This window comes from Plecotus auritus (genome assembly GCF_963455305.1).
Source record: "Plecotus auritus genome assembly, chromosome: 1".
NCBI lineage: Eukaryota > Metazoa > Chordata > Mammalia > Chiroptera > Vespertilionidae > Plecotus > Plecotus auritus.
The window spans coordinates 187,752,408-187,896,586 of record NC_137770.1 but is presented as its reverse complement, the minus strand read 5'-3'; the positions used below and the strand labels follow the sequence as shown (position 1 = coordinate 187,896,586).

The following is a 144,179-nucleotide window of genomic DNA, read 5'->3' as shown; positions in this document are numbered from 1 at the left end:
CACAACCTTAGCCTATTGGGATGATGCTCTAACCAACTGAGCTACCTGATCAGGGCTAGAAGTCATTTTTTTTTTTTTCCAGTGGAATGATTGTTTAAATCAGAAGTGGGGAACCTTTTTTCTGCCAAGCGCCATTTGGATATTTATAACATCACTAGAGGCCCGGTGCATGGATTCGTGCACCAGTGGGGTCCCTCACCCTGGCCTGCGAGGATCGGGCCAAAACCAGCAGTCCAACACCTCCTTCCAATTCTGCCTGCTGCTCCTGCTCATCCCGGCCATGCTACACCTACTGAGGGCTCATGCCCAGTCAGTCCTGATTGGTAGAGGCTCCAGCCACTGCAGCGGCGCTCGCCAGCCATGAGCCCTGCATCTGGCACCTGTCTGTCAGCTGAGCGGTGCTCCTACTGTGGGAGCACCCTAACCACCAGGCAGCAGCTCCTGCATTGAGCGTCTGCCCCCAGGTGGTCAGTGCGTGTCATAGCGACCAGTCAGCAAGTCATTCTGTTGTTTGGTCGTTCATTCGCTTAGGCTTTTATATATATAGATTCTCAGGCCATACAAATTTATCAGTTTAAAAATTAGCATGGTATATTTGATCAACTCACCCCTAATGCCTTGACAGGGCCAGACTAAATGAATTCATGGGCCTTATGTGGCCCAAGGGCCGGACATTCCCCACCCCTGGTTTAAATAAAGGCTAGTAAGGTTCTTGAGCTCTAATGCCTGTTTATAATTTTATGTCATACCTAATAATAGACAAACATATAAATTGACTGTACCTCCGATACGCCCACAGCCAATCAGAGTGAGTATGCAAATTAATCCAACAAAGATGGCGATTAATTTGCATACCTAGGTACCCAGCAGCCTGGGTCCCGGGAACTTTCTCGGCACCCAGGTCACTCCGAGATAGGCCCCATGTGGGTCCTGAGCAACCTGGGAAGGGCCTGAGCCAGGGGGCTTCTGGACAGGGGTGGAGCCAGCGATAGGAGAGAGCTGGGGAGCCCCTGCCCAGGCTCCAAGACTCGGCCAGAGGCTTTGTTCTTGGGCAGGGGTGGAGCCAGCGATTGGAGGGAGCTGGGGTCTCCTACCCAGGTCCTGAGGCTTTAGGCCTTGGCAGGGGTGAAGCCGGCGATGGGAGGCAATCGGCAATCAGTGTGAACTACAGAGGAAACACCTTTTCTGACCGCTCATTGGCTAAGCTCACTGTATGCCACTGGTAATATTCTTAGTAACTTGGGTATAAGAATCCAAAGAGGTGATCTAGGGTTTTTCCACCTCACTCCTGGAGAAAAAAACGAAGGTCTGCTGCTCGAGGGCTAAGAAATGTCATATCCTGCCCTAGCTGGTTTGGCTCCGTGGATAATGCCTCGGCCTGCTGACTGCAGGGTCCGGGTTCAATTCTGATCAAGGGCATGTACCTAGGTTGCAGGCTCCTCCCTGGCTGGGGCCCAGGTCAGGGCTCATGCAGGAGGCAACCAATCAAAGTGTTCCTCTCACTTTGATGTTTCTCTCTGTCTTTCCCTTTCTCTTCCACATTCTCTAAAAATCAATGGAAACATATCCTCAGGTGAGGAAAAAAAAAAAAAAAAGAAATGTCATATCCTAGGAAAGACACATCTTGAAAATGCCTAAAGAAAGTTGTCATTTTTTCATGGTGAAGGGACTGGAGTCCATGTTGATGAAAACACCTTGGTGGCTGTGGTGACTGGCAGTGGCTGCAGCAGCGGGGTGATGGGGCTGGTGCCTTCCCCTGATCAGCCCGGTCGCCTCCCACAAAGGGAGGCCGGACTGCGGCTTAGGCCCATTCCTCACGGGGAGCGGGCCTAAGCCGTCAGTAGAACATCCCCTGAGGGCTCCCAGTATGTGAAAGGGGCAGGCTGGGCTGAGGGACCACCCCCCCTCCCAGTGCACGAATTTCATGCACCGGGCCCCTAGTATTTTATAAAGTAGGTAGAAGTTTATACAACTCTCTTTCCCAGTGTCACAGGTTGACATATCAAAACAAAAATGATCAAGAGTTTGAGTGGCAACAGAAAGAGTAAATGCTGTACTTTTCAAAGTATAATCCCTTATTCACCTGTGCAAACCAATACAGTTTCAATATCTATTAAAAATGAGTGTTCTGGACAGGTATAACTCATGAACACCAAAATCAAAGTAAGAGCTGAGAACAGTAACAGCACAATAAGAATATCTCTTCAGCTTGGCTGATGTGGCTCAGTTGTTGAGCATCGACCTATGAACCAGGAGGTCATGGTTTGATTCCCAGTGCCCTGGTTGTGGGCTCAATGCCCAGTATGGGGTAGCCAATCAATGATTCTCTCTCACCATGGATGTTTCTATCTCTCACTCCCTCTCCCTTCCTCTCTGAAATTAATAAAAATATTTCTTCTTCTTCTTTTTTTTAAGGAATATCTCTTCAGTGCCATCCTTACTTTATTTTTCTCTTTTGGCTACCCTAGCATAAGAAGGGTACTCAAAAACATTGCCTTTCTAACACCAGCTGAGCTGTAGTTAAATTCTTCCATAAAGAGATCACATAGTAGGAAGAGCATGGAAGTTTCCAATGAGACTCACAATGCTGTCACCATCTCCAGCTCTGAACGTCAGAGCAAGTCTTCCCGTTTTTACCCATTTGTCTCTTGAGAAGTTTTGTTGCTTTCAAACCTTAAGCAAACCTGAAACACTCTGAGGAGTTCATAGGATATTCAGAATTACAACCTAAGTTTTCTACCATCTGGTTTAAGTGGCAGTTTCATAAGCAATAGATTAATGGAATCATTTGAATTTGCTGGCCAGTTTCACTAATTGTAAAGAGATGTAACTGGAGAGGATTTATAAGAACTTTAATATCATAACTTGTGGCCCATTGTTTGGATTTTTTTCACCTTGAATTCTGAAGCTGCTTATAGAGCTTAACTTTGCCCTTTGGGGCTTCAAAACTGCCTGCAGCTTGAGTAGTCCTCCTCCCTGCCACTGCACCCCCCCCCCCCCCCCGTGCTGATTGTACTACTTGATAAATTGTACTTCTTGCATTGTTTTTTAACAATACTCCCTGCACTATAATTGTGTGATCAAAGACAGACATTTTGTTCTACAGGCAGAGGCTGACACTAGGAATTGATGAATGCTTTATCATATATAACCCATTGTTCTCATCTCACAACTTCATTTGCTTACCACTGGGTCAGCCAACCCTTGAAAGTCCAGTTACCCCCACCAATCAGAAATGAATGATGTAAGTTTATGATTATGTTTATCCTAGCAACCTGTCTCTTATTATCATCTCCTTGCTACATTTGCCTTAATAAACCCTGCTCTCCTGGCCACATGGCACAGTGGTTGAGCATTGACCTATGAACCAGGAGGTCACGGTTCAATTCCCAGTCAGGGCACATGCCCAGGTTGCGGACTCAATCCCTGGTGTGGGTTGTGCAGGAGGCAGTTGGTCAATGATTCTCTCTCATCATTGATGTTTCTATCTCTCTCTCCCTCTCCCTTCCTCTCTGAAATTGATAAAAATATATTTTAAAAAATAAATAAACCCTGCTCTATCCCTTTCATTTGGAACATGTTTTCAGTTCATAAAGAGGGTTTTGTCCCTGATTTACAAATCATATATGAATATATCTCCCTTTTAATTTCCTTTGGAGTTTTTGTTAACACTGGTATAAATTTCTAGAAGGGATGCTGCCCAATTCATGAATGACAATAAAAATGTATATATATTGATTTCAGAGAGGAAGGGAGAGGAAAAGGGAGATAGAAATATCAATGATGAGAGAAAATCATCAATCAACTGCCTCCTACATGCCCCACACAGGGGACCAAGCCCGCAACCCAGGCATGTGCCCTGACCAGGAATCAAACACTGACCTCCTAGTCCATAGGTCGACACTCAACCACTGAGCCACATGGCAGGCCAAACACTTTCTTTAAATGTGTGTAAAGAGTGATGAGAGGGCGACTCTCTTTGTGGAGCATGCCCATGCTTCCCCCACCCCTTCCCCCAGGTGTGTTTTCCTTGCCTCTCTTTCTCCTAAGCTCCAAGCGCCCTTCTTTTGCCTCAGTGACTTCTTTCCTGAGTCCACACCCAGATTTTTCCACTTTTCTACCTCTGTGACTTTCTAAATAAACTTTCTCTTATAGTTTGGGGAAGAAAAAGGTGATGGAAGGCCAGGAGGTTCACCAGGATGGTAGCTGTGTTGGTAGGGTTCTGGGTTTTCTTTCTTTGGGGTCTTTATCCCACTGAGAATATACACAAACCTTTGAGGGTGAGGTGGGGACCCTGATGATCTCCTGCAGTGTCTTGGGGAAGATGAGCTATTGCAACTACTCAGGTTAGCTTGGCACACATTCCTATGGATTTAAATCTTGAATTAGTCTTAAATCCGAATTCTGTCTTTTCCAAGGAATCCTCTCATCTCAATTTCATACTTTAGACTTTAGAGCAGGGGTGGGCAAACTTTTTGACTCGAGGGCCACAATGGGTTCTTAAACTGGACTGGAGGCCGGAACAAAAGCATGGATGGAGTGTTAGTGTGAACTAATATAAATTCAAAGTAAAGGAGCGGAGGGGAGAGCAAGAGAACCCTCCGCTCTTTCGGCTCCGCAGGCCAGATAGAACAGCCAAACGGGCCAGATCCGGCCCATGGGCCGTAGTTTGCCCACGGCTGCTTTAGAGTCTAATATCACCAGTAAATGTCTGCATAACATTTTACTGTTTACATGAGCAAATTGGTGCTCTAGTCTAATGATCTTTTTGTGAGGATGGTTAGTATCAATTAATTCCTCAGAGCATAACAAAGCCTCTTGGATGCATTGCAAACAGAGTTTCAATATATCTTGACAATGAAATATCTTAATTAAATTACCAGCAAATTTTATAGAAATCTGGTTTATGGTTTTACATGAAGCCAGAGCAACAAATGTTCTAAAGCATTTGTTGTAGAACAACAAATGTAGCCTGCTGGACAAATCTGGCTCACACTCCTGTCTTGTATATCTATTAATCCTTTTTACATTTATCAAGCATGGTGGGGGGTTTGTTTTGTTTTTTTAAAGGCAGACTGCAAAGTATTATTGAGTCCCATCACAGAATTTTATTGACCACTGGTCTATAGGAACAAAGCATTTCCCTCTGTCCTGCCCGCACCCACCAAAAAAAAAAAATGTAAAAAAAAAAAAAAATTACACAAAGCCAATGGAGAAGTGAAAGGCTGACCTTTCCAACAAAAGGAAGAAGGTCCTCCTTGATTTTAGCAACTCTAAGTCCAAATCTGCATAACAGAAGATTCAAAATATTTTGGTAATAATTCAAAATAAAAAAAACTTTAGGATCACACCAAGGCATGTAGCAGAAGTTGAAAAAATATACTTGGACAGCTATTCTTCTTGAAATTAGTTGAAAATGAACAATTCAATATAAACAACCATCCCATCTAATAAAAGAGTAATATGCAAATTGACCATCATTCCAACATAAGATAGCTACCCCCATGTGGTCAACGATGGCTGCCCCCGTGTGGACACAAGATGGCCAGCAGGGGAGGGCAGTTGGGAGGGATCAGGCCAGCAGGGGAGGGCAGTTGTGAGCATTCAGGCCAGCAGAGGAGGGCAGTTGGGAGGGACCAGGCCTGCAGGGGAGGGCAGTTAGGCATCAATCAGGCTGGCAGGGGAGTGGTTAGGGGGTGATCAGGCTGGCAGGCAGAAGTGGTTAGGGGGTGATCAGGCTGGCAGGCAGAAGTGGTTAGGGGCAATCAGGAAGGCAGGCAGGTGAGCAGTTGGCAGCCAGCAGTCCTGGATTGTGAGAGGGATGTCCAACTGCCCGTTTAGGCCCGATCCTACTGGCAGTTTTATTGATCCCAGTAGGATTGGGCCTAAACGGGCAGTTGGACATCCCTCGAGGGGTCCCAGATTGGAGAGGGTGCAGGCTGGGCTGAGGGACACACACCCCCGTGCACGAATTTCGCGCACTGGGCCTCTAGTGTAATCATAAAATCTTAAAGCTAAAAGAAATCCTTTTTTTACAGATGAAAGATAAAATTCAGAGAATGAAAGGATGTATGAAAACAAAACATAAAATGCAAATTAAGCCCTAGCTGGTTTGGCTCAGTGGACAGAGTGTCAGCCTGTAGACTAAAGGGTCCTGGGTGCGATTCTGGTCAAGGGCACATGCTGGGATTGCAGGCTTGATCCCCAGTAGGGGGCATGCAGGAGGCAACCAATCAATGATTCTCTCTTATCATTGACGTTTCCATCTCTCTCACCCTCTCCCTTCCTCTCTGAAACCAATAAAAATCTTTTTAAATGCAAATTAAATATTAATTACTTAATCTCTATAATTTCTGAGGTAGGTAAAGCAATATTACCAGCATGATCATATAATTTATCACACCAGGACACTAAAAATAAATTAGGGGCATATAAAATTCTACAACTTTTGAAAATATGTATTGATTACATATTCACTTTATTGTATTGGTGGGCCTATAAAATAGCTTTACTTGAAGCCTATTTCAAAAATAACTTTCTGAATGCAGTGCATGAAACCTGTTTGGATTATTTGTCTATGTGCACATAAGAAATAGGTTGCAATGTGAATATGATATTTGTTACCATGGATACCAAACATTTTAATACTACAATGACTTGGAAGAGCTCTCAAGCCAATGACCTTCTATAATCCCACTGCTGCATCGAAAATAAAAGTTCTTTTGACACAATACAGAAAGAGTTATTATAAAACAACTAGGGCCCAGTGCACGAAATTCATGCATGGGGGTGGGGGGTGTCTCTCATTCCAGCCTGCACCCTCTCCAATCTGGGACCCCTACTGCCGGTTTACAGGGATCGGGCCTAAACCGGCTGTTGGACATCCCTCTCGCAATCTGAGACTGCCGGCTCCTAACCGCTCACCTGCCTGCCTGCCTGATTGCCCCTAGTCACTCTGCCTGCTGGCCTGCTCACCCCCAACTGCCCCCCCCACCAGCCTTATCACCCCCAACTGCCCCCCCATGCCAGTGTGCTCGCCCCCAACTGCCCTCCCTGCCGGCCTGCTCGCCCCCAACTGCCCTCCCTACTGGCCTGCTTGCCCCCACCTGCCCTCCCCACTAGCCTGCTTGCCTCCAACTGCCCCCCTGCTGGCCTGCTCACCCCAAACTTCCCCCCTGCTGTCCTGATCACCCCCAACTAACCCCCACTGATGGCCTGCTCGCCCCCAACTGCTGCCCCATCCTGGCCTGATCACCCACAACTGCCCTCCCCTCTTGGCCTCTAACCGCCTCTACCTTGGCCCCACCACCATGGTTTTGTCCAGAAGGATGTCATGAAGGCCTCCTGGAAGGTCTCCCAGTCTAATTAGCATATTAGCCTTTTATTAATATAGATAGAGGCCTGGTGCATGGGTGTGGGCCGGCTGGTTTGCCCTGAAGGGTGTCCCGGATCAGGGTGGGGGTTCCCTTGGGGCATGGGGCAGCCTAGGCAAGGGGCCTGTGGTGGTTTTCAGGCCAGCCACATCCCCATGGGGTGAGGGTCCTAGCTGGGGGGGGGGGGGTTGGCCAGCCTGGGTTAGGGGCTGAGGGCTGTTTTCAAGCTGGCCACACCCCCCAGTGGGGACTCTTACTCCATGGGGGCGTGGCCAGCCTGGGTAAGGGGCTGAGGGCCATTTTCAGGCTGGCCATGCCCCCCAGTGACCCAGACCCCCAGCCCCTCCTTGAGCGGAGGCCAGGGTGGGCAGGAAGCTTGGTTTCCTCCATCGCCAGGGGTAACCCAAGCCTCCTGCTTGCTCCAGCTCCATGGCCGCTGCCATCTTTATTGGGTTAATTTGCATACTCACACCTGATTGGCTGGTGGGCATAGCAGAGGGACGGTCAATTTGCATGTTTCTCTTTTATTAGTGTAGATAGGTGGTTCTGTCACAAAGGAATGCAAAATAAAACAAAAAGTACAGACATTCTATGAAGTTAATGCCTCAGGTAGGACCCATAGCCCAAGACACTGATTCTCACCGACTTCAGGGACAGCCATAAAGTTATCACATGTTACCAACTTGTCACCAAGTGGCTGGCTGGGCTCCTGAAGAATAGGGCCAAATAGAGAGCTCAGCACCAGCTCCTGCTGCTGACAGCTCAGACAGTGCCTGCCAGTGACCAGCAGCGGTGAGAGCCCATGTGTTGGATGATGAATACCCTCTATGAGAGGATATATTTAAATTCCTATTAATTTAAAAAGTAGGTACTATTAATATTGTTGGCTACTTTGTTTCTTAAGTATATTTTGTGTATGAAGTATAGATACCTATTGCTCTCTCTATAGATGATATGTATAATATATTTCTCCTGTGTGAGGAACAGTACATACAAAAACCTGTGTGTAACCCTGGCTGGCGTAGCTCAGTGGTTGAGTGCTGACCTCTGAACCAGGAGGTCACGGTTCAATTCTCACTCAGAGCACAGGCCCTGGTTTGATCCCCAGTAGGGGGCATGCAGCAGGCAGCCAATCAATGATTCTCTCTCTCATCACTGATGTCTCTGTTTCTCTCTTTCCCTCTCCCTTGCTCTCTGAAATCAACAAACAAACAAAAATAAAATATCAAAAAACCTGTGGGTAAGCCTGGATTGTGTAAAAAGAAAGAACTGTACCAAGAACAGAAAAAAACTGATTAACCCTGATGGTTATATAATAATCAGGTAAAGAGAGAGTGTGATAATATGTTACAACATAATGCATTAATCAGATGTCATTTAAAAAAGAAGAAAAATGTTCCTTAAAGTTCAAATATGAAAATACAATGCTATGTTCCCAGGCAAATATTGCAACAACATGGCAGGGCTCCTGAAATCAATAAAAATACACTAAAAAAAAAAAAAATAACCCAGAGAGAAGTGGGAAAGTAGTGACTGGGACAGGGGCACGAACGAGGCTTCCGGATGCCGGAATGTCTACTCCTTGACCTGGATTGGTGGTTGCATGGCATGTTCCTTTTATGATTTCACTAAACTGTACTTTCCCCTATATTACCCTTCAATAAAAAAGAAGTTAAAGAACCCTTCCCTATTATTGGTAGAAGTTAGCATGAAGAGAGGATGTGTAAATAAGTGAGATGTATGTGAGGGAAGACGAAGGCCTGCATAGGGCCAGTTATAACAGTTATTATATCATAAGTCTAAAATATTCAGGATCTTAGAAGTTACCAACTACTGGTATGGACAGTTCTTTTTTTTTTTTTTTAAATATATTTTATTGATATTTCACAGAGAGGAAGGGAGAGGGATAGAGAGCTAGAAACATCGATGAGAGAGAAACATCGATCAGCTGCCTCCTGCACACCTCCCACTGGGGATGTGCCCGCAACCAAGGTACATGCCCTTGACCGGAATCGAACCCGGGACCTTTCAGTCCGCAGGCCGACGCTCTATCCACTGAGCCAAACCGGTTTCGGCATGGACAGTTCTTTATGGAGGTTCCCTGGAGATACTGACATGTCAGGGCTCACAGGGCCCAGACACCTTTGTTTGAGCAAAGTTCCCGGGTGATCTCACACGTGTAAGCACTGAACTGCCCCAGGAAGGCTCAGTCACTGGGGCCTGGCTCTCTGCACCTACAGCCTAAGGCCCAGCCATAATCCCTCAGATAATCTAATTCCACCTCAGAGAAACCTCAGTAAGTTCTACTAACCTTTCAAGGTTTATCAAAGCTTTTTCTTTATAATGGCTTTTTTATCCTATAAATAACACTGTTTTTTTTCAACATAGTTTAGATTCCATACTTCCACTACAGCATCAACACATTTGTTATTTCTTATTTGTTGAATAATGGCAGATCATAGACTCGTATTTTATTGAAGTTGGAGGGCAATCGGCACACCTCTTCAGTTTAAAGATGAGGAAACTGCTAACAGATATTAGTGACTTGTCACGAGTCTCTACAGTTCAATTATTTTAGGTCAATTCATTAAACCAGATTTCTCCCATGTGGTTACTGTCTCACCAGATGAACTAATAAACAATATATAATATCACTAGTTTATGACTTGGGTTCTTTCATAATTCAGTTTATTATGATTTCTATGAAGGTTTTTATTGAAAAAAATTCTGGCTGAACAATAATATGATGGCAAATGAAAAGAAGACAACAAAATACGCCATTGAATACTTAAGTCAAGAGGATCCCTTTTTATTTTTATTTTTTATTGATTGATTTGAGAAAGCATCAGTTTGTTGTTCCACATATTTATGCATGCATTGATTGCTTCTTGTATGTGCCCTGACCTTAGACTGAACCCACAGCCTTGGTATATCGGACCACATTCTAAACAACCGAGATACCCAGCCAGCGCTAGGGTGCTCCCTTAGTAATATGTAGATAAATCATGTAAATTAAAGAGGAATTTAAGTATATTTTTTAAGAAAGAGCAATTTTAGGTAGGCAATTGTAAGGAAGATAACGATCATGCATGCCAAGACTACGTGATTCTTCCACAGGCCCCAAGGTGAGAAATCGATGCCCTGGTTTACCAAGAATTCTTCTCCAGTACATCTGAAATTCAACAGAAAACAATATGACTGCATTCTTAGCTTCTGTCCAATTTTACTCAATATATTTGCTGTTCCTTAAAGAAGCCTATAGATTACCAAGTCTGAAATAACTATCCCTTCCTATATAACAGGTTACAGTCAATGAGTACTTACAACTCTGCTAGCTACCATGGTAAGCAACCTGCATATAACAGTTTGGTTAACCCCAAAAACAACTCAATGGGGTGGATATTATACACGTTTAAAAGATGAAGAGACTAAGGTTTAAGGAACTTGGCCAAGTCCACAGGCTCACACTTTGAACCAAGTTGCTATCCTCTCCAGATTCATTTGGCTCCCCATCTATGAAGCTGCTCTCTTCAAAGGCAGAAATGTTTAAGTAAATTTTCACTTGCTCCTGAAAGGGAAATCCTCCGCTTTAACAGATGACACATGGGCTCTTACAAACACGATCAAGGCTCTTTACAGAACTCATTACCCACAAATCAGCCACACAAAGGAACGCAGACTAAGAATCCCAAAACTAGGAAGAGAGGTGGGGAAGGGCTTCCTGACAATCGCACTCCATCGGCTCTGGGACAGAGACCGGGAAGAGCCTGGCAGACGCTCAGCTACAGGACATCACTGCAGGCCCAGTTATCAGGTGAGGCCTCAGTGGAAGCTGGAGTAGAGCAGGAGGGAGGAGCCCTGCCAAGGGTGAGATCAGCACCTGGTACTAAAAATAACTGGCACAGCCACCATTCTTGTCTGGCACCATTGCTGTGTGACTCCTGGAATTGAGCAGCTCTGAAATATGTCACACCCAGATCGAAAGGGGGTGGGCAGGATAAAGAAACTTTCTGTTCCTCCCTACAGGCTTCCTGGCAATAGAGTTAACCCTTGACTCCCATGCGCAGTCAAATATCTACACATAACCTTTGACTCCCCCCACATTTAACTACCAATAGCCTACTGTTGACCAGAGAAAGCCTTACTGATGACATAACAGCCGATTAACACATGTTTTGTATGCTATATGTATTGGATACTATATTCTTACAATACCATAAGCTAGAGAAAAGAAAATGTTAATAAGAAGGTAGTAAGAAAAAATATATTCACAGTATTTATTTAAAAATAAAGTCCCGCTCTAAGTGGACCCACAGAGTTCTAACCTGTGTTATTCAAGAGCCAACTGTTCAAAATAGCAATTTGTGCTGTTATTCAGAATTATTTCTGATCTACTTGAATGATAAAATTTAGAATACCAGTATCCTCTTTTTCTCCCATTAATGTATTGAAATCAAACCCTTAGCAACAATCGAAGAGGAAAGCATCACTTTCAAAAACATCATCTAATTTCATTAAAATCTGTATTTCTGTTTTATTGACATTATCCAAAAGAATGGGATTTTCTTGTCAGCTTAATGAAAGATGTACAGTCCTTCCATCAGCAGTATGCCAAGTCAGACTGGGTTTAAGATGTCTCCTAAATGCAGGAGGAAAAGACAAGTTCCAGGAGCGTGGCAGGAAAATGTCCACTCCTTTTCCAGTTCTGCTGCCCTTTCAACTCTTACTCCTAGCCCTGGGTTGGGCTCACAGGAAGCCTTAACGTTATGGACCCATATAGCTTACATAACCCAGACAGTGCCGACCCTATAAAGCCTTGCTAAAATATCAACACAGCTCATTCCAAAAGCAAATGTTCTGAAAATCAAATCTCACACCCACAAGCAAAACAGCAACAGGATCTTTTAAAAGACCCATAAGAAACCTTTCTCCAACTTAAACACAATTTTGACCATAGTCGATACTAGGAGCCGTACCATACTTCCTTATGCATGAGTGGACAACAACTCACTTTACAGCTAAGAAAACTTAGTCCCAGAGAAGGCAGTGTCCCTGAAAGGACTCATACAAGCTCAGCCCAGTGGCCTTTCTCCATCACACCACACAGCAACCGAACGCATCACTTACATTGCAAAGTTACAGGTATTGTTTGATGTTACATTGAGTCCTGGGCAGAAGGTTAGTCCCAAAAATTCATTATGCTGCAAAGCCTATAACACAAGAGGGAGTGGGCAAGGTAAATAGTTTTAATTTCAAAGTTTCCAAAGAATTATCACAAGATCATCCTCCTAGTTTAATACATACTGTTATTTCTGAAAACAAATCAAGCCTCTCATTCACAGTCTTTGTCACACCAGAGCAACTAAAATGATTGCTCCTGGTATTCAGGAGGAATGGAGTGGGATTTTGGCTTCTAATAAAGAAAAGAAAGTATTCTGCCAGAGACGTCTGGCTATATTAGTGCATAGCACCTTCCTCCTTTTCCCCGCAATGTTGTAAGCCCATAAACACTGTAACAAAAATGATGCCTTGAGCCCTGACTGGTTTGGCTCAGTGGATAGGGCATCGGCCTGCGGACTGAAGGATCCCAGGTTCGATTCTGGTCAAGGGCATGTACCTTGGTTGTGGGCACATCCCCAGTAGGAGGTGTGCAGGAGGCAGCTGATCGATGTTTCTAACTTCCTATCCCTCTCCCTTCCTCTCTGTAAAAAAATCAATAAAAAATATATTTTAAAAAAGGATGCCTTAATACTCAACGACTATTGTTAATTTATGGTAACATATTTTATATGGTTCTTGGGGTTTTGTTAAATCAAAATCAGGTATAATTCTTGGTAATAATAAATTCAATTATATTAAGATACAGACAGTTTTCTTTAGAGTTAATTGGGTTTTAAAGCCGATAGTGGCTGTGAATATTATGTGGTTTGGGGTTTTTTTCTACTTTCCCTCATAATATGAAACATGTATCCTAGACGCCCATCCTCTCATGTATTTCCTCATTGAACTGAAAACCAACAACATTCTTTACATCATTTAGTCAGTCTTCCTGCTTCACTGTGAGTTAGAGCCCACCCCGCCCCCTCCCTCACACAGCAGGGCGACTGAGGAGAGCCAGGTGATCATCAAGGCGGCCCAAGACTTAGGAAAGGCTCCATCACTGCTCCTAAAAGAAAACTCCTGGGAGACCTCCACAGCTCATGTCTCGAGACATGAGATGGTCAGGCTTCATTCTGCTTGTCCCCAGCTTGGGAACAATAGACTAGTCACAGGGACAGAAGAGAACTTACCGCATAGCCATACCGAGGAATGCTCAAGTACTGAAGCCATGAGAGCCAGGGCACAATGGTCCTGAGGTTGACCAGCAGCCCGGAAAACATCTACAAGAGAAAATCCCAGCAACCAGAACTGGTGGAGTGGTTTCCTGATTGTAAAGCTCACCGCTTTAACCCCCTGCAGCCCTGGAGACATTTCTGCTAAGGACAACGCTTTCTTGATATTTCTTCCACTACTCTAAAGACTTACCATGTCCTTCTTGTATGTGTATTCCTCTCTTAGCTGAGGCTGTTTGTGGTTGTGAAGGAATGACAACGTATCTATGTTTCATTGAACTGGAAGATCCTTAATTGTCGAGGCTTTTACTCTCTCTGTAACAGCACACCACGGAAGGCCCACGGTCCTGACTGTTGTAATGATGCAACCACATGTTCCCACCAATGGACACACCAGAACGGATCCTGAGCACCTGGTGGGCCTCTAGACTTCCTTAACACAGTAAGCTCTCTGATTCCCAGGGTTTGCATTCTATCTCCAAGTGACTTTAGGAATAATTTGGGGTTTAGAATGGGTGTTTAAAATAACCCAAAGCCTAGGACTAGTACTGGGTAATGTGAAGTGCGGCATAAAACAGAATCAATACCTTCACTTCAAGCTACCAAAACGCGGTATCGCCACGGAGACCCCAGAAAGGACTGCTCCAGCAAGAGATGGCTACATAAGAAGAGGTTCATGCAAAACTTCTAACTGGCACTTCCCATGGTGGGGTGGGCATAACAAGGACATTGGTGTTGTTGGAAATACATATTCTTCAACTTGATCCAACAAGGTGCTTAATATATACCATTTCTCAGTAAAATACAGTTTTATAAGTGGCTTTAAAATTCTATATATAAACCATTAAGTACTAATAAACCATAGTATCTAATACCTAAAACAAAACATTTTTATATATTGAAAGATATTTTATTTATTGGATGACATTGTAGAAAATTGACCCAAGGTTTATCACTTTCTCAATAATGTTTAGATCGGTAGTTTTCAATGGCAAGAATGTGCTGTTTATAAACTTTTAAAGACATCTACTCCTACTCTAGCAGAAAAGACATGTAGTAAGTAAATAGGCTAAGCATTCCTGTTTACTTCTTATGTTATGGGTAAATGTGCTAACTGGTTCCCTTTACCTGTTCATTCATCTATGTGCATGCAAAATTAAGGGGCATATAAGATTAGGATTAAGTAACCATTTTAAAAAGGTAATCAGAAATATATTGATACAAACGAATGTCAGGAACCCAGAAAGGCAGGAATGTAGTAGGACTGTGTGGACTTTGGAATATTTCACTTTTTTTTTCAAATTCAGAAAATTGTATTTTTGTTAAGACAGGCTTACTCGGGATATTTTGCTATTTTTAAAATGTTCCTTTTCAAAATATAGAAGAAATCAAGATAGACCATCCATGCCACACACTATTCTATTTCTCATGGAGCTTAGCTTCTCCCTCGGAAAGTATTTGATCCAAACAAACCCTCTCAGCTGCTGGGGAAATAAGCCAGCAGTTCTCTAACACCAGCGCAGAAGTCAGGCAATGAACCTGCCATTTCTATGAGGGAATCTTCCAATCAAAATTTTTCTGTTTTGAAGTTCCCAGTCATTAAGGTTTCACTATATGTCACCAAGAAGCATTTCTTTAAAAATCTCATTTGTATCAACATGCTAACTAAAGTTATAATAATTATATTAGAACAGTAGCACACAAAAAAAGATTGTGGAAAAGCTGGTACATTCTCTAATATGTTATATTTTAATATATGGCTTCCTTAAAGCTAAAAGGCCCATTGACAAAATCCCCAAAACAAGTTTTCTAAGACAGGTAAATTTGCAGAAGAAATGGGTGTGAGGGGGAAATAATTGCTTCTCAGAGAAGCACAGTTCCTACTCACCATCATAAACACAAAGGAGATGGTCATGAGAAGGGTTGCTATGGATACCACACTCTGACCTGCTGCTATGGCCAGTGCCATAGAACTGGCCGCATAAGCCACCATCATAAGGGAAAACATCATGATGAAGAAGGCCTCCACCTTCGGTTTCAATCCTTAGGAAGGAAAGAGGGGGTTAATCCAACCGCCTAGGTCCCTGTGTGTTTGGGATTGTTTATTGTGTAAATATTTAGAGAAACGAATATCAGATTTAAAAAAATTCATCCTCTATCGAACCACCGTGTCATCAATTTCATTGCCCCCCTCAAATACAACTGTATAAAAATATCATAGAGTTTTCTTTTTAATACTACTGCAAAAGCACATTTTCATGTAACTCCTATTCTCGCTGTTATGCAATTATTACCAATTTCTGGGTGCCTGAGGTGGAGGGCTGGAGGCTACACACCTGGTCAGAATCCTACTGCCTTCTCCTAAGAAGGAAACTTGTCAGGAGCACATGCTTTCCCCCAGACATCACCACATTCCTCACCGTTTGCTGTAACAGTGACAGTGAAGAAACTGGGAGATCAGGACCCCATGACCTCCCAGTAGTGTCACTCTCTGAGGGAGTGCTGCCAGAACCCAGGTCTCGGAGACAAATACCACAGCGCTTGGGATTGAGGATGGGGTTAAATGAAGTTTCACAAAACTACTGCATAAGCTATAATGGGGCACTATTACGGGTCATACACTCTGAAGGTATTGGAGCAGCCATAAGAACACAAGTCAGGAGCTGAGGATCCAGGCTCTGTGCCTAACTGTTTAAGACACACCCCTATTTGTAAAATGAAAGTTAAACTCTTTCAGTGGATCTTTTCCTACAGTGTTTTGTAAAAAATATATACATTTTTGCTGTGTGTATGTGTATACAGTGAAATATATGGAAAATCCAAACACAATGCACAAATGAATCTGTCTACATCAGGATTTCAACTGGGAGTTCAATCACTCGATATGACGTGTGCTGACTATCAGGGGGCAGCCAGAAGGCCCTGATCAACCCTGATAGCCAGCCAGACCTAGGAACCCTACCTGTGCATGAATTTCGTGCACCGGGCCTCTAGTGTGTGTGTGTGTGTGTGTGTGTGTGTGTGTGTGTGTGTGTGTGTGTGTATATATGTCCCAACTCCAGCTCCTCCAGCATAGTCTCAAATATTTTATGAATTCTTTCCATGTCTGTATATGATACATACCATCACTGAGTAAAATACAGTTTTATAAATAGGTGTACAAGTTAATTTAGGAAAAGTCTTGAGATAAATATCCTCAGAGAAAAGTTACTTCAGAGGGTACAAAATAGATAGATGCTTCCTTATATCATGGCATGGTTTATAGTTTTGGGGAACAAAAACATGCTTGCAAAAAAAAATTAACTTCCTCTCATATCCAAGACTATAGACTCATATTTTCTGTCTTATTGCTTACCTAACAAGAAGTATATTGTACAAGTAAATATGATACTTGGTATCATCCTCATCGGCAGTAAATCAGATAGGAGTTTCCCAAAGAAATAAGATGACACTCTGTAGTAGCCACTGATATATTCATGTCTAAAAACAAAAATGCACACCATGCATCCCACTTTAGTTTAAGAAGGCACAGGCTGGATGACGAAACCATTTGCTGTCCTGATTTCTGCTGCCAGCAGGGGTCTAACAACTACAGCTTCTCACACCCTACTGGTTAACACACCACCTTCACCCAGTCAGCATCAGGTATCATCTCAGGGGCACACCTCCCCTGAGACATGGCTTCTAAGAGCTCTGTGCAAGGACCCCTCTTCAATTTACAGTTCACCCCACTACTTTCCCTCTACCAAGCCTCTCAAACTTTTCCTGTGAAGGTCCTCGTGACTTCTTATTTGCTAAAACAGAAGATATTTTTCAGCCTCTATCTCTTGCATTCTCTGTACCGTTTGCCTTTGCAGCCATACCCTAATCTTTAAACTCCCTTTTCCCTTGGTCTCATGATTTCCCTCCCAGCCCCAGCTGCTTTTTCTCAATGAACACTGGTAATCCCCAGGGACCAATCCGTGCCAACTTCTGGACGTGACCAGTTTGACCACCAGCCCTGACACTGGACAGCGCCCACCCCGGAACAGACACTCACATGAAGAGCTTCTTCTCCACCACGAAGAGCTCCACGGCTGATATGCTGCTGAAACACTGGTTGGTGGTCAGGAAGAAGAGCACCCCAGCTCTGCGGCGAGAGAAGGGGAAGGAGCACTGTGTCCATGGATCATTCCTACGCGTCCTTGGATCATTCCTACCTGCTTAACTGCTGCCTCACGTGATAAATGTTAGACAACCGTTCAAGTTAAAACAGTGAGGGAGGGGAAGAGTGAGTCCCCTCAGGTCTCTCCCATCCCAGTGTCTCCACAGTGGTGCCCCCGGGACCACATAGAGCACAGTTTGAAATGCACAGTCCTGGGTTGGCATGGATTGAATTGTGCCCTCTCTGTGTTGAACCCTACCCCTCAATGTGATATTTAGAGGTGGCATATTTGGAAGGTAAGTTTAGATGAGGTCATGAGGGTATGTCCCTCATGACAACATTAGTGCCCTTAGAAAAAAGGGAGATTTTTAGAGCTCTCTCTGTGCCATGCAAGGACGCAGCAGGAAGGCAAGCCAGAAGAGTGTCTTCATCAGAACCCACACATGCTGGCATCCTACTCTCCAGAATTGTAAGAAATACATTTCTGTTGTTTCATCCATCCCGTCTGTGGTTCTTTGTTATGGCAGCCAAGGTGATGATGACCTAGGTCATAAAAATGCTACCACCACTCATTTTAACTAACAAAAACACAAGTATGAACAGAGAAATAGCCAAATAAAGAAAGCCTATAAAGGTTAAAACCTCCATTAGGTTGTCAAAGTTGAGTAAAGAAGAAACTAAGAACGAGGAGTCAAAATGAAAGAGTGGAGGGAAACCTCTAGCAATACCTCATTATACACCACACAATCATCAGGAAAATTTTCATATTAGCTTGGATAACCCACTGTCAACATGGTTTGCAATGTGCTCCAAATGAAAGCAAATCATGCCTCTAAAGAAAAAATTAATTTGTACATGTATGAAAAAGAAGACTATCAATGCTTCTCTCTCAGTAAAATAATTAAAGTTCAAAAAGGAAAGTATTCATTTCATCTGCACTCTGATAGAACTATAAATTTTATGAAAACATGCCAGCATCTCCAAAACAGTGTTGCACTTCCTAGCACAACCAAATAATTTAATTAACATTGAGAATGTGAATGGATACTAAAAGAGATGAAGTGCTGCATTATTTAAATGACACAAAATTAAGAGGGCATTTTAAAAAAATGTAAACCCAAGTGTGCAACCCTAAACACAAAGAGTCCATAGACAAAGGAATTGTTTCTTTTTTAAAGGAATTTTTTTAACACCAATAAGAATAAGAATCCTATATAATAAAAGCATAATATGCAAATCAACCGATCAGTGGAATGACCAGTCACTATGATGGGCACTGACCACCAGGGGGCAGACGCTCAATGCAGGAGCTGCGCCCAGACCACAGGCCCCAGGCCAGCCAAGGTGGGTGCCAGTGGGGGCCGCCCATTCACTCTGCCGGTCACCCCACAGATCGGCCCTGATCCCTGGCCAGGCCTAGGGACCCTACCCTGCATGAATTTCATGCACCGGGCCTCTAGTAACAATAATAATAAACAACATAGGCAACAGGCTGTATTAAAAGTAAATGTTTAAAAAAAGAAAAGTTTTTAAAGAAAAAAGAAAGTAAATATTGATAAGAAATGAAAATAGCCAGTACACAAGCAGATATGCAACTTTCTAGACACAAAAAGGCCGAATATCAAAGTATTAGCTAACTTCAGAAACATAGGACATGGCAACATTTAGCTCAATTTGTTATCTTACATCTAACAGAACAGTAATGTTCATAAGGAATTGAAACTTGTAGATACTGAAATTCCTTTTAAATTATAAGGATTTATTTTATAACTAGAGGCCCAGTGCATGAAATTCATGCACGGGGGGGATGTGTCTCTCAGCCCAGCCTACACTCTCTCCAATCTGGGACCCCGAGAGGGATGTCTGACTGCCCGTTTAGGCCCGATCCTACCAGGCCAATCCAGGACTGATGGCTCCCAACTGCTTGCCTGCCTCCCTTCCTGATTGCCTCTAACCGCTTCTGCCTGCCAGCCTATCACCCCCTAACCACTCCCCTGCCAACCTGATTGATGCTTGGCTTCCTCCATTGCCAGGGAAACCCAAGCCTCTCTCCTGCTCTCTGTGGCTGCAGCCATCTTGGTTGGGTTTATTTGCATATTCACTCCTGATTGGCTTGTGGGTGTGACTTGTGGGTGTAGCAGAGTGGTGGTTAATTTGCATATTACTCTTTTAATAGATAGGATACTACCTGGTAAATACTTCTTGTTAAAGAATTTAATGTATTCTAATTCTTTACAAGCTAGTACTCCATGTTACAGTTAAAAAAAAAAAAAAAGCTCTCTATACCGAACAAATAAAAAAAACAAAACACAGAAAGGTAATTAACTCACAGGCAACAAAAGAAAAAAAAAAATAGATAAACTGGACTATGTGTATCAAAGAACACTTTTAATAGAGTGAAAAGATAACCCTCAGAATGACAAAAAATATCTGCAAATTTGTATCTGGTAAGGGTTAATATCCAGAATATATGAAGAAGTCTTACTGCCCTAGCCAGTTTGGCTTAATGGATAGAGCGTTGACCTGTCAACTGAAGGGTTCTGGGTTTGATTTCGGTCAAGGGCACGTGCCTGGTTTTTGGGCTTGATCCCCAAGAGGGGGCATGTAGGAGGCAGCCAATCAACAATTCTCTCTCATCATTGATGTTTCTATCTCTCTCTCCCTGTCCCTTCCTCTCTGAAATCAATAAAAATACTTAAAAAAGAAAGAACTCTTACAGCTCAACAATTTAAAAATGAAATTTAAAAAATTGGCAAAGAACTTGAGTAGATATTTCTCCAAAGAAAACATACAAAAGGCCAATAACTACATGAACAGATGCTCAGCATCATTAATCACTAGGGAAATACAAATCAAAACCACAAAGAGATACCTATTCACACCAATTAGGGTGGCTATTATAAAGAAAAACAGTAAGTGCTGCCCATGTTGGGGAGAAACTGCACAGCATTGTGCGGTGCTGGGAGAAATGCAAAATGGTGCAGCTGCTGTAAGAAAACAGGATGGAAGTTTCTCAAAAAAATATTAATAGAATTACCAAATGATCCAGTAACTCCATTTCTGAGTTTATATCCAAAAGAACTTAAAGTGAGACTCAAACACATTTATGTGTACACCCATGTGCATAGCAGCATTACTCATAAGAGCCAAAACATGGAAGCAACCCAAGTGTCCATGAACAAATAAATGGGTAAACAAAATGTGGGGCTTCCATTCAACGGAATATTATTCAGCCTTTAAAAGGAAGAAATGCTACAATATGGATAGCCTTGAAGATATTACGCTCAGGCAAATAAGCCAGTCACGAAGGACAAATACTGTATGATACACTTATATGAGGTACCTACAATAGTCAAATTCAGAGGCAGAAAGTATAATGGTGGTTTCCAGGGGCTGGGAAAAAGGGCGATTATGGAGTTATTGTTCTATGAGTAGAGATTCAGTTTGGAAATATGAAAAATGTTCTGGAGTTTATGTTGGTGGTGACTGCACAACAATGTGATTGTAATTAATGCCACTGAACTGCAAAGCTAAAACTGAATAGGAGGGTAAATTTTATGTTCTATAATTTTTACAGTATATATCTTACCTAATAATAGACAAACATGTAAATTGACAGTACCTCTGCTATGCCCACAGCCAATCAGGAATGAGTATGCAAATTAACCTGACAAAGATTGCAGGTTAATTTGCATATGCAGGCATGGAGCAGCCAGGAGGAGCGGGACGCCTGCTATGAGGGGGAAGGGGGACAGCAGAGGGAACTACAGGAGTGGTGCTCTGGCTGGGAGTGAGGACTTGCAGGCTCCCAGGCGGCTGGGCCAGGAGTGAAGCCAGGGGAAGGAAGGCCTATTCTTGCACGAATATTGTGCAACAGGCCTCTAGTGTGTGTGTGTGTGTGTGTGTGTGTGTGTGTGTGTGTCTATATATATATATATGAAAATTAATTCTTCCATCCTGCCTGCACTTCACTGACTTATCCTACTCCTCATTTTGTCCTGTACTTGTCTGAAATTCAAATTTTTAATAAATTTTCATAATCTTGAATAAAGTAACAGTGCTTTCTCAAAGTCAAGATCCAAAATTACTTACCTGTTCTGGATTCCAGCAGGGTTATGTTTTAGATCATAGAAAATGGCACCTATAACCAGTCCCAGGAAGATTGTTACAATTATCTTTTCAAAAAGAAAAAAGAGTTTCAATTAAAAGTAAAAACTTAGTATACTGTTTATTATTATAATATATAGGATGTCCCCAAAAATGTATATATACACTCTGAATAATTATAAAGGCAATGTTTATTAAAACACATTTCAATTTCAAAATTGAGCTGCCAGCTGTTAAAGTGTGTATATATTTCTTTGGGATAGCTGGTATCCTATCTAATAAAGAAGGAATATGCAAATTGACCATCACGCCATAACAAGATGGCTGTGCCCACAGCAGAGCCAGGGATCCCATAACACAAGATGGCTGCGCCCACAGCAGAGGCCAAGTTCTCTTATCAAGCCTTAACAAGCAATCAGCAGGGACCTGAGGCTGTGTGGCGCTGGGCCCGGGGCAGGGGATCTGAGGCTGCGCCCCCTGCCTGGTGGGGCTTGACAGAGGACCTCAGGCCACTCCCCCTGTCCCAGCGGGGCTTGACAGGGGTGGGGCCAGCCGGGTCTGGATCTAGCCCAATGGGGGTGGGGCCGGCCAGGTCTGGGTCTCGTGTGATTTCGAGGCACACGTGGGTGGGCAGGGACTTGACTCTGGTTCCCGTGATGCACCCCAGACTCTGACAGGAGGAAGATTTTCATATACATTTTACTAATTTTGTTTCATCTCTGACACTTTTATTATAAAGGGCAAATAGCAATATTGAAACATTTCCTCTAATTAATTCCCTTTTAATGTGCATGAATTTTGTGCACCACGTCACTAGTATGGCTATAATCAAATCTCTCCATTTAAGTACTCTCTCTATTTAAGTATTCAAAAACATCATTTAAGTGGTTTGCCCAAAGTCCTTGGGAAAATATAAAACAGTGTATGCTATTAGACTGCCTTCTAAATTAAAATTGAAAATAATATATCTGTTGTTGGGGAGACTGAAGGAGAAGGAAGGAGACTACTGGAGAAGCTGGATTCCTCTGGGGGTCCCAGGCACTGCCAGTTCGGGGGCCAGTTCAGGCTGCTGGGCCTGGGAATGCCACAAAGACCAGAGAACAGTGCAAGCATCTAGCAAATCGTTGGGGGAGGGAAAGAAAATTCAAGTGGCTCAGAGTTCTGGCCTGAACATTTAACCTTTGTGCTAATGAACATGCATTGTTTTAAGAGGTTTAAGTGAAAACAGAATATTAAAATTTTAATGTTACTCTTAACATTAAAAACAAATTTTAAAGCACACATAAAATTTATAACACTGGAATTTTACATGATAAGGAAATAGGGGGGACCTCACTTTGTTTTTAAGAATACTAAAATGTCTCTTAAAGCCACATCTATATGTGAAGGGTTAAGGATTGTATTATGATATAATTTATTTAAGGTTTAAAAAATTCTACTTATTGTACTTTTAAATTGTATTAAATATAAAAGTGTAAGAAATGCTAATAGAAGAAAAATAAAATATCCCCATGTACCTTGGAACCTTCAAAGTTAAAAAAAAATCTCAGTCTGACAACCTTGCAATGGTTTCAGGCTTGAAGTAACTTGTCAAGCACACTCTAGACATGGAACAAACCAACTTGGAGAACAGGACCAGGATCTGTGAGGGCTTGTTTGTGAAGATCACAGTCTGGAAAGAATATGATTTGAGATGGCCTTTTAAAATTCCATTGTTGCCCAGCTGGTATGGCTCAGTGGTTGAGGGTTAACCTATGAACTAGGAGGTCATGGCTCCATTCCCAGTCAGGGCACATGCCCAGGTTATGGGCTCGATCCTTGGTAGGATGTGTGTGCAGAAGGCAGGCAATCAATGATTCTCTATCATCATTGATATTTCTACCTCCCTCTCCTTCTCCCCTCCTCTCTGAAATCAATAAAAACATGTAAAAATTCTATTGTTAATAGGCAATAAGAAATTTGCCAAAAAAAATATATTACCCTGACATATTTTAATTACCCTCAGAAAACCCTCTACTTCCTATCAACAGATCAACCTCCCAAATGAATGATGACAACTCTATCAACATATATGCATGAGCATGTACACAAGTCTATAGTTCCACACAGTACAACTTTAAGAATACTCTGACTTTTCAACTGGACACTCCACATGGTTTGTTCCTTTTACATTCAAACTTGGTATGTTATACTAACAGATTATCAGTATTTTCATTAGGATGTTTTCTAAAGACTTAAAAGTTCTAAAAGTATTTTCAAAGTCAGCTTTCAAACATGTTGACAAAATGATTAATCCTGTAATGTTGTTATGTTTTTACAAGGTGCATCTATGTTAGTCTTTCTTGTATTAAAAAAAAACAAAAACAGACAAACACTGTACAACAGAGTAGACAAAGAGACTCTGTCCGTGTATTTGTGTATCTGGCCTCTGGTCTGAACAGAAAAGAAAGCAAAGAATTCCCTAAATATGTGATTGTAGCTTTGTTCAAATGTTACCATTTCTCAAGGTGAGTTCTGAGGGATGTTTATGGCCATTACTACAAAAATGGATGCATATTCAAATGTTTAATATGCTAACAGAAACAACAGATCTCCAAGGGATATGATAATGTTTTCCAAATTGATTTGTTCGGGAAACCCGTAGCACTTTCAGTGAACATGAAATCTTATACAGATAATCTATTCCATCCAAGACCTTCCAAATACAGCCTCTGGATAATGCATTATCAGAGGCAAAGTCTGAGTCATGTAAGTGACTAGTTCAAAAAAAATCTCAGTCCGACAACCTTGCAATGGTATCAGGCTTGAAGTAACTTGTCAAGCAAACCTAAGTACAGCTCTAAGACTACAGATACAAGATTTATCAGCAGGAAGCCATAAAACATTGTTAGAGCTACACATTCAAACATTTAGAGAAGCAAATGACATACAGGCAAGTTTAAAAACCCAAAACCATTGGTCAGAAAGCGATGGCCCACAGGCCAAACAGGGCCTTCACCTATGTCTTCAGTCCATGAGATAACAATGATTTTTACCTTTTACTTTTAATGGGGGGGGGGGGGAGGGGGAGGGAGAAATTTGTGATACTCAAATACTAATAGATTATTTGAAATTTATATGAAATTCTTATTTCAGTGTCCATGAATAGTTTAATTGGAGCACAGCCATGCTCATTTTCTTTTAAACTTTAAGTCAAATAGGTTGTTAAGTCAAATAGGATTTCAGAGAAAGGGAGGGAGAGGAATAGAGGGATAGAAACATCAATGATGAGAATAATTGATTGGCTGCCTTCTGCACATCCCACACTGGGGAACAAACCCAAAACCCAGACATGTACACTGACCAGGAATCAAACTGTGACTCCTAATTCATGGGTCGATGCTTAACCATTGAGCCACACCAGCCAGGCCATGCTCATATTTTTATGTATGATTATGGCTGCTTCCTCCCTAAAATGGTAGTTGACTGCATGACTCAAAGACCACATGGCCTGCAAAGCCTAAAATATTCACTATCTGGTCCTTATAAAAAAGGTTTGCCTACTCCTGCCCTAAGCTAATATTCCAGTATTCATAAATCTGAACAAGAACTGTACCTTCACCCCAGTCAGATGCTCAGAGATGCAAGGTTCTATGCTTATTCTATGAGATAGCCAGGGCTGTGAACATTGTTAGAATTTCTTTTGTGGAACTGAGTTCACTGAGGAGGCAAATAGGATGAGCATGTGACCTGGAGGTACTAGGCCTGGGGTTTGCAGCCGAAGGGAGCCTAGCACCAGAAGATGTGGAATCGTGGTGTAGTAGAAATAGCTCCACACTCCAATCACGCCCTGCCCAGAGCTACCATATACTGGTACTAGAGGCCCAGTGCACGAAATTTGTGCCCGGAGGGGGGGGTCCCCTCAGCCCAGCCTGCACCCTCTTCAATCCGGGACATCCCTCTCACAATCCAGGACCGCTGACTCCTAACTGCTCACCTGCTTGCCTGCCTGATTGCCCCTAACTTCCCCCCCGCCACCCCCGCTACCGCCAGCCTGATCACCCCTAACCACCTCGGCCTGACAGCCTGATCACCCCTCACTGGCCCCCTCTGCTGGCCTGGTCACCCCCAACTTCCCCCCCCTGCTGGCCTAGTCGCCCCCCTGTTGGCCTGGTTGCACCCAACTATTCCCCCCGCCCTTGCTGGCCTGGTTGCCCCATGCAGTCTGCTTGTTCAGTCATTTGGTCGTCCCTCACTAACCCCCCTGCTGGCCTGGTCACCCCACATAGCCTGCTATTCAGTCGTTTGGTTGTCCCTCACTAACCCCCCTGCCTGCCGGCCTGGTCACCCCCATGCAGCCTGCTGTTTGGTCATCCGTTCAGTTGTTTCAGTCATGACGGCCCCTGGCTTTTTATATATTAGGATACTAGTATGACTTGAACAAGACACCTAAAAACCATTTTTAGAGGCAAGAAAAATTGAAATTACTTTCCAAGTTAAAAAAAAAAAAGGTGATTTATAAATCACAGTTAAGAGTGAACTCCAGGCTCCTGGCACCATCAGGAAGCGTCCACCAGAGGTCACGCCCTGCCCCCAGCCCTGAGGGCACCACAAGCAGTAACTGCCTTTGAAATAGGTATGGAGTGAAGGCCAGCCGCATGTTCGGTGCCACTGGTCTGGCCGCAACCTGGGCCACCTGGGCCTACCTTCCTCCCCGCAGCCGCTGCCCACCCAGAGGCCACGCAGGCCGGCGGGGAAGGCTGCCTGGAAGTGCAGCATTGGAGACTCCGCCCCTGCAGAGCAGGCTGAGCAGCAGGCCTGGGTGGGCAAGCAGGGGCTTTGCCATGAACCCCTGGGGCCTGTTCTAGGACTCCAACCCCAGAAAGTTCCTTGTCTACGCCTGCTACTGCTCCTCCGCCTGGAGGGTCTCATCCAGTGGAGCTACTAGGCTGTCCTCGACCTTCTATGGCTATGGAACCTCCCTGTCATCGCAGGCGCCTTCGTGGGTGCAGGAAAGCGTTAGGGCCCAAAGCCATGCTGATCGCAGTGGGCATCCACCTGCTGCTGCTCATGTTTGATGTCCTGGTCTTCATGTTCTGGCGGCGGGTCTTCATGCCACTCTTCTTCCTCTCCCCCGGGCCCTGGCTACCAGCACATGGGGCTTTCCATAGATAGGCCGCTGGAGCTGGAGATCCTGTGCTCCACCAACACCCTGCAGTTCATCGCTCCCCACCCTAAGGCTGGACAATGGCTGGCAGTGTTCATGCCCCTCTGGGTCCTCACATGGTTCCTCTGCCTGGTCGTCCTCTATTACATTGTCTGGTCCCTCCTGTTCCTTCAGTCCCTGGATGTGGTTGTCCTAAAGCAAAAAACCACCTGACCATGGCTATCTGGTGGATCACCATTGTGGTTCCCCTGCTCACTTTTGAGGTTCTGCTGGTTGGTAGTTGTGATGGCCACAATACATTCTCTTATATTGCCATATCCATCCCCTTTGGCTTTCTTTAATAGCTTTCATGGCACTTCATTTAGGCAAAAGGGGGTAACCATTAGTGATTTGGTGTTCACAGAGATTTGCCAGTTTCTGCTTGAAATTTTCCCGTTTTTAAGAGAATATGATCTACATCGTGAAGATAGTGAAGATGCTGAAGAAATATCACTTCCAGATGCTCCTAAAATTGCTCCAATGTTTGGGAAGAAGGCCAGGGTAGTTATAACTCAAAGTCCTAGAAAATATGTTCCCCCACCTCCCAAGTTAAATATTGATATGCCAGAGTAGACTCATCTTTGGGAGTGTCCATACGTAAAAGTCATACAGACACGCCCAAAATCCACCTTACTTTTGCCTCTTTTTCATTCATCCCAATCCTAGAACTGAAAACAAGCTCCAAACACGGTTATCTCATGCCTTGGAGATTGATGCCTCTCAGTGATTCATCAGTATGTGCCATAGATTAGGGGGTTATTTAAATATATGGCAATGTGTCGTGTATGACATGTGAGAAGACTTGCTTTCCAGATTGGTGCTTAGGGAGCTAGCTGGGAGGGGTAAGCTAAATTGTTTTAGTAGGTCCTCAAATGGAATAATTATACCGCCAGGGTTGTTGTTTTTTGTTTGTTTGTTTGTTTTTAAGTGGTACTATACCTATCAAAAGTATTGTTACAAAAAATCCTATATAATAAAAGCATAGTATGCAAATTGTCCCCTAGACCGGAGTTTTTCTGGGAGTTCAACCAGGGGGCAGGCCGGTGGGGGGGTGGGAGGGAGGGAGGGCCCGGCACTGGCAGGTGGCCTCTAGTCTTTTATATACTGCTAGCCTAAAATTGTATTTCAGATTGTGCCTGTTGTGACATATTGAAAGTAAATGTAAAGAATTCTCTCTCCCATTACTTTTTTATAAACCTCATAGTTGTTTAAAAAAAAAAAAAGAACTTCATTACACCAGTCTTATTTCCCTTTTTGATAAAGAATTTTCTCTACAAAGATGACCTCTTATAGCCTGTCTCACTCAATAAAAATTCTGAATTAGGTAGTCCAAAAAAAAGCACTTAAAAAATTTCCCTGTATGTAAAAACTTCATTGTGTTTTATTTGTTCTATTGACTATTTCTATATCCCAAATAGAGAGGGGATAAATAAATAGAAGGATGAGTAGAAAATAAGCATAATCCTAAAAAAGACTGTATCAGAACCTAATGTCCCACATGAGTATTTCACAGCATAATTAGAATATCTGTGAGGTTACCTGAGCTATGGAGGCCTGGGGATTACCCAGTAAGTTTTTGAAGGAACGCTTGGAAACCCATTTGACTTGATGACAGAAGGAGGTGGCATAGGTGATCTTTGTGAAGGCTGTGCTCTTCTTCTTCTGTTTCTGACCCCCTGAGAGTTGATCTAACACAACTTTCGTTTCTCTGAAGAAGGCGGAGTTGACATAAAACTCAGCTAGTTTTTCTATGAGTGGCTTATCTCTCTTGGAAGGCTCTTCAGTCTCTTGGGCTTTGGAATAAAAATGGACAGAGGGAAACATTAACAAAATAACTGAGTTAGCCCATTTTTATGGAACCCCTTTCTTAGATTCTTCCCTAACACCTTAATTCTAAAGCTTTAGCATGAAAATGATTAGACCTGCCATTGCTTTACACATTAGAAAAATAAGTTAATGGCCTGACTACTTCCATATACTTATGGATAGAGCAAACCCACGGACCTTGCCTTAACTATAATATTTGTACCCTGATTCTTTTAAAATAAACTTACCATAGGATTCCAGCCGGGTTGCTCAGCTGGTCGGAGCATCACCCCATGCACCAAAAAGGTCAGGGCACATACCTAGGTTTCGGGTTTGATCCCTAGTGGGAGGCAAGAGATCGATGTTTCTCCCTCTCTCTCTCTCTCTCTCTCTCTCTCCTTTCCTCTCTCTGTGAAAATCAATAAACATATCCTCAGGTGAAAATCTAAAAATAAAATAAACATACCATAGGAACTTGTAATTTTTTAAATTTTTAATTAATTTATTTGTTTTTATTATTTTTTAATCCTCATGTACAACAAAATCTGTGCTGACTGGTACTACAGACTGGATGTTTATTTCCCACAAAAAATTCTTATGCGGAAATCCATTCCCAATGGATGATATTTGAAGGGGGGGGAGCCTTTGAGGAGTGATTAGGTCATGAGGGTAGAGCCCTTGTGAATGAGGTTAGTACCTTTATAAAAGGCCCCAAGAGCTCCCTCCCCACTTCCACCATGTGAGGGGGCAACAAGAAGATGATGGCCCACCAGGAAGTGGGGCCTCAACAGATACAACTGGTATTAGAGGGCAGTATTAGTTACATAAATTCACAAAGCTACATTTTAATGAGCTACCAGGGTGCTGAACTTCAGGCAATTCAATTAGGTAATAATCTGTAACTCTAGACAGATGCACATACCTTCATCATCTTCAACCACTCTGTTTAATACCACAGCAGTGGAGTCTCCATTAATGACATCCAGGAAGAAGTCAGCAGGATTATTATAGGACTCACACTGGTAACCTGCAGAAGAAGGGAACCCAGGTATGTAAGCATGATGGTCTTAGGAAACAAAGACTCACTTTCAGGGGGTGAGAAAGATGAGGCGGGAGAGACAGAATATAATGTCTTCTCCCTCTCTTCTTTCTCTCTTCCGCCCTTGCTAATTTACTCTTTCTTTTTACATATTCAATTATACAATATGTCAAAAATTCTGTCTCCTGACAAAAATCATACTCCAAACCAACCTTGAAGAACTCTCAGAAAGCCTTACATAATTCATGAGATCTGACACAGCTATCAATATGCTCTGGTGCTTATCAGTACATATTCAAAAAAATAAATATCATTCCAAGAAAAATAAAAGTTGAAAAGGAAAAAAAGTTATAGGTAGGACTAATGCTCCTCAAAGCAAGGTAACGAGCAAAGTCAGGCCAAGATTCTGTTCTCTGGGTTCACCTAGGGATTGCCAAAATGCCAGTACCCACTTTAGCAATGGTTGCTTCTCCACCTACTAAATTCAGGTCCAAATTATCATCTCTTATGCTGCTATAATTCCAGCATAGAGAACAAACCACTCTCAAGAGGATGTGAGCAGCATGGCACACCTGAATGCTTTACCTTCACTTCTTTACCTGATCATCTGAACTCAACTTGGCTTGTAGTCCTCTCTTAGATTCATCTGCCCTACACTCCCCCGATCCAGGTATGTTAAATGATAGAGATTAAACAAAAAATAAAATTTCAAAGATAGCTATAAAATATTTAAAACTATATTTGGGGTCAAGGAGCATCATCTATAATAATAAAAGCATAATATGCTAATTAGACCAGACATCCTTCCAGACAACTTTCTGGATGAAGCCAGGGCTGAAAGGAAAGCCCAGGTCCCAGGTGCCTGCCGGGTCCTGGGTACCAGAAGGAAGCCAATGCCGGCAGCTGGGGGAAGGAAGGCCTATTCTTGCACAAATTTCATGCATCGGGCCTCTAGGCTATAATACTATCCAAGTATCTCTAAAATGAAGCAGATGCATGAGTCATAAAAACTTACACATTTTCATCTGAAATAGAACCAGGCAGCCCAGAACTGTCAGAAATGCTGGCCCATTGAAGTCAGACTCAGGAGTAGCCATTCCATTAACTGGCAAGTCACTCATATCAACTCAAGGACTAAATCTTGAATCTAAGGTTACTAGAAAATTAAGCAGCATCTCCATGAACCCTCATCAACATCCCAACCAAGGGAGAAAATTGATACAGTTTGATCTGTTATATGATCAAGAAGACAAATTATTTCGGGGAAAGGAAAGTATTAGGCCTTTCAAAAAATGTTCAATTAGACTAATAACTGATTACGAGATCAATATATTTCTTGAACTGTTAGGAAAAGGGCACTAGAAGTTGGAAGCAGAACAGTATAGGCCCAGAATAAATAGTCCTACACATACACAGGGTATGCATGCCACTCAACCAGGTCAAGAAAGCAACCTAAATAGCAAGCCAGGGATGCAAAATGAAGACAAATTCTAGCACCAAACTGACCAAAGATGGTCTGGAATGGTGGAACCCATGTTATCTCTACTCAAAGATCAAGCAGCACTCCGACCACCTCTTCCGCTGTCTTTCAGGATTCTATTAATGAAGGATCTCACTGCATGAAAAGGTGACCATACCAGCTGATGCAAAGTATCCCAAGGCCTCCTGAGCAGGCCCATGGAACATCAGTTTTCCTGAGGCCAATAAGGTGAGGCTATCAAACAACTTGAAGATGGAATAACGAGGCTGATGAATGGAGAAGATGATGGTTCGTTCCTGTTTAGACATCCTAAGGTAAAAGTGAGAAAATAATGAGTCATTCAACATCTGAATCTCGGAGGGAAGGCAGGGGAGGGTGAGTGGGTGGGAGGTAATCAACCGAGGACCTTGTATGCATATACGTTTGGCCCATGGACACAGACAATGGGGCGGTGAGGGCCTGGGGCAGTGGTGGGGGAAGGACTGGGGGGGAGGGGGTCAATGTGGGAAAAGGGGGACATATATAATACTTTCAACAATAAAGAATTATTTTAAAAAAACTAAACAACATCTGAATCTTGTACTTCTTAGCCAAAAAACAAAACAACAACAAAAAAAACTTTATTCCTGCCTTTAGCTCATTTGTTCCTGGTTCAACTTAATTTTTTCTTACTAACTTTTCATCCCATCTTATCTCTCAGAGACTAAGGGGACCTAGGTTCAATGCTCTTATGAAAGACTAAGGTTTTTAAAATTGTGTCCCATGAACAATACACAATGAATTCCAAGATTAATTAAAAATGCAGATTCCTGGACAGTCTTTCTAGACCTATTGGTTCTACAGTATCCATATTATAAAAGGCACCAACTGCCTGGCTGTTGTAGCTCAGTGGTTGATCGTTGACCCATGAACCAGGAGGTCATAGTTTGATTCCCCATCAGGGCACATGCCCAGGTTGTGGGCTTGATACCTAGTAGGGGGCATGCAGAAGGCAGCAGACCCATGATTCTCTCTCATTATTGATGTTTCTATCTCTCCCTTTTCCTTCCTCTCTGAAATCAATAAACATACATTTTTTTAAAAAAAATTTAAAGGCACCCAGGTAACTTGTAAGTACACTCAACTTTGAAAACTTATTATGGACTAAATATTAAAATAATGGTTGTAGTCCCATTCTCACTGACCACTGTAGTCTTCAAGTTTTTAGGAATTGGTGTTCATTTTTCTCTCCCAATAATACCATTAACATTACGGCATACTTACTATATCTTTGTTAAATATAAATACTTGTATCTGAATTTTCACAATATTTATACAAGGCAGTCATAAGGCAGTATTGATAGCACCAACAGTATTGTTACATTCATTTTACAGATAAGGTATAGCAGGGGTGGGCAAACTTTTTGACTCGAGGGCCACAATGGGTTCTTAAACTGGACTGGAGGGCCGGAACAAAAGTATGAATGGAGTGTATGTGTGAACTAATATAAATTCAAAGTAAAGGAGTGGAGGGGAGAGCAAGAGAACCCTCCGCTCTTTCGGCTCCGTGGGCCGGATAGAACAGCCGAACGGGCCGGATCCGGCCCGCGGGCCATAGTTTGCCCACGGCTGGTCTAGAGGGTTAAGCAACTGGCCCCAGGTGTCACAGTTGGTAAGAGGCATGGCTAGGGTTTGTTGGCCATTGCTAAACTACCTTTACACAGGATTTACTAGAAACAAAGGCTAAAATCACTGTTCTAAAACTGTTATTAGTAAATATATTTTATGAGAAGAATCACTTCAACTGAAGCACTTTATAAGCACCTACTCCATGCTAGCAGTGTTGTGCAAGTTCTGCCTCAATAGGACCAGGCCAGTAAATCGATCATTTGACTACAATGCGGAATAGAAGTAGCTGAGGATCCCTTGTAAGCAAAATGGGAGGCTATAACCCAGCCTGAAGATGATATAAGATAGTGTCAAGGGGGCCAACAGGAATAAGCCATGAAGAGAGAAAGTATAGTCAAGGTGAAGGAACATGGAGAACAAAGTGTGTGATGAAATGTCTATTTGGGAACTTGCAAGTAGTTCAGTGTCATTGCAGAGTTGAGTCGAGGGGCGAAGAGAAGAGAAGCTAACAAAAAGAGACCGCATCAAAAAATAAGCTCGTGATGAATCCCTTTACTCAGAAGCTGGAACTTCAACCAGCAGGCAATAAGGAGCCAGTAAAGGACCGGGAGCTCCTCTAAGTGTGGTCTGAGCACCAATGGCATAGGGATCAGTGCCTCCCATTAGAAATGGAGACTCTTGGGCTCCACCCCAGAACTGCAGAAGAAGAACATGCATTTTAACAAGACCGCAGGTGATCAGTGTGCACAGTGGAGCTTGAAAACGTTTGGGTTAGAGCTCCAGCATGGGGAACGATGCTTGTGTGCTCACTAGTCCAAAACATAGTGAAAATATTTACAGTATTATCAATTCTTCATTCCTCTAATGAACACTGTTAACATAGTTACAAATGATAAAAATACCATAGATTTATTCTCTAACTAAACTTGAACCCCAGGTCCATTACTTGGCATCTTTACTTATATGTGCAATTGATATCTCACACTTAAGATGTCTAAAATCTCAGACATCTTCCCATCTTCATGTTTCTTCTCATGCTGGAATAGAGCCTTGATTACATGGGCATCAGAGGAAGCAAAGTAATAATAGGGAGGGAATGCCAACAGGTGTGGCTCAGCGGTTGAGCACTGACCCAGGAACCAAGAGGTTGCTGGTTCAGTTCCAGGTCAAGGCATATGCCTGGGTTCTAGGCTCGATCCCCAGTAGCAGGGAGCGTGCAGGAGGCAGCCACTTGATGATGTTCCTCTCTCATCGATGTTTCTATCTCTCTATCCCTCTCTCTTTACCTCTCTCTTCAAAACATTTTTTAATGGGCCTGGGAGAGGGGAGGTTTTGAGGGATGGTGGGCACAGTGCACTGTGTCCTGAAGTGTTTATTATTTTTCATTTCAAAGAATTCACTGGTATGGAACAGGTAACGTGACATAAGGGAGTGTATGGCATATTCAGACTTGGTGCCTATGTCAGAACACAGCGATGGGTCATCACCACTGCTCATGACAGCGGGTGTGCGGGCACGTGTGTGAAGTGATGCTGTGCTGGCATGTGATCTTTGAACCTTTACCAAATCAGTTTGTTTTCTTTTTTTTTAAATACATCTTTATTGTTCAGATTATTACAGTTGTCCCTCTTTTTTCCCCCCACAACTCCCCTCCATCCAATTCCCACCCAACCCCATGACCTTACCTCCTCCCACTGTCCTCATCCATAGGTGTAAGATTTTTGTCCAATCTCTTCCCACACCCCCCACACCGCCTTCCCCCTGAGAATTGTTAGTCCACTTCCTTTCTATGCCCCTGTTCTATTATATTCACCAGCTTATTCTGTTCATCATATTTTTTATTCACTTGAATTTTAGATTCACTTGTTGATAGATATGTATTTGTTGTCACTTTGTTGTTCATAATTTTTATCTTTACCTTTTTCTTCTTCCTCTTCTTAAAGCAGTGGTTCTCAACCTTTCTAATGCCACGACCCTTTAATACAGTTCCTCATGTTGTGGTGACCCCCAACCTTAAAATTATTTTCGTTGCTATTTCATAACTGTAATTTTGCTACTGTTATGAATCATAATGTAAATATCTGTGTTTTCCGATGGTCTTAGGCTCTACTGCAGCGGTTGAACCGCTGCTGTAGAGCCTAAGACCATCGGAAAACACAGATATTTACATTATGATTCATTAACAGTAGCAAAATTACAGTTATGAAATAACTGAGAGAGCCTAAGACCATCAGAAAACACAGATATTTACATTATGATTCATTAACAGTAGCAAAATTACAGTTATGAAGTAGCAATGAAAATAATTTTAAGGTTGGGGGTCACCACAACATGAGGAACTGTATTAAAGGGTCGTGGCATTAGAAAAGTTGAGAACCACTGTCTTAAAGAATACACTTCAGCGTTTCATATAATACTGGTTTGGTGGTGATGAACTCTTTTAACTTTTTCTTATCTGTGAAGCTCTTTATCTGACCTTCAATTCTAAATGATAGCTTTGCTGGGTAGAGTAATCTTGGTTGTAAGTTCTTGCTATTCATCACTTTGAATATTTCTTGCCACTCTCTTCTGGCCTGCATAGTTTCTGTTGAGAAATCAGCTGACAATCGTATGGGTACTCCCTTGTAGGTAACTAACTGTTTTCCTCTTGCTACTTTTAAGATTCTCTCTTTGTCTTTTGCCCTTGCCCTTGGCATTTTAATTATGATGTGTCTTGGTGTGGTCCTCTTTGGATTCCTTTTGTTTAGGGTTCTCTGCGCTTCCTGGACTTGTAAATCTATTTCACCAGGTAACAGAAGTTTTCTGTCATTATTTCCTTAAATAGGTTTTCAATATCTTGCTCTCTCTCTTCTTCTGGCACCCCCATAATTCAGATGCTGGTATGCTTGAAGTTGTCCCAGAGGCTCCTTACACTATCTTCATACTTTTGGATTCTTTTTTCTTTTTTCTTTTCCGGTTGGGTATTTTTTGCTTCTCCGTATTTCAAATCTTTGACCTGATTCTTGGGATCCTCTAGTCTCCTGTTGGATCTCTGTATATTATTCTTTATTTCATTCAGTGTATGCTTAATTTCTAGTTGGTCCTTTTTCATATCCTTGAGGGTCTCACTAAATTTATGGGAAGTTTCTAGAAGATTCCTGAGTAACCTTATAACCATAGTTTTGAACTCTATATCCAGTAGTTTGCTTTCTTCCATTTCTTTCATTTGTGACATGTTTCTTTGTCTCCGCATTTTGGCTTCTTCCCTGTGTTGACAGAGTGGCCTTGTGTGCTAGGTGTCCTATAGGGCCCAGTGGCTCAGCCTCCCCAATTACCTGAGGTGGACACTCTTGGTGCACCCCTTTGTGGGCTGTGTGCACAGTCTTGTTGTAGTTAAGCCTTTATTGCTATTGGTATCACTGGGAGGACTTGACCTCCAGGCCAATTGGCTGTGAGGACCAGCTGTGTCTACGATGGGAGAGCTGCTGTTCAGGGGACACCTTTATGGGGCAGGACTTGCTTCAGTGGGGCTTTGGTGCTCACTGAGTCTGCCCCCTGAGTGTGTCTCTTATAGATGTGAAGAGTTGTAATCTGATATGGTCTCACACTGACCACTGGGTACACTGGCTCCTGGATCTCCAAGGAGGTGCAAAATCAGCCACTGCCTGAGGCCACCTAGCAGGAGCTACAGAGAGATCTGCAGATTCCTCCTCTTTGTTTGGGGTTTGGAGGTGCCCAGATGAGGCCCAGCTGTGAAGCAATGCAGGCTGCTGCTGCAGGGCCTCAGGCCTTCTTTTGGAAGCTTTGGAGCTCTCTGACCCAGGTTTTAGGTTGCAAAAGGACAGGCCATTCATATACAAAAGCTGCTGCGCACAGCTTGGGTGGGGTTGTAAATTGGGTTGGGTGGGGTCTCAGGGAATCACCAGGGTAGAACAAAAAACAATGGCTGCCAGTCATTCCTGCCCCAGAAAGGTCCCCGGGTCTCTGTGTCCTGCGGCCCCATGCAGGAACAATGATCACTGCGAGCACCTCTGAGAGAAAGCTGCCCTCGTGTCCCAGCCCGATGCCAGACAGTCCAGTTTCTCCCCGTAGTCTCACCCGGAACTGGAGTTCAGGGCAATTGGGAGCTTGTATCTCCCTCCTGAATGAAAAAAACAACAGCGCACCCAGTTGCCAGCCCGTTTCGTGTGCGCCTCCGCACCTCCGCACTTCGGCACCTCCGCACCTCCTACCAGCCTCAATGTGCGTTTTTTTTCTTTCCTTCTAGTTGTAGAACTTCCTGTCAACCAGCTTTCCCGTGGTTCTGGATGATATTTGTTTTGTCTTTTAGTTGGAGTTTTGATGTGGTTGTGAGAGGCAGCAAGTACAGGTGTTTACCTATGCCGCCATCTTGGTTGTTCCAAATCAGTTTGTTTTCATTAGATTTGTCACACAGTTGTAATCTGAACGTAAATAATTACTTTATAAAACTTTAAGGACAGTTTCATGTTTCAGAGTTCTGAACTACAGCATAAATAAGACTGCTTTGCAACAAGTTTCTTTTTCCTTTCATGCAATTTTTCTATACATCTTGTGGAGGGTAAATGTCACCATTCCCATTGCTGAACCAAAGGTTATTATTTTTACAGGGAAAATTCCTTATTATTTACATGTGGGTGTGAAAAGGAGGTGACTTCTAAAACAGCCACCGTTGCGTTTTAAAAGCTGACATTCTAAAAGCCTGTGTGGAAACCTGCCCAGCTGGCTGCAAACAGGCAGTGGGTATGAGGAAACAAAGTGCTGGGAAATGGGAGACGTCTCTTCCTTCTTGTGAATTGAAATATGAAACCATGGTGTCTGTACGACTGCTGATGCAATTGTTTTTGTAAATCTTTTTTTTAAATATATATATTTTTATTGATTTCAGAGAGGAAGGGAGAGGAAGAGAGAGATGGAAACATCAAAGATGACAGAGAATCATTGATCGGCTGCCTGCTGTATGCCCCCTACTGGAGATGGAGCCTGTAACCTGGGCATGTGCCCTTGACTGGAATCGAACCTGGGACCCTTTAGTCCACAGGCAGATGCTCTATCCACTGAGCAAAACCAGCTAAGGCTGTTTTTGTAAATCTTGTTGTGGCATATACAGTATTGTCATAGGTCTAAAGAGAAACACAGGGTTCCCTAATGTCATTGCTCTGAAAATGTCGACACTGTATATATGAATATTGTTTGTTTTTTTGTTTTGGGGTTTGTTTTTTCAGATTGAAAAATTAAAATAAATATTACTGTATTAAAAAATGAAAAATAAAATAAAACTCTAAAGCTTTCCGTGTCCTATAATGACAGTAAAAGCCAGAGTTCTTATATTTTTAATTTGCCACCCACTCCATTCCATCTCATGTCCTTATTCTAACTTTTAGGGAATGAATTATATCTCCTCCAAATTCATATGTTGAATTTGTAAGCTCCAGTACCTCAGAATGTGACTGTATTTGCAGATAGAATCTTTTGTTGTTCTTGTTAATCCCCACAGAGGAAATTCTTCCATTGATTTTTGGAGAGAGTGGTAGGAAGGGTGAGAAACACAGAGAGAGAAACATCAATGTGAGAGACATTGATTGGTTGCTTCCCACACGAGCCTGAGACCAAGGTATGTGTCCCTGACCAGAATCAAACCAGGACCCTTCAGTCTGCAGGCCAGCTCTCTATCCACTGGGCCAAATGGCTAGGGCTGTAGATAGAATCTTTAAAGAGGTAACATAGACTAAAGAAGATCATATGGGTGAACCTTAATTGATAAATACTAGTGTTCTTACAAGAAGAGGAGATGAGACACACCAAAGGAATATGAAGTGAAGACACAGTGAGAACACAGCTACCTACAAGCCGAGGAGAGAGGCCTCAGAAGAAATAATCCTCACAACACCTTGATCTTGGACTTCTGGCCTCCAAAACTGTGAAAAAACTAATTTCTAATGCTTAACCCATTCAGTCTGTGGTACTATTTTATGGCAGCCTGAGCAAACTACTCACTAACCAACCGCCCACTCCACTTTAGGTCACTGGGTTCCATTCCCTCTGGCCTCTTGAGTTCCAAACCCATTAGGCAGGCTTGCCTCAGGGCCACTGGCTGTTCCCTCCAACGAGAACTCCCTTCCTCAGGTATCCAGATCTTGCTCACAGCTCACCTGGCACATCCTGAGGTCTTCCCTGACCATCCTGCTATGTAATATGGCACCTCCCACCACCACCACATCAGCCTTCCCTATATTCTTACCCTGCTTCATTTTTCTTGAAACGCTTATATTTGCTAATTGACTGTTCCCCTCCAACAAAGAAGGGAGAAATGTTTGTGTGTTGTGCTCATTGCTGAATCCCCTGCACCAAGATTAACACCTGGTACATAGTAGGTCACCAGATGTTGGATGAATGTAAGAACAATGTTCCCATAGCGCTTACCTCTTCAGGAGCAAAAGGACAGCTTTTGCTGTGCTTGAGTCTAGGCCAGTTGTGGGCTCATCCAGGAACAAGATGGATGGATTGGTAATAAGCTCCATTCCAATACTAGTCCTTTTTCTTTCTCCTCCAGACACACCACAAATAAACTGAGTTCCAACCTAACACGCAAATGTTATCATTAACAAAAACAACCACAGGCACTATCGTTAGTTGAGCTTCCTACATGTGCCAACCCTATAAGAGGTACTTTGTCTCGTGTCCTCATTTATTCTGAACTGCAAGTGAGTATCTGAGAGAAGAGAACTGTTTCTTTTTAATTAAACAAGTAAACTGAGGCTCAGGTCAGAGCTGGTATGTGGCTATGCCAGACATGAAATCCACGCTTTCAACAGTTCTATATGTTCCTTTTCAAGTCAAATATTTAGTTTTAAGATCAAAAGTTAAAGACGTGGCCCTGACATAGTGAAATCACAATCCAAAAAGGAAGATAAAAATAGGAGAGGAACAGGTGAAAGCATCTATAATTTATTAGTCTTCTTATGCCCCTTTCTTTCTCCCCCACCGAAAAAGTCCTCAAGTGGACTCAAAAACTAGGCCTTGGCAGCTAAGAAAGCTCACTTTCTACCATCCACATTAGCACTTATAAAATCACCATGAGACCTCCCAAATTGACCCTGTCTATACCCTAACACACCACATAATTCCTGACATCCTTTTAGGCAAATTCAGAAGGCAGAGTATTCTACAGGTGACTGGCTTAGTCTTTTCAACCAGTCAGTGTCACTGGGTGTGGTGGGGGAGCAGAAAGGTTTTGGGGGAGGCAGGAGGTAGGAAACAATTCTTATAGTAAGAGTCTCCAAAGATATCATAATCACATGCTACTCATGCCCTTGATTAGATCCTATAGTAACTGAGCTATAAAAGACATTTTGGAAACAATTGAAAAGCTGTGAATATATATAGACTCTATACAGCTAATATTAAAATATTATTAATGTTGTTAGTTGGTAATAACATTGTAGTAATGTAGACAAATTCCTTTTTTTAAAATAAATGTTTTAGAGGTGAAAATGACATTTATAACTTTCTTTAAAATACTTTAGAAAGAAAAACCTGAAGCTATTATTATTGAATAGCATGTTAACTAGAAAATCTAGGTGAATGTTACCAGTAATCATACCACTGTATTAATTATGCTACAATCATGTTATTACTATAGGAATCAGGCCATTCTCTCTACATTTCTCTTACGTTTAAAATTTTATAACAGGTATAACATTTTTAATGTATTGTTTCAGTCAATTACATAAACATGTTCTGGGAAGTCAACAACTGCCTTCAGCTTATTTTCCCTAGAAATCCATGCAAGGAACTCAGGTGATGATCACTGGAGCTAAAGGCAGGAAAGCACCTTAGTGGAGAGAATCACATGAAGAGCCCCAACAAAGGGAGCCAAATCACTCGTAAAATGAAAATAAGTGGTACATGGGAGCAGCTCAGACTTATTCTTCCAAAATACACTTGACACAGAAGACTGAAAGCATCAGATGAAGCAGCAGCCAGCAGAATACCCCATCTTCATGACCTCTAAGTAAGGGATAGTGCAGAGGGACGGAACTAGAGCCATAACAACTGAAAAGCTAATCTCCACCCAAAGCTTTGAGGTCTTTCAGCAAATCTTCCAGGTCTGCTCATCAACTGTAAATCATTCCCCCACTTATCTCATTTCTCCTTCCTGATCCTGCACAGCCCACACCGGGAGCTACTTGTGTCTCTCTTGCCCACAGCCGTTACCTATAAAACCCAAGGGAGCCCAGCACATGAGAGTGTGTAAGAAACCCCGGCAGAAGGGAGGGACGGGGAAGAGAGGGGGGAGGGATGGGAGATAACGTGTCCTACGAAAGGCTTTAGGAAAACAAGTTGGCTGCTACACAAATTAGACATAAATACTAATTTGACTGAAAATAATTTTGGAGGCCCAATTATAGCAAAGTGAAACATATATGTCATTTATGAATTCCGAAAAAATAGTTATGAATTCCAGAAATATAGCTGGGATTGTAGTCATTTATGAATTTTTAGTCATTTATGAATTCCAGAAACATAGCTCCAAAGCAACCAACAGAGTCCCTAGAGGAAGGATAGCTAAAAAAGGAAAGAGAAAACAAAAAAAGAAAAGTTAGCAAAGAGATACTGAATGAGACAGGACTTACACAGTTAGTGTGGGGGAGGAGCAAGCACTGTCATCACAGGGAAGGGACATGTAGTCTTTGCAAGAACACTTTTACATACCAGCCCACACGGCTATACTTCACCTCCAGGATTCAATCATTATTTAATTTTTTTCCTGGTTAAGTTTCACCTTCATATTATGTAACTACTCATTTTTATCATTGTTTTAGAAAGCAGCCACTTTGACCAAACACATTATAGGAAACTTCTGGGTAAGGGTCCTATTTGCTGGCAGTGATCCCATCGGTTGTTTCCACATTACCTTGGAATCTGCCACTTTAGCCAGACCTAACTCTTGAATGACCATGTTTATCCGTTCATTCTTTTCATGATTCTTCATAGTTGATGGAAGGCGAAGAGCTGCTGAGAACTGTAAATTTTCTCTCACTGTCAGAGTTCCCATCACAACATCATCCTGAAGGCAAAATGGCATTTTAACAAGACAAATCAGGTCTTTTCTAGTAAATTCAGTCTTCAGTATATACAACTTAATCCACAAAAATAACATAACCAAGGGAAAGTTCTAGCTAGTGATGAGCTTTAATTACACAAATTATACCAATAACTCCATATTAGGACAGCTGCAAACCCTGATGGAAGAATTCTCATTCCTCTCTGAACACCCGAAGTGAACACAGGTAATTATTATTACTACTAGCAGACATTTCCAGACTGCTTTATACAAGACTTTGACAAAACATCTTTCTAAGCTAGGACAGGGAGAGAGGGGAAGGTAGGGAAAAAAGTAAAACAGTAGCATCTTTTGGGAATATAACTAGAACTGTTATCGTTTTGTTAGCAGGGTCATATTCTAGATTCTCCCTGCCTTTTCATTTAACATTACTGTGCATCTTAAGGGAGATTATGAAAAGCTGGTATAAGGAAAGTTGGATTTATGCCCAAGTTATGTGATCAATGGGCAGCACACTGCACTATCAGCCAAAGAACTTGCCCACATAAAACCAGAGATATCTAAAATGCAAATCAACGTATACTTACTTGTACCACATAACCTGAGATACATTTGAAATTGGCAGGTCGAGGTGCTCCATTTATCAAAACATCTCCAGATAATCCCTGTGGGTCTTTCCTTGCAGCTAAGATATCTAACAAACTATAAAAGGACATATATGGTATGTTTTTTCTCCAACTCAAGTTATATCTCTCAGCTACTCTGAATTCAAATTCTGTTCAAATTAAAAAATTAACTCATCAAGAAAATCTATGGTTCAACTATAATTACATATGTATTTTTTAAATTCTCAACTTCCTTCTTTTACTCTATGCTACAATAAGGTCTAAAAATGTGAAAACAAAGCACTGTTGGCTGATCCAGCACAGACCTCCCCAACAGCCCTCCAAGCTGCCTGACCTTTGGGTCCCAACACAGACAATGTGCTCCTTTCGCCAAGACTCACTCCACTTATGATTTTGCTCCACCTCCCCACTTTCAATTTCATCTCCTTCCTTTTCCTCCCATTAGCTCACATCATACCTGACACCTGTATGCCAATCACCTCTCAGTCCCTCTCAGTAAAGCTGACCTAATAAGACACAGCTAGAAAAACTGCATGTGAGCCACAGTGCCTAGAGTCTAGACTAGACATGCAGCAAATATTCAACTAATACCTGCCCTCGTAAAAGTGATCTTTAAAAGCACATTAAAGCTGCAAAGGGAGAGCTTCCTGGTACTCTGTTATACTCACGAAGATTTGCCTCCACCCGTGGGTCCCAGAATGGCGTTGAGGCCAGGTCTCATGATCCCACTGCAAATGCAGAAACAGACTGAGTTACTGGTTCACTTTAAAACTAGTTCTACTGCCCTGGCAGGTTTTGCTCAGTGGATAGAGCATCGGCCCGTGGACTGAAGGGTCCTGGGTTCGATTCTGATCAAGGGCACTTATCTTGGTTGCAGGCTCGATCCCTGGCCCTGTTTGGGGCACGTGCGGGAAGCAATCAATTGATGTGTCTCTCTCACATTGATGTTTCTCCCTCTCTGTCTCTCCCACTCTCTCTAAAAGTCAATGGGAAAATATCCTCAGGTGAGGATTTAAAAAAATATATTTCTACTAATTTAGGGTCTGAATTTAATACACTCAATGAACATTGATGAAATTAGAAAATAAGCACAAAACAACCTTTTTATTTGGGGGGGGGGAGGAAATGTCAAATAGAAGTCTAGTATACAAAGGATGCCATCCCTAGTTAGCACCTAAAGGGAAAATGGCTCAGGTCCCTCTAAATTCACTTCAGTTATTCTCTAAACCACTTACATTTTTTGGGAAGGGACACACAAACTGTCAAGGTTTCTTGAATTAAAAGATTCTGGTAAAACATCTGTTAACATTTACTTCTCTTAACACAATGTTAAGTGCATCACAGGTCTTGAGTAGTGTGTAGTGTCTCAGGGTAATTATTTCAAGTCACCTCATTTGCTACCTAGTCAAGTTCTACATAATTAAGTAGTCCATGACTTTCTACAATCACCAGTATTAGTGCTTTCGCTACTCAAACCTAATCAGGCGAAAAAACAACATATCTGAAGTTGAAATTTAATGGCTAGAAAAAAGCACCTCAGATGTTGAAAAGAAAACCTCACCAGTTCCTAATGCTAACAAAATTCTTAATCCAATTGTTAAAGTAAAACATGTCCTCCAATTACATACTTTTCTTTCTTGTAAAGTTTTAAACAAACAACCTGGAAAATTACCAGTTTAGAAATGGGAGACTCCACTTTTTATTGGGGATGACCTTTAAGGGTATACACAGGTGGTACAGATACCGCATGTTCCAAACTAATTACATAGATGTTTGTGGGTAGAGAATATTCAGATAGAAAGCATGAAGGTAGAAAAAAAAATTAAGGCAGTTGACGGTGTTGAGATTCGAGAATTCAAATATGGAATTTGAATTTAACCCAGTAGAATGGGAAGGAGAACGCACTGGAGTACGGAGAAGGAAGGGTAGGTCCACCATAGTTACACAGGCATGATGAAATGGAGGTCCGAGGAAGGCCTTTCCAAACCCTGGTGACCAACCCCAATCTCTGCAGAATTCATAGGTAAATCAGAATTTACTCCCCAGCCCGGCCGGTGTGGCTCAGCAGTCGTGCATCAACCCAGGAATCAAGAGCTCACCAGTTCAATTCCCGGTCAGGACACATGCCCAGGCTGTGAGCTCAATTCCCATAGGGGTGTGTGCAGGAGGCAGCTGATCAAAGATGTTCCTCTTTCATCAATGTTTCTATCTCTCTATCCTTCCCCCTTCCTCTCAAATGAATTAAAAAAAAAAATTTACTCCCCAGAGAATCCAGTATCTATTCCAGTGGAAGGTGCAAAGCGGAAGGCTATTTCATGCCCAGACAGTGACTTTCACGGGGCAAATACTATGACATACAGCTGTCGTGGCTCCAGTCCAGGAGGACCTCAGCACTGCCTGCCTATTGTGCGGGAACTGTCATGAGTGTAAAATGCCTGGTGGGTTCTAGAGTGAAATTTACCTCCTACTTTGCTCATTAACTGAGGTGCCTCTCACTCAAACATTGGACAAATGCAATGAGTTAGGTAAAGCAGACACAAGCTCTAAGACAGAAAAATATCTTATTCTTTTCGTGGCCTTTCTCCTCTGATGTAATAAGACATGCTAATGGTTGGGTGAACTTTCAAGATGCATTTATCTGTAGCTCTTCATGTACCTTCTGCATTGATAGCTACCTAAACTGTTTCTAAAGTGACCAGAGATAAACTTGTTACTAAGATTTCATTGCCAGAAAACCTTTCCAGGTTTTAAAAATATCTACTCAAATAAAGACCAAGCAATCCTAAATGATTAACTCAAAAGACAATGTGAGCATTCTAAGACAAAGAATTTTGCAGAACCCTGAGTTGGGCTTCCTTTGCCACTAAACCCTAGCATCATAGAAAACAATAATGGGCAATCCTAACTGCAAGACTCCCAGTTTGGAGCAGTGGCTAATTCTCCCTCCATTCACTCAACACAGTTATTCAGTGTCTATGTATATACAAGACACTCTTCTAGGACATGGGTCAGAGCTCAGAATAAAAGTTGTAGCCCTCGTGGATTCTACATTCTAATCCAGAGATCAGCAAACTACAGGTGTTCATGTCTTCTATTTTCAAAAACAATGTGTTCTTGGAACAGAGCCACACTCACCCATTTATGTCTATGGCTGCTTTCCTGCTACAGTGACAGATGTGTGGCCCATCACAACGAAAATATTCACTATCAGGCCCTTCACAGAAAAAGTTTTCTGACTTCAGTTCTAGTCCATAATCTACAATTCCCTTGTTGCCCCACCCCACCTTCCCACAAAACCCATTCCCCACCCTTCTTTATTGATTTATATGCCTGAAAGTCTCCCTCACTATAGTGTAAAACCTTGCCAACAAGAACTGTGCCATCTTGCCCTGGCTGGTTTGGCTCAGTGGATAGAGCGTTGGCCTGCAAACTGAAAGGTCCCAGGTTTGATTCTAGTCAAGGGCACATGCCCGGATTGCAGGCTCGATCCCCAGTGGCGGCGGGGGGGGGGGGGGGGGGGGGGGCGCGCATGCAGAAGGCAGCCTATCAATGATTCTCTGTCATCATTGATGTTTCTATCTCTCTCTCCCTTCTTTTTGAAGAGAGAGAGAAGGAAGGGAGGGAGTCAGGGAGGGAAGGAAGAACTGTTCCATCTTCTTTAACCACCACCCCATAGCATGAAGGTCTACTCATTGTAGATCACTGAGTACTGAATAAATGAAATAAAACCTAGCTACAGGATTTCTATCACATCTATTACATTTCAGTGCAGCAGTCGCCAACCTTTTGGACCTCACAGACCACCAGTGGTCCGCGGACGACCGGTTGGTGACCGCTGTTTTAGTGAATAACGATAAATCCTTTGGTCTCACTTTATGAATAATAAGTCAATGCCATTCCCACTGCTTGGAGCACCATCCTTCCCTACCCTGCCACACACACACACACACACACACACACACACACACACACACACTTCAATTTCTCTCTCCCATGCCCCTGGCCCTCCAATTGAGGGTAGTGGCTTCCATGTCTTCTAACACACGTATCACAGTAGAACACAGTGAAGTTCTCTAGTTGTCTGAATCCCCATTAGACTAGAAGGTTGCTGAGAACAGAGGACATGCCTCTGTCACTAGGATATTGCATAATGTCAGGCTCCTAATAGACACTGAAAACTAGTTGAATAAAAGAGTCTCTACGTTTTTATAAATGATAATTACCTATGGGAAAACCAATTGTTTTCAACAAAAACAAATATCAAGAAATACAAGGCCCTGGTCGGGTAGCTCAATTGGTTAGCGAGAGCATCAACCCAATACACCAAGGTCGTGGATTCAACTTAGTTATATTTCCTACTTACTACAATATAGCATGTTCAAATAATGTATCAGTCATTTCTATTAAACTTTACCTCCCTTCTTTGTCTGAAGGTGCTGGAAGTGCTGGGTGGAGGAGCAGCAATGGCCAGCACCCAAGATCACAGGCTGCAAAGGGAGATAGGAGGAAGAGAGGAGACAGCTAGAGAGTGGGGAGATTGCTTATATGAAGAAATAAGAGCCTGCTGGTGTGGCTCAGGGATTGTCAACCTATGAACCAGGAGGTCATAGTTCAATTCCTGGTCAGGGCACTTGCCTGAGGTTGTGGGCTCAATTCCGAGTAGGGGGCATCTAGAAGGCAGCTGATTGATGATACTCTTTCATCATTGATATTTCTATCTCTCTCTCCCTCTCCCTTCCTCTCTGAAATCAATAAAAATTTTTTTTAAAAGAGAGAAATAAGAAAACTGAGCAAATCAGTAAGGATATTAGAAAAATGAGAGTCAGGTTTTTACTTTTTGAGAAGATGTTTTACAAACATGGAAATGTGGAAATAACCCTGGAGTAATACATAAGAATTGGAAGTCATGGGCTTTGATCTATATAACCAGACAGATATAAGAAGGTTTAGATGTTTTTATAAATGTTTATGTACATATATTCCCTAGTTCTGTCCACCAATATGTCCCAGAAGCTATGCCATCCCAATATCAATGAATATTCCAAACACCTAGATCTCAATAAGTTAGTAAATGCAAAACTCCACAAAAAGGAACATCAGCTCATACTAGGTCTGAGGCAGGGCAAGTAGTGAGTATGGAACTTCTGCTGTGCCAACAAAATATTCAAAAAGAAAAGGAAAAAAAGAGAGACAGAGATAATGAGTTTTTTAAAAAACACACAAAACAGACCTACTTTGACCAAATCAGGAACAATACGAGTATCAAAATAAATAATGATGATAATGCATTAGTATTGAATGCTACTGGATAAAATGTGAATCCATGACTCTATACTAATATACATAAATGAATAAAGAGATGATGAATGACGTTTTTTTCTTTTTAGTAGAATGCAAACTAATCCATATGAAAGAGATGGATGAAAAGAGAAAATCACTCTTTGGTGACTATCATAGTGATAATTACTGCTGATTCAGGCAAGAGACATAAATGGGGGCTTAAGCCGGTGAAATAAAATTTTGGAATAATGTCAAGGTAACTCCCCTAATAATATTAATTACGTGGGGGAGAACAGTGACATTGTGATGAAGGCTGGCAGATACCAACATGACCAGGTGATCAAGATGAGAGAGAAAAATACATGCTCATCAGCTTTTTTGGAATATAATTACCACTTTGAATGGCAGTGGTGCTACCACACACAAGTCAAACTCTGGTGACTTATGAGACATACTGGGGGGAACACTTAGCAACAGATATACATGTCTAATCACTATGCTGTACACTTAAAGCTAATATAATAGCGTTTGTCAACTGTAATTAATAAATTTTAAAAGTTATGAAAAAAATTGACACCGTTTTATGAACCCAGGAATGCAAGTAAAGAACTCATCTGTTGCTGGACTGCAAACCCTGAACCATAAAAAAACACTCTGAAGCCTTGAGCAGATGACACTTTTAGTGCACTGAGTTACTAATCTACTAAAGCATAAGCAAGATAAATGTCCACTCATCCGGTATGCATTTTAAATCCATTCAACCTATGCCTATTACAAATTATTTGTTACCTTCCACTTAGTACAAAATCTGAAGTGACCAACATTTTCTTGATAGATATGTTTCACAAAAACCTTTTCAGCTTTAAAAAAGGTCAGTCACTTCTATCTAGGCATGTAGCAAAAGATAAGACTTTGTGACTACCTACCTCTCCTTATTTTCCTGGTCAGGGTTTTTAACCAATACAACAAAGCAACAAGGAAGTAGGCATGACAGTATGTGCTGCTGCATGAAGAAAGTTCTATCAATTCCACACAGCCCCTACCTCACCACCACCCAACCAATCCCAGGTCCCTGTTCTTTCTTCCCCACCCACATGCAAACTTTTCTCCCCTTCTTGTCATTTCCTAGCCTCCTGGGAGCAGCTGGCTGCTTCTAACAGAAAAGACCACAATCCCATAGAACGCATCAGGAAAACATGAGGATCATGTGATCTATACAGGTTGGAGGCCATACCTGGCCAAAGGGCTCTTGTAACCACTCTTCCGGTCTCAGAGAGCTAGAAAAAGTGCTTGTTTTCCAGGAATAATTATTTCCCCTATCAAACAAACACACTAACTGAACAAAACATGGTATCCAAGAAACCTAGATGCACTCCCCACTCCACAGAGAGGAAGAATCAGGCTCAATTCTCTAGAAATCAGAAAAACACGAACAATCCTCATGGCTGTCACCTGTGAAAGCATAGAGACATGTGGTCCCAAGTAGGTTCTTTTCTTCTTTCCCTCCTCACTCTCCTGCCCACACTACCACCACATGATAAATTCATTAATGGAAGAAGAGAATGAAAATCATAGTTTTGTATTGATTTGGACCCTAAATTCTATTATGTTGGACCTCCACTGCATAACTTAAGCTAAGCTTTCACAGTATATTGTCTTTTCAACCTTCTGACTCTTGCTTCTAGAACATAAAGGACATAAAGGGCATAAGTACCTAAAGTGTCTGGCTCAAAGTACAGTAACAGGTCTTTTATTTCATGAATGAGTATATTAAAGCTCAATATTATAATACTACTAGAGGCCCGGTGCACGAAATTCGTGCAGGGGGGGGGTGTCCCTCAGCCCAGCCTGCACCTTCTCCAATCTGGGACCCCTTGAGGGATGTCCGACTGCCCACAGGGATCGGGCCTAAACCGGCAGTCAGATATCCCCTTCACAATCTGGGACTGCTGGCTCCCAACTGCTCACCTGCCTGCCTGCCTGATTGCCCCTAACCACGTCTACCTGCCAGCCTGATCACCCCCTAACCACTCCCCTGTCAGCCTGATCGACGCCTAACTGCTCCCCTGTTGGTCCGATCGCCCCCAACTGCCCTCCCCTGCCAGCCAGGTCGCCCACAACTGCCCTCCCCTTCTGGCCTGATCACCCACAACTGCCCTCCCCTGCCAGCCATCTTGTGGCTGTGGGCGCCACCATCTTTGAGGGCATGGCAGTCAATTAGCATATTCCCTCCTTATTGGCTGTGGGCGCCACCATCTTTGCAACAGCGTGAGGGTCAATTAGCATAGTCCCTCTTTATTAGATAGGATCTCCACAGTTGGGAAGTTGTAAGTCACACAGCCAGGCCTCTTCCCACTAAACCACAAGGCTTATCCAGGAAAAGCTAAATAGCACATTAATTATTCAGTTTCTCAAACAAAAGTTGATGCACATGATACAACCACTTTAAAAACAGTTTGGCCATTCCTTTAAAAATTAAGCTTATACCTAACATGTGATCCAACCATTTTACTCCCAGTTGAGCCCAACGAAATGCAAGTGTGTCTATGTATCTGTACAGACATGTATACAAATAAAATGTCCATAGCACCTGTACTTGCATTAGGCAAAACCAGTGAAGGCCACTGCTGTCAATAAAGCTGTTTAAACAAACATTCATGCACATACTTGACATTTATCAGTATTTCTTTCTCAACTGTTTTTCGATTAAGTAGAAATCCACTCTGCACTTTTACTCGATAGCAGATGTTATGGAAACTTAACACGGCTCCCTCAGTAAACATCTTCAGGTCTTTGGGGGTGGTCCTTGGTAGGTTATCGGTGTTTCTTTGTGACATTGGGATAAAAACTTGGTCCTTATCGGAAGACATCTGGAGAGTGTCTGCTTTTCTGTAGAGGGAAAAGCAACAGTAAGTTGACAGTCAAATAAATGTACTAGGTAACAACACACTTAAAACAAGTCTGTTTTGTGACAAACTTGCCATTATAAAAGTAATAAGTCTCGGGGATGTAATGTGCAGCACAGTAAGTATAGTTAATAATACTGTATTATATGTTTGAAAGTGGCTAAGAGATCTTTAATGCTCTCAGCGCAAGAAAATAAAAACTTGTAACTGGTGATGAATGTTAACAACTTATTGTGGTGATCATTTCACAATATATATAATTATTGAATCATTATGTTCTATACCTGATACTGTTATATATCAATTACATCTCAATTAAAAAAGAACATCCTAGCCAGTGTGGCTCAGCAGTTGAGCATCGACCTATGAACCAGGAGGTCAGGGTTTGATTCTGGTCAGGTTGCATGCCCAGGTTTTGGACTCCATCTCCAGTAGAGGGCATGCAAGAGGAAGCTGATCAATGATTCTCTCTCATCACTGATGTTTCTCTCTCTCTCCCTCTCCCTTCCTCTCAAATCAATGAAAATGTATATTTAAAAATAGTAAAAAGAATAGAGAATCTAAATCTTTAAAAAGAATGTAAAATACCTCATTAATCACTTTTATATTGATTACATGTTTGGTAAAAATATTTTGGATTTATTGAGTTCAAAAAGATATATTAACATTAAAAAATAATACCCAAGTCCATTTTAAACTGCCCTGCAATAAAGAGCTCTATTTTCAGTGAACAGCTCATAATACTGTAATAAGAAAAACCTTGGAACCCCTATCATAGAGGTAGACACAACTCTGAATACATAAACTCCAACTGAATATCAATTAAATATCTAATAAGTCCAATAGGAAGAGTATGAAAATTACTCAAAACTCATAAAACAGGAAAGAAATGAGTGGAGTTAAACCTATCTAGCTTGAAAAGAATTTTATGGTATGATTCAAGATCAGAGACTACATGATCACCTTCACCCCCTATTATTGTTTTTGATATTTTGGTGGTAATTTTGGAGGTTATGACACAGGCATTACAAAAAAAGGCTTAGCCAGGTAAGGCTAAGAGAAAGTTTCCTGAATTTATAGCCCCAGGCTTTATATCACTGCTTATAATGTTTCTTCAATCAGTAAGAAAATAAACTTCAAAATTGTTTGAGATGACATATTTAATTAATGGGTAAACATACTTAAATTCCAGAAAGATTTATAATTAAGTATAAAAATGATTACGAAAATCAATCCAGCCCTGGTCCGGTAGCTCAGTTTGTTAGAGTCTGGTCCTGATACACTGAGGTCATGGGTTCGTCCCCAGTCAGGACACATACTAGAATCAACCAATGAATAAACAAATAAGTGGAACAACAAATCTCTCTATTTTCCTCTCTTTATCCCTCTCCCTCTTTTTCTAAAATCAATTTGAAAAAAGAGGTACATATATACAATGGAATATTACTCAGCAATAAAAAGGAATGAAATCTTGCCATCTGTTACAACATGGATGGATCTAGGGTATTATGCTAAATCTTTCATATTCAATAGCAAATGAATCTGGGAGGGACTAATTAAAACCTAGTCATTTCAACTGAACAGTTTTCTATTTTCCACCAAATGTACTCCCAACGCCCACCGACCTTTCCAACCACTGGCATCCCAAAGGGCTGTCACCACTCACTCAGCAGTTCCAGGGCTCGGATCTCAGGGTCCGTGTGCTCAGAGGCAGAGCACTCACAGTCATTCATGTAACCGCGGGGATGAGTCCCCCAGACCGGCCCTACACAAGCTAAGGAAGCAGGTCCTGCTTCACAAGGACGTCAAGCATTTGCTTTCCCAGCGTGAAGCTTTTCCAAAATCTCCAGGCTCCTTTCCAGGCTGCCTCCTTCCAGGGACCCCCACTCTCTGGTGGGCGCTCCTGGACTCCCTCTCCCCTCCTGCGCGCTCGGGACTCGGTCTGTAACCACAGACTCAAGTCAGCCCCGGGCAGGAAAGCCGGGCAGGAGGCGACCTTCCCGGGCCGACGCCCACAGCCCCACCGGTAGCCCACCCACCGCGCCCCCGCGCTCCCCGCGGGCCCAGCGCTCACGCGCGCAGCTAACACCTGGGAAGGCACCGGCCCGCGGTCGCGGTCACGGTCAGGAGCTTTGGGCAGCGCTCGGCGAGCCGGAGCGGCGAGGAGAAGAGCACAGTCCGAGCGAAGGAGGGTTTCACCTGGCACACCTCCACCTCCGGCTGCGGAAGGGGAGAGCGCGCTGCCCCTCCCTCGCACCCCAGGCTCTTGGGGTCCGCGCCCGCGGGAGGGCGGAAGGCATGGCGCCGCCTGCCCCGCTGGGCTGAGCGCGGCGGCGGTAACGCCGGTACCGAGTTCTGCACTGGACCCTGCTGCCACCCGCCCGCGGGCCCGGGTCAAGGAACACCCCGGGACAGACAAACTGAATACTCTGTGTCCAGGGCTCGTAGGAAATGGACAGTTGGCCACGAGCCCGGGTAATCCCCGGACGCCACCCCAGCTCATCAATACCTCGTCTCCCTGAGTGGATGGGGTCACCGCCGGGGCCGCGCCTGAGCACCAGGGGATGCGGACGCCTAGGCTTTTCTCAGGGTCACGCGCTGCGCATCCAGAGCAAGTGGTGGTCTCTATTGAATGAGCTTCTGAGACATTAGGTTCCTGCGCCCCAGGGCCAATGGAATCAGGAGCTAAATCTATGGGGCAATTGGGGGATGGGTGGAAAGAAAATTTTTTAATGAAAATATTAGTGGAATCAGTTTAAGTGCATTCTTCACGATCCTGTAAGTATGGAAAAGCTGGAAAGTGATTTGCAGATTCGGGAAAAGGATTGGTTATCAGGCATTCTGAGTGTGAATGGCCATGCCCAAATTCACCTGCTGCATCAACTCCCAGAAATTAGTATTTGCCCTAGGTAGTTTCTGGTTTGGTATCTACAAACAAAAATTATAATACCCATTAAATTGTTTCTTAGACCCGAAGAATTACTGTTAATTCTTTACCCCATACAAGGAAGTTTTAGCCAGGAGTCTTAGGTAAGAATATTGATTATACAGTTTTAAAATGATATTAAAAATACAATACTGTATACTTTTAAAGGACTTAAAAGTATGTATCTATTAAGCACCCAAACACTCGGGTGAAATTGGGGTTGGTGGTGGTGGTTTTTGTTGTTATTGTCGTTATTCAATTTCTGAATCACATGAAAGACCCTTAAAACCCCACATACAAATACATTTGTCATTTTAAGCCAAGATTGGGAAAAATTCTCCAGAGCTGGCTCTTAATAACTGTTTGCAAAATTAAAAAACGCCTTCTAAAGATAAAACTTTATTGATATCAGTAAAAATGAAAAAAATTTCCAGCAACCTCTAAAGGCAACCAAGAGGGAACTACTGAAAACGTAGAAAACACACATGAAATTGATGAAAAAGCACACAGAAAACAACAGGATAGTAAAGTGAATATAGCATTGTGCAATTATGTAAAATAAAAACAAACCAAAGACCCATACATAGAAAATAGTTGACAATACAAAAAAATGTTTGTTTTCTGGGTAATAACATGACTATTTTTTTCCTGCTTTAGTGAAATTTTCTAAATTTGATATAATACAGATATATAACTTTTATATTGGGAAAAATGAGTGCTATTTAAAGGCAAAAGTAGCCCTGGCCAGTTTGGCTTAGTGGCTGGAGCGTCGGCCTGCGGACTGAAGGGTCCCGGGTTCGGTTCCGGTCGGGGGCATGTGCCTTGGTTGCGGGCACGTCCCCAGTGGGGGGTGTGCAGAGGGGCAGCTGATCGATGTTTCTCTCTCATCGATGTTTCTGACTCTCTATTCCTCTCCCTTCCTTCCTTCCTTTCTTTCTTTCTTTCTTTCTTTTCCTCAACGGAGGATATTCTTCCATTGATTTTTAGAGAAAGTGAAAGGGAGGGAAAGAGACAGAGAGAGAAACACATCGATTGGTTGCCTCCCACATGTGCCCCGACCAAGGCCATGGTTGGAGTCTGTAACCCAGGCATGTGCCCTTGACCTGAATTGAACCCAAGACCCTTCAGTCCATAGGTCTAATCTACACTCTATCCACTGAGCCAAACTGGTTTAGGATATATATTTTGCCCCCTCCCATATATATATTTCAGAGAGGAAGGGAGAGGGAGAGGGAGATAGAAACATTAATGATGAGAGAGAATCATTGACTGGCTGCCTCCTGCATGCCTCCTACTAGGGTTCAAGCCAGAAACCCAGGCATATGCCCTGACAGAGAATCCAACCATGATCTCCTGGTTCACAGGTCGATGCTCAACCACTGAGCCACTGAAATGCTGGGCTAATGTGGTGTTTTAATATGTTGATTGGTTTTTGTATGTTGAACTATCATCACATTCCAGGGTTAAATCCCACCTGATGATGGTGTATAACCCTTTTAATGAAGCTGAATTCAATTTGTAGTATAATGTTGAGAATGTTTGCATCTATATTCACAAAGGATAGTGGTCTATAATTTTCTTTTCTTGTAGTGCCTGTGTGTGGCTTTGGCATCAGGGGAATGCTGACCTCACAAAATGAGTTAGGAAGTGTTCCCTCCTCTTTAATTTTTTAGAAGAGTTTAAGAAAGATTGATGTTAGTTCTTCTTTAAATATTAGTAGAATCTACTTGTGAAGCCATTTGTTCATGACTTTGCTTTGTTGGGAAGTTTTTGAATACTGACTCAGATTTATTCAGATCTATTCAGATTTTCTATTTCTTCATGAGTTTCCCAGATTGTATGTTTCTGGGAATTTTTCCACCTTATCTAAATTATCCAGTTTGTTGACAGACAGTTGTTCATAATATTCTTTCACAATAATTTTTATTTCTATAAAATCAGTAGTAATGTTTTCACTTTTATTTCTGGTTTTGAAATCAGAAATTTGAATCATTTCTCTCTTTCCTTAGTCAATCTAGCTAAAGGTTTGTCAATTTTGTTGATCTTTTCAAAGAAACAACTTTTGGTGTCATGGCATTATTTTTATACTTATAAAGACACCTACTTATAAAATACTAGAGGCCCAGTACACGAAATGCATGCACTGGCAGCGGGGAAGAGGAGGGTGTCCCTCAGCCCAGCCTGCACCCTCTCGTAGTCTGGAACCCCTCGCTCCTTACCGCCCACCTGCAGCAAAGGTGGGAGAGACTCTCACCACCACCGTTGCACTCACCAGCTGTAAGCCTGGCTTCTGGCTGAGCGTCTCTGTCCCTGTGGGAGTGCACTGACCACCAGGGGGCAGCTCTGCATTGAGCGTCTGCCCCCTGGTGGTCAGTGCACATCAGAGCGACCGGTCTTTCTGCTGTTCGGTCGATTTGCATATTAGAGTTTTATTATATAGTATGTTTAGTATTTTATAACTGCTAACTTTGGTATCTTCTTTATGAGAGTGTAAATTACTTTTCAAGACCGGTTTCTAGCTTTAAGATAGCTACTCAATAAATTCATCATTAAATGAATGAATGAGGTAAGTTTAAAGGGGTATACAAAAAGAAACATACATAAATCATAAATGCAAAGGAGGTATGGGTGGTTTAAGGTAAATGTGTTAAGTTGGCCCGTATATATTAAAAACAATACAACATAACAGCATGAGGTTTTTCCCCCTTTGTTATTTAAAACAACAGGCATTGATGTGGATTTCTGTTATTAAAGCATAGTTTTTACAGAGTTCAGAGTTCTTCCTCACTTCTCTTTGAAGCTTAAGTTTCTTTATCATGAGCCACCAAATAAATCTCATCTTATCAGGAAATACTGGTTTTCTCACTTTGTACTCCTGCCTTAACTGAACTCATGACTCCTAATGTTTTTGTCCTCAAATCTAAGCCTTGCCTCCAATGCTCCATCAGACCTTGCATACCTACATTGCAAGTAAGTCATTCAAACAGGCACAAATTTATTTACAGAAATAGAGGTGCACTTGGTTAATCGTAAGGTCTTTTTGAACTCCACCAGTCTATGATACTGCTGCTGCTGATGTACTCAAATGCCACTGAAATGCTCACTAGCATAGGGTTTCAGATTATAGTCTCATCATCCTAGGGCACCAAAGAGAAGGCTTCAAGGATTCCACAAACCTTTAATGCGAATATTGTTTTCAATACATTTTAACTATTAAGAAAATAAAAAGACAAGCCACAGACTGAGAGAAAATATTTGTAAATCATATATCTGATAAACAATTTGTATCTATAGCATGATTTTTTTCTCAACAAATAAATAATATTTATACATTTTGGCTCTATTCTATAAATGAAACTACAAATGCAAATATTGCACATGCATTTTAAAAAATGTATGGGATAGAGAAACAACTTGTATCCAGAATACAATAAAGAACCCTTACAAATCAATACCAAGAAGATAAACACCGCATTTTAAAATAGTCTAAAGATTTAAATAGATATTTCACCAAATAGATATTTCACCTGAGTTCAGGCCTGTCTTTCAGGACAGAAGAAGTGGCTGATCATCACTTAGGCAAAAGCTATATGAATAATCAATAAGCTCACGAAAAGATGTTCAACACCTTTAGTCATTAGGGAAATACAAATTAAAATCACAGTGAGCCTGGCTGATGTGGCTCAGTTGGTTGGAGTGTCATCCCACACACCAAAAGGTGACAGGTTCAATTCCCAGTCCGGGCACATACCCAGGTTGCAGGTTTGGTTCTCAGTGGGGGTGCGTGCATGTGGGAGGCAACTGATTGATGTTTCTCTTTTCTCTCTCTCTCTCTCTCTCTCTCTCTCTCTCTCTCTCTCTCTCTCTCCTTTCTTCTCTCTAAAATAAAATTTTTTAAATGTTAGAAAAATAAAATCACAAGATACTGAAGGGGTAAACAAGACATTTGGGGGGCTAGCCATCTGAATCTGTGCCAGTAACCTGCCTTCTGACGTACAACCTTGCTTGCTGATAAACTCCATTCTTATCAAACTCCATTCCTATCAAACTCCATTCTTATCTGTGATGCCTGTCCTGCCTTGCAGAACCTGTTTCCCAGAATACTCACATTTTACAGAGACCATAAACCACGAACCATATACAGTACCCGGAGAGGCAGGTGCCAGTGCTGGCAGGCCTCTGGGTGTGGTCTCACTTCCCCCATCCCAACTCACAGGAGGCTGCAAAGCCCGTGAAGGGTCCGGAAGCCTGATCCATATTTAGGGGACAAAGGAGCTAAAGGATATAAAGGGAAAGCTTCGTCCATATTCATCACTCAGGATTTGGAGACTGATTCCCCTGAGTCACGGCACTAGTGCAATCTGCAATAGAGGCAACTTTTCTGAATATTCTCTGAGTGCCCGGCTGAGTAATTCTCCTGGACCGCCTGGCAGTTTATCCGCAACATTAATTTGGTGCATTGGCTGGGAAAATACCATTTGCACTGTCTACTTAGGGCACCGCTGGTAAAGGCCGGTGGCAGGTCCATTTGCCCAGGCCCCCCTGAAGACGGGAAACATGCACCTCCGGTGATTTTCTGGATTCCAGTCCTCATTGGGCCCAGATGACCGGGACCCCTGCTTGCACCCCCGTGGACTCCAAGGAGGACAGAAAAGCCCTTTCTGGAACGAGACGTCTGACCAGTGAGTTTTCCCCTGGGGGACCAGTCTGAGTTCAGGCCTGTCTTTCAGGACAGAAGAAGTGGCTGATCATCACTTAGGCAAAATATTTGCTTCAGTTCAGGGATTTTCTGTGGGTGGAAGTCACAGCTCAGACTGACTGGTGTGTGAATATGAATGGAAGAGTCTGTGTGAAGCTAAAGTCACCTTGTGTTTGTCCTTCCAACTCTGTTAACTGGGAGGGATTACATGGTTTAACTGCAAATATGGGAAATAGTTCATCCAAGCCCACTGTTTTAGAATGCATGTTAAAGAATTTTAAGAAAGGTTTTACTGGGAACTATGGAATGAAGTTAGTTCCCTCCAAGTTAAGAAAGATGTGTGAAATAGACTGGCCATCTTTTGTGGTAGGATGGCCAGCGAGGACACATTGGATGTTCCCACAATCAGGAATGTTTACAGAGTTATAATGGGAGACCCAGGTCATTCTGACCAGCTCCCCTACATCGATCAGTGGCTGGAAATAGCTCAGCTCAAGCCACCTTGGATATGGCTCTGTGTGTGTAAGAATGGATAGAGTAAGGTTTTAGTGGCAGGAGAAAAAAGACAGGCAGGAGAAGAGAAGCAGGCCCCTCAGAAGGAGAATAAGCCTCCTATTCTGCAGGAAACCCCCAAGGAAGCCCCGCCAGATTTACCACCTCCATGTGTCCCTCAGGTGGCACCCAGTGCTCCTTTGCCCAGTCAGGGAAGCTTAGATACACCATATCCTTCCATCTCCCCACAACCAGACTCTCCAGAGCCAGTTGGATGGCACTTGCACTGTTGATCAGGGACCCAGGCCACCCCCAAGCTTTCCAGATGCCTCTCTGGGAGACTCGGGGTCCCCAAGTGCTTGGAGAAGATGGGACCCTACAAGAGGGGGTGATCAGTCTTTTACTATCAGCCTTTTACCACAACCAATCTCCTGAATTGGAAACATCACACTCCTGCTTATTCTGAAAGACCTCAGGCCATGGTAGACCTCCTAGAGTCAATTTTCCAGACCCATAAGCCTACCTGGGTTGACTGCAAGCAACTCCTTCTCACGCTCTTTAACACTGAGGAGCACATGAGAATAGTAATGGAAACTCGGAAATGGCTCCAGACCTAGGCCCCGGCAGGGATGTTAGACACAGATAGATGGGCCAGGGAGGCCCTCCCAGATGAGGAACCCAGATGGGACCTGAACTCAGAAGACAGAAGGGCCAGGCTAGAGAGATACTAACTGGCCTTCCTCCAGGGGCTCAGGGCCAGCCCTAAAAAGCCCACTAATATGGCCAAGACTTCTGAGGTCTTCCAGAAACCTGATAAAAGTCCAGCAGCTTTCTATGAAAACCTCTGTGAGGCATATCAGATCTACACTCCTTTTAATCCTGAATCCCCAGAAAATCAAACTATGGTCAATGCAGCCTTTGTAGGTCAGGCTCAGCCTGACATAAGGAGAAAGCTACAGAAACTCAAAGGATTTGTGGGGGGAAAAAACGCAACCAAGCTGCTAGAAATAGCAAACAAGGTTTTCATCAACCAAGACAGGGTGGCTAAGGAGGAGGCAGAGGAGAGACTGAAAAAGAAAGCAACCTTGATAGCGGTGGCTATTAAGGAATCAAGCTCCCAGACAGATAAGAGAGGGAAACAACAAGGACCCAGGCCAGGGGAAAGAAGGACAAACCTTAAGCAGGATCAGTGTAAGGAATCTGAACACTGGAAAAATGAATGTCCAAACTGCCAGAAAGGGAAGTCAGGGTCGTCCAACCCACCCAGCTGCTACCGGCTGGAACCACTCGAGGCAGATCTCATCGGGCTGGCCGCAGCTGACTCCGACCAGGACAGACCGGGCTCTTTCCAACTGGGCCCCCACGAGCCCAAGGTCAGAATGAAAATTGGGGGCCAGACTATGAACTTTATGGTTGATACAGGGGCTGAGCACTCGGTAGTCACTCAGAAGGTAGCTCCTCTCTCAGGAAAGGAGGTCACCATTATCGGAGCTACAGGGAACCAGACCCGTAGACCGTTCTCCTGCCCTCGCCGATGCCAACTTGGAGGCCACCAAGTGATCCATGAATTCTTGTACTTGCCAAATTGTCCAGTGCCTCTAATGGGTAGAGACCTTTTAGCCAAGATGGGGGCAGAGATCACCTTTGCCCCAGATGGCTCAGCACAGTTGCACCTAGGTGAGGAGACCTCTCCAATGATCCTGTCCTTAGCAGTACCCAAGGAGGAAGAATGGAGACTTTATACCTCCCCATCAAAGGACTCTCCATTAGAGCCTCAATTAGAGGAAGAATTCCCACTGGTCTGGGCAGAAGGAAATACCCCTGGCCTGGCCAAGGACCACGCCCCCGTACTAATTGACTTGAAGCCTGGGGCACAGCCTGTCAAAATCCGCCAATATCCGATTCCAAGGGATGCACGCTTAGGAAACCAGGTCCACTTAGACCAGCTGCTTCAGTGGGGGCTTCTTAAACGGTGTCAGTCTCCATGGAACACCCCTCTCTTGCCCATCAAAAAGCCTGGGACTAATGATTACTGCTTGGTCAGGACCTGCAGGCTGTTAATGAGGCCGTTATAACCCTGCATTCGGGGCTGCCGAATCCCTACACTCTTCTGGGACTCATTCCATCAGAGGCGGAATGGTTTACATGTCTAGATCTGAAAGATGCCTTTTTCTGACTTCAGTTGGCACCCTCCAGTCAGCCCCTGTTTGCCTTTGAGTGGGAAAACCCAACTATGGGGCCAAGGAGCAGTTCACCTGGACCAGACTGCCACAAGGGTTCAAGAACTCCCCAACTCTTTTAACAGAGCGCTAGCATCTGATCTGTCCAAATTACCAGGACAGGACTTGGGGTGCGTTCTACTCCAATATGACCTCCTACTTGCTAGCTCCACGTGAGCTCAGTGCTGGGAAGGAACACGAGCCCTTCTGAGACTCTTAACTGAAACAGGTTACTGGGTGTCCAAGAAAAAGGCACAAATCTGCCAGAGAAAAGTCAAGTACCTAGGTTTCCAAATCACCCGAGGGAAACGAAGACTAGGGACTGAAAAGAAGCAGGCAGTATGTGCTATTCCAGTTCCCAGCACCCCGCAGCAGATTTGGGAATTCCTGGGAGCAGCAGGATTTTGTCACCAAAAAGGGAAGGACTCAGTGTCAGAAGGTAACCGTCATGCAGATGCAGCAGCCAAGCTGGCTGCTAAAGAACAAGTAGCATCTTCACAGATCATGTTGGCCCCTGAATTACCTGAACCTCTGAAATACACTTCTCAGGAAGAGGAATGGGCCCCCCAAGAAGGGGGTAAGAGGATGCAGGAAGGTTGATGGACACTCCCAGATCATAGGGTCTATGTCCCAGAACAGTTAGCCCATAAGGTAGTCCTCCAGCAGCATGAACTTACTCATTTAGGGAAGACTGCCCTAGAGGCTCGTTAGGCAGGTACTATCTAATTGCCCATCTTCCCTCCTTATGTACCTCAGTCTCTCAGTGCTGTCTCCTCTGTGCACAGAACAATACCAATCCTGCATGGCTCAGTGGTTGAATGTCGACCTATGAACCAGGAGGTCACAGTTTGATTCCGGTCAGGGCACATGCCCAGGTTGCAAGTTTTAACCCCAGTGTGGGGCATGCAGGAGGCTGCCAATCAATGATTCTCTCTCATCATTGAAATGTCTACCTCTCTCTCCCTCTCCCTTCCTCTCTGATATCAATAAAAAAATAAATAAAAAAAGATTGACCTGTGTCAGGGAAGATACTGGCCTAGGACATGACTAACCATCCTAAGCTACTTTTTAGTTTAAATAGTTTTAATTTTGCCTGGCTGGTGTGGCTCCCTGGTTGAGTGTTGACCTATGAATCAGGAGGTCACAGTTCAATTCCCCAGTCAGGGTACATGCCTGGTTTGTGGGCTCAATCCCCAGTGTGGGGCCTGCAGGAGGCAGCCGATCAATGATTCTCTCTCATCATTCATGTTTCTATCTCTCTCTCTCCCTTCTTCTCTCTGAAATCAATCAATCAATCAATCAATGTTAATTTTTTAAGTGATTTTATTTTCAACAGTAAAGATATCTGTGATCTGTGTTCCTGTAGAAAGTGTCTGAATATAGCTATAGAACTTGTGAAAGATACAAATTAAAAGTTAGTTTGGCTCAGCCGGAGTGGCTCAATTGGTTAAGTGTTGTCCTTTTAAAAATTTCAATAATTTTTTAAAAATGAAAAAAAAAGTGATTTTGTCAGTAGAGGCCTGTGACTTGATTAATTTTATGAATTCTGTACTAAACTGGAATGCCTCTATGGTATTGGAGGACAGTTCTTTTGATGTTCAAAGTTTTCACTGTATAGTTATAACTCGTTGATTGACAAGTTACAGATGACATTTTTAATGGTCTTGGATGTCCATCAGAAGAGGGACTTAGGGCAATGGTAAGATATGTACACATATAATACCTTAATAAAAAAATAAATAAATAAAAAAGAAAAAAAAGAAGAAGAGGGACTTAAAATACTCAGCAAGCCCTGGTGGGATAGCTCAGTTGGTTAAAGCATTGTTCCGATATGCCAAGGTTGTGAGTTCGATCCCCAGTCAGGCACATAAAATAAGCAACTTTTGAATTCATAAATAAGTGTAACAACATATCAATGTTTGCCTCTCTCTCCCTTCTTTATCTCTCTCTTAAAATCAATAAATTAAAAAACAAAATTGAGGTTATCCTTGCTAGTTATGATACCTGAAATGATGTGAATGGGTTCATATGGACGAAAAGAGGCCACATGCTAAACTGACTAGCTCAGGGAAGGCCTGCATGGCAGCCTTGCAAACTCAGAGACCTAAAGTAACCACAAAGGATGGTCTGAAATGAAACATTTTTTATTATATTTTTACTGATTTCAGAGAGGAAAGGAGAGGGAGAGAGAGTTAGAAACATGAATGATGAGAGAGAATCATTGATCAGCTGCCTCCTGCATGCCCTGCACTGGGGATCGAGCCCGCAACCTGGGCATGTGCCCTTGACCAGATTCGAACCCAGGACCTTTTAGTCTGCAGGCTGATGCTCTATCCACTGAGCAAAACCGGCTAGGGCAAGAACACCTTATTATTGCTCTCAAAGGCCCCCCTGAAGACAAATGGAATTTTATTTAGACAGCAAAGGTTTAACTTTAAAAAAATCATATTTTAAAAAACACTGAGGTGTTCCATTTCCTCCTCTGCCCAGCATTTCACAGAAACAGAGCGCTCTTTCCTCTTCCTCTTTCCTGTTGGCTGGAATCCAAACGCGATGACTGGAGTTCCCGCCTCCGCATGGACTGTGAGGGGACTCATTAGAGAATGGAAGCCTCACAGGGCAAAGCAACAAGATGGAAGGACTGTGGTTCTTGAATGTGGGTTCTTGCTGCACTATCTCTGGAATGCCTACCTCTAGATTTCTTGAACATGAGACATAAACATTTATATTGTTGAAGCCACTGCCCTTACATTAAACTACATCCTTAATGAATATACTGAAATCCGAGTGGTGCAGAGAGAGGGAGGAGCAGGCACAAAGGCTCTGAGACAGGAAGTGCTTGACATCTTTAGGGCAAAGCAAGATAAGTGTGTCTGTGGTGTCAGTAATGGGAGGGAGAATGGTAGCTGATGGGATGAGGGCTAACAAGAAGCCAGATGGTATAAAAGGTTAGTGGCTCTATTGGTACTGGAGTTTTTATTTAGATGTGGGAAGCCATCAGAGGATTTTGAGAAGGAAGTGCCCTGATTGACTAATATTTTTAAAGAATCGCTTTGTAGAGAATAGACTGATGCTAATGTTTTAAAAATTTCATGGTGGGTTTATAAGTATTTATTACAATATCCTCTATATTTTTATATATGTTTCAAGTATTCTAGCCTATAAGATTCCATGGAAAACTTTTCACAGTCACAGCCAAAGTTAACACTGAATCACTTATAATTAGTTTTACAATCAGAATAAAGAATGTGTTAACACAAAGGGTTTGGTCTATATAAAATCTGAAAGAAAAAAAAAACATTCCAATAATTGCTGAGAATTCATATGGTATATGATCCGTTCATGGCTCAGTGGTTGAGCATCGACCTATTGACATTTAACTTGACAGGGCACATGCCTGGGTTGTAGGCTCGATCCACAGTGTGGAGTGTGCAGGAGGTAGCCAATCAATGACTCTCTCTCATCATTGATGCTTCTGTCTCTCTCCCTCCCTCTCTGAAATCAATAAAAACTTCTTTTTTTTTTTTTTAAAGAGAGAGGGAGCTCTGCGTTTGAATACTATATCTTGGTTTCACTAGCTGGGTGGGCATTCTTGACTAAATCATTTAACTTTCCTAACCTACCAAAGTGTAATTATCTTTATTTCCAAAGATTCTGTGATGATTCAGTGCTTAGCATAGTTCCTGGCACTGAAGCAGCATCCCTTAAATGCCCTGGTGACTTTCTGTATCTGGCTGTAAATTGCTCGGCCAGTTTGCTCAGCTATCTGTCTCAGTTTCCCCATTCCACTTGCCAAGGAATTTTCCCAGCTTCTTACTGCACTGCCTCCAAAGAACTGAAGGAAAGACTAGAGAAGGGAAGTGCTTGCCTGTTCTTTCTGGTTTTGTAAAATGTTAATGATAATAGTATTCTAACAAATGGATTTGATGATCCAGGGCTGCAGCTAACTGACAACCATGGCTAGCTTCCAAAGAAAGTTGTTAAAATATTTTAGGATTATGTTTCCAAAGTGGCTTAATTAGAGTGTTCCAATATTGGAGCTCCAACATAACTTGAGCGCTATACCTAAGAAACTAGGTTTTCTTTAAACTGGAAAAAGAAAAAGGACAACTGACTGTTCCTGATGGTATCAAAATAAAAGTTTGGTCCCAATGTCACAAGATTAATTTTTTCAAATTAGCCTGAGATGCTTAATCTCTATTTTTTGCACCAAAAAGTCTTAACGCAGCAACTGGACCAAAGGTGTTTCAGTTCAAAAATCTGAAAAGAAAGAGGTAACCATCTACATGTAATTATTCCCTTTTAACTACTTGGCAAACCTTCTCTTTCCTCTTCTCTGTTTCTCTGATTTTCTTCTCTCCAGGTAGGAAAGGATTTTGCATCTTCTAAAAGAGCCAACATGCCCCACCTAGAAAGAATTCAAGCAAGGCCGTGCCCTACTACAAAAGTAACAGGTATGGGATAGTGACTATATTTGCTTAGTGTACTATTTGGACACAGACATTGACTTTCTTATAGATGTTCAATAACCAACAGCATGGGAATAAAGTTGCTCACCCTCAATTGTCACGTGTGTCCATGTGTATGTAAAAGTTTTGCATATCATCAGTACATTTTAGGTTCTGAACCAAGAAAGCTCCATTTTATTTTATCTGTCCTGTTGCTTACAACAAAGGGGGAGAGTTGATTGCTTTGCAGGGATAGAGGACTTGGGCTGCTTTTGGTGAAACAGCATTGGTTATTCTTTCCCTTAGGGAGGAGTAATTGCATTGTTTGGGAGGCTTTGGCTGTGGGGATTAGGACATAGATAGAAGTATTTGATTCATAAGGAGAGGAGTGGGTTCTGCATAAAAGTAGACTTGAGCCTGGCTGATGTGGCTCGGTGGTTGAGCATTGACCTATGAACCAGGAGGTCACAGTTCAATTCCTAGGGCACATGCCTGGGTTGCAGGTTCAATCCCCAGTGTGGGGCATGCAGGAGGCAACTAATCAATGATCCTCATTATTGATGTTTCCATCTCTCTCTCCCACTCCCTCTGAAATCATAAAAAATATATATTTAAAAAAAATAGACTTGAAATCAGGACCTAAGTAAGCAGCAACGATTTTTATCAGTTAAATACAAAATATGTTTGTGAATCCCACAGAACAGGAAGGTCAGGTTGGCCTGAACAATGCTACAAAGTCTCTTAAGAGTACTGCCAATTCTTCGATTTGGCTTTGCTTTTTAAAGCTGCTTCCTCCTTGGCCAGGAGCTGTTCACCTTTTCCTGAAGCCTGGCTAACAGCAGGGAACATTAGGAAATAGCCAACAAATTCCTGTAGTTCTGTTTCCTTCAACTGCCACTGGCAGAAAACTTTTCTGAAGCACAACCACCAAAGCTGTTTGTGTCTTAGGCTCTTCTCTAACAAAAGGCTTGAAAAATCTTTCAAAGACCCCAGAAGATTCCAACATCCCCGTTCACCACTATGCACATTCTCCCTCTAGGTATGGGTTGCTTGACTCTCTGAGGCTTCTATGATAAAGCCAAGATTCTAAAAGTTATGTAAGCATCAAACCCCTAGGTTTGCCGCTCTGTTGACTAATGAGTTTGCCAACCACTGGGATAGGGGCTTAATCACAAGGAACAACAACAGCCTGTAATTATTGGAATCGAGAGTCTAGGTCAGTGGTCGTCAAACTCATTAGTCAAAGGAGCGGCAAACCGCGGCTCGCGAGCTGCATGTGGCTCGCAAGCCGCAGTTTGCCGACCACTGCCCTAGGGTATGTGTTCCAGTTATATTTAGAGTTGCAAAAGTTCTTTTCTCTCTTGGAACATTCAGGGTCTAAACTTTTCTTGTTTTTAAAATATATTTTTAATGACTTCAAGAGAGAAAGGGGAGGGAGAAAGAGATAGAAACATCAATGATGAGAGAGAATCATTGATCTGCTGCCTCCTGCATGCCCTGTACTGGGGATTGAGCCCACAACCTGGGCATGGGCCCTGACCAGGAATTGAAACTTGACCTCCTGGTTCATAGGTTGACACTCAACCAATAAGCCATACGGTCTGGGCTAAATTTTCTTTTCAGACTACCTTCCAATATACACACTGATTCTAACTCCCTTGAGGGTAAAAAAGAAAAACCATCCTATATTCCTATATAATAAAAGCCTAATATGCTAAGTGTCCAACTGTTTGACTATTCAACCAGTCTCAATGATGTGCACTGACCACCAGGGGGCAGACGCTCTGACCAGTAGGTTAGCTTGCTGCTGGGGTCTGGCAGATCATGATTGGGCAAGAAGGGCTGGACACACCCTGGAGCCCTCCCGTGGTCCCTCCCCAGCCCCGATTGTGCACCAGTGGGGTCCCTTAGCTTGGCCTGCACCCTCTCCCAATCCAGGACCCCTTGGGGGATGTCAGAGAGCCATTTTGGCCTGATCCCCACATGCCAGGCTGAGGGTACCCACCGGTGCACAAATCCGTGCACCAGGCCTCTAGTGTAAATATAATACAAACAGCCCACAGGTACATACTTCATTCTGAAATGTTACCATCCTCTTTCATTTTCATAAATATACTCTACTCCTTCCTTTGTATGTGGTCACCAGTCTCATCACTTCTTCATTTATAGTGTTTAAGGAATCTCTTTCCATTCCCTCTGACCTTCTGTTAGCTTGGCCTTTTATTACTTTATATCTGGAATGTTTTCTAACTATTCTCTGCTCACAACGCTCTCTCCTCTAATCCAACCTAAACTATCCTACACCTTGTTCCCAGTACAATCTTTATTCTAGAACCACCAAAGTCTTTCTTCATATCCGACTTGCTATGAATTAACAAAATGCTGCTATAAGAACAAATCATTGAAACACCATTTGTCCTTCTCCCCACGGAAAGAATCAGCTCCAGACTCCTGAGCCTACGCAGCACAGCTGCCACAGCCTGGTCCCAGAGGCCTGCCCGCCTCTCCTTGGTGAGACAGCCATGCTGTGATGCCAGAGGGCCAGCATGCCTCTCACACTCAGACCTCTGATTTTCCCAGTTCCGTCCCTTTGCTCACTCTTGCTTCTCAGGCCTTCCCCCACTCTCACATCTTCAAATCTAAGATATTTTTTAAAGTATGTTTTTATTGATTTATAGAGAGAGGGATAGAGAGAGAGAATCATTAATGGGAGGTTTACAGACGTGAGATATAGGCCTCACCTTTGGGTACATCAAAATGGGGGATTTACAGAAGTCAGTATATAACTCTACTCCTAGCAGCATAGTAAGGATACCAGCTGGATCATAATGGAAAGACACAGGCAGAGTCGGCAGTACGCCCTGTGCAGGCTTCCTTATGACCTCTCTCTCCCACATGGGGTCACGCAGAGCACACTCTTCCCAGCAATGAAAACTCAACAACATGGGTGCAATATTTTGTCCCAGGGGAGCCCACTAGAGACTTAGAGCCCAAACTTTATATTGGGGGCTGAGTATGTGGACACATTCTGCCTGGAATGTATCAAAATGTCAGACTCCCAGACATTCAGCATGAACCATATTGTCTGCACAAACAATCTAAGCAAACTGAACCACTCTTATCAGTTAACTGTTGACTAAGGACACCCTGTGACCCCACTTCCCAGATACCAGCTAAGGACCAATCTCGGGAGCAGGCCCTTCTGAGGACAGCAGCCCCCAATGTGCTGTGTTAACTGTTTTCTGCAAAGTAAGGCACTCCCATTTTCTAACTTAACAAACTAAATCTTACCAATTGCTCTAATAACCCATTTAAAGCAAATAATTAAAATCATAAATACAGTCAATCTTAGCTCTTTTAAATGTCCCATCATTTTCTATAAATGTAGTAAGATTTCAACTTTAAATCAAAAAACCTAAATCACTTATTTAATTACACATTTGAATTGGACAGGCAAAATTGTTCTCAGAGGCCAAATTCTATTCAATCATATAAATATCCTATATAATAAAAGGCTAATATGCAAATCGACCGAATGGCGGAATGACTGGTCACTATGACACGCACTGACCACCAGGGGGCAGACGCTCAGCGCAGGAGCTTCCCCCTGGTGGTAAGTGCACTCCCACAGGGGGAGCACCACTCAGCCAGAAGCCGGGCTCATGGCTGGCAAGTGCAGCAGCGGTGGTGGGAGCCACCCTCGCTGCAGTTGGACATCCCCTGAGGGCTCCCGGACTGCGAGAGGGTGCAGGCCGGGCTGAGGTAACCCCCCCCCCAAGTGCATGAATTTTGTGCACTGGGCCTCTAGTATAAAATAACCAAAAGGAGAAATTCTTTAATATAAAAATATTAACATGGATTTTATTATCTTAAACACTTCTATGATTAATTCTAAATCATCTTAGAATGAAAGTTGCTTTAAAACTAAAAAAACTAAATGTCTCACTAGCATTGTTAGCAGATAGGCCAGCAGTTGGCATTAGCGTGATTTGGAAACTGGAGATTTTTACAGAGAATGATTTCTTGCCCTGCCCCTGATCTGTGGTTGATAGGTAACTTCAAGATGAGTTGTTGTGATACTCCTGCATTTATGTTTCATATTAGCTAATTCTGAATGCCAACTGGCATCTGTAATTTACCCTAGATTAAGCATTGTGGAATACTGCTTTATTTTTTTAATTTTGGTCTAAATTTAAAGTTTTTTAAACATAATGAAATTCTTTATTCTTTCATATTCCTGCTATCTTTTAGGACCACACATTTTTTAGATACTTATCAGATTGAATATTGGATATTCATTGCTTACGATTTTATCTATGTGGTCACAACTTTCAAAGTTATTTTCCCCCTGTTTTTCAGCAAAATTGAGTGGAAGGTATAGAGATTTCTCATATATCCTCTGCAATCAACATACCACCAGAGTGGTGGTGCACTTGTTGATCAACTGATGAACCTACACATCATAATCACCCAAAGTCCAGAGTTTAAATTAGGATTCACTCTTAGTGTACATTCTATGGATTTTGACAAATGTATAATGACATGATATCCATTATTGTAATATCATACAAAATAGTTTTCCTGCCTTATAAATCCACTGGCAACCACCAATTATTTTGCTGTCTGCATAGTTTTGTCTTTTTCTCAATGTCATATAGCTGAAATCATACAGTATGTAGCCTTTCCAGACTGACTTCTTCGCTTAATAATATGCATTTAAGTTTCCTCCATGTCTTTTCATCACTTGATAGCTCATTTCTTTTTAGCGCTGAATAATACGCCATTGTCTAGATGTGCCCAGTTTATCCATTCACCTACCGAAGGATATTTTGGTTGCTTCCATTTTGGCAATTATAAATAAAGCTGCTATGAACATTCACGTTGAGGTTTTTGTAAGGACAAGTTTTCAGCTCCTTTGGGTAAATCTTGACGCTGGGACTTCTCAATGGTACCCAGCAACTCGTACCTTGTTTCCCTATTCCATTCACTTTTCTATTATCCCATTTCAATATTTCATGATTTCTTCCTCCTCAGTACTCTCTCCCATAGTCATTCTCAGCTTATATATACCTAATTCCCTACTTTATTAAGAAAACTGAGGCAAGAGGAAGAGACTTCTAGGTTCCCTGCACCATATCTGCCCACCTATGAGCATACTCTGCCTTCCCTCCTATGACTCTGGCCTAGATGAACTGCCCATGCTCCTATCTAAGGACTAAGGCAACATCTCCATTTGCAGCAAATCCCACCCCCTTTCCAACTCAATGAGAACAATCCCCCTTTCTCTTCTACATCATCAGATATAGATATAGATAGCATTCCAGATATGCTATATATTTCTATATCGTGTACTTATGTATCTTTAGAAGTTTATTTACATCTATATCTGTCCCTCTTTACTGAATCATTCCCAACAGCATACAAACATGCTGTTATTTATTGATTTCTTCTCCAACATCTCTCTTCATCTCACATCTTCTGACCACTGCTCTATTGCTCTGCTCTCTTTCACAACAAAACTCTTCAAAAGAATTCTTTATACTTGCATCCCCAGTCCGTCTCCTACTCTCCCTCACCCAATCAGAACCAGGAGACATAATACTAAGTTGTTGTTTTAAGCCTCTTAGTTATAGAGTGGTTTGTATGCAGTGACAGAGAACTGGAACAATACCCCATAGAGGGCAGTGCCAGGCCTGCTCTAGAAGAGAGCCTATCCCCTGACAGGATTACATGATTTTGCCAACCTGCATCTGCAGAAGCCTGGGGAGGAACTGAGAGTGTAGATTCTAAGGGGGTTAAGACAACAGGGATAAAATATAATAATCAAGCCGAATTAACTGACATGAAAATTTTTCAAACAATATAACTTTACACCTAAGGGAACTAGAAAAATAACAACAAAGCCCAAAGTGAGTAGAGGGAAGAAAATAAAAAATATCAGAGTGGAAATAAATGAAATAGAGTCTAAAAAAACAGTACAAAAGATCAATGAAACCAAGAGCTGGTTCTTTGAGAAGACAAACAAAACTGATAAAATTTTAACCAGATTCAAGGAAAGAAGAAAACCCAAATAAAATGAGAAATGAAAGAGTTGACGTGACAACAGACACTTACAGAAATACAAAGGTGGACCTCAAAAGATAAGACAAAATCTCAAATAAATACACTGACTTGGGTAAATTCCCCCAGGTTTTGGAGTATAACATGTTGGTTGGAATACTGGGGATAGTGCTAACAGTTTGAAAAGGTCGGCTAATGAAAGCCTGGACTTAATGATAGCCAGAGTTAATGAGGTTGAAATGCCAGCAAGCTTTGGGAAAAGAGAAATAGACTCATAATGTGCAACTTGCTCAGTCACCTCCACACTAGATCCCTTTGGGAAGTCTAAAAGATGCTCCTTTCACCAAGACATTAGGATATTCATTAGTGAGGCAGGTTCCAGCATCCTTAAAGAGCTCCTTCGCATTACTTAGAGTTTGGGCTGGGTTGTTTCTTTGGTGCACATTGCAGGATGTTTAGCAGCATATCTGGTCTCTGCCCACTAGATGTCAGTAGCACACACACATCCCATCCCTAGTTGTAACAGCCAAAATGTTTGCTAAACCAATGCCAAGTATTCCCTGGGTTACCAGATTTAGCAAATAAAAATATGATTAAATTTGGGTGTCAGATTCAGATTATTGCATGAGGGCTTACTTATACTAAAGCATTGTTTGTTGTTTATCTGAAATTAAAATTTAACTGGGTGCCCTGTTGGTTATTTGGCAGCCCTACCTGAGGGGCAAAATCACTCCTGGTTGAGAACCACTGATTGAAGACAGTGCTTCCCAATCTTTTAATGTGCTGGAACTCTCATTAAAACACTAATTCTTGGAACCACGCCCCAGGATTCTGATTTAGTAGAACTGGGGTAATATCTATGAATTCGTATTTTTAATTGATGTTGCTAATCCTTCTGGCCCAGGGATTTCTCTTAAAAAGTACAGCACCAGAGAGATTTGCTGGGTGACTATACACTTGAGCAAAGGAAATATCCAATGCTTCGGGGGATTATTAAATACTTCCTGTGAAATTACATTGAACCTCAGTAACACAAAATGCCACAAGGTTAAAAAATTCAGAATAGCTCTTTTTCGTGGCACCTCGGAGGCTTTCAGCTTCTTCAGGATGAAGTTCAACATCTCTTTCCCAGCCACCGGCTGCCAGAAACTCATTGAAGTGGGCGATGAACACAAACTTCCTACCTTTTATAAGAAGCGTATGGCCACAGAAGTTGCTGCTGACACTCTGGGTGGAGAATTGAAGGATTGGTGTTCAGATCAGTGGTGGGAACAACAAACCAGGTTTCCCCATGAAGCAGGGTGTTTTGACACATGGCCGTGTCCACCTGCTGCTGAGCAAGGGGCACTCCAGTTATAGACCAAGGAGAACTGGAGAGAGAAAACACAGATCTGTTTGGGACGGTATTGTGGATGCCAATCTCAGTGTTCTCAAGTTGGTCATTGTAAAAACAGGGGAGGAAGATATTCCTGGTCTCACTGATACCACTGTGCCTCGATGCCTGGGGCCCAAAAGAGCTAGCAGAATCCCCAAACTTTGCAATTCTCTAAAGCAGATGATGTTTGCAAATATGTTGTGAGAAAGCCTCTAAACAAAGAAGGTCCAAAACCTAGGACTAAAGCACCCAAGACTCAGCGTCTTGTTACTCCACATGTCCTGCAACACAAACGCAGCATATTGCTCTGAAGAAACAATGTACTAAGAAAAATAAGGAAGAGGCCGCAGAACATGCTAAACTTTGGGCTAAGAGAATAATGGAGGCCAAAGAAAAACACCAGAACAGATTGCCAAGAGACATAGACTGTCCTCTCTGAGAGTTTCTACCTCTAAGTCTGAGTCCAATCAAAAATAAGGTTTTATAACTAACAGATAAAGGAGAGCAAATATCAAGAAAATTCAGAATAGGGGCTTATGGAAATCAGCAGAGAGATGAAGTCTTGGCTTACGTTAGTCTAACCACGGATCGCCACATGGAGTGACAGCTATATGGTCGAAAGCGTCAAATGGAATCCCCTGGAACTGCCCTCCCACTCCTGCCTCTCCTCTACCAAGACAGGAACCCAAAAGTAATACCACATCCCTGAGGGAGCTGCAGGGATTAATGCTGACAACAGAGATCATGAGTCCTCCAGACTCACCCTTTTATTTTATTTTTTTAATATATTTTATTGATTTTTTACAGAGAGGAAGGGAGAGGGATAGAGAGTTAGAAACACTGATGAGAGAGAAACATCAATAAGCTGCCTCCTGCACGCCCCCTACTGCGGATGTGCCCGCAACCAAGGTACATGCCCTTGACTGGAATCGAACCTGGGACCTTTCAGTCCACAGGCCGACGCTCCATCCACTGAGCCAAACCGGTTAGGGCCAGACTCACCCTTTTAGCTGGTAAAAAAGTCAGATGGATGATTAAAAGTCAGAATGACATTAGATTATTATGATCTTAATCAGGTGGTGATGCTAATCTCAGCAGCAGTTCACGATGTGGTATCTTTAGTGGAGACAGTCAACACAGCACCTTGTACCTGATATTCAGCTATTGACCTATCAAATGCTTTCTTTTCCTTTCTAATCAATAAGAAAAGTCAAATGAAATTTGCATTTACATAACAGGAACAACAGTATACATTTATGCTTCTGTCCTCGCTCCTGCCATCATAATATAGTGAAAAGGAACCTTGATGGTCTTGATATCCCATAGGACACCATGCTGATCCTATATATTAATGTCATTATGCCAATTAGATCTGGTATGCCGAAAAAAATAAGCATCAAAAATACCTTATTGCCAAAACCGGTTTGGCTCAGTGGATAGAGCGTCGGCCTGCGGACTGAAAGGTCCCAGGTTCGATTCCGGTCAAGGGCATGTGACTTGGTTGCGGGCACATCCCCAGTGGGAGGTGTGCAGGAGGCAGCTGATCGATGTTTCTCTCTCATCGATGTTTCTGACTATCTATCCCTCTTCCTTCCTCTCTGTAAAAAAATCAATAAAATATATTTTTAAAAAAAAATACCTTATTTACGCATATAGATTCCAAAGGGTGAGAGTTAAACCCTACAAAACTTAGTAGGTCTGTTCCATCGGGCACATGTTAGGACAGCGTTTCTAAAATGAGACACAAGTTGCTGTACCTTTGCACTTCCCACCACAAAGGGGAAAAACACACACCACACTTGGTGGGCCTCTTGGAAATCTGAAGGCAGCCTATGCAATCGTTGAACATGCGTTCTGACTCATTCATTTGATGGTATGTACAGCTACCATTTTTGAGTGGGGCCAGGTGCAAAACAAGGCCTCCAGGCTTCCAAAGAAGCCGCTCTGCTACTTAGGCCCTGAAATGCAATCAGAATTCAAACTATATTAATGGCTTTCATCACCGTCAGAGTCAGATTCAAACTATTACAACAGTGGGTAAGGCCCGATGTGACCAGGCCCTTGCCAAATTCTCAGCATCATTTGCTCTCTCTCCTTTTGGTGGGAAGTGCTAGCTGACAGCCCAGAACATCCACTCACATACACACATAAGAACATGTTTAACTCATGATTAAACCCCTGGGGTAACATCAATATCAAAGAAGAGCATTTGGTATCTGGGTGAATTCTTACTAGTATTGTTGGTGTTTCTAGCATAAAGTATAAGTATGAATTGAGCAAGACTTATAATAACAAGAGCAAAAACATGGAGATAGTCTGTGCCCAGCACTGTTAAGCCAATTAATCCCCACAACTAGCTCGTAAAGTAGGCAGGATCACTGAACCATTTTACAAATTAAGAAACAGGCACAGAAGTGTTCACTTCCCCAGATCGCACAGCTTGCATGAGTGATGGCGTCAGTATTCAAACCCGGGAAGTCTAGCTCCATAATCTGTTATTAAGCACACTAAGCCCCCTCTAAACTATAAAGATGCTATTTTAAATTATTGACTGAAGCTGTGTAAAGTGTGGTCTCTGAATAGTAGCACTAAGATCACCTGGATGCTTACTAGAAATGCATATTCTCAGCTCTGAGCCCTGACTCACTGAATCAGAATCTATGGAAGCTGGGGCCCAGGATCTACATGTCAGCAAGCAGCCCGGGTGATGTTTAAGTACGATAAAGTTTTGAGAAGCCCTGCCTTTAAACACTTGTTCCTAGGGATTAAAGGCCTTAGTGGAGGCAAAGCTAAGACAACACATGAATAATTTTGACAGAAGAAATAGAAGGCCTGGCTGGAGTGACTCAGTGGTTGAGCATCCACCTATGAACCAGAAGGTCACAGTTTGATTCCCAGTCAGGGCACATGCCTGGGTTGCAGGCTCGATCTCCAGTGGGGGACATCCAGGAGGGAGCTGATCAATGATTCTCTCTCGTCATTGATGTTTCTATCTCTCCCTCTCTCTTTCTCTCTGAAATCAATAAAAATATTTTACAATAAAAGAAATAGAAAAGGGATTCCTTTTAATGCACAAAAGTTTCAAATTATGATATATAAAGAAGACAAACCCTAGTACAGAACAATATAGACTGTTAGAGGTCTTATGAGGATGCTAAAGAAAAGTACAGGATTAACCTGAATTTAGAGCCAATAGGCCTAAGATTAAACCCTGCCCACCCACTATCCAGCTGTGTGCCTTTCAGAAAATTATTTAACCAGAGGTGGGCAAACTTTTTGACTCGAGGGCCACAATGGGTTCTTAAACTGGACCGGAGGGCCGGAACAAAAGCATGGATGGAGTGTTTGTGTGAACTAATATAAATTCAAAGTAAAGGAGCGGAGGGGAGAGCAAGAGAACCCTCCGCTCTTTCGGCTCCGCGGGCTGGATAGAACAGCCGAATGGGCCGAATCCGGCCCACGGGCCGTAGTTTGCCCACGGCTGAACCAGAGCCTCAGTTTCTTCATTGAAAGGTTAAAATAATAACTCCCTGGATTTATACTCCAAGACAGTTGTGAAAAATCAAGTGGACAGCCGAAACCGGTTTGGCTCAGTGGATAGAGCGTCGGCCTGCGGACTGAAGGGTCCCAGGTTCGATTCCGGTCAAGGGTATGTACCTTGGTTGCGGGCACATCCCCAGTGGGAGGTGTGCAGGAGGCAGCTGATCGATGTTTCTCTCTCATCGATGTTTCTAGCTCTCTATCCCTCTCCCTTCCTCTCTGTAAAATATCAATAAAATATATTTTTTAAAAATTAAAAAAAAAAATCAAGTGGACAATGTATGAGGTAATGCTTTGTATGAAAGGACAGCATGGTGACCAAATTTCATTTCTGCTGCAGCTCTTTATAAAAGAATATATGCATTTTCTCTAATCCTACTCAAGAAACAGGATTTTGAATCTTGCAGTGACATAAGAGAACTTTACTTTCTATAGTGTAGGTTGCAGGATATACAGCTGGAATGAGGGTTTGCTCTGGGCTTAAAAAGAGAAGGAGTGGCCTCACCTAAGAGTATGAGGCCAGGTCCTCGAATAACAAATATTGTCATTTTGTCCAAAGTTGTTCCATTATAACGTTGATGAGATGCCATAGGAACTTAACTCTTCTTTATATCGATCAGCTTACAGTAAAAGTGTTTCATTATACGTCGTTTTGCTTGAAGTTGCAGAACTTTTCAATGATGTTAAGTAAGGACTTACTATATATGTCTCTGAGCTCATCTGAAGCTTTGCATTTTCTCCCCACAAAAAAATGGTTAATTAAAACCTGGGATAGCTTAGGCTAATATTCCGCCCTGTATGTTCTTACTGCCTACCAGAGGTCTGCTGGTATTTACAGTAGCTCAACCACTCAGCCAAGCAGGCTGAGCTAAAGCTTTTTTCAAACAGAAGCAATTCCCCTCCATCTGGGGTGGTTTCATAGGTTCATACTGGGCCTCACGAGGCCTACTTACACCTCTGACCTTTCGCTCCGTTGCATAATCCTCAACTTTAATGACGAATGTTTTCAGCAACCAAAGGACCTGTATGCATGTATGTAAGCCTAACCAACAGACACAGACAACAGGGGGGTGAGGGGATGAGTGTGTGTGTGTGTGGGGGGGGTGCAGGGAGGGGATAAGGACACATATGTAATACCTTAATCAATAAAGAGATTTTAAAAAAAGAAAAAAATGACACAATGTATAATTTACTTATTGTGTCTCAAGCACATTTCCTCAGCTGAGGAAAACACAAGCTGCTATGCTAGAAGAACTGCCATGCGTGTGTGAGAAAGAATTCTATTTCTGGGTTCCGGGTTTCTTTCATTCATTTTGCTAAGTTGTGACTTCCCCAGCCAACACTCTCCTTTCCCCATTTTTACTCCCATTTCTATGTTCTCCCTTTAACTAGGGACAGAATAAGTACCTTTTTCCTATCTATTCATCCCCCCCCCTCCTTCTTGATTTGTCTTTGAATTAAAAGCTACTTTCAGCCCTAACCGGTTTGGCTCAGTGATAGAGCATCTGTCCTCAGACTGAAGGGTCCTGGGTTCGATTTCAGTCAAGGGCACATTCCGAGCTCCAGTCAGGGCAGGTGCGGGGGGCAATCAATCAATGTGTCTCTCTCACATCGATGTTTCTCTCTCTCTCTTCTTCCTTCCACTCTCTCTAAAACTCAATGGAAAAAATATCCACAGGTGAGGATTAACAACAGAAAAAGCTACTTTCAGATTAACATATATTATTTAGGACAGGGAGCTACTCAGCTTAAAGAGGAACACAGGCCTCTCACAAGAAGATGAAACATTATATTCTTTACTCAAATTTATTTTAAACAATGTAATAGATTCGTATGCTTTACAATCTTTACTTCCAAATAGTACAAGGAAGACACCAATTAGTTTTTTAAATTGATTTTAGAGAGAGAGGAAGGGAGAGGGGGAGTGAGAGAGGAAGAGAGAGAGGAACATTGATGTGAGAGAAACATCGATTGGTTGCACCCCCGACCAGGAGCTGAACCCTCAACCTGGGCGTGTGCCTTGACTAGGAATCGAACTGGCCACCTTTCAGTGCACAGGACAACACTCAACCAACTGAGCACCCAGCCAGGGCCACAATTTTTCATTGAAGCTAAAATGTTCAGAGTGATCACTAACCACACCAGTGTGAGGCATGCTGTGGATACTTCATCCCCCAATTTTAAAAATTACCAAAAAAAAAAAAAAAAGTCTGGCTCTGCTCCAAGTGGCCTGTGCAAGCTAAGGAGCAGCCGGACCCCTCCTCTCACTTGGGGTGACTTGGTTTACCACACCAAGAACTGTTTAACAGAGACCTCCCCTCTTAGAGATACGCCATCAGGGAAGGCTACAGGTAACCAGGGCGGGATGCTGTGGTTTTTCCTCAGGTACTCTCTATAAATCCCGTGGAGGGCCAACTCCTTCATTCGGACAGCATTTCTCCAACCCATGTCACCCCCACAAGCAAAACGCCCAGAGGGTGTAAGCCCTTGTTTACTCACAACCTGGTTCCTGGGGCCACCTGGGACCTCGGCAGACATGCAGAACCCCCGGCCCACCCCACATCCATTGAATTCCAACAAGACCTCCAGGTGATTCATGTATTAAAGTATGAGAAGTACTGATTCAAGGGGCACATTTGTGAAAGCGCGTGCCAAAAAGGGATCAAGATTCTCCACGCAGGATGAACATTTGGGAACACAGAAGCAGGCAAACAACTCACCTCAGTTACGTGATGTCGGTAGGAACGCAGCCCGCACCGCAGCCGACCAGGCAGCCGTGACACACTTGAACGCCTCCATATGGAGACCTCAGTCAAGATCCATGTCCTTAAAGTCCGGGAGCTGCCCTTTGCCGGCCTCAGAGGCAGGAGGAAGTCAGAGAGCACACCTGTCAGCCCAGGTAGGTGCTGCCACCGGAAGGCTGGGGCTGCCCGCAGACCCCCTGGCCTTGAGGAAACGCCCAGGGCGAAAAGGACCGTTCTCAGAGCCCCTTTCTCTCCATTAGCTGCTTACCGTCCACACTGCCTTCTCGGCCCCTGGGATTCGCACCGACGAAAAGCCTGCTGGGATTCTTCTCCGGCGTTCCTGCCGAGGGGGTGGGAAACAGAAGGCAATCCACGTGGCCAGGGAGATATTTTTGTATCTTTCTCTCGGCGCAATGGAATCCTGATGGAAGCATCTCCAATGCTAACAGTTCTAGCAAATAGTTTTGCTCTGTGTAAACTTCCTGTGTTAGGCTGGCTCTGACGTAACTGGGGGGTCTCCTTCCACAGGCCCTGCCTTCCGGCAAAAAAAGTGCGGGCGGGAAGGCAACCCCGGCCTGGAAAGGAAGTGAAAGAAAGCAGAGCAAAGCCAGCGTTAGGTTTCCGTGCAAACGTCCACGGCCAATTTGAAGAGGAGCGAGAAGTTCTATTAGAACATGCTAACCTTCTCAATGTTCTCCTTTCCTGAACCAGGAAGCGGAGTGGATTACATGGGCATTTCATATTCGGAAAGCACGAGGATGGCAAGTGAAAGAATGACATTTACCGCGAGGTTTCGCTCCCACTCTTCACCAGCCTTGACACGTTTTTCTCATGCGAGCCTTCTCAACTATAAAATAAGCATAAAATGGTGATAATAGTAGTGCCTTCCTTGTAAAGTTGACTTGGTAATGTGAGAGCGGTGAAATACTGACTACTGGAAGGGCCATGCTGTAAGTTCCCTTTATGTTTAAGTCACTGTCTCACATCATCCCTCTATTGTGCACACATAAGCACCAATGAGGCATTCAATAAGTATTTCTTGAAATGAAATGAAAGTTTTGAAAAATTTGACATTGCTAAGAAATTCCACCTATTTATTTTTACTCATTTTTTATTAGAGCAAACTATAACATCACATTGGCCATTTCACCATTTTTAAGTGTTTGATTCAGTGGCATTAATTACATTCACAATGTTATGTAACCATCATCACTGTCTATTTCCAAAACTTTTTTCTCACTTTAAACAGAAACTCTGTAATCATTAAGAAATAGCTCCTCTGAGGGCTTCTTTTAAATGTGAGGATAACTTTTTAATTTAGGGGATCCCTCCTCTCTCATGGTAGTAATTGCACTTTAAGTACCTAGAAGAGAAAGTAGCACAAAAAATAGCAAGCAAGGTTTTAAAATAAATCTGCATTTTAATCACGGAACACAACAAATCTTGGAAAGATGTGTGAGATTATTCTTTGTTCCAGCTAGAAACAAGATTTTTTGGAATAAAACTGCTGCCATCTCTGTGAATATACAGGATGGGGCAAAAGTAGGTTTACAGCTGTGAGTACATGAGACAGTTTATTCTTGTATTATTATTTATTAATTATTATATTATTTCTAAGTTTCATCTAGACTCTGTTGAGGGCTGACATCAAGGTTGGGTTGACAAGCCCTAATGACAGTGGTGGCTGAATGCCATAGTGGTTCAGGCTGTAGGTAGTGGGAGAAGAGAGAGCCCAGCATAGAAGAAACAGGTTGTGGATATTAGATCCTTACTTCCTACTGATATAGATCTATGACTGAGTTGGCTAAAGTGACCGAGTAACCTCTTAGCAAAGCTTGGACTAACTAAGCTCAAGCCCTCATGATTTCCATTTATTCCAGAACAATAAACATTGGATAAGTCCTTGCTTAAGAAGTAACCTTAAGCCTCTTTTCCAATGAAGCAAATCTAAGTTATTCAAATTTTGACAAGATGTATTGCTTTTCTAACAGAAGGTTACACAAGCTTTAATTTTCAAATTTCCTCCCATGTTCCATGTAACAGGTAATTTTATGTTATTAAATATAATATTAAGACAATAGTAATTTAATATGGGGAAAAAAAGAAAAGAAGGAAGAACAGTAGGAAAAAAGAATAGAAAGAGAAGGTGGCAGGAAGGAAGGAAAAAAGGAAGAAAGGAAGAAAGGGAGAAAATAAATTAAGACCTAAATGTTTACCAGTAAGGCTAAATAAAATGGCATACACATACAATGGAATATTATGGAACAGTTAAAAAGAAGAAATAGAAATATATGTACTATCTTAACAAAGAAGTATCTCCAAGACATCCTAATATATAAAAACCCAGGGTCCATAACGACCAACCGGAGACTCCACTGAACACCCGAAATCAGTCCTGCAGTCAGTGCTGGGCTGCCGTGGCGACCCAGCACTGACTGCCAAGTGGGCTGCATATCAGGCCTGGAGAGGGGCCCAAAGAGAGAGGCAGGGTCTGATCCACAGCCTCTGTGGCAGCTGTTGATCAGCCATTGCCTCTCTTTTTCTCTCCAGGCTTCACCAGCAGCCACGCCTCTGTTTCTCTCTGGGCCTCCACGAGGGCTGCTGATCAGCCCTGCCTCTCTGATAAGGCCCAGAGATAGGCCCAGAGACACTGACTGGCATAGAAACTGACCAATCAGTACCAAATCTGGGTAAACTGTGAGGAGCCAATGGCTGCCTAGGAGGCAGAGCTTTTGATGCTCACTGGCATAGAAACCAACCAATCAGAACCAAATTGGCTAGCAAGGGAGGGCAGTTGGGGGCGAGATCAGGCTAGCAGGGGAGGGCAGTTAGGGGTGATCAGGCAGGCAGAGACAGTTAGGGGTGATCAGGCCGGCAGGGGAGAGCAGTTGGGGGCGAGATCAGGCTGGCAGGGGAGGGCGGTTGGGGGCGAGATCAGGCCAGCAGGAGAGGGCTGTTGGGGGCGATCAGGAAGGCAGGCAGAGGAGTTAGGGTCAATCAGGCAGGCAGGCAGAGGCAGTTAAGGGTGATCAGGCAGGCAGGCAGGTGAGTGGTTAGGAGCCAGCAGTCCCAGAGTGTGAGAGGGATGTCTGACTGCCGGTTTTAAAGCAGCAGTCGGACATCCCTCAAGGGGTCCCCGATTGGAGAGGGTGCAGGCTGGGCTGAGGGAAATGCCCCCCTCCTCCATGCACGAATTTCATGTACTGGGCCACTAGTATTAGTTGTAAAAAGAAAATTGCTAATTAGAACAGGGTATTTAAAAGTTAAAACATATGCACATAGACACACACACACATACACATACATAACTGGCACACAACAAAACTATGTATTTTTAAATGTACCCATCTAGGAATATAATCACATAGAAAAACTTATGGAAAGACATGACCCAAAATGGCATCAATTTCTGGGAAGTTTGGGTTAGGAGGTAGGAATGCTTTGCCGAAAATATACATTTCTATTATTTAAAGATTTCCCAACTTATATTCATGTACTTTCCTATTTCTCTTCGAGTAAAAGCCAAAGCCCTTTATAATCAGTATATCCCACCCCTGCTTCTCTGGTCTCCCTTCCCCCTTACTGATTCTAAGGTTGCCAGTCCTATTTTGCCCCTAGCTTTGACCATTCCTCAGTGCTCTGAGAGAGAGTAACAGAGAGCATTTCTTAGCTTAGCTATTTGAACATGGAAGGGCCTTTTCTAGTACCCCCAACTTGTTTTGCTTTTAAGACTATCTTAGTTTATAAGAGAGTCTTCAGAATTCTCTAGAATGAAGTCATACAAATTTGTGGCAATCTATTTCTATGTTCCAGGTTATGGAAAAATTGCTCCAAAATTTTATGTTCCATGTTTTTAAAATTTTTTAATTCATTGAGAGAGAGAGAGAGAGAGAGAGAGAGAGAGAGAGAGAAAGAGAGAGAGAGAGACTTTTGTTCCACTCTTTGTGCATTCATGGGTTGATTCTTGTATGTGCCCTGACCAGGGATCAAACCCACAACCTTGGCGTATCAGGACAATGCTCAACCAAGTGAGCTGCCTGGCCAGCGCCGGCTCCATGTTTTTATTATCAAGATTCACAATGATCATTTATAAGCTCCTCAGGCCTTGTTGTTTGCATTTCTCGTTTTGCCAATTTACATTTCTTGGAGCTAAGGGTCACATGTGAGGCGTTTGTAGTCCAAAAGCATGGTGCTGTTCACATAGTAATTATGCAATCATCATTATAAACCGAATGATCATAAAACTGAGCCTATACACTTTATGGCAGAACTTTGAAGTGCCAAATCTGCTTCAATGGCTGCTTCTGAATTTTAAAAGCCAAGCACCACAACAGAAAATGAGTAACTATGACAAATTTTCCTTGTTAACTCTTCATACTTGTGATGTACTGAACTGGTGACACAAGCTCTGGGAGAGGGAAGCTCAAGTCAAAGCAAGTATGTTTATTGGGCAGCCCAACCTCAGCTCTCTTTATTGCCCAGCAGGCTTGTGTGCGGCTATTTATTAACGTTTATTCATGTTTAGAGTCTGAGAAGTCTAGGTATCATAAAGTTTATGACTGGTGCCTAAATTAATTTGCTCCAAAGAGAAGCGAGGCTCTCAGACAGGCAGCACTGCCTGGTTTTTCTTTTGAAGATCTAGACAACAAATATGGCAAATTTTATATATGTACATAATCATGCATTTGTATATTTGTATACATCTTCTGTGGAAGAGAAGGCAAGAGAAAGTGGCATGAAGGAAGGTGAGATTTAAAAATAATAAAAAATTAGAAACCATGAATGTGCCCCACAAGAGAGGAATGTGACATAAATTGCAGTATGTGATACCAAAGTCACAAAAATCTACAAGTTTATGGTCCATATTGATACATGGCATATGAACTGTCTAAGGAGGAAAACATGTTTGTTCTGCCCTCTTAGGTATAGTTCCTGGAGACCTGCGAATTAAACTGACAGGATAACAGGAGAAAAGAGGTTTATTCATATGGAAGTAGCTAGAAGCTAAGTGGTTAAAGTTTGAGGTATATCTATCTAACTTAGCAGGGAAAAGGAGTAGAAAAAAGGCTTCTATGGGAAGAACAAATAACTTTCTTTAGGAAAGACAAATGGGCTTATAGGAAAACACGCTGGAGATAAGAAAGCTTGTGATAATATTTGTGTATAAATATGCGAGTGGTCATTTCCATCTTCTTCCTGGCAATGAAATTCCCCGGAGATTGATTTATGATGGGTTTACTCTTGGTCTCTTAGTAACATAGTAATTTTTATTCTTTCTATGATTCATCTTTTTGGAAGGGTGTACCTTCAAGTTTTAAAATAAGGCTCAGGAATGAGATAACTTTTCTTTATTCTAAGTATGTCATTCATGCATTCCCAAGCTTTTTGAATGTGCCAGACCCTATGCCACATGTTAAGATTATATTAAAAAAAAAAAAAAAGACCTAGGTCCTGCTTTCAAGGAATTTACAATATAAAGTTGAAGAAAGGGAAGGAAACAAAGGATTATGATCTAGGGTAATAAGTGTCAGAATAGAAGTAAGTATGGGATGTCATAGGAATAAATAGAAGGGAAACTTAATCCAGACTGGAGGAGTCTCAGAACAAACATCCTAGAGGAAATGACATCTGGATTTTGAAGTTAACCAGAGAAAGAAGAGGGGAGATGTGTTACAGGGAGAGAGAAAAATATACACATACTGGGATAAAGTGTAGGGAGGAAGGTTGGAAGTGGAAGAAGTGCTCAAATGGCAGGAACTAGTCCACAAAGCAATGGCCTTTTATGCAACGCTAAAGAGTTTTAACTTATCTAGGAGCTGAGACTGACAGAATGCAAACGAGAGCATGCAGTGATCAGGTCCATATTGATACATGTGGAGAATCAACAAGGGTGACTCTGAAGGCAGGGAAGTCAGTTGGGAAGCTACCGTGTCAGTTGGATCTAAGGAAAGGGCAATAAAGACAGAGCAGAGGAGTCAAATTAGAGACATGAAGAAGGAAAGTGGTCTGAGTGGGAGGCACTGGCCTTCAGCCAGACAGGTGGAGTAGAAGGAATAGATTTGGGTGGGAATTCCGTTCCGGATATGTTGAAGTTGAGGTGCCCACAGGATCTGTGAGTGGACATTTCTAGTCCATGTCTAGTTACTTGAATTTGGAGATTAGTAGAGAAAATTGGGCCAAGGGTACAGTTGAAAGTCATCAGTATACAGGTCATAAGAATGCATTGGCTTGAAACAGCCTAAGTGCCCATCAGCAGATGAATGGATTAAAAACCTGTGGTACATCTACGCTGCTGTAAAAAAGAAAGAACTCTGACCATTTGCAACAGCATGGATGGACTTGGAAAGCATTAAGCTAAACGAAATAAGCCAGTTGGAGAAAGATAAATATCACATGATCTCACTCATTTGTGGAATATAATGAACAACATAAACTGATGAACAAAAGTAGACACAGAGACATAGAAGCATCTAACAGACCATCAAACCTCAGAGGGGAGGGTGGATGGGGGGCGCGTAAAAGATCAACCAAAGGACTTGTATGCATGCAGATAAGCATAAGCAATGGACACAGACACTAGGGGTCAGGGCATATCCTGGCGGATGGAAACAGCTGGGGAGAGGTCAATGGGGGAAAAGGAGACATGTAATACTTTCAACAATAAAGAATTTAAATTAAAAAAATTAAAAAGGAATGCATTGGCTTGCACAAGGAGAATGCACCACTGAGAAAAGAGTTGAGGTAGACCTAGGAACACCAACAACCAAAAGTCAAGAAACTGAGAAGCAGCCTATGCATATTTATTTGTTTCGGAGACTGAGCCTGCAACCCAGAACCCAAGCATGTGCTCTGACCGGGAATTGAACCGGCCACCTTTTGCTGCATGGGATGGCACCCAACCAACTGAGCCACACTGACCAAGGCAGATGCTGGATATTTGGAAGGAAAACCATAAAGATATTGAAAGAAGAGACTATTTCAATGAGAGGAGATGATCCAGGAGTGTTGAAGAGAGGTCAAATAAGATTAAAAACTTGAAGAGAGGTCAAATAAGATTAAAAACTAAAAGGCTGGTGGCAGGGAGGGGGCAGTTAAGGGCAATCAGGCCGGCAGCGGGGAGAAGTTAGGGGAGACTAGGCTGACAGAGGGGGGCAGTGAGGGGCAACCAGGCCAGCAGCAGGGGGCAGTTAGGGGTGACCAGGCTCATGGGGGGCGGGTAGTTAGGGGTGACCAGGCTGGTGGGGGGAGGGCAGTTACAGGTGATCAGGCCAGCAGGCAGAGGCAGTTAGGGGTGATCAGGCAGGCAGGCAAGTGAGTAGTTAGGAGCCAGCAGTCCCAGATTGTGAGAGGGACCCCAGATTGCAAGAGTGTGCAGACTGCTGAAGCCCGCCCCCCCCCCACCGTGCACGAATTTTGTGCACTGGGCCTCTAGTCTGTACTAATAATAACCTAGGTGGTTGTCATGCCCTGATGCTGTGATACCCTCATGTTGTCACAGATGGCTACGTGCACAGCGGAGGTGGGGCCTGGTGGCTGCTCCACACAGCAAGGCCTGGGGGTCTTGCGGCTCTGCCGCCTCATGTGGAGGAGGCAGGTCATGTCAGAGAATCCCCGCTGCCTCACGCAGAGGAGGGGGGTCCTGGCATCTCCACTGCCTCACATGGAGGAGGCAGGTCCTGCGGCTCCATGTGCCAAGGAGGTGGGATTCCCCGGCTCCGGCCTACCTCTTTGGGGCAATCCATCGAGGAGCCCCAGATGGGTGGGCAGAGCCTACCTCTTGGGGTGATGGATCATGGGGCTCCTGCACTGTGAGAGGGCACAAGCCAGGCTGGGGGACCCCCCACCCCAAGTGCACAAATTTAGTGCACCAGGCCTCTAGTCATATATATAAAAGGCTAATATGCTAAGTGTCCGACTGTCTGACTGGTCGCTATGACACATACTAACCACCAGGGGGCAGACACTCAACATAGGAGCTGCTGTGATGCGCACTGGCCATTTACAGAGAATCGGCACCGTGGAGCTGGTGTGGACCTGGCTTCTCCCAAGTGGGACACAGGCCCCCCCACCACCCTGGAGCGATAGCCCACCAAATTGCAGCCAATGCCGCCGAGACCTCATGGCACAAAATGAGGCCCACAGCCCAGCCCAGCCTGGAAACGGTGGCTGTGGGGGCCAGGTAATGAAGTCATGTAGCAATGCCCAGCTTCCTCTCCCTAGTGACTAGCCTCCTTGGAGTTTCTTTAGCCCAGGAACATAACTTGCTTTATAGCCAGGTGCAAACATTTCACACTTTAACCAAATGTCTGTGAAGCATTTTCCCGTGCCTCATCTCATTTGATCCTCACAAAAGTCCTGGAGTAGGTAGATAGGAGACTCCATGGAATCCTGTTTTCTTTTCATTAGCCAGAAAATGGAGATTTAGAAATCTTAGAAACTTGCCCTGACTGAAAAGAAGAAATGGTGGACCTTGAAAATGACTTCAGGTTTTCTCACTGCACAGAATATAGTCAAACACTCCTGCAGTTAAATATTTTACCCTTTGTTCTCCCTGAGTGATCTACAATAATAATCTGCTTCATGTTGATATTTAGTGCTGTGTTGCTGACACTTACCTGAAAGAGAAGTTGGGGTGCTTCACTGGGCTGGAAAAAGTTTAGCTAAATCAGAAAGCAGGTCTAATTAAGTAAGTTTATTCTATATATACTAGAGGCCCGGTGCACTAATTTCGTGCACGAGGGGATCCCCTCAACCCAGCCTGCACCGTCTCCAATCCGGGACCCCTTGGGGGATGTCTGACTGCGGGTTTAGACCCGATCTCCGGGATTGGGCCTAAATCTGCAGTCGGACATTCCTCTCACAATCTGGAACCGTTGGCTCCTAATTGCTCACCTGCTTGCCTGCCTGATTGCCCCTAACTGCCCCCTTCTGCTGGCCTGGTCACCCCATGCAGCCTGCTGTTCAGTCATTTGTTCATCTCTCACTAACCCCCCTGCTGGCCTGGTCGCCCCATACAGCCTGCTGTTCAGTCATTACTGTGAGAGTGTCCTGACCAATTTGCATATTACCCTTTTATTAGTATAGATAAAAGGCTAAGTGTGTGATACATATAAAGCTCTCACTGGTGCCAATTGCATGCGTGTGTTTTGATCTGTCATTGTTGATCGTGAATTTGGTTTACACTTCTATTATAGAAAAGGGCGAATAGTGATATTAAAATATTGCTTCTAATTAATTTCCTTTCAATGTACATGAATTCATGCACCGGGACACTAGTTAATATATAAGAACCTACTAACTTTATCTGACTTCTGAAGTGGAAAATAACTGACTTTAGGATGAAATAGGCCTGAGTTTGAATCCATAGCCAGTGTCCTCAGGTTGCTGCTTTTTATTTTCATTTCATTTCATTTCATTTCATTTGCATTATTGATTTTAGAGAGGAAGGGAGAGGGAGAGATAGAAACATCAATGATGAGAGAGAATCATTGATTGGTCGCCTTCTCCATGACCCACATTGGGGATTGAGCCCACAACCCAGGCATGTGCCCTGATTGGGAATGGAACCATGACCTCCTGGTTCATAGGTTGATGCTCCACCACTGACCCATGCCATCTGGACAAACATGGGCAATTCTTTGGCCAAAGCTCCAGCCTATTGTACAGTGTTCATACTAGAGAAAAGCCTATGGCTGTAGTGAATTTGAAAAGCTCAGGCCTCATTAATCATCAGAGAGTTCACATTGGACAAAGACCTTGTGAGTGGGAAAGCCTTCAGCTCAAGGCCTTACCTCATAGAAAGTTCACATAGAGCAAAACCACAGACATGCAAGGAATGTGCTATTTTCTTGTTTAGTATGAAACTGGAGGAGAGCCTTGGTGAGGGAGACATCTTCCTGCAGCTGAAACTCACATCTGAATATACACAGTGGGGAGATTCCCTCCAAGTTCCAGTTAGGTGGTAAGCTTTGGGAGCTCTATTGCACTTTCTAAGCTGCCTGGGGCCCTTGCCAAAATCTCAGCCTTGCCACCTGATAGGTCCCCATAATTTTTGAATAAGGGTTTGGCATTTTTGTTTTGCATAAAAATATGTAACTAGTCCTGCCTTTGGCCACCTGCCTCCTAAGACATGACTTAAGTCTCCTGGTCCTTGAAAGAACCTATGTTTGACATGTGACCAAAGGCTGTGACTTCCCTGGTTACATTGGTTGCCTGCAAACATCTTTGCTTCACCAACCAGGTGAACACTGCTATCTTCTGGTGTAACTCACTTTCCTGCTCCTGGACAAAGCTCTTCTAGGGAGATAATCTACCACTCCCTTCCCCAAGCCCTGCAAGACCCACCCCGGTGTCATCACAGACATATACAGTAGGTTCTTAATAAATGCTTATCATTGATAGACTGACTTACTGGCCTTCCATCTAAGTCCTGTGCTATTTAAAGCAGTCATTCTGCATCCATTCGTTCACACTTGCTCCCGAGTTATATTCATAACTTGGACATAATTTAGTTCTCTATCCTAGTTCATTTAGGTGATGTACACTCAGTTGCTACCTCTAATATGTTCATCCATCCAGCAAGTTAGAGTTTCTGAATCATGACTGTATAACCTTTGTATGTCCTCCAGTGATCCTTTTGCAGATGGAAGCTGAGGTGTTCGACAGTAGTGAGTTGGTTTTCCTTTTGCTAATACATAAAGGAGGTGTGGTAGAGTAGAAGGAACACAGACTGAAGTCAAAGGGGTCTCTGGATTGGCTCTTGCTATTTCTTAGCTGCTCCAAGACCCCATTTCCTCAAGGATAAAAATGATAAAAAGGTTTCCCTGGCTTTTCCCGTGGAAGCCACCAGGCTGAGAGGACTGTGGCCTTCTCTCCACACTATGGCATCTGCTCATCCACTGACAAGTGTTCTCCAAAAAGGGGGAATCATCTGGCAAAAAATGTCACTTTGCTTGCGGTGTACAAGGCTCCCATTCAACCAGATATTGGGAACTTTGTTCACACCAACTTGCACAAAAACAATAGACAACCCTAGTCTGTCAGTGAAGTGGCAGGTCATCAAACCAGGGCTGAGTCTTGGGGTACTGGCAGAGCTGTGGCTCAAATTCCCAGAGTTCAAGGTGGTGCGACTCATCATTCTGGCCAAGGTGCTTTGGAAATATGTGTCGTAGGGGCCACATGTTTGCACCAAACAAAACCTGGTGCCATTGGCACCATAGAGTGAACACAACACAGAAGCAATATGCCATCTGTTCTACTCTGGCTGCCTCAGCCTTCCCAGCGCTGGTCATGTCTAAAGGTGATCATATTGAGGAAATTCCTGAATTTCCTTTGGTGGTTGAAGATAAAGTTGAAGGCTACAAGAAAACAAAGGATATAGTTTTGCTTCTTAAGAAACTTAAGGCCTGAGAGTTCATTTGGTTAGAGCATCATCCTCGATATGCCAAGGTTGTGGGTTTGAACTTTGGTCAGGGCACATACAAGAATCAATCAATGAATGTATAAACAACACACTTTCTCTCTCAAATCAATAAGTAAAAATTTTTTAAAAAGAAGGTAAAGGCCTGAAATGATATAAAAAAGGTCTCTGCCCCTCAGGGAATGAGAGCTGGCAAGGGCAAATGAGAAACCATTGTATCCAGTGCAGGAGACTTTGCATCATCTATAAGGAAGACAATGGTATCATCAAAGCTTTCAGAAACATCCCTGGAATTACTCTGCTTAATGTAAGCAAAGTGAACATTTTGAAACTTGCTCCTGGTGGATATGTGGGCTGAGTCTGCATTTGAATTGAAGGTGCTTTACTTATGACCTCTGGAGTAAAGCTGCCTCCCTCAAGAGTAACTACCACCTTCCCATGCACAAGATGCCCCATACAGACCTGAGCAGAATCTTGAAAAGCCAAGAGACCCAAAGAGCCCACCAAGCACCACACAATTAGGTTCATCAAAGAGTCCTGAAGAAGAACCCACTGGAAAACCCAAGAATCATTGTCGGGGCTGACCAGCAGACCCTGAGCGATGGATGAATGATTACTCTGACACACATTTCTGTGAAAGAGAGGGCTAAGGGACTGCCTGGCTAAAGCAACCAGACAACCCTGTTTGCCTGCCTCCTTAGGCTTTTATTGTAGCAACAGCGTGAACCAAAATTAACCTCTAGATACTACCAGCAGGGTAAGTATCCTTGAGAAAACACATGTATCTGTAGTGTCTTTACAACAAGGACATTTTGAAGTCTAAACGTAAAGATTCCAGTAAAACACCCAGGAGCTCAGACTTGTTTGGAAAAGTCAAGGCAGGGTCTGCTGCCTTCGGCAAGAATCCCCTAGAGCAGTGGTCAGCAAACTCATTAGTCAACAGAGCCAAATATCAACAGTACAACGATTGAAATTTCTTTTGAGAGCCAAATTTTTTATTTTTATTATTTTTTTTAGATTACTTGATATATATTTATTTTTATTTTTTTTATTAAGGTATTATATGTGTACATATCTTACCATTGCCCCCCCCACCCCACTCCCATACATGCCCTCACCCCCCAATGTTTTGCATCCATTGGTTACTCTTTAATGCGTGCATATAAGTCCTTCAGTTGATCTCTTATTACCCCCACCTCTCCCTAACCTCCCCCCTGTAATTTGACAGTCTGTTTGATGTGAGAGCCAAATTTTTTAAACTTAAACTTCTTCTAACACCACTTCTTCAAAATAGACTCGCCCAGGCCATGGTAGTTTGTGGAAGAGCCACACTCAAGGGGCCAAAGAGCCGCATGTGGCTCATGAGCCGCAGTTTGCTGACCACGGCCCTAGAGACCTCCAACCTTTCGGGGAATCCTCCTTACAGACTTTCCAACCAAGTCCCATGCTTCCCCACAAATCATGTTGAAGCTAAACCCCTATGCAATGACCATGCACCGGAAGCTCATTCTTCTCCAGGCCAAGAACCACAGCTCGGGCTGGATAAAGCAGCAGCAGCGCTAGAAGCCAAAGCAGATGAGAAGGGGGTTCCAGGCAAGAAGCCTGTGGTAGGGACGAAAGGAAAAAAGGCTGTTGGCCTTACGACGCAGAAGCCTTTGGTGGGAAAAGAGGCTGCAGCTACCAAGAAACCAGCAGCTGAGAAGCCTGCAGAAAGGAAACCCACCACAGAAGAGAAGAAACCTGTGGCATAAACTTAAATGTGCTTATTCCATAAAGGTCAAATCACTTTGGACAGCTAATTTTGAATAAAAATCTGATTAAAGGCAGTGAGGGACACACAAAAAAAATCAAAAACAAAAAAACCTTCCCTGTTGTGAAAAGTGAATCAATATATGCAAAAGAGCATAGCCTGAGACCCTTGAAACTCATTTTCCCTTCCACATCTTCTAAAGAAACAAGATTTGAGTCACTTGTGCAGCACTGCTCTCTTAGGTTTTGTTAAGATATTCTGAACCATATTTATATGAACTTACACTTTGCAAAGGCCTGATTGTCTAAGGAAGCACAAAAAGAGGTGAGATCATACCTTCACCATTAACCACTACACTTAGCTTCATATTTAAGATCTAATATCCATTTCCCCACTAAGAAAATTAATGAAAGTATAATTCAATGCATTAACCTGCTCATTCAACAAGCATTAATGATTAATGACTCAATAAGCATTTTCTCCTCGTTGCTAAACAGATAAAGTAGTAAGTACGGAGTCTGAACAAAACAGGACAGTCGCTGCTGCCATGGAGTTTGCCAAGTTACCTTCCAGGGACACATTCTAGAAGAGACCCTGTACCCATGCACTGCAATCACTACATTTTATTCAGTCAGACAGGACATTAAAAATGGCTTATGGTAAAAGCATAATGCCAAGTTCTGCAGTATCACTGCCAAACACCTGTTTCCAATTTTAAACCTCTTTTTTTTTTTTTTTTTTAAAGAACAGTTTATTGATTTTTAGAGAGGGAGAGAGAAAGATCGGTGTGAGAGTACAACATTGATCAATCAGCTGCCTCCTGCATACCCCCGACCAGGGATCAAGCCTAAAACTCAGGCATGTTCTCTTGACCAGGAATCAAACCAGCAACCCCCTGGTACACAAAATGATGCCCAACTAACTGAGCCACACCAGCCAGGGATGTTTCAAATTTTTAATATATTGAGATGCTGCAGTGAAATATACCACAGGCAAAATAAGGTAGAAATCATCATAACCATTTTCCTCTGACATACCAAAAAATATTTTAGAAGAAGAAAACGAAAAAGACAATTTGTTTTAGATTAAATAAAAGAGATTTGAATAGATAATATACTTTTTTTTTCAAAGATTCTTCCCATTAATTTTGCAAACAGCCAGAATTTGGATACTAAAAGAAATTTGCAAACATTCATTGACTCTATTAGTGTTCACAGGGTCACATAATAAATGTTGGTAAGTCTGGATGCCAAATAAACACAGTTGAATTTTAAAGTGTTTAATGCATGTATTTTATTAAAATGGTGTCTTGTACTGAGATATGTGATTTCAGTCTGTTCAGTTACTCAATAGATACATTTAAAACAATGCTCAAAGCAACAATTACATCATCTTACTATAGGAAAGGCTATACACCCAAGTAGCACTTTGGTAAATTATAAAACAAATGTATACCAGAGCAATTCGGCAGAAATTAATTTTGTACATACCAAGCTGCTATATTATGTACTGGAAGCCAGTGGTAGATGAGTCATTCTTGGAGGTGGAAGAACTCCATGACTTCACAGCCCAGAACACTCTATATGACCATCAATGAACCGTTTCAACCATCTAATAACCAATGGGAGCTGCCAGAGAGTTAACTATCCTTCCAGATGCCAAATGCATCAGGCAGATCATCACAATCCGGCCTTTTATTTCTGCTTAAATCATCCAGATAAGTGAATCTAACAATAAACTGTAACCCAACCAAAAATGTATATCACTTTTCAGACATGGGTATGTGAACAATTCAAGTGCTAAAGGAAAATACATGTTGAATTGTTTGTTGCTAAACTTTAACCATTCCTTCCCCCACCCTGCCTTGAAGCATTTTCTTACTGTCGTATGACCATGAAATACAATCTTTGTCCATTCTTAGAAAGGAAAATAAATGTCCTGGCTGATATTTAAGACTTAGCATAGGTCTACTCAGTCCCTGCCGAGATTCTAAAAAAAAAAAAAAAAAAGATAAATCGAATTCCTCTTTGAAAAAAATAATTTCTATTTAGATTATGTGCTAGTAATTCTTCAAAGTAAGTTATTTTTTAAAGGTTGGTACTCAGAAAAGTTCATATCATAGAGTACAGAGATTCAAAACTGATCCCTCCAAAACTATTTTTTTTTTTTTTCAGAAAAAAAAAGAGCATCAGACTTTGAAGTACTTAAACAGAAAGGTCTGTAACAAACAAACAGCTGATGGAAAGCAGGACAGCATTTACGTTTGAATGTGTAAGGTACTTGACTTGTGAAAAATCACAATTTCAAGATAATTTTGCCAAATAAATGTTGGCAAATAAAGTTTGGCAACACATTTTAGAAAGATGATTTATATACTACATATAAATGAAAGGCAAACTTAAATACAAATTATTTAAGCTTAATTACATTAATATAATTTACACCATACCTAAACCCACGTGGTAATAGCCACATGGCAAATTTATATAAACTAAAAAAAAAAACAACAAAACTATAGAAGCCCTTTTATTTACTTCCATTTGCACAATTCCCAATAGTAGACCAATCCCTGTATGCTTATCTTTTATGAATTATAATAATCTGCAAATTGTCCTTCAACACTGTGGCTTGAAAAACAAACACAAGTATATTTCATGCCTTAGTCCAAGTTAACCGGTTTGGGGTTTTAAAAGCTTTTGAGGTGAAGCAGAGCACAGCCTGACCAACCCTACAAATTTCTCTTTGTCAAACCTGGAATCCACCTCAATGCACTGGTGACTCAGACCTTTGAACTTGCTAACATCACTCCCACCTTCAGTTTTTAAAGTAAAAGAAAAATGGTAATGTGAAGAATTCAAAACAAAAATGAAACTTACATCTCTAACTATCATTTTGCGCTTTAGAGTTTTTATTTCCTTGTTAGTTTGGAAATGCTCCATATTCCAAAGTGTAGGTTCCATATTTATGTTCCACGGATCTGACTCAAAAAGAACAAGGAAGTTTTCCAGCTCCCCTCATCTACCTTGGAGTCCTCACTTCTCAGACAACAAATAGGAGACTATATCCTTTCCTGTGATATTTTTCTTTCTTTCACCAAACTTCCTTTGAAAAAAAAAATTGAGATACTTCTTTACTATTTGTTCCCCCCCCCGCCCCCCCGCCAAAGGACAACTCCTAATTAACATAAGCTGGAAAACTCAAGATTTATTTTCTTCCATTTCCAAAAAGGTGAGAGAATGTGAACAATATATGTTGGGCCTTCTTCCTTCTACTAAGCCTTCAGATAAAACTTAAAGAAAGAAAAAAGGTCAACCCCCAAAACTGAGTGTTGAAGATATATACTACACCAAATTTATCTTTTTGGTTTTTCTTTTGTTTCTACAGCAAAACTCCATGTCATTCTTAACACCCAGTATTTTCCTACATCCTATTTTATAGGCAAATTACCATATAACAACACAGTTTCAACATACTGGTTCTGTCCCTGGTTTCCCACATAATCACCCACCATGAAATATCTCCTACAGCCATTTTTAATGTCACCTCACCTGCTAATAACCATTGATTCTCCACTATTAAAACTGCCCTCAGTTTGTCAAGAGTCCCTAGATATAAACATCAATAATTTAAAGCTGTTGAAAGAGCTACACAGGATTGTTCCCTTTAAATTTTATGTTACTGCAAAATATACATATGTATATACACTCACACATATAACAAATTGACACTGTCTACAGAAATAAACTGCAGATATAATTCCAAACACACATTTAGAGATTCACATTTTAACAGCAAACTTACATGCAAATATAAGGAAGTATAGTTTTATACTCCTACTAGAGGCCCGGTGCACAAATTTGTGCACAGGTAGGGTCCCTTGGCCTGGCCGGCGATTGAGGCCTATCGGGGGGCCGGCCATCCAGGGGGAGGGAACCTGGGAGGGTGGCCAGCTGGCCCCCAGATTGGAGCCTATCAGGGGGCTGGCTGGCCAGGGGGAGGGACCACAGGAGATTAGCCAGCCAGATGGGGTAATGGGCCATGGGAGGTTGGCTGTGGGAGCGCACTGACCACCAGGGGGCATCTCCTGTGTTGAGTGTCTGCCCCCTGGTGGTCAGTGCACGTCACAGCGACTGGTCGACCGGTCATTCCGGTTGTTCCGGTCATTCAGTTGTAACAGTCGCTTAGGCTTTTATATATATAGGTATTACATAGCAAGCTGAAATATAGATGTTTTAGATTTATCCTTTCTTACGAGTCTTAGAAATAAGCAAAAAGCTATGTATATACATACACGCGCACACGCGCACACACACATACACACACACATATATATATAGCAGTATCAATCAATATGGTATTATTACTGACAAATTATCCAAATTGTTTAGTCTATACAAAAAGTGACATAAACATACTATATGCAAAAAGAGCTAGAGACAACAAATGAAACTTTATATAAGATACTTGATACCATTGATATTTAACTTCAAATAGCTTTGACCAGAGGACTCAGCCTGTGCATTCTGTTCTGATATGAAAGAATAGTCATATCTCTATAGTATTCTTAGCTACAGAATAGGAATGAATTGGGGGAGAAGGGTAACCTTGTGACAGTTGAAAAATATAAGTGCACTGTTTAGAAATATGTATATAATTTAGCATGTCATATTATCTGAATTAATTTCTTTCACATTGTTACATTGACCAGTTAAGTGGTCCAGAATACAAAATATAGTAACAGAGAACTCAGTTTTCACACCAATTCCTTGGTACAGCTATTAAAAATTAAAACATTTGCTGACAATACATTGAGGAATTGTGAAAAATACTGACTACTATTAAAGAATTTGAAGACAAGAACCTGTTCAAATGGATAAACAAACGTGATCAAAAGAAACTCATAGCTGCCTAAGAGTTTTTAAAATTAGAAATTTAACACTCAGAAAGTATATCAAACCACTTTTCATGTGCTCACTCAGCTTAGAGACTCACAGTAACTGAATCACACATATATTTATATCGAGTATGTACAGTTGAACATAAATATGACGACTGTTCCTGACATGGTTGATGGTTATGTAAATGGTTATTAAGTTTACACAAGCTTGTGTACTGATCTAGGGAGTCACAGGGTTACTCTGGTACAGCTGACGTTTTTATCTAATCAGTTTCTTTATGTACTTAATGAAAAACTGTTGCACAGAAACTCGAAGTCCCAGCCAGCACTCAGGCCCATCGTCCACTGGAGGCGAAGCCTCGGCTGAAGGAGAAGTTGATTTCGGAGTTCTTGTATTTCCCCCAAGCACCAAATGGCACCACGATGATAGTACTGTTGTCTTCGGCACCATACAGCATTGCCTGCAGGGTTTGGCAGGAAGGAAGAGAAAAACACTGGAAATCAGAGTCTGTACAAAGAGGCATCATTCTTCCTCTGGCAATTCAACTGATTTAACAGTTACTAACCCGATTATGTCACAGTGTTTGTGATTCTTTCACCGGGTGTCAATGCCCAGTTTATTAGATTGCACATTGAATAACAGATGACCCAAAACAACCATATTGACTATATTCCACTGCAGCAATTTTGGCAACAGAAACACCAGTGGGCTAAGGTATAAGATATGCAGCTCCTGAAGAAGAAAATATCTGTCAAGTATTTAGCACAGGAACTAATACAAGGTATAGATTCACAAGGTGTTAGTCCTTACCTAGCAATTCTGTTTCCAGGAATTTAGCCTAAAGACATAATAACCTCAGGAAGTGGACATGTATAAAGTTATAACTACAAGAAAGTTTATGCTCCCTACAAAATGAAAAAGTGGCATAAACGAAATTTCATTGAGTAGGAGAACTATAAATCAATTTCAGGAATTAATCCAAATGGCAAATGAGATAGTCAGCATGGTAAGAAGTACTTGGGATTATTTAACAGCAAATGTATTTCAAAAGACCTCATAGCCTCAGGCTGGAACTGTGAAGGAAAGGGTTGATCAAAATATCTGATGAAAAAGCTTCAGAAAGTAAAAAAGTTTTACAAACAAATTGAAAGACAGGAAAAAAAATGCACTATCAAAGTACTACTATAATTAATATAGAGCAAGTTCTTACAATAATCATAAAAAAGGCAAGCATACATCTATAATCATAAAAGCGTAATATGCTAATTAGATTAGGGCTACGAGGGAAGCCCTGGTCCTGGTGCCAGAGGGAAGCGGGTGCTGACAGCCGGGGGAGGGAAGGCCTACTCTTGCACAAATTTCGTGCATCGGGCCTCTAATATAAGATAATGGAAAAAGCAAGCTGTACACAGATGAGAAATACAAGCTATAAAACATACTAGAAAAGTTTAAATTGGAATATCTCTGAAGGGCAATTGGTAAAGATGAAAAGCTTTAGAATACTGTGCATTCTTTACCTAGCAATTTTTCTTATAAGACTTTAACCTAAGAAAACAATACCTGAAGAAAATAGATATGCACAAATAGATATAAGAAGTTTATTATAGCCCTAACCGGTTTGGCTCAGTGGATAGAGCGTCGGCCTGAGGACTCAAGGGTCCTAGGTTCGATTCCGGTCAAGGGCATGTACCTTGGTTGCAGGCACATCCCCAGTAGGGAGTGTGCAGGAGGCAGCTGATCGATGTTTCTCTCTCATCGATGTTTCTAACTCTATACCTCTCCCTTTCTCTCTGTAAAAAAATCAATAAAATATATATTTAAAAAAAGAAAAAAAGAAGTTTATTATAGTGTTCCCCCTACAATGGGGGAAAATGAATATAAACTAAATTTGCTGATTAGGGGAATTGTTAAAGGACTTGTGGTACACAAATATAGTGGAATGCCATGCAGTCATTGTAAATAGCATTGTCCTCATGAATAAGAACACATTATATCAAGATAGGAAGTTGAAAATTAGGAAAGAAGTGATCATCAATGAAACTGGGCCCGTTTTCTTAATCTCATGAGCACACATAGTAACCAAGTGAATAATTCATGCTTACCCATTTATTTTTGAGCTTTTTAAGTAATGTCTTAATTACAAATATTAATACTTAAAATGTGGGCCATGCTGCTCTCTCTGTCCCATTGCTTCACTAATAAACTCGCTTTCACTTTAAACTCTAAAAAAAGTTTGGACCAAATTTGACTCCAGAATTGAAAATGCAAAAAATCAGGAAATGCCAAAATAGCTGTTGAATTAAACTGTGCCTCTAATGATCGGTGATGGCTCTAACTTAAAAAGCTATCCAAAAAGAGTATTACACAACACGTGGAAATTTTTCGTTTTCTCTACTGATATTATCCAGCTTCCAAATTTTAGCTCTGACCAACACAGTGACATACAACACATCCACACACCTTTTTGTATTTGTTTTTTTCACACCCATCCTCAGAAACCAGAAGTTGACATGCTATAGTGTTCCTATATTGGGTAATTACTTGGAGAGTTTAATTTAATGGTCAAGGGATTAGACTTGGGAAACTGGCTGTCCAAATTGCTTAGTCTATACAAATTGCTTCATCTATAGTTTGAAGCCCAACAGACAACAAATATTCTGCAGCTTAATTGTTTTGTGAACTTGACTAAATCAATTTAACCTCCATGCCTCAGTTTCCCTCATCCATTAGAAAGAGATAATGCTAGTTCCAACCTTACAGAGTCATTGTGATAATTAGTGAGTCAAACACATATCAACAGAAGAGTATCTGACACATAGTAAGCAATATTACTATTTACTATTATAATTTACTATGTGCTGTTACTATTATTTCAAGATGTGTACAAAGCCAAAAAATAAACATAACACATTTTCTTGGCATAATAATTTTACTTAACTATTTGGGAGAATTGTAAAAAATGTTATTTGTGTTTGTGTTTCTTTTAAATATATTTTTATTCATTTCAGAGAGGAAGAAAGAGATAGAAACATCAATGATGAGAGAGAATCATTGATCAGCTGCCTCCTGTACACTCCCTACTGAGGATTGAGCCCACAACCCGGGCACGTGCCCTTGACTGGAATCCAACCCGGGACCCTTCAGTCCACAGGCCAACACTCTACCACTGAGCCAAAGGGCTAGGGCGTAAAAATGTTTTAAATTGGAAATATTACAGAGTCAAGTGTAAAATTCATTGTACACTGGAGCTGAAATACAAGATTCAAAGAAATCAAGTCTGTGGTGGCCCCTCCAGGCTGTAGCAAAACCTGCACCTGGGTTTGTCCTTCTCTCCCGCCCCCTCCCACCCTGTCCCAGGGGGACTTTTCTAGCAGAAGCTCAGCTGTATCACCTGTTCAGTCACTGCATGGGCCGCTTCAGTGGGATCATGGCACTGACTGACAAAGTCACAAATCTCTTGACTATTCACCATGAAGTTAATTCCATCCGTAGTGAGGACCAAGAAGCTGTCATGGGCATGATGTAGCTGCAATAAAACCAAATTCATAGGATTATAAACTACACTTGGCCTTGGAATAATCTTCATGATTAGAAGATTTGTTTGCTGAGTGGTCATCTGTGTTTACAGCTTGTAGGCAAACAGAGTGAAAATGGAAGGCTTGTATTTAGGGCAAAAGTAGCAGCATTTAACCTCAACCACCAAGGACAAACCTAACATTTACTTAGTTACACCACAAAGGAAGCAGCCAGATGGCGGGGTGCCAGGAGCTGCAAGTTGTAGTGGTGGAAAGCACCGTCTCTGGAGCCAGGCTTCCGAGTTTGAAACCTGCCTCTACTTTTCTGCTGAGCAAACAGAGGTAAGCTGGGCTCCATATGCTCTAGAATTGTTTTCTCTATAAAATGGGGCAGTAGTAGCTATTTTGAACAGAGCCTGGCATAGAGCAAACACAATATAAGTATTTGTCAGAGAAAATCAGTATAAGTGGGCTAACTATAATGCTTGAAATCATTCTGTTAATTAACAAACATTTGCTACCATTATTGGCAGCCTCCACTACACTGTGCCAGGTACTAGCGTGCGACAGGGGTTGCAGAGAGGGAAGCGTTGGGACGTGTCGGGTAATGTGGACATTAATTAGTAGCAGGCAAAGGATGTCACAGAAATCGAGGTAAAGCGATTCTTTAGCGTGGTGGAAAAGGAAAGTCAGGTTAGCTTCCAAGTGGCGGTGATGCTAAATGATCCATCGGGTGCCAATGAGGAAGAGCAGGGGCGCCATTCTGCGATAATTCCACAGTGGGGTGAAACCAAAACCAAACACACCATCATACAGTGGGCCTGGAAGGTGGTATCTAAGGTTCTCTGAAAAGTTTCCCTATCCTTCCCTTAACTACTCCCTTTTAAAAGTTACTGGCTTCACTTACGTTTCCAAGAAAGCTTGTAGCTGGAGACACCTGCTTTCATTCCTTGCATGTGTAGCAAGTGTTTACACGTCCTTTCTTACCTTAATCTTCTTTGTTTCTGGTTCTGCTATCACACCACTGCTTTTAAGATCCAAATCTCCAAGGCTCCTTGTCATCGCAAGTCTGCCATTCACATGAGGCTGTCCCAAACTATTCCACGCTACAAAACCGCCACATTTCTTGATCCTGATCAAGAAAAAGTTAAGACCAGAAAACAAGGCACGGTTAAATTTAAGCATGAAGTCAGTTTAAAATGCGAGGTTTGGTATCTATGAAGTAGACATAAAAAACATCCTCATCAATTGGAGGTGGTACCTTTCTTTTTCATCTTTTCTTTCCGGCGTATGGTCAGTGGTCAGCTTGATGGATTTTCCTTTTCTACACAAAATAGCCCGGCTATCCCCAACACTGGCTACAACCAGCTCAATACCGTCTCTCAACAGGGCTACTGTTGCAGTAGTCCCAGAGGTCATAACGGTTGCTGTAAACATTATGAAAAAGAGTGCAAGTTATTGACAGTCAAATGATCCGATATGAAATTTTCATTACAAAATAAAACACAGGCATGTTAAACTAATGCTGAAATGTATCACTTTAATTTAACTAGGGCTATGCAAGTGAAACGCAAATGAACTATGTAAGTAAGAGCATGCAGAAAAGAAGTATTGGATTCAGTGACAAGGCTCCATGCAAACAGAAAAAGTTGCTGTCCTGATTGGGAAATAATGCATCACTGTCCCCAAATGGCCTCTATTTATAACAAGTAGAGCTGAGATGAACTTACAATAATATTATGACACCTTTGTGTGTACATGAGAATTAAAAGCATTACAATTTAATTAGATTGGCTAATAAGTTAGGATGGCTTAGGTCTATTGAGCCCATTCAGGCAAGCTGACTTTTCTATATATAATCTATGGACTCAGAGGTTTTCTCTTTCATTTCTTACTCCTATCCTGTGGAAGTAATATCAGTTAACAGGCTAAGCAAAATATGCCTAGGACATATCATTTGCTCTCCAAGAGCTATATTTTATATTCTTACCTTCTACAACTATTTCACTTTTACAATTGTTTACCTAAAATGGTTGAAGACATAGCCTTTTCTGTTTATCTTTGTGGTACCAGCCATGAAACAAAGTTATGGCCATCATTTTATTAGGAGAAAAGTGAGGGGAAGGATGAAATTCATTCTGGTTTCCCATAAGCTGGGTGTAGTTAACACTCCAGAAGGATCTAACACAATCTGTCTTTGTCCAAATGCAGGACAGCACTGCCAAGGGCTCCTCCCGTGGTTATGCCCTGAGCCTAGAGCATTCCAAGAATATTAATTTTCTGTGACCAATAATGAAATCAAATGTTACACGGCTTGAGGTCACCACTATTTCCTCCATCCCATCCTAATTGCATTTTTTCATCTTCCTTTGACTTTTTCTAACAGTGTCTGCCCTCAGTTTATTACCACTTGTTAAAAAAAATTTAAGGTGCATTGAGCCTTGCCAAAGAGAGAATACTGTGACATTATGGGCTAAAAAGTAAAACAAACTGGAAGAAATGAAATAAAATAAAAACATTTAAAGCAGGTATTGTCTTTTGTAATGTGGTTAATTCTTTAGAGTACCTACATAAAATATTCAGGTGATAATTCAAAGATGATTTTTACTTCAAAGGTAGATTTAGGAAAAATGAAGTGATACTGATTTCACTAATTGAAGCTCAATCTTGACAATTTTTTAAGAGACAATTTTAAAAACTTCATCAGTAATTCATTTTGGAAAGATATATATTCCAATCAGTATATTAAATGCCTGCTTTAATCAGAAAAGTAAAATGGAAAAAGATGAATAAAGCCTACTTTAACCTTTTATATTCATGCTGAATTAACTGAGAAATAGCATTTATAGTTCTACTATCTTCCCATGTGTCTGTTGATTTTGGAACTGTTGTGTCAAAGCAACAATATCTTGGCAATGCTAAATTGTATTCGTCACTGTATGACATAAAATCAGTGATGTTTGTATTACAAATGTTAGAGTTTTCCAAAACACTATAAAATAGAATCATGAGAGTTTAATCACTGTAATATTTTCAAATTATTGGAAGAGCCGGGCAAGAGAACAGCAGAGGTGTTTTATTTACTCAGATGCTACCTGTCCAGGGAGATTAGTTACCTCTCCTTTGTTTAAACTGTCAGCAGCAGCTTTTTTAAAAGTACCTTTTAATTGGCTGCATCAAAAGAATTAAAATTTCATAAATGACAGTTTCAAGTTTAGCTGTTCAGGATTACAATTCTTGGCTCTGCCACCTAGGAATTTCAAAGAGCTTATGTTTTCATCAACCCAACTTCACAGTTCCAAAATCCAAGGATTTAAGGGCAAGTTTTCAAAACTAACTGCTCGTTCTGGTTTGCTAAGCATCTAAGAATATAAATATTAAATCAACATTTACTTTATTTAGCATTTAATATAGAAGTAAATATTCTCACTTTTTGCCCTAACAACAAAACTATAAAACTAAGACATCTTTCAATAAGTTCTTAACACTCACTGGACATTTCCTACTGCAAGTCATCTCAACTAATGGGGCAAAGAGGATGTGGGAACCTTCCAGTAGTCCAGGCTAGGAACCGCTGGACTCCTTCGCCTGGGACAAAATTAAGCTGGTCTCTCTTTCCACTGAAGCCCAGCATATAGTGTCCACGGGCTCCAGGTCTAGAGCTGCTGACCAGGCACAGTTCTCTGCCACAAATAACACGCACAGAGGCAAATAGGAAATTCACCCAGGAATTGTGCTCAAACATTACAAACCTGCAACACAGGGGAGGGCAGAGAAAGAGCTGCAAAATAAGGGGAAGGGTTTTTATTTTGGTGAAAACTTCACTTGCAAATTACATAATATTCCAGGAGATGCCAAATCAAAGATTCCAAAACTCAGTTTGCACATGTTGATGGTATTTTGTAGTCAAGTCTATTTTCTCATCACAAAGTTACACTGTTTCGTTTTGTGGCTTCCCAAGGTAGGAAAAGCCATATACAAATGCACGTGTACCAAAACACACAAGTGGTGACACAGACACACATCTGCATACACTCTCACACAACACACACTCACTCACCCTGGAAGAGGAAAGCAGTAGCTTTATTGAGTTTTAAAAAATGCACTGTAATTTTGTTTGATAGCAATATCAGAACTGTCTCAAAATCAGAAAGGAAAATTCGAAGTATAGCACTGAATACAGTATTTGTTGTTATCTGACCAACAGTACATAGTTAGAGAAGATGTGAACCACAATATACCACCAAGTTACTGAGATTGAAATATATACGTATCAAGGAGGGATCAAAGCACCTCCTATACCAGATACAAAGAGAAACACATTTGTTAATGGAGCTCAATGCAGGGATTTAGTATCTAGAAGCCCTTTTTTTTCTTTAGTAGGATGATTGTTTAAATAAAGGCTAGTGGAGTTCTTGAGCTTTATATAATTCATAAAGTGGGTGTTTCTGCAGCTCTCTCTTTCTCCCAGTGTTGCAGGTCAACATATCAAAACAAAAATGATCAAGATTTTGAATGGCAACAGAAAGAGTAAAAGCTGTACTGTTCAAGGCATAACCCCCATCCCCCCTGGTAATTATGTAACTGTGTAAACAGCACTATGTATAGACCAATACAGTTTCAACATTTATTTAAAATGGGTGTTCCGGACATGTGTGACTCATGAACACCAAAATCAAAGTAAGAGCTGAGATCAGTAACAGCGCAGTAAGAGTATCTCTTCAGTGCCATCCTTACTTTATTTTTCTCTTTTGGCTACCCTGGCATAAGAAGGGTACTCAAAAACATTGCCTTTCTAACACCGGCTGAGCTGTAGTTAAATTCTTCCATAAAGAGATCACATAGTATGAAGTGCATGGAAGTTTCCGATGAGACTCACAATGCTGTCACCATCTCCAACTCTGAACGTCAGAGCAAGTCTTCCCGTTTTTATCCATTTGTCTCTTGAGAAGTTTTGTTGCTTTCAAACCTTAAGCAAACCTGAAACACTCTGAGGAGTTCATAGGATATACAGAATTACAACCTAAGTTTTCTACCATCTGGTTTAAGTGGCAAGTTTCATAAGCAATAGACTAATGGGATCATTTGAAAGTACTTGCTGGCTAATTATTAAAATATACATGACTGGTATAAATGAAACATAAAATTTTCAAAGATGATGATGAAATTAATTATGTGTAAATAAGGGTAAATTAAAAATTTGTCAACAAATCAATAAAAATAGCAAACAATTTCTTAGGGGAGTCTTGCCATTTCATCATAAGTGGCATTCTGATTTTATTCTCAAACTACCCCCAGTTTAAACTGAAATAGTAAATATTATAAGTGCTAATGGGATCATTTGAAGTACTAGTACTTCATGCACATGAGACAGTTTTGGACTAGAGTCTTTTTTTTTTTTTTAATCAACTGGTTGCCTCCCATATGGTTCCCTCCCTGACTGGGAATCAAACCCGAGACCTTTTGGTCCACAGGACAATGCTCCAACCAATTGAGCCAGGGCTGGATTAAAGTCTTGATGAGAATGTTTTATTTTTACTTTATTTTCACTTTCTCTTAAGAAAGCTAATATAGTATGATTGAGGGGCACTCCTCTCATTTATACTTGAAATTCCAATATTAGTAATTCATTCCTATGATTAAACCAATCTTTTTTCAGGTTTCCCCTACTTAAAATTCAAATCCACCCAGGAGTGATAACTCATTGAAACATATATATTATACTAATAATTTTGTTAAATTAGCTATAGAATAATCAAGGAATAAATTATAATGACTTTGGTGATGGCGAGTAGGCAGTGGGGATCAGTTAGATCCAATTAAGTACCTTCCAGATTCTATGCAGGGTCCTAAACAATGGAAAGTCAACCCGGAATAAGCATGGTCCCCACCTGCAAGCTACTCACAGGAAGCATTAAAGGAGAAAATGGGGCTGATGCTAAAAGAAAAGGTGAAAGAAACTGGAGAGGGCAAACTGCAATTACTTCACAATTTTATATAACTAATACAGGTCCTACCCATATTTATGTTGAAAAGAATACTGTCCTGCCCTAACCGGTTTGGCTCAGAAGATAGAGTGTCAGCCTAAGGACTCAAGGTTCCCAGGTTCAATTCTGGTCAAGGGCATGTACCTTGGTTGTGGGCACATCCCCAGTACGGGGTGTGCAGGAGGCAACTGATCGATGTTTCTAACTCTCTATCCCTCTCCCTTCCTCTCTGTAAAAAATCAATAAAATATATTTTTTTTAAAATAGAGTTCTTGAAGATGGCGGCTGGCAGGACAGAAGTGAGGGAGAGGAAGTGAGTGAGTGAGGGGATAATAGGAGAGTGTGTGGATGTGTGTGGTGTGTGTGAGTAAGGGAGTTAAATCTCGCAGGAGCAGCAGGGACTGGCAGACCAGGCTCTCTTGGACAGGGAGAGACTACCACCGCTGCAGGCACTCCCCGAACTGCGGGACTCTGGCACGTAGCCCACGCCATCTTGAAGGGGAGAACGGCCTTCTGTAGGAACTCATCAGCACCACCAACCAGACAGGCCTTGGAACTGCCCCGCGACCCAGCAGCCACTCCAGCCAAAACCCTGCTGCCGCACCCGCAGACCTGCGGACCCTGGGACCTCCACCTCCAAAGGTGCACCGCTCGGCAGCAGTAAGTGCATCCTCCCCCTCCCCAGCGGCAGAACTCCAGACAACACATTAGAGAGTTTCCAGCGCACAGGCATCCAGGGCACTCCACTCCGTAGGCAGCGCCTGGGAGCCACTGGGAGCCCCCATGGGTGTGATTTTGTACAGACAAGCGTGCGCGGCCCTGCAGTAGAAATTCTGCTCTCTCTCTTCCTGAATAACTGCCCACGGACACCCCAGCTGTGCAACTTCAGTGCCAGGGCCCCTCAGAGTGCCTCAGAGCTCTGCGCAGGCAAAGGCACCTCCATATGCGTGCATTTCCAAGGAGCAGGACCCCTGAACCCATCTATCCACAGCGCACTTGGGGGAGCAGCTGTGAGACTCTGCTGGGTGTGATTCTGCACAGACAAGGGCACGCTGCCCCTTAGTAGAAATTCTGAATTCCCTCTTCCTGAATAACTGCCCACATTCACCCCAGCTGTTCAACCTCAGTACCAAGACCCCTCAGAGTGTGTCAGAGCTCTGCCTCGGCAAATGCACCTCCACAGATGCGAATTTCCAACAGGCAGGCACCCTGAGCCCATCTACCCACAGGGTGCTCTTGGGAGCCACTGGGAGCTCTCCCTGGATGTGATCTTGGGAAAACAGGGGCACACTTCCCGCCCCCGCCCGCTCCCGCCCCTGGCAGTAGAAATTCTGAATTCACTCATCCTGGATACCTGCCCACAGACGCCTCAATTACAAGGCTACACTGCCAGGGCCCTTCAGAGTGCTTTAGTGTGCCTCGCAGGCAAACGTACTGCAGGTGCCCCTGTGAGCCACCACTGGGAGTGAGCACCTATCCACCACAGGTTCAGCAGCAAAAGGTGAGTCTGTCCACCCCACAACTACAGAACTCTGGACACCACAGTCATGCCTTTCCAGAGTGCAGGCCCCCTGAGCCCATCATCCCAACAGATGGTTTCTGGGTGCCACTGTGAGTCCCCGCTGGGCACACGTGATTTCAATTAAGGGTGCAAGTCAGCAAAAATTGGGACACTCCCCTCCACGGATGCTGACTTCTAGACACCACAGTTGTGCCTCTCAAGCTCACAGGCCTACATCAAGAGAACCCAAATAGCTCAAGTAGGGAGCTACACTAGATTACCAAGTCCAGGAGACCTGAGAGATTACACCAGTAGCACCATCCCCAAAAGAACCTGGGTAGCAAAGCAATTGGATCTACAATTAAAACATTACAGGAAAACATGGGAAGACAAAAAAGCAATCCCCAAAGGAAAGAAAAAGAGTAATCACCAGAAAGGGAGTTAAATGAAATTGAGGCTAGCAGCTTATCAGAGAAAGAATTCAGAGTAATGGTTATAAAGATGTTTAAATGGCTGGATGACAAATACACACAACTTAATGAGAATTATAAGGAGCTGAATGAGAATGTCGACAACATGAAAAGGAACCAAGAGGAGATTAAGAACGACATAGCTGCAATAAAGAACACAATGGAAAGCTTAAACAGCAGACTAGAAGAGGCTGAAGACTGCATCAGCGAATTAGAAGACAAGGTAGGAAAAAACACACAAACACAGCAGCAACTGGAAAGAAGACTTAAAAAGCAAGAGGAGAGCCTAAGGGAGCTTTGGGACAACACAAAACGAAACAATATTCCCATAATAGGGATACCAGAAGGAGAGGAAGAGAAGCAAGGAATAGAAAACCTGTTTGAAGAAATAATGACAGAAAACTTCCCTGATACTGGCAAGAAAAAAACCATGCAAGTCCAAGAAGCACAGACTCCCAAACAAGATGAACCCCAAAAGACCGACACCAAGACACATCATAATTAAACTGGCAAACACCAACGACAAAGTAAGAATCTTAAAGGCTGCCAGAGAGAGACAGAAAGTTACCTACAAGGGTTCTCCTATTAGAATATCAATGGAATTCTCAACAGAAACACTCCAGGCCAGAAGGGAATGGAATGAAATTTACAAAGTGATGCAAAGCAAGGGACTAAACCAAAGAATACTATACCCAGCAAGGCTATCATTCAAAATTGAAGGTGGAATCAGGAGCTTCACAGACAAAAAAAGGATTAAGAGAGTTTATCACTACCAAACCAACAATGCAAGAAATGCTAAAGGGACTGCTGTAAAAAGAAGAAAGAGAAAGGCAAGAAGAAACACAAACATTAAGGAAAAATATAACAACAAACATGTACTTGTCAATAATAACATTAAACGTAAATGGATTAAATGCACCAATCAAAAGACATAGAGTAGCTGAATGGATAAGAAAACATGACCCATATATTTGCTGTCTGCAAGAGACCCACCTCAGAACAAAGGATTCACACAGACTAAGCGTGAAGGGATGGAAAAACATTTTTCAGGCAAATGGAAATGAGAAAAAAGCTGGGGTTGCAATACTTATATATGATAAAATAGACCTCAAAGTAAAGGCCATAACAAGAGATAAGGAAGGCCACTACATAATATTAAAGGGAGCAATTCAACAGGAAGATATAACTCTGGTAAACATATATGCACCCAATACAGGAGCACCCAAATACATAAAACAACTTCTGGAAGATATCAAGGGAGAGATCGATAGCAGTACAGTCATAGTAGGGGACTGTAATACCCCAATGACACCACTGGATAAATCAACTAAACAAAAAATCAGCAAAGAAACAGCAACCCTAAATGACACACTAGATCAGATGGACTTAATTGACATCTTTAGAACATTTCACCCCAAAGCTCAGAATATACATTCTTCTCCAGTGCACATGGAACATTTTCAAGGATAGACCACATATTAGGACACAGGCAAAGTCTCTTCAAATTCAAGAAGATAGAAATCATATCAAGCATCTTCTCAGATCACAATGGCATAAAACTGGAAATCAACTACAATAAAAACAATCCAAAAAAATCAAACACTTGGAGACTAAATAGCATGCTATTAAACAATGCCTGGGTTACCAGAGAGATCAAAGAAGAAATAAAAAACATCATGGCAACAAATGACAATGAAAACACAACAATCCAAAATCTATGGGACACAGCGAAAGCCGTCTTGAGGGGGAAGTTCATAGCTCTACAAGCCTACTGCAAAAAACAAGAAACAATGGTAATAAATTATCTAACCCTACAACTGAAAGAGTTAGAATGAGAGCAACAAGAAAAGCCCAGTGTAAGCAGAAGGAAGGAAATAATAAAGATCAGAGCAGAGATAAACAACATAGAGACCAAAAAAACAATACAAAAGATCAACAAAACCAAGAGCTGGTTCTTTGAAAGGATAAACAAGATTGATGAACTTCTCGCCAGGCTCACCAAGAAGCAAAGAGAGAGGACCCAAATAAACAAAATCAGAAATGAAAGAGGAGAAATAACAACAGACCCCACAGAAATACAAAGGATTGTTAAAAAATATTATGAACAACTCTATTCCAACAAACTGGAGAACCTCGAGGAAATGGACATATTCCTAGAAAAATACAACCTTCCAAAACTCAATCAGGAAGAATCTAAACATCTCAATAGGCCAATGACTATGGAAGAAATTGAAGCAGTCATCAAAAAGCTTCCAGCAAACAAAAGCCCGGGGCCAGACAGCTTCACAGGGGAGTTTTACCAAACATTCAAGGAAGAACTAAAACCTATCCTCCTCAGACTATTTCATAAAATTCAAGAGGAAGGAATACTTCCAAGCTCCTTCTGTGAAGCCAGCATCACCCTAATACCAAAACCAGATAAAGACAACACAATGAAAGAGAATTACAGGCCAATATCCCTCATGAACATAGATGCCAAAATCCTCAACAAAATTCTAGCAAATCGGATCCAGCAGTACATCAGAAAGATCATACACCATGACCAAGTAGGATTTATCCCAGGAATGCAAGGATGGTACAATATCCGCAAATCAATAAACGTGATACATCACATAAACTGAAAGTAAAAACCACATAGTCATATCAATTGATGCAGAAAAAACATTTGACAAAATCCAACACCCTTTCTTGATAAAAACTCTCAGCAAGGTGGGAATAGAAGGATCATACCACAACATAATAAAAGCCATATATGACAAACCCACAACCAACATCATACTCAATGGGCAAAAACTAAAACCATTTCCCCTAAGAACAGGAACAAGACAGGGATGCCCACTCTCACCACTCCTGTTCAACATAGTACTGGAAGTACTAGCCATTGCTATTAGACAAGAAGAAGAAATAAAAGGCATCCAAATTGGAAAAGAAGAAGTAAAACTATCCTTATTTGCAGATGACATGATACTGTACATAGACAACCCTAAAGACTCCATCAAAAAATTATTAGACTTAATAAATGAATTCGGCAATGTAGCAGCATACAATATTAACGCCAAGAAATCTATGGCATTCCTATACACCAACTTACAGAAAGAGAGACTAAGAAAACAATCCCATTTACCATCGCACCAAAAAAATTAAGATACTTAGGAATAAACCTAACCAAGGAGGTAAAAGACCTCTACTCAGAAAACTACAGGACATTGAAAAAAGAGATAGAGGAAGACATAAATAGATGGAAGAGCATACCGTGTTCATGGATTGGTAGAATCAACATCATTAAAATGTCCATACTACCCAAAGCTATCTATAGATTCAATGCACTCCCCATTAAAATACCAACGGCATATTTCACAGACCTAGAAAGAACTCTCCAAAAATTCATCTGGAATAAAAAAAGACCCCGAATAGCCACAGCAATTCTGAGAAAGAAGAACAAAGTAGGAGGGATCTCAATACCAGATTTCAACCTGTATTACAAAGCCACTTTTCTCAAAATAGCCTGGTACTGGCACAAGAACAGGCATATAGACCAATGGAATAGAATAGAAAACCCAGATATCGACCCAAACCACTATGTTCAATTAATATTTGACAAAGGAGGCATGAGCATACAATGGAGTCTTCAATAAATGGTGTTGGGAAAATTGGACAGATACATGCAAAAAAATGAAACCAGACCACCAACTGACACCATACACAAAAATAAACTCAAAATGGATAAAGGACTTAAACATAAGACGGGAAACCATAAAAATACTAGAAGAATCCACAGGCAGAGAAATCTCAGACATATGCCGAAGCAATTTCTTCACCGATACCACTCCTAGGGCAATTGAAACTAAAGAGAAAATAAACAAATGGGACTACATCAAAATAAAAAACTTTTGCATAGCAAAAGAAACCATCAACAAAACAACAAGAAACCCCACTGTATGGGAAAACATATTTGCAAATGTTATCACTGATAAAGGTTTAATCTCCAACATTTACAGGGAACTCATACAACTTAATAAAAGGAAGATAAACGACCCAATAAAAAAATGGGCAACGGACCTAAATAGATACTTTTCGAAAGAAGACAGAAGGAAAGCCAAGAGACATATGAAAACATGCTCAAAGTCACTAATTATCCGAGAGATGCAAATCAAAACGACAATGCGGTACCATCTCACACCTGTCAGAATGGCTATCATCAACAAATCAACAAATGACAAGTGTTGGCGAGGATGTGGAGAAAAAGGAACCCTCGTGCACTGCTGGTGGGAATGCAGACTGGTGCAGCCACTGTGGAGAACAGTATGGAGTTCCCTCAAAAAACTAAAAATGGAACTCCCATTTGACCCAGTAATCCCAGTTCTAGGAATATATCCTAAGAAACTAGAAACACCAATCAGAAAAGATATATGCACCCCTATGTTCATAGCAGCACAATTTACAATAGCTAAGATTTGAAAACAGCCTAGGTACCCGTCAGCAGATGACTGGATCAGAAAACTATGGTACATCTACACAATGGAATACTACTATGCTGCTATAAAAAAGAAGGAATTCTTACCATTTGCAGCAGCATGGATGGAACTGGAGAGCATTATGCTAAATGAAATAAGCCAGGCAATGAAAGAAAAATACCACATGATCTCACTCATTTATGGATAATAAGGAACATTATAACCTGATGAACAAAAAGATAGATACAGAGGCAGTAAAGCATCAAACAGACTGTCAAATTACAGCGGGAAGGTGGGGGAGATAAGAGATCAACCAAAGGACTTGAATGCATGCATATAAGCATAACCAATAGACGCAAGACACTGGGGGGTGAAGGCATGTATGGGAGTGGGGGTGGGGGGCAATGGGAAGATATATACACATGTAATACCTTAATCAATAAAAAAATTTAAAAAATGATTTAAAAAAAATACTGTCGCCCGGCCAGCGTGGTTGAGCATCGACCTATGAACCAGGAGGTCACGGTTCCATTCCTGGTCAGGACACATGCCTGGGTTGCAGACTCGATCCCTAGTAGGGGGTATGCAGGAGGCAGCAGATCAATGATTCTCTCTCATTGCTGGTGTTTCTATCTATTTCTCCCTCTCTCTTCCTTTCTGAAATCAAAAAATATATATTTTTAAAAATAATATTGCCCACTCTTATAATACTGACACTGCTTTAGTTCTTACTTAAAACTTAAAAAAAATTAATTTAAATAATAGCTTTGAAATCTGAAATGGCCTAAGGATTTTCTTAATCCAAAAATCGAAAAATTAAACAACATAAAGCATTCTATTTTTCGTGGCTTTAATACATTTGATAAAATAGGCCCCAAATGTCTACTGGCAATTTTTGCTATTTTTTAAAGCTTTAGCAAGTTATTAAGAATTTTAAAGTTGTTCTCAAAATACTTACTAAAAAATACAGGCTAATTGATCTATAAAAATACAAAATAAGATTTAAAACAACAATGCCATAATAGACCTTATTTCTTTTAATAGACTAAGCATTATTCTGACTTGCTCCATTATACTTGCAAACAAATGGCCATTAAATGAAAAATAAATTTTAGAATATTATTAAAGTTTTTTAAAAATTGTTTTTAGAGAGATGAAGGGAGAGAAACATGGATTTGTTGTTCCACTTATTTATGTATTCATCAGTTGATTCTTGTACGTGTCTTGCCCAGGGATCAAACTTGCAACCTTGGCATATCAGGAGATGCTCTAACCAACTGAATTACGTGGCTAGGGCTGAAAGTTCTGATCATTAACTCAACGCATGTGACAGAGGAGCTAAATTAAATAAATACATTTTAATTTCATTATTAGAAATGGATTGCATTTTTTGTAATTAATTTCTTTGAACAACCTTTATTTATATGAGAAAGGCATCATTAGTAAGTTTCTTTTAAGGTCAACAAGTTAAGTAAATTCTCTCCCTAAATTCTGAATTTCCTTTTGCTATAATTTATTCTTTAATAAATTACTGGGGCCTGACCGGCATGGCTCAATGGTTGAGCATTGACTTATTAACCAGGAAGTCTGGGTTCAATTCCAGGTCAGGGCACATGCCCCAGTTGCAGGCTCAATCCCCAAATGGGGGTGTGCAGGAGGCAGCCTATCGATGATTCTCATCATTAATATTTCTATCTCTCTCTCCCTCTTCCTTCCTCTCTGAAATCAATAAAAATATATTTAAAAAAATAAATGACTGGGGTCTTCTACTTAACACTGAATATATTATTGTTTTAAGCATCTTTGTTGATTAGATCATTTACAAAAGGGCTGGCTGCACCTATGAAGAATTTATGTTTTGGATTGCTGTCCACATTCCCATGTTGAACTTGAACATTCTCTTCTGAAAACTTTGCCCAGTAAGTTCTGCCTGTTTATAGAACAACTAGGGCACACCACCTGCACCATAGCTGGTAAACATCGTGGTATGAGATACAGCCAATCTGGTTATGAAGGAAAAAAGCATACCAATATGGATACCAATTTTCAGAATTATAAAAATTAAGTGATCAGAAAGTGTTTTAATGTCCTCTGTTCCTTCATATATTTTACCCATTAAGAATAGTCTTATGCCTAAAATTACCCTCTCTTGACCCCTATTTTTCATAAGATAAGGGACCACCTGGAAGGAAGAAAAGTCCAAAGGAATAAAGGGGAAAATTAGCCTGAATGAATCCCTGAACAAAGATGAACTCTAATGCTTTTCTGAGGCTTATGACAATGAAAAGTTTCTCAAAAATGAGGGGGGAAGCCCTGGCCAGGTAGGTCAGTTGGTTAGAGCATCATCCATCCGGATACACCAAGGTTGAGGGTTTGATCCCCAAAGAAGCAACCAATGAATGCATAAATAAGTGGAACAACAAATCAGTCTTTCTCTCTCTCGCTCATATCATTTTTTTTAATCCTCTTAATGAGTCATCCTACAGACATTTGCTCTAATCCTCATCATTAAATATGCCCAGGAGAGAGGCCACAGTGGGTGCCAGGAAAACCCCAGCAACTGCCCTTTGTCTCCCTGGGTTTCAGTTTTAGTTTCTTATCTTGGAACTGGGGGGAACTGCCATTTCCAGGCACTCAAACAGAAAATTGTGAAAATGACATTTCTGTGGTGCACTTTAAACAAAAGGATGAACCAAACATAAATTAATATTATTGCATGATTCATTTTCATTCTATATGCATACATTTATATAGTTGTTGCAGAAGTTTTCGAGATTAACTTTATAAGCAAAAACTATGGGAGCCGGCTAACTAGTAAACATTAACTATGTTTTCTGAAATGGTTTTGATAAATTTAGTCAAAATCAGAAACATTTACATACTTTCAATATTTAAGAACAAGCAGCACACAAAATTTTAAATTCACCTTGTGTTTAACACAAAAACAAAATATCACTAGTTACAACAGGAAAGCTACAAAATCAAGTTTTTTTAAGAAGGAGGAGAAAAAATATCTTCATTCCAATTATACAAAGTAATATGTGCTAGTCAGTGTCCTTTCCTGTCTAGGACCAATTAGCTATTTTCTCCTTGCCTGACCAGTAACTGTCCTGACTAGATGAGATTACTATGTAGTGTATTTCAATTATTTGTTCATCAGATTCATCTAAGCCAAAATAATAGTCCCTCTCATAGTATGGATATGTTGTCCATAAAATGTGCAAACAGATAAAAGATTTTAAAAATATTTTAAAGTTGAAATTCATTATCAGAACCATTTTGAAGCTTCAATTTCCGAAAAATTCTCCAGTATACATATTTCATTTAAAACTGAGGTACTATCATTAGTTTGAATTCCAAACAGCATTTAAAGTGGTTCTTAATATAAAATCATTTTCCACATAAAAAATTTTACAAATAAAGTTCCATTAAAATTCCCACCCCTAAAGAACTTAAATTGTTTCCATTTTATCCAGATTTTCCCCAGGACAGTAAGGAATGTGATTGTTTTACTTACCATCAGCAGACAGATGGGCATGATTCCCAAAGGCTTTATCTATTTCTAGAAAAGCCAAGGTCAACACGGTTTCCAAGTTCTTCTCCTTAGGAAGCAAATCCCTTTGTGGAGAGGGAAAAAAAGAGCCCCAAAAAATCATTTTACAATAGTTGTCTCCTCTTCCTCTCATCTCCTCTCCTTCAGGTCATTCTAGCTAGCAGTCACTCCCTACAATGGACCTCCATGGCTTGCCTCTCAGGGGCTCGTTAAGTGTCTCCTAGGTGAGAGGCAAAGTGATAAAGCCTCTAAGGACACTAAAATAAAAGTCCAAGCTCCCATATTGAAAGATTAACCATTACTGCACCTACAATTACTAGTGTGTACAGTACATAATACTTGATAATGATAATAAACAACTGTTAATGGATTTATTATTCTATGCTTCTTTTTATTTTAGAGTGTACTCTATGTATCAAAAATAAGTTTGCTGTAAAATAGTAACCATGTTACACCAGCAGCAGCCTCATACATCTCATACTAAGCCTCATACATCTCCTACTACCCTGAAAGGTCAAGTTCTTTCTTATTAAGTCACTGAGTTCTTCTGCAGAATAAGGCAAAATATGCTTAAATCAACTAATGAACAGTATGAACAACTATACACAGGAAGACAAGAAATAGTCATAGCCACAACTCTGTCACATGTTTCCCCCTTTTAATGCTAGCAGTAGTGTGAGCTTCAAAAATACATTATACTAACTGCATTAAATGAACTATGTAAAGGGCTCCAAAACACCCACATTAAATGCATTTCCCCATACTAATGCCAATTCTCTAAAGCTAATTTCAACAAGTGTTCAAAGCTATTCATGCCACTTGGGAGTATAATTACTATTTATTGAAGCACTAGGTGCCATGGAGTAGTAAAAGGCTTCTGATTGGTTCTTACATGTTAATTCACTTGAAATAATCACAAATCAAGTACCATGAATTCTGGCTGTTAAAAGAAACAATAGGCCTAAAATGGAGTCACTTGTGACTAAGCCCACATCACCAAAACAAGGCTTAATACCTATGTCAATTGCAGTTCCAACCTTTCCCAGGAATAATGATCTTAACTGGTCAGTCTGGAATTTTCTGGTTAGCACAAATGAGGTAACCTGCCATATAGGCTCTTTCCATTAGTCAGAGGAAGAAGTAACCTGCTCTTTCCTTATCCCTTTTCCCCTCTGCCCACAAAAGCCTTCCATTTGGTCAAGCTCCTGGGAGCACCTTTCCTATTTGCTAGATGGGATGCTAGCTTCAGGAATCGCTCAATAAAGCCAATTAGATATTTAAAATTTGCTCTGTTGAATTTTTGTTATTTAACATGGTCAATGCTATCACCAGGGAAGTTGTTAAAACATATATTTCTGAAATGGTAATAGTCATCAGTAATAAATGGTATGCTTAAGCTAGTTCTTGTTCATGAAACAATTATAAAACCACTCAAATAACTACATGAAGACTGAACATCTTAGCCAAAAGGTTAAAGTTTAAACATAAAGGCAAACTGCAAATTCAAGAGTGAAAATCACTGTACGTACATGATGCATTTCTCCATGTGGGTGTGACAGAAATCAGCAGCTGCAGGCCCACCATGTCCATCATAAACAGCAAAATACAGGACCTCATCGGTCAGCTGAGCAAAGTCAAATCTATCTTCATTCTCTTTCCGTTTGCCAATCTGTGAGGCACAGCCCACCTTTTCCAAGCTGATTTTGGGTATTGGCTTGCCATACTTAATGCTGGGCGGTAGCAGAATTGGCTCATCAATGCGGTTATCCCAGATCCCAAAATTATCCCAGGTGGCTGGACGCCCACTACCATCTGGGTCAAACCGAGAACACCTGGGCTCTGAAGTGGAGCTGTGGCATGTGGGTGTCACCCGCCGGTCATCCTGCAGCAGGCGGGAGCTTAGCAGCACTCTCCTTCTCACCTGGTTCCCACCACTTCTAACCAAAGTAATTAAAGCAGCTGTTGACATAACTCAAATCCAAACGACTCAGTAGTCAGGGAAAGGTCAATGAACAATAATGGAATGTCTTCAAGAAAAATGATGCAACTAAATGAAAAGAAAGTGAGAGAGAGAGACTCCATCAGCAATTTTGAACGTAACTGATATATTATTAGAGATTACCAAAAATGAAGGCATTAAAGAATGTGGCACCTAACAGCAAACTTCTAAGGATAGTGGACCAAAAATGACCCACTGTTTACCCCATTCAGAGTTTAACTTCTATAAAAATTTGACAATGTGCACATATCATATAGAATCAAGCTTTAACCTACAATCACCTTGGGATCTAGTTAAAACGCACTGACTCAGTCTGTGTGCGTGGGGGCCACATTTCTAACCAGCTCCCTGGGATGCCTGCCTGGTCCAGCAGGCTGACACTTTAAGTAGCAGGAATATAGGATACAGGTATAAATAAATATTCTTCCCTTTATTAACTCCATTGCTCTGAAGAAAAGGGACAAATATTACTAACAAAGTTTCTTACAAACTTTGAGATAGAAATACGAGAAGAAAAAGTAACTGGTTAATCGAATGTTTATGATAGTTCTGTACCCAAAGAGTGTCCCAGTCTCAGCAAAGACACACTTAGGATCTAAACTTTGTTATGTTTCAAGATTTCTCCATTTACTAAACTTAGCATATGTACACTGGTTCATGCAAACACTCCCAGAGGCACAGGATAAGCCAGTTCTGATGTTTCCCTTTGTGGTAGACACCCCCAGGGAAGGTGTGTGATCTCGGGATTGAGGCACATACATTTGTGACCAGCAACCCTGATTTATGAGCAACTGATCTGTGCATTTACATTAACAGTTGTGGCTCTCCCCTCACACAGCCCCAGGAGCCCACCCACACTCATGCCTGCAACTACAGCAGGAGACAGCACCAGGGACTAAATAACATTCCTTTGAGATGATTATTCTGCACCCCCACTTCTGGACTCTGTCCCAAAGCTAATCCTAAAACTTCCTCCGGGTATGGACAGGGGGAATTCATATACCCTAGCAGGAAGAGCTGTTTCTGGCAGTTTTCCATACAAAACAAGTTCTAAGCAGAAATCCATCTCCATCGTACTTTGTTCTGTTATTTTATTAATTGAAAACATAGCATGAAGTTAAGATTTAATCATGGCAATGGAGGGTATACAGATGTTATATTATTCTCAATTGTATGTCTGAATAATTTCACAATAAAAAATGAGTTTGAAAAAATAGATTTCCCCAAAAGGCACAAACATACACAATAAAAACAAGCCCAGTTGAGTGAATCTATAAGAAAATGTGTTTACAGATTTCAAAAAATCATTTTCAAATAAATTTTTGGAAATCAGTGTAGCTATGTATGGGAAGGGCCATTACCCCTTTCAGTGAGTAAAGCAGTAAAAGGAAAGAAAGAGGTTCCAAAGAACACCCTTAGGTATTTAAGCAATGAAAGACATGAGCTCTGAGGTCATAGTATTTAGAATAAAGACAAAACACACCCCCCAACAACGAATCCTGTATAATAAAAGAGTAATATGCAAATCGACCGAACTGCAGAATGACTGGTCACTATGACGCACACTGACCACCAGGGGGCAGATGCTCAACACAGGAGCTGCCCCTGGTGGTCAGTGCGCTCCCACAAGGGGAGCGCTGCTCAGCCACAAGCCGGGCTGATGGCTGGCAAGCACAGCAGTGGTGGCAGGAGCCTCTCCCGCCTCCCGGCAGCACTAAGGATGTCCAACTGAAGGCCCGCTCCCCACAGGGAGTGGGCCTAAGCCCTAAGCCATCAGTAGGACATCCCCCAAGGGCTCCCGGACTGCTAAAGGGTACAGGCTGGGCTGAGGACCCTTCTCCCCCTTCAGTGTACAAATGTCGTGCACTGGGCCTCTAGTGTTATCATAAAAGACTTAGAAGGCCATTCCTTCTTGGCCTTTTAGCTGATATCCTATCTAATAAAAGAGTAATATGCAAATTGACTGTCACTCCAACACACAAGATGGCTGCCCCCATGTGGTCAAAGATGGCTGCTCCCATGTGGACACAAGATGGCCACCACAAGATGGCCGGCAGGGGAGGGCAGTTGTGGGTGATCAGACCAGCAGGGGAGGTCAGTTGGGAGGGACCAGGCCTGCAAGGGAGGGCAGTTGGGGGGGACCAGGCCTGCAAGGGAGGGCAGTTGGGGGTGACCAGGCCTGCAGGGGAGGGCAGTTAGGTGCAATCAGGCTGGCAGGGGAGCAGTTAGGCATCAATCAGGCTGGCAGGGGAGTGGTTAGGGGATGATCAGGCTGGCAGGCAGAAGCAGTTAGGGGCAATCAGGAAGGCAGGCAGGTGAGCAGTTGGGAGCCAGCAGTCCTGGATTGTGAGAGGGTTGTCCGACTGCCCGTTTAGGCCCGATCCTACCGGGATCGTGCCTAAACGGGCAGTCGGACATCCCTCGGGGGGTCCCAGATTGGAGAGGGTGCAGGCTGAGCTGAGGGACACCCCCACCCGTGCACAAATTTCATGCACCGGGCCTCTAATCATGTATAAAAGACTGGAATTCACTTCTTTTATGACAATGTATTTAGGTGGTGGAGACAGCACCTCTGGTTATCAAGTATCTAAGAGAAGTAACACATTCCATTACAAAAGAAGAGGTATTTATTCCTTCACTTCTCATTGAAGGTTATATTTTATTCAGCTACAATAACTGTCAAATAAAGGTGATGACTTTTGGGGAAATGTCAAACTATAATACAATCTAGCAAGTAAGAGAACTAAGTACTACTTATTGGTAGAGATAATTCACAAAGCACCTTTATTACATCTAGAAAAAAGTAAAAACTTTAAGTGCGTTGATGAGCAAACTCATTCATTTTGAAGAGTGCACGAAATATTAGCAAAGTACTCTTTTGGTATCAGTCTGAAAGCATGTATGCTATATTCAGCCTTAGGCCATTTTGCAGTCTTATGCACCTACTTCAAACAAGAATTCTAAAATTACAAACAATATTGAATAAAGTTATTCTGCAGTTTTTATGGGATACTCTTGTCCCCCCTTTCTCTATCTTCCAAATATAAAAAAATTAAAATAAAACAGCTGCATTCTCAGCAGGGAACAAATATCCACTGAAAACATTATTAAAGAATGAAATAAAATGCAAATTGGGGCCTGGCTGGGGCTCGGTGGTTAGAGCGTTTACCCATGCACAGAAGGGTCTCGGGTTGGGTTACCTGTCAAGAGAACATACCTGGATTACAGGTTTGATCTCCACCCCAGAGGCACCTGTGGAAGGCAACCAATCTCTCTCTCTCTCTCTCCTCTCTCTAAAAATCAATGGAAAAAATATGCTCAGTGAGGATTAACAAAAACAAAACAAAAAACAAATTTGGTTGTTTCTTTATGCCCACATATATTAAAATCAATCATCATATTGGCCTCCTTCCTCATTTATTATCTGCACAAGCATCTCAGAAAGTAAGCAGAATAGTCATAGAGAAGCATTTGGCATAGATGAAATGTCAGGCAAATATATAGCAAGTTTACATAACTAGGTCAGCATCAATTATGCAAGCAGGAAACTTTGTCTAAGAAGTGGTTCCATCCTCTTTTCCATAGGCAATAACTAAGTCATACTAATCTCCCACATATTCCCAAGGAAACAATTCAAAGAGGACCTGTGTTCCCAAGCTAAGTAACAACTTTGAACTAACCCTGAACATCAAGAAGTTTCCTCCATTGCTTCAAACTAGGAATCAGCCAACAGCTCTCCAGCTGCCCAAGGAAAATTCTATGTACCAATTATCAGGCAAGAGAGTAGAACTTATGATGCAAAAAACACAAAAGAACCTAAAAAAAAAGCAGTGTTTCTTTCTTTTTTAAAAAAAATCAGTGTTCTTTACAATGAAAAGAGTGGAGAGCAAACTGACAAACACTTAAGAAATATTTTTATTGTCAGTTCAGCAATTATAAACCAGCATGTACTTATTATTCTGCTAACTAAAAAAGTTATTCAGGAATCATTTATGCCAATCTTCCAATTGAAAATCAAGGCTAGCTTATTTCTATAAACCATTTTAACATTATATTCAATCTTTGAAAGTAAAAGTCATCCAAAAGGCTCAAAGGGCAGAAGTAATTCTGCTTGAAAGCCATTTGAGGACACAAAAATGTCACAGCATTATATGGACTAAGAGCACAAGAAAACATAATTATACACATCATATTCTACTAGCAAAAATAAAATGTAAAAACTATGCTAAGCAAGAAAATAAAGGTAAATAACTTGATTGGACCCAGCTACATAACAGATGTTATTTATATAAGCAACATAAACTTCATTGATCATCATATACCAAAAGGGAGGAAAAATCAATCTTCCACTTAGACCAAACTGTTTTCCAAATTCCTTTTCATTTCCCAATCAAAACGAAAATGTATAGCTCACAGATCTACTTTAATCACATGAATTTTTTTTTAAATTCACACACACACACGCCGAAACCGGTTTGGCTCAGTGGATAGAGCGTCAGCCTGCGGACTGAAAGGTCCCAGGTTCGATTCCGGTCAAGGGCATGTACCTGGGTTGCGGGCACATCCCCAGTAGGAGGTGTGCAGGAGGCAGCTGATCGATGTTTCTCTCTCATCGATGTTTCAAACTCTCTATCCCTCTCCCTTCCTCTCTGTAAAAATATCAATAAAATATATTTTAAAAAAATAAATAAATAAAAAATAAATAAATAAATTCACACACACACACACACACACACACACAGACAACCCTATATATTCTACATATTGTCAATAAATAAACTGAAAGTACTTTCCTTTTTTATCATTTTCAAATTGATTTGTGTGACCAGGCCTACTCCATCTTCCTCTTCCTCAATGCTTTAACTAGCTAATCTGATCATCTGTCACTGAACTCTGAATAGTGAAAAAAGTTGTCCCCTAGTTTAACACTTCTGACTGGGGCTGGGAGGAGGTGGATGGAGGGGATTCTCAGCAAAGGCATAAAAAGTAAGTAAGAGGCATAGAAATTCTACATAAAATCGCTGGTGAAAGCCCACGTCCTGAAAGTAGGAAATCTCATGTGATAAGCATCAGGCATGACAAAAAACACATTTAGCTTGTAGTAAACTTCAGAAGTACATACTGTATTTGATTTAAAAACAAAAGGGGGTGTGAAGAAAAGCCACACATACTGCTGCAAGATAGCTGTGCCAATTCTACGCTTCATTTTACAAACCCTCAATGGCTTAAACACCTCAGAGCTGTCCAAGTTTATTTCTGGAGAAGGAAGGCACTTTCTCTGGCAGGAGAGTGCACTTGGGCTTTGTGTTAAACTGCTCTTGACTGCTGGAAGCGGGTCAAAAGGGCAGTTTATGTTGTCCTTTTAAGTCCATGCCAAAATTAGTCAGGAGGTCTAAGAATTAGTACTACTCAAACCTGCTGAGATTTACCCTTCCAGCAAAAATATTTCTAAATATTCATAGCTGCCCATTATAAAGTGGTGGTACTCAGGCATATTTACATCAGTACCTTCCATAATGGAAACACCAGGTAATTTTAATATTCTTAAGCCAAATATTTTTATCAACTTTTTAAAAACAAACAATGCATCCCAATAAATTCAAATGGTATGGACCCCTCCAGAATGTATTTCAGAAAATTTGGAGTCTAATATTCTTCATCAGTACCCCGGCTAGGAGGAAGGAAAAGAAAACTGACTAGTTTACACAAGGGAAAAAAACAACAGAAACTCATATGATTCCCCTTAGGTGTGATGGGAGCCTGTGTTTAGATGTGTGAATAAAGAAAAGAACAGGGGAGCAGTGAAAAGTACTCATTATTCTAATTCCACTGATATCACTTAAAACATTTTAGTTAATGTGGATACAGCTCACAGACTATTTCAAACCTGCACCTTTATACTCCATTGGAGAATTTTCCTTTACATCCCTAGCACCTCTCCCCTCTCCTTTCCTCTTCTCTAAGAGCCCAGTCAAGGGAAGTGCCTGTGTTAGTGGTCAACAATGAGTGATTTAACATTGAAAAAAAAAAAAAAAATCATTAGTAAGATCTCACTACCCAATACTTTATATTCCTAAATACTTTATCACAGAGGTGCATCTGTCCTTTTCCTAGAATACAACTAAACCATTGCTGTTTTTCAGGACAATTATGACCTGTCGTTTTAGTGTTCGCTTATTCTGAAACCACAGGTTTCCACCGCACTGACGGAGGGTAAAAAGGACTACTAGGCCGTGTTGCATCTTTCCAGCCTAAAGCTTTCCACAGGAAAGCCAATGGGGCTTCAGAAACTCCAAATTCCCTGGCTATGTCCACCGTCGTCTCGGTCTTTATCACCGCCTATGAAATCTCTAATCTGCAGAAAGCGGCAGCTAAAACAGACATCACCAACCACAAGGCCTTGAGATTACAGCGCTCTCCCGGCAAAGCAAAATCCACGTCTTCACATCGTCACCAACAAAGGCTCTGCATCCTTCTCTATTCCGAGCCCCTGAAAAGCTCGCCCTCGCGCGGTTCAGGATCAGGAGCTCGGCCCGCTGGCCGTGACAGGTAAGAGTCCAGTGTGATCCTCGGCAGAAAGCGCACCCTCCCGCCCGCGCCGCAAGGCAGGTGGCTGGGTTTCCCCTTCCGCCGCCTCCCAACCACCCTCCCCACCTGCAGAGCTCGGGTGTCGCCCACGTCTCACTCTCCCCGGCCGCAGCTGCAAGAACAGCGCGGCGCTGATCCCTGCAGCACCCTCGCGTCCGGGGTTCGGGTGGAGCGACTCGGGGCCTCGTTGTAGGGACAAGCGTGCGGGCTGCCCTAGCCTCCCTCCTACCGGCCCTTCGGCGGTCTCATCCTCCCTCCGACTCGGCCCACCGCACTTGCGCTCCTGGCTCCTGCAGCCAGCGGTCAAAGTCAAGGCAGAGCCCGGGGTCTCGACAGGAAACTGCCGCTGCCCGCGGTGCAGCCGGGTGGGCCCTGCGGCTTCCGACCTCGAAAGGAAAAAAAAAAGCCGCGCAGAAAACACAGGCACTGACCGTGGGGCTCGGACCGAGGGGAGTGAGGAACCGAAACTTGTATTTCTCCTTACCTCCCTGGGGAACGCTGCCCCGTTAACTCTCCAGTCCGCGGTCCGGGAGCGGTGGGAGCGGACCCAGCCTATAAAAAATAAAAAGGCTATCAAATAAGTGAAGTGCACTCTCTAAGCTCTTACCTCGTGATGGTTATGTGCCTGGAAAATGTTTAATTAGCTAACGAGGTCGGGGGAGGGGCTTTCTTGGTTGGTAAATAAAATTGCCTTCTCCGATGTTTCTGATCTTTGGAACAAGCAGAACAGCCACTGGCTCTTCTGCTGAAAATTCTGGAGAATGCGTTGCCCGCTGGGGGCCAGCTGGAGAGGGGGGAAGTCTGTTCGCATTGACTGACGCAGCTCCGGCCAATCCTCGCTTGGGGAGGCGGTGCGCCTGACACCCAGACCACCAATCACAGATTCCGATGGGAACGAGCCTCTCCACCACTGCAATTTCACTTGGCTGCCCCGGGAAGCCGTGCACTCTAGAGCGACGTCGACTGGGGCCAATAGCAGCTCGCGGTGACATCCCACTCAGCAAGGCCTTGGCGCACCGGCCAATGAGGAGCCGCCTCGGTGGTGGGTGGGGTCGGGATACTGTACCAAGTGAGAGGCGACCACCAGGAGCCGTGTGGGTGTCGCTAGGGGGAAAGGGGCGTTGGTTGCGACAACTAGGAAGCCGAAAACGGAATACTAACTCTTTGCCTGGGCAAGGGCGCTTGAAAGGCATCTGGTTCATTGTTATTATTTGAAAAATTCACAGTGCAGCGTCCTCCGTAAGAGAAGTCATCATGTGATCCCTTGGGAATGTCTCATTCATTCGACAAGTATTTGTTTATCTAGGATTGTTTGTATGCCAGGGACTGTGCTAAGCACTGGAGATACAATCACAACCATGGCTCAACTAGACATGATAGCCGCCTTATAAACAAACAGGTAAACAAGCAAATAAAATAACAAATGTCAAGGAAGGAAATGGACAAGGTGTGGATATAGAGAATAAGAGGAGGTTGACATTAGATAGGGAGGGTTGTTATAAGAGAATTTTATAAGATAACATTTAAATGGAGACTGGAAGAATGAGAAAGAATCAGTCCTGACACCAAGAAAGTGATGATTGTTCTGGGCAGAGGGAACAGCAGAGCAAAGGTCCTGAGGTGGAACAGCTTGACATTTTGGAAGAACAGAACGAAGGCCAGTGTGTCTCCAGTATGGAGTTAGGGGAGAGCAATAAGACAGGAGATGGATGAGGCAGACAGAAATCTTTAATGGGACTCTATGGAGGCATTTAAGGAAATGAGTAAAAGGATATGGTTAAGATTTTAAATCGCTTTGGCTAATGGGTTGAGAACAGGTACAACAGGCTATTGGAAGACTGGGTGGAGACTATATCAGATGAGATGCCAGGTAGAAAATGACCTGGCTTAAACTATGGCGATATCTCTGGAGGTAGAGAAAAACAGATTTGAGATTTTAAAGACAAATTATTAGCTTGTTTTGACATGCTGGGATCTTGATTCTGAGACAACTGTTTTGAATCTGTTTGGAGAGTGATTCTCACACTGATGGCAAACAAATTCTAGTAATGATATTGAGGATTATTACATTGTGATGAAATTCATATTTCATGGGTTTTCTGGAATTTTCTTTCTGTTTTTAACTTTTTATTGAAGTATTTTTATGTATGTGTACATATGCAGAAAAGTACACATATCTCAAGTGTATAAACTCAATGAATTTTCACAATCTGAACACACCTGTGTATCCATCACCCAGATCAAGCAACAGAACATTATTAACAGCCTGGGACCCCATCATACTGACTTTCAGTCATTACCTATCCTGACTTTCAACAACATAGAATAGTTTTGCCTGTCTTTGTACTTGGTATATATTTAGAGAACCATAAGGTATGCATTCTTTTGTGTTTAATTTCTTTACTCAACTTTTTATTTATAAGATTCTTCCATTAATTCATTTCATTCCATTCTGTAAATATACCACAATTTATGAATTCATTCTTCTGTTGTGGTTAGGATAGTTTCTAGTTTGGAGTTATTAGAGATAGTGCTACTTTGGACATTCCAGTACATGTCTTTTGATGATAGCCTTCTCTTTTGATGGAGCATTTTGATATCTGGGTTTTTAATGCAATTAAGTTTTTTTTAATCCCACGCAGCAAGGCCTTGGTGTGAGATTAAACAATCCTTTTTTAAAATATATTTTCATTAATAATGTAGTACCATGCATTGCAATATCTTAAACATTTGGATCAAAGTCTGGTGCAGATAATGAAGGACTTTACTCTCATAAATATGAAAACTTTTGGCAACAACAAGGAACTGTTAACATGAGAATTTAAAACATTTTTTATTATATTTGGCATTTTGACCTTTTTAAGCACTTGCAATGCTCAGAGTTTGAGAACATCATGACTTTGCTACATCTTTGTTGTTGTTGTTCTTAATCCACACCCAAGGATATTTTTCCATTGATTATTTTCAGAGAGAGTTGAAGGGAGAGAAACAGAGAGAGAAAACATCGATGTGATGAGAGACACATCAATTGGTTTCCTCCTGCATGAACCTCGACCAGGGCCAGGAATCGAGCCTGCACCTGAGGTATGTACTCCGGACCAGAATTGAACCTGGGACCCTTCAGTCCACATGTCGGTACTCTCTCCACTGAGCCAAAACTAGTTAGGGTGCTACATCGTTAAAAAATTTTTTTTTAATTTAGTTCAGAGAGAGGAAGGGAAAGGGAGAGAAGGATAGAAACATCAATAATGAGAAAGAATCATTGATCACCTGCCCTCTACTGGAGATCCAGCCCACAACCCTGGCATGTGCCCTGACCAGGAATTGAACCGTGACCTCCTGGTTCATGGGTCTACAATCAACAATTGAGCCACATAGGCTGAGCTGCTACATCTTTTTACTATAATAAACTGTAATCCACAGTCATATGATAAGTAAGGTCCTAAGAATATGCATATGTTTGATGCTAATACAGTTTTTGAAATTACATGTGAAAACCACATCATTCCTCATCCTACCAGAGTTGATTACAAAAGAAATAAACTTCTTTTGAATTATATACTTCTGCTCTTTGAATCTCTGAAGCAAGGCTAGATGTAGTACAAATGTACATCTACTCAGCATGAGAGATTACAACATACTGTCCAAAAGAAACAAGTAAACACAATACTCCATGCCTTTATTAACTTGAGCTGTTTTTTATTTCATTTTATACTTTAAAAAATTAAACTATTTGATAATAGTGACTATCAGGAAATTATACCCAAAATAAGCCATAAAGCTTTGGGTAGGTGCATGGCATAGGGTCTTATAAAATATAAAATAGGGACATTTGAGTCTTGAGTAAGCCACTTGAGATTTAGGCTAATGAACTACCAAAATGAAATTGTTTAAATTAGCATATTAAACATTTTAAGAGTTTATTTGAGCAAAAATCGATTGGAATTGGGCAGCATTAAGCCAGAGGCAGTTAGGAGCACTGCACCAACAGGAGCCAGAAGCAAGATTTTATAAAGATGCAAAAGCAAAACAAGGAAGTTATTTGATTAACTAAGTTACCTTTGAAGAACAGAGTGAAAACACAAAATGGAGTGACTGTAGTCAAGCTGCTAAATTACTAAAATCAAGTAGCTTGAGGCATGAGGAAATGATTATATTCTTGTTTTAACTAGCCTGGAAACAAACTTTTTAATTTTCTAGTCCTGTGTTAATGCTTACATATATAACAATTCTTCTTTTTTCAATATATTTGTATTGATTTCAGAGAGGAAGGGAGAGGGAGAAAGAGATAGAAATATCAATGATGAGAGAGAATCATTGATCAGCTGCCTCCTGCATGCCGGGCCTACGGGATCGAGCCCACAACCCAGGCATGTGCCCTTGACTGGAATCAAACTCGGCACCCTTCATTCCACAGGCGGACACTCTATCCGCTGAACCAAACCAGCCAGGGCATAACAGTTCATTGTGTATTAATACCTGGACATATAGAAGACCTCCAGATAATCCCCTTGAAGGACTCATTTCTCCAGACCACCTAACATACACCTTACATCCATTATCCAGACCACTGAGCATCTGACTGATAACCATCCCAAACCAAACCCAAGGCTAAAAATGCAGGACTGATTCTTCTCAAGAAAGTACTTTTTACTATAAGGACTTAGCTTTTCTTTCTTCTTCATCTTATTTGGGAAAATCTAGTTGGCCCTTTGTGATTGGCTGTCTTTAAATTTCCATTACTCCCCCTTGAGGCAATAAGTTTTGGTTTTAAGTGAGCTACTAAGGCATTAAAGTCACCTCAGTCTATTGTTTAATATAAGCTAACACTACCCACTTTCCTAATTAGTTACTAATACTCGTGGGAGCCATATAGTGTGTAATAATAAATTGATAATTTTATTAATATTCACTAATGAATAATCAATTATTTTGAGATAACTTTCATCTCCTGAGAAACTCTTTTCTGCATAGCAACACAAACCTTGCCCTGGCCCAGTAGCTCAGTGAGTTAGAGCATCATCCTGATATGCTAAAGTTGTGGATTCCATCCCTGGTCAGGGCACATACAAGAATCAACCAATGAATGCATAAACAAATCTCTCTCTCTCTCTCTCTCTCTCTCTCTCTCTCTCTCTCTCTCTCTCTCTTCATCCCTTTCCTCTCTCTCTAAAATCAATAAGTTAATTTAAAAAACACACAAGACAACCCTAATCTACCATATAGTTCTTCCCTTCGCCTTCCCATAACTTGTCCTCTCCACCCAGAAGCCCCAAATTCTTATTCCTTCAGTCTAAGATAATATATTAACCTCAACCATCTGGCCTCCTGGAGTTTTATTATTATTACTAGAGGCCCGGTGCACAAAATTCGTGCATGGGGGGGCAGGGTGTCCCTCAGCCCAGCCTGCACCCTCTCCAATCTGGGATCCCTCTCACAATCCAGGACTGCTGGCTCCCAACCGCTCATCTGCCTGCCTTCCTGATTGCCCCTAACCACTTCTGCCTGTCAGCCTGATCACCCCCTAACCACTCCCCTGCCAGCCTGATTGATGCCTAACTGCTCCCCTGCCAGCCTGTTTGCCCCTAACTGCCTTCCCCTGCAGGCCTGGTCACCCCTAACTGCCCTCCCCTGCAGGCCTGGTACCCCCTAACTTCTCTCCCCTGCAGGCCTGGGTCCCCCCCAACTGCCCTTCCCTGCAGGCCTGGTCACCCCCAACTTCCCTCCTCTGCCGGCCTGGTCACTCCTAACTGCCCTCCCCTGCAGGCTTGATCGCCCATCTTCTATCATTGAAACTTTGTAGCATTGAGTGGAGGCCTGGGCTGGCAAGGGCAGGCCGAAAGCTTGGCTTCCTCCATTGCTGGGGAATCCCAAGCCTCCCTCCTGCTCTCTGTGGCTGCAGCCATCTTGGTTGGGTTTATTTGCATATTTGCTCCTGATTGGCTGGTGGGCGTGGCTGGTGGGCGTGGCTGGTGGCTGTAGCAGAGGTACAGTCAATTTGCATATTACTCTTTTATTAGATAGGACTAGAGGCCCGATGCACAAAGATTTGTGCAAGAACGGGCCTTCCTTCCCCTGGCTGCCGGCTCCACCCTTGCTCCAGCCTGAGACGCCTTTTCACTCCGGCCCCAGAGCCTTCTTTCCACCTTCCCACACTGCCCAGAGGCCCAGAGCAGCTGGAGCGGTTCAGAACGCCCCAGGCCACTCAGTGCCTGTGTATGCAAATTAACCCTCCATCTTTGTTGGGTTAATTTGCATACTCACTCCTGATTGGTTGGTGGGTGTCGCAAAGGTATGGTCAATTTGCCTCTTACTCTTTTATTAGTGTAGATTATTTTGTAAAATTTCCATGCATACTTACATAATTAGAATTTTTTATTTTCTCTCTTAAATTTGCCCTTTATCAGTTTAATCTCCAGGGTCCCAGCCAGATGACCCAGGAGGGTGGCAGGAAAACACTTTTTCTTCTCCCATATTAGAATCAGCAATTTTCCAAGTAAATATCTGTGAGCTACATTTAGCCTCATGCCTAAAACATAGGCCAGAGATACTAAGACGTATTTTTCCACAGTTCAGGCTTTTCTAGTCAGATTATCTAGTCCAGATGTCCCTTCTCTGTATCACCAGAATAACTGCCAAAACACAATCACAAAGAATTGCTAAATCTTGTCCTTGGACCCAATGAAAACTTACAGCAATGATTTTATCTTAGAGTATAACTGTTGTTTTGTTCCTGATGCCATTGTAATTAGCTAATTATTAATAACAGAAAAGGAGCAAAGGGAAGGCCAGACATTATAGCCATGTTCCCTGCAAGACATTGGGGGAAGAAGACTGGGCAGAGAAAAGATGAATGCATGCCCATGTATCTTTGGGATGACCAGAGAAGGTGCTTGTTGTCAGTCACACCTGGGAACCAAAGGTCATTGGCCAGAATGGGATATATAATCCCCTGAACAAAGTTTGCTCATTTGGTTCCCTTTGGCACCCATGGCTCATGGCTCGCGCTTGGCTTCCTGGCATTCTACCATGTGGCCCACAGCCATTCGGATGAAACCCCCTAACACCCCCCCCCCCACACACACACACACACAATGGACTAATGGACTACAACTGGCCTGCTGCTGTACTGGACCTGTCTCTAACATGGAAAAGAAACTCTGGACACGGACTTTGCTTCTACCTTTACTAAAACCCCAGTTACACTTCTATTACTGGACTAGGGGAACCGGGACTTTAGAAACACAAGGATTTAGTTCCACAGAAATAAAAGTCACCCACTTTCCCATGCAAGTTGAGAAAATTACTTTTCTCAGGATATTGTAAGAAGTCCACCCCCCAGTCGCACCCCACAGGGAAGAGACCCCTCCTCCACATTTTGTACAACATCATTGCCATGTGTAATTTACTTCCCCAAATATGGAATAAATGGCTTCATCTAATACCAGTGGTACAGAGATTTGAATTATCTTTCTATTTCCAACACTGACTTTTACTATTTGACCTTACTCAAGTATTTAATATCACTATGCATCATTCTCATATAAGGCTGTTATGAGGAAAATTATATTTTATGTATGCATATTACAGGAAACGTTTTAAACAAAATTGCATTTTCTTACTTCAATAACAAAAGCTCAAAACCAAGGAGATGAAATATGATAAACATTAATACCATTTGCCAAATATTCACTGCTCTACCACCCAGGCAGTTTCTGGCCCCCTTGTGGGTGGTGCTGTGCGGAGGCAAGGCACCTGTGAGGGGTCGGGGGTCAATGAATTGTGAGTGGAGCTGACAGGGTTTCTGAGTTGGAGCATTCACTATTCCCCTGCAAGACCTTCCAAGGGTCACTTCTGCCATTGCAGCCAACAATGTTCCATACCATGGCTGCTTCTTCAATATGGGTCTTTGAGTGACTATGAAGAGCAGAATCCTGCTGCAATCCATGATGGCCATATAGTATGAGCGAGAAACAAATCTTTGTTGTTTTAAGTCACTGATATTGTTACTGCATCTTGAGCTAGCTTAACCTAGCCTATCAAAACTGATACAGAGAGCAGCTCCAACTTAAAATTATTTAGTTAAGTTTTTCTTGGGACAATTTTAGTCAAAGAGAACTTTTCAATCAATTTTTTCAATAACTTCTCATGAAATTCCTACTGTATATCAGGTACTATGTAGGTAGGCTTTGTGTTGACAGCACTGAATAAAAAATGTAACTGGTTTCTGCTTGCATGCAAATTGAGAGGGGGCAGAGGAGACAGTGTGCATGTATCTAAATATGATAAATGCTGTGCCTAGAAGAGTATAACATTCTCCAAGTATTATCCTAGGAGTCTAGGAGCCTCTTCCCTATTCTATCTATGTCTGTCTCTCTTCTAAGTTAGGGATTTTTCAGTCACTGAATATACAAGGCTACCTGGAAAGAATGAGAGAAAAAAAAAAAACAGGTTTCTAACTCTTGATAAGTGTCTTGTAATTATGGAAAATGTACCTTGCTTAAGCCTGGAACCTGGACTCCAACATTGCTTTTGGCCAATGTGTGGCCTCAGACAAGTAGCTAACTTCGCTGTGCCCCTGTAAAATAGCACTACATATCACCTTCCCTGGCTGACTATGTAATTGCTGCAAGAATTAAACTAGGCAGAGAATGTAAGTGTCCCATAAAAATAAACAGTATCATGATTCTTTAAAGATTTTACAGTGCATGGGTGGAGTCTATAAACAGCCAGTTTGAAAAAAAATAATAAAAACTCTTGATCCACCTCTAAAGCAACATGTGAACACATTAAAATTAACATTATATGCCGAAACCGGTTTGGCTCAGTGGATAGAGCGTCGGCCTGTAGACTGAAGAGTCCCGGGTTCGATTCTGGTCAAGGGCATGTACATTGGTTGCGGGCACATCCCCAGTGGGAGGTGTGCAGGAGGCAGCTGATCGATGTTTCTCTCTCATCGATGTTTCTAGCTCTCTATCCCTCTCCCTTCCTCTCTGTAAAAAATCAATAAAATATATTTTAAAAAAATAAAAATAAATAAATAAAATTAACATTGTACCCTTTCAGCTGTGGGAAATGGTAGAGAATGACATGGTGAAAATTATACCTTCAAGAATCAATCTAAGGGGATAAGGACACATATGTAATACCTCAATAAAGAAAAAAAAAGAATCAATCTAAAGCTGTGTTTATTGCCAAGTTATATCTGCTAATGTACTGCTAGCTGCAGCAAGAATAAGCCAAAGATTCCCCTGACATCTTCATAAAGAATATGCAGTGTTTTTCTTGTCAGCAGAATGAAGCGAATATACAAATAACTAGTTTTATACAAGTGGATAAACACCAGAAAAATGCACTCAGTGTGGAAAACTGCCATTGTCTTTGAAATCTGTAATTTCAGAAGTGTGTATGCTTTTAAACTGTTGGAAATTATGTCTAATTTTCAAAATTCATTCCCTTTATTCTGAGTCTCATGTAAATTAAAGTTCAGAATATCATGGTAACATGTAAGAGATGACGAATGGCACATTTGTCACTGTCAGGCAGCTAAAAGCATGAGTTATTGGCATGTAGAGACACACCTTCCTATTCTGTACACAGTGTGGGCGTAGGTGCTGAATTGCTTTTCTATTGGTCAGTTTCTCTTCCAATGGCAGAAAAGAAAGTATTCTTTTTTGAGTTCATTAACATACTCTGGGAAAGTACCCAACCGGGATTCTCCCTCCCTCCAGTCCCCGGGGCAGTGTTAAATATAGACTTTAAAAACAGGGTTAGCATTTACCTGTTAAAAATTACTTTGGCTTTGGGTGATCTGGATTTTATATACAAAATTACTCCAGGAAAAGTTTTTAAAACTTAAGTAAACTAATAGCACATAATGGTTATGCTATGAAAATTAAGCGAAACGAGAGGTAGGTTTTGTTGCAGATACTTTAATATGAAGAAAACAGAATTCACAGTCCTCCTCCAGAATTGAACCAGGGAAGATTTCCCCAGGTCACGAAGGGCAACAAAAGCGGTGTTCCCTATTCCCACCCCACCTTTGTACATATCATTGGGAAGAGGCCAGAAGCTGGAACCCGGGAGGAGGGCAGAGCTATAACAAAGTCAAAAGGAAAGGGGACGGAGAGAGGAATGTCAGCCTACCCACATGAGGGACCGCCATGTGGCCTGAGATGTGAGCCAGTGAAAACAATAAGGAAACAGATGCGTGGGGCTCTTTGGTAATGAACTGTGTACAACTGCACACTGCAAGGCTGCATGATGTTTTCTACCTGTTCTCTCTTTCCCTGGTTTCTCCCTCCTCCTAACTAATTCCATACCCATTGATACTTTTTTTCATCCACCCTCTAGCCACCCTCATCATTTCCTGAACCTGCCCTGAGCCTTCTTGCTTCCTTGCCTCTTTTCAAAACAAACCTTAATGTTGCTCCTCAGACAGATTGGGAGGATTAAAATGAAATCGATTGCTTGTGCTCTAATTAAAGAAGCAGGATAGAATATCACTTCATGCTACAAATAAAAATAATAATTGTTACCTGTATTAGGGTTCTCCAGAGAGGGTGTGTGCATGTGGGGAGACAGAGAGAAGGAGAGATAAGTATGTAAGGGTCTGGCTCACAAATGTGGAAGCTGGCAAATCCAAATCTGAAGGGAGGGAACAGGGGAACAGGCCATGAGTATTTTAGGAGGAAAGGCATTCTGGCAGAGGAAAGGGCAAGCACAAGGGTCCTGCAGCAGAGTGGCAGGCTGGAGGTCAGGGGGGAGATGATGTTGTAGCTCAGGTCCCCAGGCAGCCTGGGGGCAGAATTCCTTCTTTCTTGGGGGATGTCAGTCTTTTTCTCTGAAGGCCTTTAACTGGTTGAATGAAGCCCACCCACATTATGGAGGTAATGTGCTTTACTCAAAATGTACTGATTTAAATGTTGATCTTATCTAAAAATACCTTCACAGAGACATCTGGACTGATGTTTGACCAAATATCTGGGTAGCTTGGCTTGGACAAATTAACATAAAATTAACCATCACCCTAACCTGTACAAATGCTTATTCTGGTGGCGGGATACCATTATAAATGCTTTACATATGTTAACTGAGTTAATCTTTGTAAAAAAATTTTAATTGATTTGAGAGAGAGAGAGAGAGAGAGAGAGAGAGAGAGAGAGAGAGAGAGATTGGTTGTTCCTCTTATTTATGCACCCCATTGGTTGACTCTTGTATGTGCCCTGACTGGGATGGAACCTGCAACCTTGTCGTATCAGGAGGATGCTCTAACCATCTGAGTTACACGGCCAGGGCTAACTCAGTTCATCTTAACAACCCTATAAGATAGGGTTATTATGATCATCCCCATTTTACAGATGAGGCACAGAGAGATTAAGTAACTTGTTTGATGACTCTGGGACTTGAATCCTTGCAACATGGCTCCAGAATATATGTTCTTAACTACTGTACTACTTACCTCTCAAGAAAAAAAAAGTGAAAACTGAACTCATCAATACTTTACATGCAAAGTATCTGCCCCCATAAATCTCTTAGTTTGCCTACCATTCACATCTGTTAGATGTCAACTTTTTTTTTTTTTTTGGTTAATACTCACCTGAGGATATTGTTTCTATTAATTTTTAGAGAGAGTGGAAGGGAGAGGGAGAGACAGAGAGAAACATTGATGTGAGAGAGAGACATCAATTGGTTACCTCCTGCACACATCCCGACTAAGGCCGGGGAACCTACAACCAAGGTACGTGCCCTTGACTGAAATTAAATCCAGGACCCTTCATTCCTTGGGCCGACACTCTACCCACCGAGCCAAACCAGCTAGGGATAGATGTTGAACTTTTATAGAAACCTTATATATGTCCATACAATGGCTCTTTGATGTAGGCAGTATTATTATCCCTCTTTTACAGATGATATAATTTTGAGACACAGAGAGGTTCATGGCTTGCCCCAGGCCACAGAGTTATTAGTGTAACAGAAGGGATTTAAATCCAGGACTGGTCTTCAAAGCATATCTCCTTAACCATACTACTTCTCTGTTCATAGTTTATCAATATTAAGATGTTCCTACTCATGCCTGTTTTGAAGACTTACAATTACTTGAACAAAAATTGGTTCTCTGTTTTGATGTGTTCCACAAGTGAAATAAATTTCTGACTACTTCATGCCCCAGGACAGAACATAGATTGCAGCTAAAGTAAATGAAAAGAAATAAAAGGTTATGTCATGTTTTACTGGGTAGAGATAAGATAGTATCATCCATTGGGGGCCTGCCTTGTTTAGAGGAAATGCATGGAGAGAACACATCACTCTGAAGGATTAAAATGAGAGAAAGTGGGCAGTAAGAGTAGAATATAGATTGAACCTGAGAAGCAAATTTGCCTAAGACTACTAGAAAGAGCTTCGGTTAGGTTTGGGAAAACATAAAACAGAAATTGCCCATTCTGCAGCGTTAGCTAGCTACATTGAAATTAGGTGAATTTACTTTCTGTCTGTTTTTAAGCAGCTGATATAGAACGCTTTATTTCAGAAGGAGGCTTGATTTCCCAATGGGGCGCACGGGAGGGCAGAACATACAGTACTACATGTTTACTGTAGATAAGAATCATAGTAGAGCAGGGTTTGACAACAGGGAAACTTGCATGTCTTCCTTCTTAACTCACTGACTGAACTTATAGCTTAGGAGAGGAAAGGCCCAGGAGTCTTTTTGTCTGTTCAGAAGTTAATATGATCAAAGAATTTTAGAGCTAAGGGGTACCTTTTGTGGAGGTTCAGAACAAGCCACCCCAGAGGTATCTCAGTGGTATACAGATTACTTGGCGCTAAAGGCAATTTTAGCTTCAAGCTCAAGAGAAACTTCTGACTCTCCCTTTAACTACCAAGAAGAACTTGAATTAGGAACATTACCCATACAAAGAAATTATCAGATAACTTCGTTTGACCTATTTATAGGGCAGGACAAACTTTGATTTACTAAATGTCTGTTTTTCTTAACATTTTGCAATTACCCTTTGAAACTACCATCTCATCTGTAGCTCAGAATGTCTTACATAATCATATTCCCTTTCTATCTCTTAATCTCTCATGCATGTGGGAGGATCTCTGACTCTCTCATGTATGTGGGGTTCCCATACATATGTATGTATTAAATTTGGTTATTTTCTCATGTTAATCTGTCTTATGTCTATTTGGTTATTAGACCAGCCAGAAGAACCTTGAGGGTAAAGGTAAGTTTGTTCCTCTCCCACAGTTGAACTCATTTCCTCCTCTTCCCCTACATTTTTCAGAAAATTAAATGCAAACTCTGAGAGGTGAAGAGACTCTCCCAAGACCACAGAATCTGTGATTATAAGCCAAATTTCTAGCATTGCAGGCAAGCTCTAATTCTACCTCTTCATACAATATGCAATCATAACTCCTAAAAACAGGCAATAAAGCTAGAGATTCTATCATCGACATGAATTTGTAGCCAAGCTTTGCAAAATTTCTTCAGCACTTCCTATAAGGAAGACACCAAGGCTGTAGGTAAGATTGACTCTAGGCAATATTGTGAAGTAGGTAAAGTGTGAATTCAGTGGCCTCATACTTGCCTCTTCTGAGAGGCTGTGTAATATAGTGATGGATGGAGAACATGACTCTAGAGCAGCCATGGGCAAACTATGGCCCGCGGGCTGGATCCGGCCCGTTCGGCTGTTCTATCCAGCCCGCCGAAAGAGCGGAGGGTTCTCTTGCTCTCCCCTCCGCTCCTTCACCAGCAGCAGTGTTAACATGGCAACGTCGGGAAACATGGCCACAGCTCCTTCTTCTGAGTGGGCGCATTTATATCCGCCCATTCAATAGAAGGAACAACCTCTCAATCTTCCAGAGGCTCCTTGTAATGCCCGCGGACGCGTCCCCCGACATCACCCTGGGAATGTGTAGACACGTTATCGTGGTGATGTAGGGAGACACGCCCCTGGAAAGCACAGTATCAGAGCCTTTCTGAGGTAAGATTAAGAGCTCTACTCAAACACAATTTTTTCCTGTTCCCACATTCTGTACATCACAATGACTTGTTAATAAAACAACAAAGACTTTCAGCTTTTAGGGCTTGTATCCACTACAGTTTTTTTTCCCACTGCGGATGCGCGCAGCAGGGAAAAAGACACACAGAGGACATGTCACACTAGCCATGCTGCGGCTGCATTATTTTGCTGATACGGATGCTGTATCAGTAACGCTACCGTGGCCACTAACCACATGTGTTAGTGGCAAAACAAATGCATTTTGCACTGCGTTTGCTTCTCCCCCTTGCGCCTGTAAAAATGCGTGCTACAGGGCATTTGTGTTAACATGCACCACTGCACATTAGCATCAACGCAAACATGATGGAAACCTGTGTACCCTGCATTAACCCTAGCTGCGCTGCATTGCAGTACTGCACCACACTGCAACGGCAGCACGGCTAGTGTGAACGAACCCTAATTCAGTGGGTTGAACAAAAACATTGTATAGAAATGTGATGAACTAAAGATTTTATTACAAAATCGCTTAATTTCAGGGTTTCAGAAGTAATTGGACAAATGAAAAACTGAAAATCAAATGTTCATATCTAATACTTGGATGAAACCCTTTCCTGGTAATGACAGCCTGAAGTCTTGTACTTATGGACATCACCAGATGCTGGGTTTTCTCCTTTGTAATGCTCTGCCAGGCTGTCACAGTAGGGGTATATATATATATAAATATCCTGCCATTTCAAGCTTTTAATAAGAAAAACTGTTGCAATGGGCATTTAAAAGTGGCACTTGGTTGTTTTTATAGAGTCCAGTGGATGCAATCTGACATTGATAATGGGCTCTTTCACACTATGTGCACTGCAGCTGTTTTTTGCCAGTAACGGAAGTGCTAGTGGTAACTACTGGTTACCCATGTTTTGCACTGCCCTAGCACCTCCCATACAAGTGTGTCTGGAAGACACAGCAATGTGCAGCTATGTGTGTTACCATAAACAAAGGGCCTGTGTGAAAGATACACAGGTTTCCTATGGAGGAAATGGATTGTTCTCTCTGGTCAGGGTGTGCCTCTGTCCCATGTCTGAACTTTTTCAGATGATTTTGTTATATATATATTTTTTTAGAAGACCAAAAATGTTATAGTAGAGCAAATTCACTTGTTTTTATACTTTCCTGTCTTATTTTAGTAAAGAATTTAATAAGAGAATGGTACTGTTGGTTTTAGCCCAATATTAAACATGAGTGGACCAAAGAAAAGGAAAGTGGACAGTGAATGCCGAGTGTTTAAGAGGGAGTGGACAACAAAATATTTTTTCACCGAAGTCCAATCAATGCCGGTATGTCTGATATGCCAGGAAACACTTGCAGTCTTCAAAGAGTACAATCTCAGCCGTCACTTTGCCACAAAGCATGGCAACTATGCTAGCAAGCAGTCACCTCAAGAATGGGAGGCTACTGCACAGAGGTTGATGGCTAAATTACAGGCTCAGCAAAATGTCTTTCACAGACAAACTGCAATTCAAGAGACAACTACCAAAGCAAGTTTTATGCTATCATTCAAATTAGCAAAAGCTAGCAAACGTCTCTCTGAAGGCGAGTTTTTGAAAGAATGTATGATAGAGACAGCAGGTCTCTTGTGTCCAGAGAGCAAAGGCAAGTTTGAAAAACTCAGCTTATCGCATAGGACAGTGACTCGTCGAGTGGAACTGATTGATGAAGACTTGGCCAGCAAGTTAAATAGTAAGGCAGAGTTCTTTAAGTTTTATTCACTAGCATTGGATGAAAGTAATGACGTAAAGGACACTGCTCAGCTCTTAATTTTTATCCAAGGGATTAGTGACAATTTTGAAATTACAGAGGAGTTTTTAGCCATGGAGCCACTGAAAGGAAAAACACAGGGAGAGGACTTGTATGACTGGGTGTCTACTGTCATCGAGAAAATGAAGCTACCATGGAGTAAACTTGCTAATGTCACGACAGATGGATCTCCAAATTTAACTGGAAAAAATGTTGGACTGCTAAAAAGAATTCAGGATAAAGTGAAAGAGGAGAACCCTAACCAAGATGTTATTTTTCTTCACTGTATTAGTCACCAGGAATCATTGTGCAAGTCTATATTACAACTTAATCATGTTGTTAATCCAGTCGTAAAGCTTGTTAATTTCATTCGAGCAAAGGGACTTCAGCACCGTCAGTTTATTAAGTTTCTGGAGGAAACTGATGCGGATCACCACGACTTACTTTACCACTCTCGTGTCCGCTGGTTGAGTTTGGGCAAAGTTTTCCAACGAGTGTGGGAGCTCAAACAAGAGATTGGTGCATTTTTGAAATTAAAGGGGAAATCTGACGAATTTACTGAGCTGAGTGACAAGAATTGGCTGTGTGACTTTGCATTTGCTGTAGATATATTTTCACATTTGAATGAGCTAAATGTGAAGCTACAGGGAAAAGATCAGTATGTACATGACATGTATACTAATGTGAAAGCCTTTAAATCGAAGCTGATTTTCTTTTCCAGACTAATTTCAGACAAAGTCTTCACTCATTTTGCCACACTAGCCACACAGAAGGAGACCATCCAAAACGTGAAGAAATACAGCAAATCACTGGGTGACCTGCGTGCAGAATTCTGTCGTCGATTTTCTGATGTTGAAAAAATTGACCAGTCACTTCAACTGGTGGCCTGTCCTTTGTCACAAAACCCTGAAACAGCACCAGAAGAGGTGCAACTGGAACTCATCGATCTTCAGTCTGACTTTGTCCTAAAGGAGAAATTCAGCTCTCTTGAACTAAGAGACTTTTATGCTTCACTTAATGAAGCCACTTTTCCAAACATCCGGAGGATGGCACAGAAGATACTGGTGCTGTTTGGGTCAACCTATGTTTGTGAGCAGACATTTAGCATCATGAACATCAACAAAGCCCCTCACAGATCCTGCTTAACTGACGAACACCTCAGATCTATCCTGAGAATAGCCACAACAAAACTAACTCCAGACTTTGATGCATTAGCTAAAAAAGGAGACCAACAACACTGTTCCCACTGAAGTTGATGTTTTAAAGACCAAAAACCTTTCAACCCAGTCTACATTGCCATCTACATTTATGTCCCGGGCATAATTTGGAAGTTGCACTAAAGAAAATGTTTAATTTACTGTTTACACATTTTGTTCTTTTCTATTTGTTTTAGTTTTAAATTATTTTATTATATCTAAGTTTAATTTGAAAGGCTTTTGTACCTTTCCTTTGTTAGGCAATTTTATTTTGCCTTTGCCATCTTCAATATAAGGTATGTTATTGTGCTATGATTCCTCCATTTTTTGAAGTTTCAAATTATAATAATTAGTGTTTACATTCTTCTTGTTAAAATGTTTGAAATGAATAAAACTATTGAAATAAAAAAAAAGACCGTACCCTTTTATGTAATGATGTTTACTTTGAATTTATATTAGTTCACACAAACACTCCATCCATGCTTTTGTTCCGGCCCTCCGGTCCAGTTTAAGAACCCACTGTGGCCCTCGAGTCAAAAAGTTTGCCCACCCCTGCTCTAGAGACACCCAACCATTTATAAATTGTGACCTTGGGCCAGTTTCCCAACCTTCCTATGACCAATTTCCTCACATGTAGATGGAGATGGTAGTATTTTGAAATCACACTTTTGGGGAGGGTTAAATAGACTAACATGTGCAAAGTATCTTGAGTGGTTCTTAGCTTTAGACAACCTCATAAATGTTAGACAAGTTGCCTGGAGCACTACCTTGTTCTAAGCTTGCTTGTCTCTGACATTATCCCCTGCTCACAAAATGTCTCTTCTTTCTCCTGTATTAAAACTCTTTCTCCTTAGTTGTTCAATAAGTGTCTGTTTACTCATTCAAATAATATTATATACATGGAGAGAGAGAGTAGCTTTCCACATCAATATAGATTAATAAAAAATCACTATTGTTCATGTGGGGTTCAGAACAAGCCACCCCCAGAGGTATCTCAGTGGTATGCAGATTACTTGGAGCTAAAGGCAATTTTAGCTTCAAGTTCAAGAGAAACTTTGAGCTAAAGGGGGTATATGAGAAATCTCTGTACCTTCCACTCAGTTTTGTGGTAGGTACACCAAACTCTGCTCTACAAAAATAGTCTATTTAGAATATATATTTAAAGTTGATTTAGCAGTATGATTGAATCATTTAAAATACATGTGTATAGAATTGAATCTAGGATTGTACTGTTAGATTATATTTGCAAGATATGATTTTCATATTTAAATAGCGTACTCAATTTTTTTAAAAAGGATCTTTTTAAAATATATTTTTAATACATATTTTTATTTATTTCAGAGAGGAAGGGAGAGTGAGAGAAACACCAATGATGAGAGATAATCATTATATATTTGTATGAGAATCATACTTTTAACTTTTTGAAAATTATACTTTGACAATATCCTCATGGAGCTTACAGTCTGGTTACATACTTTCCCTCTTTGTTTTCTTTTTATAGTTTGAAGTTCAAACTAGTGGACTCAGATAAAATAATATTTCCTAATCATTTTTCTCCCTCCCAAGGCCTTTTTGGATAGTAAATTGAAGGAAACCAAAATATGT

The 144,179-nt window shown here is 41.8% G+C and overlaps 2 protein-coding genes and 2 pseudogenes across 8 annotated transcripts; 2 read left to right on the top strand and 2 right to left on the bottom strand.

Moving 5' to 3' along the window:
* Nucleotides 1-10,397: 10,397 nt before the first annotated feature.
* LOC308250844 (broad substrate specificity ATP-binding cassette transporter ABCG2-like) lies at nt 10,398-79,276 on the bottom strand (the record flags this gene model as incomplete). The annotated part of the gene is given in 19 exon segments (XM_080673685.1): nt 10,398-10,545; nt 12,501-12,583; nt 13,664-13,753; nt 15,594-15,748; nt 17,061-17,185; nt 17,745-17,834; nt 21,942-22,024; nt 28,681-28,934; nt 29,870-29,974; nt 31,624-31,775; nt 39,495-39,652; nt 41,989-42,141; nt 42,726-42,840; nt 43,433-43,492; nt 50,712-50,933; nt 72,979-72,989; nt 72,992-73,046; nt 73,048-73,164; nt 79,209-79,276. Coding segments are annotated over 19 exon segments (2,244 nt in total).
* On the top strand, nt 26,780-27,714 carry LOC308255693 (transmembrane protein 185B-like; annotated as a pseudogene). Its single transcript has one exon. The product of its transcript is annotated as a transmembrane protein 185B-like (transcript).
* Nucleotides 79,277-90,333: 11,057 nt separating the features above from the next.
* On the top strand, nt 90,334-92,623 carry LOC308246184 (large ribosomal subunit protein uL4-like; annotated as a pseudogene). Its single transcript has 3 exons — nt 90,334-90,856; nt 91,016-91,451; nt 92,343-92,623. The product of its transcript is annotated as a large ribosomal subunit protein uL4-like (transcript).
* Nucleotides 92,624-93,369: 746 nt separating this feature from the next.
* On the bottom strand, nt 93,370-126,359 carry PPM1K (protein phosphatase, Mg2+/Mn2+ dependent 1K). 5 transcript variants are annotated; one of them, XM_080661072.1, is made up of 8 exons: nt 126,279-126,359; nt 126,072-126,139; nt 118,530-119,047; nt 116,965-117,065; nt 102,297-102,462; nt 102,023-102,167; nt 100,912-101,046; nt 93,370-97,980 (listed from the first exon to the last, which is right to left on the bottom strand). In XM_080661072.1, exons 3-8 carry the CDS (start codon nt 118,967-118,969, stop codon nt 97,849-97,851), a joined length of 1,119 nt encoding a protein of 372 aa, XP_080517198.1. In that variant the 5' UTR covers nt 118,970-119,047; nt 126,072-126,139; nt 126,279-126,359; the 3' UTR covers nt 93,370-97,848. The 5 variants fall into 5 exon arrangements, with proteins under 5 accessions (XP_080517198.1, XP_080517197.1, XP_080517196.1 ...); XM_080661071.1 differs by having other exon boundaries at nt 126,072-126,359; XM_080661070.1 differs by lacking the exon at nt 126,072-126,139 and having other exon boundaries at nt 126,195-126,359.
* Between the last annotated feature and the right edge of the window lie 17,820 nt (nt 126,360-144,179).

Coding starts and splice junctions, on each gene's coding strand:
- PPM1K (XM_080661071.1), bottom strand. CDS start 118,969: ATGTCAACAGCTGCTTTAATTACTTTGGTTAGAAGTGGTGGGAACCAG. Junction 117,066..118,529: donor CACATGGAGAAATGCATCAT/GTACGTACAGTG, acceptor CTCTCCACAAAG/GGATTTGCTTCCTAAGGAGA. Junction 102,168..102,296: donor AGAAAAGATGAAAAAGAAAG/GTACCACCTCCA, acceptor TTTCTTGATCAG/GATCAAGAAATGTGGCGGTT.